We start from the raw sequence: 113955 nt of genomic DNA, 5'->3' as shown, positions 1-113955 counted from the left end.
GAAATTCTTTACCGCTCGTGAGTGGAAAATCATTGGGATCCGATAGCAGTGAATCTGAGGTTAACAGTAACTCAACCTTCGCCTTGATGGATAGTGGAGGGCGATTAAGTTGGGGGTACCTGATTGCGAATCGTAATGTTTATGTCATTCGTTTCTCTTTCTCCAGTGAATTTAGTGGCGATTATCATCCTGTCCCGGGGAAAGTGCGGCCTCTCCTTCTGCACCACGTGGTTCCTGGTGGCCATGGCAGCGGTGGATCTACAGGTCATTATCACTGAGGTTGTTTTGTATCAACTCAATTATCATCATTTTCCTGTTTGTTTCCTGAACGTCCCCTCTGTGTGCACTGTTCCCCGTGTCCTGTCCCGCGTTGCCGTGAACTGTTCCGTCTGGTTCACCGTCACTTTCACCTTCGATCGGTTTGTTGCCATTTGCTGTCAGAAACTGAAAACGAAGTACTGCACGGGGAGAACGGCGGCCGTGGTTCTAGCGCCATCTAGCGGTCTGTTCTGTCTGAACACCGACCCACTCTACTTCACTTACAGAGAGATCATTAACAATGTACCATGGTTCTGTTATCCGAAGCCAAGTTATTTCACTGAACCGGCGTGGTTGGCGTATGACTGGTTTGACATCGTTTTAACTCCGTTCCTCCCATTCGGTCTAATTCTGCTGCTCAACGCTCTGACACTCAGGCACATTTTAGTGGCCAGTCGGGTCCGTAGGGGGCTGAGGTGTCAGAGCAAGGGGGGAAACAGCAGTGACCCGGAGATGGAGAGCCGGAAGAGTGTATGTGGATTTGCTCATCACCCTCTCCGGCAGCTTCATCCTCCTGTGGCTGACGAATGTTACAGAATGTATCTACTATCACATCACCGGGATAGGGACACAGGGGAATGACTCGGAAATTATTTTCGCCGGTGCCGGATATTTGTTAAGCGTCCATCCAAAGTACCCGGTGGGGATGACCCAACGTCATTGGTCCCTGTGGAGGGGGTGGGGTGACCGGACATCTATTGCTGCCGATGGAATTTACCCCTCCATCCATTGAAACCGGGCGGGGGGGGGGGGGGTGTGGTTACTAACCATCCTTGTCTCCCGGTTGTGTGTCCCTACATCCATTGAACCCAGGCGGGGGTGGGGGGGAGATGTAGTTACTAACCATCCTTGTCTCCCAGTTGTGTGTCCCTCCATCCATTGCTGCTGGAGGATTTGAGCTTTCATCAGTTGTTCCCGGTGGCCGTGACGCTCCATCCACTCCTCCCTGTGGATGTGACGCTTCATATACTGTCCCTGACAGAGGCTTGTCCTTGTTCATTTCATCTGATGTCAAACTCGTTATGTCTGTCGCCATGGAGACGATCCGCAGTATCGGCCGTCACCACCACTGAGCCCAATATCCATCACTGTTCATGCCGTCTGACTCTGTTACTTTGGTCGAAAGAGCAGCTTACAGCCTTAGAATAAATTCTTAAATACACAAATATTATTATTAACCCCACTCGGCCGCCCGCTGGATTGCTAAATTTGCTTTCCAACCATTTGTTTCGTTCTTCAAGCTGTTGACTTCCTTCGGATCGCATCATTGGATTCAGTCGGATCGAAGTACTTTGCTGCTCGCCTCACCTGCGTTTTCTGGCCGCTGAGTCTCACGGCCGCCCACTGCGTGCGCCACCGGCCTCAGGCTTCCGTCTATTTTCTACTTCGCTTTTTTCTGACTTCCGTCCCATTGATTCGGTAAAACGGCGTCCCGACTGCTCAGGCGCCTCCCATATCGGCAGCTTCCCGCTCGGGGCTTCCACAGCTCAGCCAACGCCTCCAGTATCTGCAGACTCCAGCACCGACTGCTCAGACAAAGCCTCCAGTATCTGCAGACTCCAGCACCGACTGCTCAGACAAAGCCTCCCATATCCGCAGCCTCCAGATCTTGGCTCCCATAGCTCAGCCAATGCCTCAAGTATCTGCAGACTCCAGCGCTAAACCCCGACTGGTCAGACAACGCCTCCCATATCCGCAGCCTCCAGCGCTCTGAAGTTTCATGAGAACTCCTCCATCTACTGGGCTCCCCCCAATCTCACAGAACAGAGTACGTTCGCATTATTTTGTCATCACTACTTTAGAATCAGAGAGTTATCGGCTGGACAGCGATGGAGCCTTCCCCTTTCAGTAGGGCTGGCCTGCTTCGTAAATCTAGCAGAACGGCTCAGGCTTAGTTAAGGTGAATATACACGGGCCTCAGCAATGACACCCAAGTCAGGGAAATGGATATCTTAAACAGAAAGTACTCTATGATCCATTCATTCTTTTTCTCTCTCTCATAGGAATTCTGTCATTGCTGGTCCCACTGTCCTGTTTGGTCCATGCCGGCTCTCGTCTGCATTGTGCGCAGACTCTCCTGGCTGAACTGTTTCCTTTCACATCCACGAATTGTTACCGCAGAGATGTGGGCATTTCCCCCACCGGCTTTCTGCTAGCCCCCATAGGTCTATCCCATCCTTCTCATTGTCCGACCAATAACCCGTTCCCCTGCGAGTGGTGCGCTGAATCGCACAGACTGACGGGAAAGATAAAGGAATAAATCGCTGGGAATGATGACGTCGAGCCGTCCGGCATTCGCTTGTTTAGATTGATTCGGTTTTCCATCAACACGAAGATTCAAGGGGGAGCCTGGAGAGACGAAGGATGGATTGTGCTCGTCATTTTGACGATCTGGAGTTCACGGGTAGGGTATCTGTATGCGGGAGGGTGTCCGCTTGATCTGCCGAGTGAGGGGAAGACTAAAGGGAAATCATGTTCAGACTTCAAAGTTCAGAATTAATTCCCCATCAAAGTACGTATATATCACCGCAACATGAGTCTCCGGTTCATTATCTTCCGGCCACTCACAGTAGATACGAAGAATTATAACAGAATCAATAAGAACAAAAAGAACTACACACACAGACAAATAAACAGCCGAAGTGACAAAGAATGGGAACGGCATCCGGAGGCAGTCTTCGGACGGTGAGCCTCTCAGCCGCATCGACTCTGAGGACAGGTGAGGAGCCCGGGCTCGGTTTCCAGCTCTGCAGTGAGGTCCGGGTTCAGGGGCACAGGGTCCGAGGAGAAGATACCCACTGGGGTAAATCCAGCCCGGCACCCCAACGCCTCCCCCACCCTCCCCCGGTCCTGAAGCAAATCCAGTCACGTCTGTACCCAGATTAGGCGGTGCTCCGGTCAGCGTCTGTTCTCCATGTTCGGTGTGGCTGAAACTAAATCCCGTCTGTCGGTATAAAAGGCAATACCGTTTGGCTTTAGAAATGGAGGGATGTCAATGGAGCAGACTGACACGGCCGCTGCCTGGGGATCGCCGCCAGGGGGTGTCTGGAGCTCGGGCTGGGCATGACAGTCAGCGAACCGCTAGTGCTGCGATGCTGAATAGGCGGCAGGCGCTGGGAAACCGGAAACAAAAAGATCCTGTCAGAATATAAAGTGGCCCATTGAGACCAAATGCTGCGACTGTCCCGCCATTCAATAAGATCATGGACGATCTGTCCGTAAACTCAGCTCCATCTACCTGCCTTTCCCCCATAACTCTTAATTCCCTTGCTATGTAAAAAACTATCTAACCTTAACTAAACATATTTACTGAGGAAGCCTCAACTGCTTCCCTGGGCAGAGAATTCGACAGAGTCCATACGCACTCTCTGGCAAACAACAGTTTCTCCTCACCTGCGCCCTAAATCTTTTCCCCTGAACCTTGAGACGATGTCTCCTATTTCTAGGCTCACCTACCAATGGATGCAACTTTCCTACTTCTATCTTATCTATCCCTTTCTAAATTCTGTCTGTTTCTATAAGATCGCCTCTCATTCTTCTGAACTCCAGAGAGTATAGTCTCAGGCGACTCAATCGCTCCTCATAGGTTAACCCCTTCATCCCTGGAATCAACCTGGTGATCCTTCTCTGCACTGCCTCCAAAGCCAGTATATGCTTCGTCAAGTATGGACACTAGAACTGCACACAGTACTCCAGGCGCGGCCTCACCAGTACCCTGTATAGTTGCAGCATGACCTTCCTGCTCCTGAATTCAATCCCTCGAGTAATGAAGATCAACATTCCGTTTGTCTTCTTAATAACCTGTAGTAACTTCAAGCCAACTTTTTGCTTTTCATGAACAACCACTCCAAAGTTCCGCTGCACAAAAGTATGGTGAAATATTTCACCATTTAAATAATAATCTGCTTTTTATTATTCCTTCTATAGATGGTGACTGAGGACAGAGGCTTGTTGAGGAGGAGAGTGAGCGGGAGAACATCCGGAGATGAGCAAGTCAGACAAGGTAACGGGAAAGTGACAATGATATGGTTAAGAGTATAAGCAATCTTTGCATGTGAGGAGTTTGTGTGGAGATGCAGCTTCCCTGGAGGTGGAGGAAAGAGGACACACCAACAGGTGGAACCAGCTGTGGGAAGACATGGTTTGTCAGGTCTGACGACGAGCTGAATGTACCATAACCTTCAGACTGAATCAGAAAACCATTCTGAGGGTACTTGAAATGTCAGACGCAGGGGAGATGTGATCCCATGTGCAGAGGACAGGGGTTGTGTCTCCATCAGACCCTCAGTGAGATGCTTCAAGTTACAATGTGCAGGGATAAAAGAACAGCGTTTGGCGCCGGATTTAATCAGCGATTCTGAAACAGTGAGAGGGTTAGCTTTGGCGTAAGGTAGCAAGATTAATTAAAGAAGGCACTGGAACTTCATCAATTGCCATTGGTTTAGCAGAACTGACCAATTTATACTATTAATAATTAATTCATCATATTCTGATTTGTAATTTCCACAGTCAGTGCTTTTCTGCTAATGACTGAGTCCAGAAATTTACGGAATGGGAGAAGTGGCTGCCCAGTGACTGTTCCTGTGCTCAAAGTCGCTGGGACGACCCACCACTGAGCCGGCATTGTCTTCCCATTCTTTTTCACTCAGTCGGCCACTCAACAAATTCATTGTCTACAAGACATCACAGAACTCACAGAGAAGAGAACCCCGTCAGAGGATTCCCCGCTCTTCCTCAGCCTGGTGATGGGCAAAGGCTCGCAGTCCCAGTGAGCAATCTGGGAATCCTTTGTGAAAATGAGGAATGGGTAGGAAAAGTTGGTCAAAATGCTGAAAGAAGTTTTGGTGCTCGGTATGGTAAAGCAAGACTCTAAATTGGAAATCACTTTGAAATATTGTGGCCTTAACAATGTTGTAAAGCATAGACAGAGATCATAGACAGAACATAGACGTAGAACATAGACATAGAACATAGACAGAGAACATAGAATGTAGAGCACAGGAACAGAGTCTTCGACACAAAGTTTTGTGCTGAACCAAATAAATTAGTAAACAATGGCTACTAAACTGATCCCTTATACCTACATAATGTCCATATCCCTCCCGTCTCTTCAGAATCATCTGTCTATCTAAGCACTTCTTACAAGTCTCTGATGTATCTGCCTCTACCACCGCCACAGATACGCATTCCCGCCACCCAACACTCTTTGTGAAAGAACTTGCCTGGCAAATTTCCTTTGAGCTGATCTGCTCTCACAGTAAATGCATGGCCTCTGGTATTAGATACTGTATTTCAACACCGGGAAAATGATACTGTGTGTCCAATCTACCTATGCCTCCTATAATCTTATAAACCCCTGTCAGATCTACCGTCAGCCTCCGCCTCTCCCCAGTTAATAACAAGTTTGGCCAACCACTCATTATATCACGTGCCCTCTAATCCAGTCGATGCCCTGGTGATCCTCTTCTGCACCCTCTCCAGATCCTTATCGTGTACACACACACACACACACACACACACACACACACACACACACACACACACACACACACACACACACACACACACACACACACACACACACACACACACACACATATATATAATAGGGTTAACACAGTTGTATACAATTCTCCAAATGAGGCCTCGCTAGAGTTTTATAAAGCTGCAACATAACCTCCTGACTTTTGGATTCAATGCTTCAACTAGGTGTCATTGTACACCAGTCATTGAAGGTGGGCATGCAGGTACAACAGGCGGTGAAAAAGACAAATGGTATGTTGACATTCACAGCAAGAGGATTCGAGTACAGGAGCATGGATGTTATACTGCAGTTGTACAAGGCCTTGGTGAGACCGCACCTAGAGTATTGTGTGCTGTTTTGGTCCCCTAATCTAAGGAAAGACATTCTTGCCATAGAGGGAGTACAAAGAAGGTTCACCAGATTGATTCCTGTGATGGCAGGACTTCCATATTAAGAAAGGCTGGATCGACTAGGCTTATACTGGCTGGAATTTAGAAGATTGAGGGGGAATCTTATTGAAACGCATAACATTCTAAAGGGATTGGAATGGCTAGATGCAGGAAGATTGTTTCCGATGTTGGGGGAGTCCAGAATGAGGGGTCACAGTTTAAGGATAAAGCGGAGGCCTTTTAGATCCGAGATGAGGAGAAACCTCTTCACACAGAGAGTGGTGAATCTGTGGAATTCTCTGCCACAGGAAACAGTTGAGGCCGGTTCATTGCCTATATTTAAGAGGGAGTTAGATATGGCCCTTGTGGCTAAAGGGATCGGGGATATGGAGAGAAAGCAGGTACAGGGTTCTGAGTTGGATGATCAGCCATGATCATACTGAATGGCGGTGCAGGCTCGAAGCGCCCAATGGCCTACTCCTGCACCTATTATCTATGTTTCTATGTCTATGTTTCTAACTAATAAGGGGAAACGTGTAATTTGCCATCTCAACCACCCAATAATCCTGCAGAGACACTTTTAGGGCGCTGTGAGCTTTGACCCCAAGATTTTTATGCTCATTAACACTGTTCAGGGTTTTGCATTTAACAATGTACTTCCTCTCTACATTTGACCTACCAAGTTGCAACACCTCACATTTGGCATGGTTAAACTCCATCTGCCATTTCTCCGCCCATATCTGCAAATGATTGACAGGGTATCCCAGTGTTTTCCTTGCTAGTCTTCTGTGCTGTTCACTCCAGCAGCGTTAAACCAGACGTCTGCGTCTTCACCACGTCATTTAAGACAAACTGCAGAGACCCCGGTAGAGATCCCTGCGGAACACCATTAATCTCAGATCACCACCAAGAGGATTACAGCACAGTGTAGGCCCTTGTAGACTGTAAGACGATACCATGAGAAGAATGAATCCATTCGGCCTCCAGAGTTGTTCCGTCACCCTCCTTCCTCTTGTTCTTCCTCTTCCTCCTTTCAAATTGTACGCATCTGCAACCCATCTTCAATGATTCTTCTTTTCCAGGGGAAGAACATCTTAGTGATTTCCTTTGACGTTTCATTGGCTCTGTTTCGAACAGGATGGCGTTGATATCTCCATGCCCAACTCTCCTCCTTTTGCAGCCTGGCTTAGAACCGTGCATGGCGGACTTCCCTTCAATCATGGCCGATCTTAATATGCGTCTCCATCTCATTTCCATGTGTTCCCCCTGTAAACATTAGCCAGATGACTAATCAAGCACATACCAACCACCGCTTTCAATGGACCCAAAGACTTGGCTTCCATAGCCGTTTCTGGCAATAGATTTCTCAAATTCATCACCTTCCGGCTAATGACACTCTTCCTCATTTCAATCCTAAACTCCGTCCTTGAATTCTGAGGCTGCGACCTCTGTTACTCGAGTGCAACTATCGAAACGTGCTCCACGTCCACTCTATGTAGGCCTTTCAAGAGTCGATATGTTTCATTGAGATTAGTCCCCTCGCCATCTACACTGTACTAAACTCGAATGAGTACATTCCTAGAACCATAAAACGCTCCTTGTATGGTAACCTTTTTATTCCCGGGAACATTCCTGGTGTAGCTCCTTCAGACCTCATCCAATGCCACAGGTCATTTCTCATATAACAGCCCGAGAACAGCACGCAATAATCCAAGTACATGACTTATCTTATAGAAAACTGCTATGCAGCAGAACGGTGGAACAGCCGAATGGCCTTCTTTCTCGCTGCACCTTTGCCGCGATCCAGTTGATAAGAATCTATTCTGTGTAAGGGAAGAGAAGTTGAAGGTACAGTTTATGAGGACTTTGGTTGTCATTGCCGAGTGTGCTGTCAATCACTTTCAGAGCTCAGATTCCAACATTCTCAGACTGTGGGGAAGCAGACTGAAGCGCCCCTGCATAAAGGCAGCCAGTAGAATGTGCTGATCAACGTTACAGTGGCTGGGATGTTCTCAGAGCCGGTGACTATCTCTGCACAGGGGGATTTCAACGTTGTCGTTCATGTTCAGACCATCGCTGTGATGAGGACTGAAGCCGAGTGGTCCCGGTCGTATCGGCACTGGGGCGTTTCAGATCATCTGTTGCTGATAACACAGCTGAAGACGCCTTCAAACCCGTCGCTGCCTATTCAAATCAGAAAATCTTTGTTTTTCATCAGTCAAATTACTTTGCTCATGTTCGTTCCACTAGGGCAATGTATATATTACTGACAAGAAGCCAGTACTGTATCTGTATTGAGGAAGTTAGATGGAAGAAATTCTTGTCCACACCCGCATTTGTTTCGTTCCCATTAACTTTATTCTGCTAGTGCCCAGAGTCGTTTCTTGACATCACGTGTTTTAAATGCAAATGAAGGGATCGGGATAAAACTGGAAAATGGGTTGAAAAGGGGAAGACGGAATTTAATGCAGACGAAAACGACAATTTTCAGTTAGGTAGGAGCAAGTAGGCTAGGTCTTACACAGTCAACGGTAGGGTGTTGAGAAGTGTAGTAGAACAAAGAGACCTGGGGATACAGGTGCATAATGCGTGAAAGTGTGTCACAGGTAAATGGAGTCAGAAATATTTTTTTATTTGGCACATTGGCCTCCCTCAATCAAAATACTGAGTGCAAGAGATGGGATATTATGTTTTAAAGAGGACAGAGAAAATTCAGAAGGATAATACAGGCTCCGGAGGACCCGAGTATCAAGGGAAGATTGAATAGGTTCGGACTGTAGTGTTTCGAGCGAACAAGATTGAGAACAGTAAATAAAAACAGAAAATGCTGGCAGAACTCAGCAGGCCAGACAGCATCTATGCGAAGAGGTACTGAGGACGTTTCGGGCCAAAGCCCTTCATCAGGAGTGAAGTAACATGGGATGGTTAAGGGGGGATAAGAAGTGGGGGGAGGAATGAAGTAGAGAGCTGGGAAGTGATAGGCTGAAGGGAAATGGGCTAGGGGGAAGGTGGAGAATTATGGGAAATAAACGAGAAAGATAGGTAGGCCTGGGGGAGATTATAGTGAGGGGAGAAAAAGAGAGAGAAAGACAACCAGACTAAAATTATAGATAGGGATGGGGTAAGGGGGGGCAGGGGTATCAACGGAGGTCTGTGAGTTGAATGTTCATGCCGGCAGGTAGGAGGCTACCTAGGGGGGAGATAAGATGTTGCTCCATTAACCTGCGTGTGGCCTCATCTTGACGGTGGAGGAGGCCATTGACCGACATATCGGAGTGGGAGTGGTCTGTGGAATTGAAGTGTGTGGCCACAGGGAGATCCCGCCACTGCTGGAGGACTGAGCGCCGGTGATCGGCGAAACGGTCTCGCAGTCTGCGGCGGGTCTCCCCAATGTATAAATGACCACATCGGGAGCACCGGATACAGTATATCACCCCAGTTGACTCGCAGGTGAAGTGGTGCCTCACCTGAAAGGACTGCCTGGAGCCTAGGATGGTGGTGAGGGAAGAAGTGTGGGGGCAGGTGTAGCACTTCTTCCGTTTGCAGCGATAGGTGCCTGGAGGGAGGACGGTGGGGAGGGATGGGGGGGATGAATGGAAAAGGGAGCCTCAAATGGAGCGATCCCTGCGGAAAGCCGAGAGTGGGGGGGAGGGGAAGATGTGTCTTGTGGTGGGATCCCGTAGGAGGTGGCGAAGTTGTGGAGGATTATACGTTGGATCTGTAGGCTGGTAGGGTGATAGGTGAGGACCAGGGGGACTCTATCCCTGGTGGGCTGGCGGGGGAATGGGGGTGAGGGCAGAGGTGCGTGAAATACGGGAGATGCGATGGAGGGCAGAGTTGATAATGGACGAAGGGAAGCCCCTTTCTTTAAAGAAGGAAGACATCTCCTTTGTCCTAGAATGAAAGGCCTCATCCTGAGAGCAGATGCGGCGGTGGCGAAGGAATTGAGAGAAAGGGATAGCATTTTTGCAGGAGACAGGGTGGGAGGAGGAATAGTCCAGGTAGCTGTGAGAGTCTGTAGGTTTGTAGTTGACATAGGCTGGATAGGCTGTGGCCACACACTTCAATTCCACAGACCACTCCCACTCCGATATGTCTATCCATGGCCTCCTCCACCGTCAAGATGAGGCCACACGCAGGTTAATGGAGCAATACCTTATCTCCCGCCTAGGTAGCCTCCTACCTGCCGGCATGAACGTTCAACTCACAGACCTCCGTTGATACCCCTAGCCCATTTCCCTTCAGCCTATCACTTCCCAGTTCTTTACTTCATCCCTCCCCCCCCCTTCTTATCCCGCCTCGCATCCCATGTTACTTCACTCCTGATGAAGGGTTTCGGCCCGAAACGTCGTCACTACCTCCTCGCATAGATGTTGTCTGGCCTGCTGAGTTCTGCCAGCATTTTGTGTTTCTATTTATTTGCAGCATCTGCAGATTCACTTGTGTTGTCTGAAGATTGAGAGGGCATTTGATGGGGCCATACTTGACTATGAGGGATCTAGATAGGGTAAATACAAGCAGGCTTTTTCTACTGAGGTTTGGTGGGGCTACAACCAGAGGCATGGGTTAAAGGTGAAAGTTGAAAGGTTTCAGGGGCACATCAGAGAAAACCTCTTCACTCGGAGGGTCGTGAGAGTGTGACCGAGCTGCGAGCAGAGGTGCTGTACACGAACTGGATTTCAGTGAGGTTTGCTAAGTGCATAGTTGATCGGGCTATGGAGGGTTTTGCTCACGGTGCAGGTCTGTAGGAGTAGGCAATTAAGTGCGAGAGGTCCTGTTCCGAGAGCTTAGTACAGTGTTATAGGCATGTAAGTCTGACAGCGCTACCTTCCCCACAGATGAACACTGGTAAACGCAGCCCATCTTCCGCCCACATTGCCCATTGATTCATTGCTTCAGATTGCTCATTGTTTCTTGTTTCATTACTTCAGATAAATCTTTGGCGTGATATTCTCATTTTTCGGAAAGCAATTTGCCACTCACACTTTCTCTTTCTCTCTGTCTCTCTCTTTATCTCAATGGCTCTCTGTCACTCTCTCTCTCTCACACATACGCGCATACACACACACACACACACACACACACACACACACACACACACACACACACACACACACACACACACACACACACACACACACACACACACACACACACACACACACACACACGATCCTCTATCCTCCATCGTCTATCGTCTTGCTGTCCTCATCCCTGCTGTTTTTATCGTCCCGGAGATGCCGGGCCCATAGGAGAATCGACCAGGGAATACCCAGGAGATCAGGCGATGAATGTAGGGAGCTGGAGCCCGGAATGGCGACACTGTGGTCGCCTCTGGGTTATGCTCAGGCCGTGGCTTTATTAATGAACTGAAACACCGAGATGACCGGATATTTCACCGCGCTGATCACCTGCTCCCTGAATTTCGACTGAGTCACCGCGTAAATAAATGTGTTTGTGCAGCAGCTGAAATTCCTCAGCAAATACCCGACGTAGTGAAAGATCCATTCAGAATCATTGAAATCGAATCCTTCTCCTGTGACCTGAGAATATATGACGTTAACAACCATTGTCATCCACAGGAGGATGAAGCTGCCGGAGAGGGTGAAGAGTAAAATCACAGACCTCCTCCTGCTCTCCATCTCCGGGTCACTGCGGTTCTCCGCTTTGCTCTGACCCTTCAGTCCCTTACGGACACGACTGGCCACAACAATGTGCCTGACCGTCAGAGCGTTGAGCAGCAGAATCACAGTGAAAGGGAGGAACGGAGTCAAAACGGTATCGAGCCAATCATATCCTACCCACTCTGGGTCAGTGAAATAATTGTCTATAGGTTTGCAGAGCCATGGTATATTGTCGATGATCACTAAGGGTTCTTGGGCGAAGTAGCGGGCAAGGTTTTTCAGACACGACAGTACGCAGGTTATCGTTAGAATCACAGCCGCAGTTTTCCCGGTGCAATATTTTGTTTTCAGATTCCGGCAGCAAATGGCGACAAACCGATCGAAGGTGAAAGTGACGGTGAACCAGACAGAACAGTCTGTGGCTGTGTACCTCAGTACCTCGATAGTCTTAGAAGCGGGGGTAACGCTCACAAAGCTCCACAGAAAGTAATAGTATTTGATAGGAACAAAAATCACCTCGGTGACAATGGTCAATAGATCCGCCGTTGCCATGGCCACCAGGTAGCGAGTGGTGCAGGTGGAGAGGCCGCACTTTCCCCGGGACAGGATCACAATCGCCACGAAATTCACTGGTAAGAGATAGAGAGAGGAGTACAGACACTGGACATACCGAACATATCTTCAGGGAGTTAACACGGGATCGGGTTTCAGCTAAAGATCAGCAGTGCTGGAGCCGGTGAACGGCTGCTAATGCAACGTCTGACACGGGTCGCACTGTCACTGACCTGCCGTTTTCAGTGTGCAGATAAGATGATGTGTGGGGGATCATCAGGGATAAAAATAAACCACATGGACAACAATGATCGGCGCTAATCCCATTCCAGTCACTGGTGGAACCGGTTTCACTGATTTAACCGTGACTGACCAGGCATCTGGAAACTCAACATCTGACGGGGCCGAGGAGCGATCCACGTCCAAAGGGAACCAAAGCAGGTAAAATGCTGGAGGATCTCGGCAGATCAGGCAACATCCATGGAGATTAACAAAACGTTTCGGGTCGAGACCTTTCTCCAGGTCCAAGCTCTGCTCCATTTTACGACGGGTCTCAAAGGGAAAGCAGGTACAATTCAGTAACCAAAGGTTGAGTTGCCCCGTTCATTGATTAATTCGATAGGGCAGTTCAATTCGACACACACGCTAGCAGAGCCGTGAACACTGGTTCAGGTGATCAGACACAATTATTGACCAACAGGCAGTAGAATCAGAAAGTGACAAACTCCACAGGATGACGTGAAATACTGCACACGACCAGAGTTTCACTCAGGAGCATTGAATTTCACAATCTATTTCCCTCAGATTCAACCTTTACTGGAGAGTTGCGTGACCCCAGCATTGGGGCACCTTTGGACAAGGGAACATTAAAACCGTCCAAATCACAGCCTCCCGGAGAGCGTTCTGTCCCCAGCCCTGGAAAAACTCTGAACAGCTCTGTTATTAATATCCTCCCAGTCACACATTCTCGGGAGCCGCCTGTCTCCGGCACTGGTACCACTCTGGACAAGGTGCCATTAACGGATCAGGAGTTCGCTCTGATCAGTAACTCAGAAAGGGTCAACATCACAATGCACTGTATAACTCTCCCAGTCACACTTTCCCGGACAGCTGCCTGTCCCCGGCACTGGTACCGCTCTGGACAAGGTGTCATTAAAGGCAAAAACAGCGTTCGAGTCGATCCCACGAATCAGAGGAGAGACAGAGGTTTAGTTTCGTTCACCATTAAGTATGCAAAATCAGAATATTGAATTGACAAGATCGACATCACTGAGGGATATTTGCCAAACGATTATCAAGTTGGAAACCTGTCAAATGATCATTAACAGTTTCACACCGGTTAACACACAGAACTACCAAACATGAGTTGCTCTGCTCACGCACCGGGAACTCCAATGACGGCAATGAACACGTACAATATTTTCTCCACACTCCAGTAGCTATCCGGCATATTCTCCGTCCGGTGATGTGTCTCCGTATGCTACAGGCGATACCTCCCAAAGAAATGTTGAGGCAGCACATGCCTGGCGTTTTAATACAATTTAGCGCTCCGCAGGGACAGACTTCAACCTGTATAAAAATAATTTTCAATTAATTACAATCCGATTACATCAGACAAGTGCAATCCTCGCGGCGCACCATTCTGTTTAATTTAGTGAACTAATTGTGAAAATGAGAACAATGGAAATTTTGAGGGTACTAAGCGGTGTAAATGGCAAGCAGCATTTTTCCACGAAAGGGGATATTTCTTCAAGCACCATCAAACCCAGCTCTCCACATAATGATGTATCAGTGCGGCTTTTGTCCATCGGTTGAGGAGACGTGCTGAGAGTAAAGCGGCTACTCCACTCGGTTTCTCCCCCAATTGTAACCACAGCTCATCCCATTGTAGCTTTATCTCCAACGCCCGATTACCAGCAACCATCCTCAGTTTGCTTCCCTGAAGTGTACCGAACTTTACCCTGGTTCAAAACATGTCTACGCTCATCACCACTGAGAGAAACGTGTACTCGGAAAGTAAACGTTACGGACGTCTATCGTCTTACTTCTACACAGAACAGAGACAGGTAAAGCACAGGAACAAACCCTTCGGCCCACAGTCTCTGTGCCAACCATGACGTCATATTAATTGGATCTCACCTACCTACGCATGACCAGTTCGCTACATTCTCTGCCTGTGAATGTCTCAACCTTCTCAGCAGTTGTCTCGGAAGCTTTTTAACCATATATTAGAATTAGATGGATCTAACAAAAGAGTCTGAACTTTCAAAGGTGTCTTATCATGTACAATGTGCTTTTGCTGTAAATATGTACGTCAAAGGACCCTTTTTTTCAGACACAAAATATTGAAGTAAATTATGCCAAAGTTGCTTGTGAACATTTATTGAATCGCCTATTGTTAACAGTATCTCCTAGAGCATATACTCGGCGTGCTTTCAGTTTCAGAGTCTCCGCCGGGAATAGATCCAAGAAAATGTTTATTCATGTTGATGAATAAACACTTTCATATCCTCTCCGATCTTTTCAGTGCCTTCCTCACAATGTCTGCTTTTGAGCAAGTGTGAGCTTTTCTGTATCTATGGATGTTGTGTCCGAGTGTTCCTGTAGCTGTGCGTGCGTGTGTGTACGGAGTCTGTTTGTTTATATACCTGTACGTGTCCATGTATGATGTGTGTGTTGTGCGTCTCTGTTTGGAGACGTGTCTGTATCTGTCTCTGTCTGTATGTGTTTGTGTAAGAGACCAGCTAGCACACAGCGCTCCGTCATTGTCGAGACGGTGTGGCTACAGAAAACACTTTGCTTTCGTGGAAGGCCGCATTCAGGACTCCAGAGGGATGTGTCCATACTTGTTCGGGAAACTATACAGTGTTGCATTGTTCGTGAGGGATACAGCGATATCACGGGCTTACTTCTCAAGAAGGAGTTCGGACAGTCTCTACTAATACATTTGATGGAAGGTAAGAGTTAACCTACGAGGAACGGGTGATGGCTGTCGGACCATACTCGCTGACTTCAGAAAAGTGAGGAAATCACTGTGAAACTTGTCGAATGCTGGAAGAACACAGAACACAGTGGGGATCTGCAGAGGAAGATGTGAAACTGCATTTATGTTTGTGTGGGTGTGTTTCTAGCAGTGTTTCTATGTGGGTGTGGGTGTCTATATGCTGCTGTACATGTGTTTGTCTTTTTGTGTTTGTATTTTTTTGTATCTGTGTGTTTCTGTCTCTACATTTCTTTGTGTCTATATATACGTGTTAGTGTGTGTGAGCGTGTTTCGGTGCCTGTGTCTGTGTCTGTGATAGCGTGTGGCTCTGTATCGGTGTGTGTGTGTGTGTGTGTGTGTGTTTATGTGTGTGTGTGTGTGTGTGTGTGTGTGTGTGTGTGTGTGTGTGTGTGTGTGTGTGTGTGTGTGTGTGTGTGTGTGTGCCGGGCTTGACATATAATTGCGGAATCTTTACATCGCTTCATACCCTCACTCCATCCTCTCTGCTCTTCTGTAAATATATTGTGGATAATCAATATACGTTCTATGTTCTAAGTTTCTCTATGTTTCTATGTTCTAAGTGAGCGGTAACTCGTTGCGAAATGCATTTTGCTATAATTTTATATACAGTTTGTATATAACTAATAGGACTATATGTAGATGGATCTTTTGAGATTTCCCCTTTAGGTAACAGATATGTTTTACCTTCTGTCAAAAATTCACGTACTTTTTCACGATTTTTGAGAAACCTGTCGATATGTATTGGTATGCACGGATGAAGGCAAGCTATTTTTATAGCAATAATTATGAATATTATTACTTCCAGTACTTTTCTCTGCTGAGGCTATTGTCAATTTGGTGCGTCAAATTTAATTTCAGAGTCCTATATGAAACTTTTTTTTTCCTGGCCTAATAATTCTGTTTTCGTGGCTTTGTGTATTTTAAGTATTTAATTAGTCTGGCTTTGTAAGCACTGAACTTTGATTTTAGTCAACCTGTAAACTTTACAGTCCGATTGTTAGGCTGCTCGCATCTTGTATTTCCTCAGTATTGCTGATATTTCGGTAGCTTTTCTCTAAATCATCTTGCTCTGGTTATCTTTTTTATATCTATTAGTCGCACTACTTCTGCTCTTAAGATTATAATTTTGTTTCTTAATCTCTAGTTCCGTTTTGGTTTTCTGCTGTCATCATTCAGCGTTGAGTTTCAAATAAGGAGTTCCTCTATTTTGTCGTTAAAGTAATTGTGTGTTGCTTCAAATGTTTCAAGTTTTCCAAATTGATGTGGTCATGTAATATTGTTGCAAGTATTAACAATTTTTGCAAGTTTTCATGATGTATTTTGCTTTGGAATGTAGGGTCTTTTAGCTGGGTCAACGTCCATATTTTCTGTTAGTGCGGTGCTAGATATTAGGACTATTTTGTCTGTAAGCTCAGCTTCGTCGTCGGCATTCTCCAGAGGCACTGAAGCTGTTTTGTTGCTGTCCACGTTCGATTGAGAAGCAGTTGAATTAATTTCATTTTTACCAGTGGTTCGGTGGGTTGCAACCTCATTATTTTCATGCGCAGCATTTTCCTGGTCTGTAGGTTGGTGTCGTTCTAGCTCTTATGAAAATTCATGTTTTATTTAGTTGAGCATGTCTATAGGGATTAAGTTATTTTCTTTTATAATCCCTATAAATTGATCTGTTATTGCTTGTGCATTTACAAACCTCATTTCCGGAAAAGTTGGGATATTTTCCAAAATGCAATAAAAACAAAAATCTGTGATGTGATATGTTAATTCACGTGAACCTTTATTTAACTGACAAGAGTACAAAGAAAAAGTCTTCAATAGTTTTACTGACCAACCTAATTGTATTTTGTAAATATACACAAATTTAGAATTTGATGGCTGCAACACACTCAACAAAAGTTGAGACAGAGGCATGTTTACCATTGTGTTGTGTCACCTTTCCTTTTAATAACACTTTTTAATCGTTTTGGAACTAAGGATACTAATTGTAGTAGATTTGCAATTGGAAATCTTGTCCATTCTTGCTTGATATAAGACCAGCCGCTCAAAAGTCCGTGGTCTCCGTTGTTTGTTTCTCCTCTTCATGATGCGCCATACATTTTCAATAGGAGATAGATGTGGACTGGCAGCAGGCCAGTCAAGCACACGTACTCTGTGTCTACAAAGCCACGCTGTTGTAGCCCGTGCAGAATGTGGTCTGGCATGGTCCTGCAGAAATAAGCATGGACGTCCCGGGAAGAGACGTCGCCCTGATGGCAACATATGTCTCTCTAAAATCCTAATATACGCCTCAGAGTCGATGGTACCTTCACATACATGCAACTCACCCATGCCGTGGGCACTGATGCACCCCCATACCATCACAGATGCTGGCTTTTGCAACTTTCGCTGATAACAATCAGGATGGTCGTTTTCATCTTTGGCACGGAGAACTCGACGCTCGTTTTTTTCCGAGAACTAGCTGAAATGTGGACTCATCTGACCACAGCACACGGATCCACAGTCTTTCAGCCTATCTTAGATGAGCTCGGGCACAGAGAACTCGCTGGCATTTCTGCATAGAGTTGATGTATGGCTTCCTCCTTGCCTAATACAGTTTCAAGTTGCACTTCTGGATGCAGCGATGGACTGTGTTAAGTGACAATGCTTTTCCGAAGTACTCCCGAGCCCATGTGGCTATAATTGTCACAGTAGCATGGCGGATTCTTAGGCAGTGCCACCTGAGGGCTCGAGGATCACACGCATTCAACAGTGGTTTCCGATCTTGCCGTTTACACACTGAGATGTCTCTGAATTCTCTGAATCTTTTCACAATATTATGTACTGTAGATGTTGAAAGACCTAAATTATCTGCAATCTTGCGTTTGGAAATGTTCCTTTTGAACTGTCTAACAATTCTCTCACGAATTTTGGCACAAAGGGGAGAGCCACGACTTATCCTTGCTTGCAAAGTCTGAGCCTTTGATGGACACGACTTTTATACCCAGTCATGATACCTCACCTGCTACCAATTAGCCTGCTTAATGTGGAGTCTTCCAAACCGGTGTTACTTGAAAATTCTGTGCACTTTTCAATCTTATTTTAACTCTGTCCCAAATTTTGTTGAGTGTGTTGCTGCCATCAAATTCTAAATTTGTGTATATTTACAAAATACAATTAAGTTGTTCAGTAAAATTACTGAAAATGTTTTCTTTGTACTTTTGTCAGTTAAATAAAGGTTCACATGAATTTAACATATCACAGATTATTGTTTTTATAGCATTTTGGAAAATATCCCAACTTTTCTAGAAAGGGGGTTTGTACTTCCATGGACGGATATTGTACTATAAACTGTTGATGATGTTTGTCCCTGTCTCCTTCCATGTCAGTCTCAAGTTCCCTTACTCGATAGTGTACACACATTATAACCGTGTTTACTTCGAATGGCCATATCAAGCGTGTATTCCTTCTCTGAACTGTCTTGGTGATATGAGTTGTAATTGGACTGCTCTCCTGAGAAACACATGAATGAATCACAGGCTGTGAAGTTCGTGGGCAACTTTGAATGCTTGTGGTATCTTTCTCGTTTTTTTTCCAGTGCCTGCCAGCCTATTCCGTAGTGCACCACCAGCGGTTCGCTTCCTGTCATGCCCAGCCCTAGCCTTAGGCAGCGGTTGTATCACTCCATTCCATAGCTATCTCTCCATTTTGAAAGCGAAAGGGTGCTAATTTTTGTATCGATAGCCAGGTTTCAGATTCAACTCGGCCAGACATGGGAAGCAGAAGTTGACCAGAGTACAGCCTAATCTGGGTACAGACGTATCTGGATTTGTTTCAGGACCAGGGAGGGCAGCGGATTTGGAGGAGAGCCGCGGCTGGTTTTATACCAGTAGATGCCTTCTCCAGGCACCTTACTCCCCAGAACACAGACGTTACTGCAGAACTCGAAACCGAGCCCCGGCTCCTCACCTGTCCTCTGAGTCGATGCGGCTGAGAGGCTCACCGTCCGACGAGTTCTTCAAATTGTCTCCAGATGCACAGCTTTCCTACTTTGGTTGTTTGTCTTTTCCATGTGTGTAATTTTTTATTATTAATGATGTTATTGTATTTCTTTATAACTGCTGTCAATGTCCGGAAGATAATGAATTGTAGACTAATATTGTGATGATATGCAGTGGCGTGCAAATGTTTGGGCACACTTGGTCAAAATTTCTGTTGCTGTAAATAGTTAAGCGAGTAAAAGATGACCTGATTTACAAAAGACATAATTTAAAGATGACACATTTCTCTAATATTCTAAGCAAAATGGCTTTTTTTACTTCTATTTTTGACAGTTTCAAAATAACAAAAAAGTAAAAGGGCCCGAAGCAAATGTTTGGGCATCCTGCATGGTCAGAATTTAGTAACACCCCCATTGGCAAGTATCACATCTTGCAAACACTTTCTGCAGCCAGCTAAGAGTCTTTCAATTTTTGTTTGGGGATTTTCTCTCATTCTTCCTTGCAAAAGACTTATAGTTCTGTGAGATTCTTGGGCCGTCTTGCATGCACTGCTCTTTTGAGGTCTATCCGCAGATTTCCGATGTTGTTTAGGTCGGGGGACTGTGAGGGCCATGGCAGAACCTTCAGCTTGTGCCTCTTGAGGTAGTCCATTGTGGAATTTGAGGTGTGTTTAGGATCATTATCCTGTTGTAGAAGCCATCCTCTTTCATCATCAGTTTTTATACAGACGGTGTGATGTTTGCTTCCAGAATTTGCTGGTATTTAATGAAATAATTTCTTCCCTCTATCAGTGCAATTTTCCCTGTGCTAGTCGTTGCAACACAAGCCCAAAGTATGTTCGACCAACCCCAGTGCTTAACAGTTGGAGAAGTGTTCTTTTCATGAAATTCTGCACCTTTTTTTCTCCAAACATACCTTCGCTCATTGCGGCCACAAAGTTCTATTTTATCTTCATCAGTCCACAGGATTTGCTTCCAAAATGCATCAGACTTGTTTAGATGTTCCTTTGCAAATCTACGACGCTGAATTTTGTGGTGAGGATGCAAGAAAGATTTGCTTCTGATGACTCTTCCATGAAGGTCATATTTGTGCAGGTGTCTCTGCACAGTAGACCAGTGCACCACCACTCCAGAGTCTGCTAAATCTTCCTGAAGGTCTATTGCAATCAAATGGGGGTTTTGATTTGCCTTTCCAGAAATCCTACGAGCTGTTCTCTGGGAAAGTTTTCATGGTCTCTCAGACCCTAACTTGACAACCACCGTTCCTGTTAACTGCCATTTTTTAATTACATTGCGAACTGATTAAACGGCGACCTGAAAATGCACTGCTTTCTTCTTATAGCCTTCCACTGCTTTGAGGGAACCATTTAATTTAATTTTCAGAGTGCTAGGCAGCTGCGTAGACGAGCCCATGCTGCTGATTGTTGGGACAAGTTTTCAGGATTCAGGGTATTTATAAAGCTTTGAAATTTGCATCACCTGGCCTTTCCTAACGATGTCTGTGTACAAGCCATAGCCCAAAAAGCTAATTAAGGTCTGAGAACTTGGTCAATGTTATCTGAGAGGTCAAATTTCTTGTGGTGCCCAAATTTTTGCATGGTTCTCCTTTCCTTTATTTCACTCTAAAATTATACAAAACAAAAATAACACACTAATCTTGCTTAACATTTTGAAAAGAATGTTTCCTCTTAAACTTCATGACTTTTGAGATCAGTTCATCTTCTACTCACTTAAATATTCATAGTATCAGAAATTTTGACCAGGAGTGCTCAAACTTTTGCATTCAACTGTATGTGTGTGTGTATATATTTCTGTTTATGTATATATATATATATATATATATATATATATATATATATGTGTGTGTGTGTGTGTGTGTGTGTGTGTGTGTGTGTGTGTGTGTAGAAGTATAACCATATAAATATATAACAATTACAGCACTGAAACAGGCCATCTTGGCCCTTCTAGTCCGTGCCGAACCTAGACCCACTGGCCCGCACTCAGCCCATAACCCTCCATTCCTTTCCTGTCCATATACCTATCCAATTTTACTTTAAATGAAAATACCGAACATGTCTCTACCACTTCTACTGGAAGCTCGTTCCACACAGCTACCACTCTCTGAGTAAAGAAATTCCCCCTCGTGTTATCCTTAAGCCCCTTAACACTCAACTCATGTCTTCTTGTTTGAATCTCCCCTACTATCAATGGAAAAAGCCTATCCACTTCACCTCTATCTATCCCCCTCGTAATTTTAAATACCTCTATCAAGTCCCCTCACAACCTTCTACGCTCCAAAGAATAAAGACCTAACTTGTTTAACCTTTCGCTGTAACTTATGTGGTGAAACCCAAGTAACATTCTAGTAAATCTCCTCTGTACTCGCTCTATTTTGTTGACAGCTTTCCTATAATTTGATTACAAGAACTGTACATAATACTTCAAATTTGCCCTCACCAATGCCTTGTACAATTTTAATATTACATCCTATAGTCAATGCTCTGCGTTGTAAAGGCCAGCATACCAAAAGCTTTCTTCACCACCCTATCCACATGAGATTCCACCTTCAGGGAACTATGTACAATTATTCCTAGATCACTCTGTTCTACTGCATTCTTCAATGCCCTACCATTTACCATGTATGTCCTATTTTGATTATTCCTACCAAAATGTAGCAACTCACACTTGTCAGCATTAAACTCCATCTGCCATCGTTCAGCCAACTCTTCTAACAGGCCTAAATCCCTCTGCAAGCTTTGAAAACCTACTTCATTATCCACAACGCCACCTATCTTAGTATCATCTGCATACTTTCTAATCCAATTTACCGCCCCATCATCCAGATCATTAATGTATATGACAAACAACATTGGACTCAGTAATGATCCCTGAGGCACACCACTAGTCACCGGCCTCCAACCTGACAAACAGTTATCCACCACTACTCTCTGGCATCTCCCATCCAGCCGCTGTTGAATCCATTTTACTATTCAACATTAATACCTGACGATTGAACCTTCCTAACTAACCTTCCGTGTGGAACCGTGTCAAAGGCCTCACTGAAGTCCATATAGACAACATCTACTGCTTTACCATCAACAACCTTCATAGTAACCTCTTTAAAAATCAATAAGATTTGTCAAACATGACCTTTCCCGCACAAATCCATATTGACTGTTCCCAATTAGACCCTGTCTATCCAGCAAATTATATATACCATCTCTAAGAATACATTCCATTAATTTACCCACCACTGACGTCAAACTTATAGGCCGATAATTGCTAGGTTTACACTTAGAAACCCTTTTAAACAATGGAACCACGTGAGCAATACGCAAATCCTCCGGCACCATCCCCGTTTCTAATGACATTTGAAATATTTCTGTCGGAGCCCCTGCTATTCTTACACTAACTTACCTCAAGGTCCTAGGGAATATCCTGTCAGGATATGGAGACTTGTCCACTTTTATATTCTTTAAAAGCGCCAGAACTTTCTCTTCCTTAATCATCATAGTTTCCATAACTTCCCTAGTTGTTTCCCTTACCTGACGCATTTCAATACCCTTCTCCTTAGTGAATTCAGAAGAAAAGAAATTGTTCAAAATCTCCCCCATCTCTTTCGGCTCCACTCATAGCTGTCCACTCTGATTCTCTAAGGGACAAATTTCATCCCTCACTATCCTTTTGCTATTAATATAACTGTAGAAACCCTTCGGATTTATTTTCACCTTACTTGCCAAAGCAACCTCGTATCTTCTTTTAGCTTTTCTAATTTATTTCTTAAGATTCTTTTTACATTCTTTATATCGAGCACCTCATTTACTCCATGCTACCTACATTTATTGTAGATATCTCTCTTTTTCCGAACCAAGTTGCCAATATCCCTTGAAAACCATGGCTAATCTCAAAAGTTTAGCCTTTCCTTTCAAACTAACATCCTGTCGCCGCTGTCCTGGAAGTGGCTGTGGATTCGCTGGCGTGTGCACGCTTGGCCCCTCTGATGACCCGCGACAGTTTAGCCCTCGCTGCTGGTAGGGCTGCCTTGTCGCGTTCTCTGAAGGCGGAGTCACGGGTCCTCAGCAGCGCACGGACCTCCACGGTCATCCAGGCTTCTATTTACCGCGTACAGTGACGGTATTGGGCAGAGTGACATCATCAATACACTTGCTGATGTAGCTGGTCACTGATGCTGTGTACTCCTTTATGCTGGTAGAGTCGCCATCAGTTGCAGCCTCCCTGAACATGTGCCAGTCAGTGTGCTCAAAGCAGTCTTGGAGAGCAGAGCTGGCTCCTGCTGGCCAGGTTTTCACCTGCTTCTGAACTGGTCTGGAGCGCATGACGAGCGGTCTGTATGCTGGGATTAGCATAACAGAGATGTGGTCTGAGTAATCGAGGTGGGGTCGAGGCTCTGCGCAGTACGCGTCGGGGATGTTTATATAAACCAGTTTCAACGCGTTCTTCCCCCCCCCCCACCCCCGTTGCAAAGTTCACATACTGATGGTAATTGGGGAGCACTGACTTAAGATTCGTGTGGTTAAAGTCACCGGCGACAATATACAGTCCATCAGGGTGTGCGTTCTGCAGTTCGCCAATAGCACCGTACAGTTCACAGAGCGCTTCCTTAGCATTAGCGCTCGGGGGGAAGGGGGGGGGGGGGATGTACGCACCGAATATAAGAACAGAGTTGAATTCCCGTGGCGAATAAAATGGTCCGCATCTAACAGCCACAAACTGCACTAGAGAGGAGCAGTGTCTGGAAACCAGCACAGAGTTCTTACACAATCCATGTTGATGTAAATACACACACCACCACCGCGAGTCTCAGCGAAGAGAGCTGCATCCCTGTCTGCTCGAAACAAGGCGAGCCCATCTAACTGAATGGCAGCGTTCAAAATTCCCTCAGTGAGCCATGTTTCTATAAAGACGTACGCACAGCACACTCGGTACTCCCGCCGAGTATTTCGTTGTAGTCGGATGTAGTCCAGGGAGCGGACACTGGAGAGCAGAATGGACGGGAGAGCCGGCCGGCTAGGGTTTGCTTTTTGTCTGACACGGACCCCTGCCCGCTTGCCTCGCTTCCGCTTCCTTACACATCGCTTACGACGTCTCCATCTCCGGCTACCAGCATCAGGCGAGTCAGAGGATTGTAGGCCCGTTCCCCTCAGCAAGCCGAGGTCACTTAATTCAGCCAGCAGATCTTTGTGAAGGTCTGTTTTTTGGCCGATTGTAGTAGTATCTGGCGATGGTAGATAGCCGCTCTGTTATCCATGCGCCCTGATCAAAAGTGTTGTATCAAACTTAAATTAGAAAATTAAATTAAAATAACACCAGGTCTGAAAGGCCGCCGCTGCCGTGCCGCGCCGCCTCTGAACACCAAATCCACAATTTCCTCTCTCTCAGTGATCTCTACAACAAGCTATCTCCTGAACATCGGACACATTCCCGGGCTTGCAGTCCTATCCCGACCTGATTTTCCCAACTACCCGCATATCCAAGTCCCCATGATCACTGTAATATTCAGTGAGTGTTACAATCAGGTTTATTAATGTTGACATATGTATGCCGCCACTTTTTTTTTTGCGGCAACAGTGTACAGAAAAACACAAGGTTATCATAAGTTCCCAAAACAAATACATAGTTGAAAAGCTGAATATCAAGCTCATGTGCATGCGTTCCCGGGCCATTCAGAAGTCTGACGGTGGATGGGAATAAAGTTCTTAGAAACATGAATGTCGATCTCTGACTCCTTTCCGATGGCAGTAACGTGAAGAGATCGTGTGTTGTGTGGCGAAACTCCTTACTGATGGATGCTCTCTACTTCAGGCAGTCTCTTAAAGATAGCATTAATGGTGGAGAATATTATACCCGTCCCGAAACAGGGTAAACACTTGCGATCCTGTCATTTACAGACACCATTTCAAGATGTGACGAGGGCAGTGTGAACGCATCCTGCCATAGATCTTAGAGAATTTGCAAGAGAATTTTGGTGACTGGCCAAATCTTCTCCGGCTGCTAATGAAGTCGGGATGTAGAGCTGCTGGCGTGCCTTCCTCGTGATCACATCATCAGATTGGTGGACCCAGATAGATCCTCTGCCATGGATCTGTCCATGAGGATAGATGAGGACAGGTGTATTCTCTCGCTTTCCCGATTCCTGAAGTCCAGAATAAATGTCTCGGCCCTGCTGACCTTGAAAAGGAGGCTATTGTTGTGACAACGTCCACCCTGCTGATCTATCTCACTCCTGTACACCTCTCCCTCGCCATCTGATGTTTTACCATGAGAGGTGCCAACTTCTGTTGCACATATTGTGCTTCAGTTGTGCAGAGCCATGCAATCGCGAGTTGTGCAATCACGAGTGTTGACAGAAAGGAGCAGTGGGCTGGACATGCGCATTTGAGGAGCCCCTGCATTGAATGTCAGCGAGGAGATGTCACTGCTGAACTGCACTGACGGTGGGCTCTCAACAATGACGTCAAGGATCCAGTTACACGTGGTGCTACAGGGGCTGATTGATTAGTACCGACGGGATAATGCCGAACTATAATCGATAAACAACAGCCTGAACTATGATTTGCTGCTGTCTATGTGCTATATCGACTGAAGAGCCTGTTACAGCGGTAAACAAATGCCAGCATGCCATTGTATTTGCTCGGGCAGGAGTTAATTCTGGGTATAACGAATCCCCGGAATCATCGGACCTCAGTTCCCTCTCTCAGTGTGTCCATCATCTCGGGCCGTCGCTGCCTTAAAACGCGCCTGTCTTGTTGCCGTCATTCATTTGAAAAAGTGCCTTGTTCCGTTCGTGCTTTCCTTTCAAATGTATTACGCTCACTGGATAAATCTTAATCCCACTGAAAGAAAAATGCATGGAAACAGACGTAAACGAGTAGGTTCCTGTTAATAAAATGCGTTCGATAGTCCTCTAAACATTTTAGATCTCCAGCGCTGGGGGCAATAATCCAGCTACTGATGGCAGTCAGCGGATCAGGCGGCAACCATGGAGGGAAATGGGCAGCGGAGATTTTGGGTGGAAGCCCTTCATTAGACTGAAAGTTAAAGGATCGGTATGAAAAGGTGGAGAACGCTCTGGGAGGTGAGAAGCGTTGAGGAAGACGGGGGATTTTGGGTGGAAGCCCTTCATTAGACTGAAAGTTAAAGGATCGGTATGAAAAGGTGGAGAACGCTCTGGGAGGTGAGACGTGTTGAGGAAGACGGGGGATTTTGGGTGGAAGCCCTTCATTAGACTGAAAGTTAAAGGATCGGTATGAAAAGGTGGAGAACGCTCTGGCAGGTGAGAAGCGTTGAGGAAGACGGGGGATTTTGGGTGGAAGCCCTTCATTAGACTGAAAGTTAAAGGATCGGTATGAAAAGGTGGAGAACGCTCTGGCAGGTGAGAGGCGTTGAGGAAGACGGGGGATTTTGGGTGGAAGCCCTTCATTAGACTGAAAGTTAAAGGATCGGTATGAAAAGGTGGAGAACGCTCTGGCAGGTGAGAAGCGTTGAGGAAGACGGGGGATTTTGGGTGGAAGCCCTTCATTAGACTGAAAGTTAAAGGATCGGTATGAAAAGGTGGAGAACGCTCTGGCAGGTGAGAAGCGTTGAGGAAGGCGGGGGATTTTGGGTGTAGGTAGCATCAGAGACTTATAGCGATGCAGCTGGGTGCGACCAAAGGCTGAAAACAATGGGATGTGAATGGACAGGAATGTGGATAAAGGAAGTGGGGAGGGTAGATCGGGACAATGGAATGTGGGAAGACAGTGGCGGAATGTTGTTTGTTTGGCAGAAGAGAAACATTGGGAAAGCAAAAGAGACAGGGAGATGAGGGCTGGGCTTGCTCTAGGAATTACTTGGTCAAGAAGACCATAAGGTCATCAACAAAGAAGCAGTATTGAAACATTCCGTACTTAGAGACCGCGATCCGGCTAGTGAGAAATGGGTGGGTTGTGCACTATATCTCTAAGTAATAAAAAGTCTCCCACTTTCTACCTGTAACTTTTGACACCCTACTAGTCCATAAGATATGAAAATACGATTTAGATATCCTCACTAACATGGTCTCGACAGATGTATCTGGCAATGAAGTCCGAGATTCATCATCATTTTGCTGAAGAGATTCCCCCTCATGCTGTCTGAAAGGGATGACATTTTATTCCGGGTTGCATTGCAGAGAACGTCCACTCTGTCGAGCTTGTTCAATGTTGGATAGGTTTCAAAGAGATTCTTCTGACTTGGCGAGTATAGGCCGAGAGCCACCAGACTCATCTCATACGTTAACACTTCCATACCAGGGATCATTCTCGTGAACTTCCACGACAACTTCTCCAATGATAGCACATCGTTTCCTAGGGATGAGCCCCAATGCTCCAAGTTATGTAATCCCTTTGCATTACACACTTGAGTTTGTATTCTGGTACTCTGGAAATGAATGCTGACAGTGCATTTACCTTCATTCCCACGGACACAACCTGCACGTTAAATTTAGGAAACCCTGTACAACGATTCCGAAATCCTTTGCACCTCCAATATCTGGATTTCTTTCTTATTTAGAAAATAGTCTACGATTGTATTCCTTCCACCAAATTGCAGGACAAAACAGTTCCCGAAGTTATATTCCATCTGTCACTTTCTTTGCCCAATCTCAAAGTCAATGCTAAAACGCTACTTCCTCAACAATCGCAATCACTCCACCTGACTGTGTATTGCCTGCAATACGGACCACAAAGCTATAACTTCCGTCAACTAAATCACTGATATATAAAGTAAATACAAGCTGTCCCAACAACGACCCCTGTGGAACACCAGTCATCACCGGCAGCAACCATGAAAGCTCCATTTAATTCCTACCTTGCTTCCTGCCATTCATCTATCCAGCAAGGCATCCATCTTACATAACCAAAGTGTAGTATCTGGTTCAGCAGTCTCCGATGCTCCATCTTGTCAGAGGCCTTCGGAAAATCAAACTGGATAATATGCATTGAACCTCCTCTGTCTTTTCTGTCTGCTGTTTTTCTCAAAACCTTCTAACAGGTTTATCAGGCCCTATTTTCCCTTCAGAAGGCCATGATAAGAATCGGCCTATGTTATCACATGTTTCCCTGTACCCGGAACCTCATCCGTAATAATGGAGAACTACATGTTTCCAGTCACTGAGATCAGGCTACCTGACCTGTATTTTGCCTACACCCCTTATAAGGAAGTGGAGTGGACTGACATTGATATTTCCTGCTCATCCAGACTCTTTTCAAAATCCAGTGATTATTGAAAGTTCAGCGCTAATGCCTCCACAGTCTCTCAGCTACCCCTTTCAGAGCACTGTGATCTCGTCTAACGAACTTCATATCTTTCAGCCTTCCAAACACCTACTGCTCAGTAATAGCAACTGCAGTCACTTGTGTCTACTGTAGTCTCGGATGACTGGCACACTGGTGGTGCCCTTCACGGTGGGGAACGTTTGAATTATCTGGAGTCATCTGCCATTTCGTTGTTCCCCGATTCAGAGCAAAGAGCGGTTATACAGGCTGTGCTACTACTGAGCGTGTGGCTGAAGTCCAGAGTGTGATTAGACAGTGGAATGTTAGTAGGGGAGTTGAAGGAGGATGGTGGGGGGGGGAGAGGAATGTTACTGGGTACATTATTAAGGGCTGTGTGGAGTAGCCATGTGAGATTACACTAGTTATACAATACAAGGGTAAGTGGATGAAGCAGAGTTTGTAAACCCATTAGTTCGGTTCAGTATTAATGCGTGCCTGGTGCGAGGAAGTGACATTATGCGTGGTATTAATGTGTGTACGGAGAGAAGGAAGTGTGACATTAGACAGCGAAACTAAAGGGTTTTCTAAGAGAAGTTGAGTGTAATGATACTCATTGGCGGATTAATAGGTGCATGGAGGGAGTAGATGTTAGGGGACCGGATACGTTAATCGCAGTGTGGAGGGAGAACAGAATGGTGTTGTAATAATAGTGTAGTAATCGTTGGGTGGCGAAAGGCGATGTTGAAATTAGACTGGGGATATTACTGGCTGGGTAATGGGATGGGAAGTTTAAGACGCGGCATTAACCCGTTTGTATTGGGAGTGGAGACTCACTTCCGATTCTCAGCAGGTCAGGCAACGTCAATAGCAATGAATAAACAGTTGATGGCTCCGGCCGAAACCCTTCATCAGAACTGAAAAGGAAAGTAGAAAATGCCAGAAAAAGAAGATCGGGGTAGGACGAGGAGGGCGAAAAGCTAGAAGCTCGTAGATGAATTACATGGGTGGGGCGGGGGTGGGAGGGCGATACGAGTGGACACCTATGCATGGGGGCGGAGGAGGTAGCGGAAGTACTTAGTGAATACTTTGCTTCCGTATTCTCCGGGGGAAAAAAACCTTGCCAATTGTGGGGATGACTTAAAAGCGGACGGAAACACTTTAGCATATAGTCATTAAGAAAGTTGATGGGCTAGAGCTTTTGAAAAGTATTAAGTTAATTATGTCAGCCGGACCTGATGAAATATAACCCAGGCTATTGTGGGAAGCGAGGAGATTGCTGACCCTATTACCATGATGATTGCGTCATCAATAGAGATGGGAGACGTACTGGAGGATTGGAGACTTTCCTTGTTTAAGAAAGAGAGCAGAGATAACTCAGGAAATTATAGAGCAGCGAATCTGACTTCGGTGGTGGTCAGGTTGTTGGAGAAGATCCTGACAGGCAGGAATTGTGAGCATTTGGAGAGGCTTAACCAGCATAACCTTGTCGAGGGCAGATCGTGCCTTACGAGCCTGATTGAATTCTTTGAGGAAGTAACAAGATACATTGATGAAGGTAGAGCAGTGGATGTAGTGTATATGGATTTCAGTAAGGCATCTGAAAAGGAACCCCATAAAAGCCCCCTTCAAAAAATAAGGAAGCATGAGATCCAGTGAGACCTTGCTTTGTGGATCCATAATTGGCTTGCAAAGGGTGGTTATAGCTGGTTCGTATTCTGCATGGAGGTCGATGACCTGTGGTGTTACACAGCGATCTGCTCTGGAACCCGTCCCCTTTGTGATTTTTATCAATGCTTGGGATGAACAAGTGGAAAGGTGGGTTAGTAAGTTTGTTGGTGACACAAAGGCTGTGGATAGTCAGGAGGGTTGTCCGAGGTTAAAACAGGACATCGATAGAATGCAGATTTGGACTGAGAAGTGGCAGGTCGACCTCAACCCAGATAAGCGTGAAGTGGTTCATATTGGTAGGTCAAATCTGAAGACAGAATATAATAGTAATGGTAAGACACTTGGCAGTGTGGAGGATCTGGGTGATCTTGGGGTGTGAGTCCATCAGACACTCAAAGCTGCAGCGCAGGTTGACAGTGTTGTTAAGAATGCATCGTTGTGGCATTCATCAACAGTGGGATAGAGTTCAACAGCCGTAAGGTGATATTACAGCTAAATCTTGGTCAGACTCCACTTGGAGTACTGTGTTCAGTTTTGGTCACCTCACTGGAGGAAGGATGTAGATGCTGCAAAGAGAGTACAGAAGAGATGTAAAAGGATGTTGCCTGGATTAGAGAGCGTGCGATAGAGAAAGGGTAGAGTGAACTTGGCCTTTATCCTTGGAGCGACGGCGGATGAGAGGTGACCTGATAGGTGTGTATAAGACGATGAAGGACATTGATCGTGTGGATAGCCAAAGGCTTTTTTCCCTGTGATGAATTGGCCAACACGAGGGGACATAGCTTTAAGATGCTTGAAGATAGGCACCGATGGGAAGTCATTTCACACAGAGAGTGGGGGGTGTGTGAAATACACCGCTAACGACAGTGGTGGAGACAGATACAACAGAGTCTCTTAACAGCCTCTTAGAGAGGTACACGAGCGTAGGAAAAAAGCTGGAGAAATACTCGACAGTTTCTTGTTTACATGGTCGGAACATCATTGTTGGCCGAAGGGCCGGTAATATGCTGTACATTTCTATGTTGCATGTTCTGTGCTCTAAGAGGCCTGGAGTTGATAAGTGGAAAGGGCTAGGGTATGGAGAAGAAGGGATCTGATAAACTGGTGTGAATAGTGGAAGAAAGGAAAGGAGGGGATCGCCAGGAGGAGGTGATAGGCAGGTGAGGAGAAGAGGTAATAGGCAAAGGTGCAAAGATGGAGAAGAGGGAAGGGCGAAACGGAAATAATAGAGAATAGAAATTTCAGTGTTTATCACAGGTTACCTTGTCGGAATGCGAGGCCTTGCTTGTGCAGCTTGACAGCAGGCTCATAATGGCAGAAGATGAGGCCATGAACCAACATATCGGAGGGTGAACTGGGCTGGAATTAAAATGGTTGGCGACCAGAAAATTCCGCTTTTAGTGGACAGAGCTGAGCTGCTCGACAAAGCGTAAATTAAATTGATCAAAGGTTTCTATGCGTTCGGTATCTTCGTAAGTCTGAATGCTATGTTAGAATAAAGTTCTTCAGGATATTAGAGGAACGTACAACCAACAGGTTTTTTAAATATATTTATGTTGGAAGCTCTATAAACGATACAATTTCCAGAGTCCAGCAGAACAGCCCAATCACAGCGTAACATTGTTCTTTAATCATAAAGTCAAAGGCAAAGGCCATACAGCCAAGGAATGGACATGATCAACAATAACGACCGTGACACCGAAGTGTCAGCCTGAGAGTGTTTCACAACAACATTCACTGACTTCTCCAATCGTCATTTCCTCGTCTTTGAGATTTTGCAATTTCTAGTCAGACTATCCATACCTCATCACAATTCGGATTTTATTTAAATTACATCATGTTTATTTTTACTCCAGCTGTTGGAAGACACGTCAGCCTTGTGTAGTATTGAATATTCAGTGTGCTGGAGCGAGTATAAATGAATGACCGTGGAGATTCATCAGCTCAGAGTTTCTTCAGCGAGACCGCGGGCAGGGGGAAGACAGGCTGAATATCACACAACATGCTTGAAACATTTTACTGAGCAAGGAAGATATATTTCATGGTCATTGCCGTCATTGGTGTGCCCGGTAAGGACCGAGGTTTTCTGTGTGCGCGGTCGTTGGACTCGTTCAGTTACCGACAGCGTTGTGATGCCGGTGTATCAGTGAGTGCGATGCAGGCATTGTGACAGAACTCGTATTCGTTCAGAAGTTGCCGTGCAGTTTAATCCGTGTCCCCAGCGAAAATAAACGGGCAGTTGAAACAGATGTAGAGAGGAAGAACCTGGGAAATAGATTCATTTTGTGGATTCACGGCAGCCAGTTCTGGTTTATCAATGCAAAGCCGCTATCAAGATAAATTCCGATACCCCTGCGCGCTCGGCACCTTTACGATGACCGATAGCGCAACATGCTTTGAATTCAAATTTCAAGGTCTGGCGCTGCGTTTGAAGAAACTGCTGCAAGTTTGAAGGGAATGCGGGAGGCGGATCGCCGGTGAGGTTCAGGAGAGAGCGTTAGACATCATTTGGGAGTCAGTTTCCGAACAATCGGGCGTTTCGAAAATTCAGATAAGTGTCTGCGTGCGTTTCAGTGTACCAGGGCTTGCCTCCGCACCCTATTATCTATGAGAGTGAAGAGAGAGTTAAGAGCCAACATAGCGGTGAACCTTAGACGGGGTGAGGTTCATACGATACTCTGCTCTGGAAAAATAAGCACCGAAACATTTAGATTAATGCTGCAGTAATTTGGAGCTACCCTTAAAAGAGGCAGACGTTGTGGAATTGAATGGTTTAAGCACTAACGTGCAAAATATCTGAAACGTTCAGCCGGTCAGCCAAAGTGTAAAAGGAAGACGCTCATGGGAAGATTCAGATCAGGCGTCTTGACATCGTGTGAAGGAACCTGGGTCAAGAGTAGTTGCAGAGTGTAAAACGACGAGGGCGGGAAACAAACGGGAGTCGAGGAAGACATGCGAACAGCGGAAGTCTGCAACAGGGAAGTATAATGCTTGGAACTTTGAGCATTATAAATGGATAGAGTCACGGGTAGGGGTATTCGCTATGTGGGGGGAAATGGCAGAACGTAAGTGACCGGGTCGCTGCAATCACCATTGTTGGGAACGGTGTCGAGGTATTCAGGTTATGATTCAGTCGATAACTGGTAGTTGCAGGTCCTTCAGAGATCAGTTGGCAATTCCTCCTTCCCAAACTCCTTCTCTTCCAGTGCCGAGTACCGTGTCCGAGTACCCAGCATGCAGCCGTGCGAGATTCATCTGCGATCTCCGCTTACAACCTTTTAAACCTCAAGAAATGAGCTGCAGGGAAACTTTGATTATTCTTAATCTGCAGCTTATCTCTGCCCCGAGACCCATGGAGCAATTCATTCATTCTTTCTGCTGTTCCCCCAGTGAATTTAGTGGCGGTTCAGACTCTGTGCCGGGGAAGGTGCGGACTCTCCACCTGCACTACTCGCTACTTGGTAGTCATGGCAACGGCGGATCTAGTAACCATCATCTTTGATGTCATACTGTGGCGGGTTAGTTATTATTTTTTCCCCGGGACTTTCCTGGACATCACCTCCGTATGCAGTCTGATCTCTGCCGTAGGATTTGCAGCCACAGAAAGTTCTGTCTCGTTCACTGTCGCATTTACGTTTGATCGGTTTGTCGCCATCTGTCTCCAGAAACTGAAACCAAAATATTGCACCGGGAAAACTGCGGCTATGATTCTGTCAACAACCGGCCTTCTGCTCTGTTTTAAAAATGTTCCCTACTTCTTCAGATACCGTCCTGTGCAAGTGACTGAAAATATACCCTGAGACTGTATTATAAAGCCAGGCTATTATACGGATCCCGGGTGGGTGGGATGTAACTGGCTATCTACCGTTCTAACGCCATTACTCCCGTTCGTGTTAATACTCCTGTTTAATGGTCTGACAGTCAGGCACATTTTAGTGACTAGTTGCGTACGTAAGGGGCTGAGGAGTCAGAGCAAGGCGGAGGAAGGCAGAGACCCGGAGATGGAGAGCAGGAGGAGGTCTGTGATCTTACTCCTCACCATGTCCGGGAGCTTCATCATCCTGTGGTCGGTAAAAGTTGCCGAATTTCCGGATTGGATCAAAATAACTACAACGAGTCTGAATACATATTTGTACACTCCGGGGAGATGCTGATGATATTAAGTTGCTGCATAAACACTTTTATTTATGGGGTGACTCAGTCCAAGTTCAGAAACGAGTTCATCAATGCAGTGAAATACCCGCTTTTGTCAATTATTCTATTCATTAATAAACTAAAAATCTGAATTCTTCTCACAGGCGGCCTCAGTGTTTTCTAGCTTGACACTACATCAGAGAACGTGGGAGTGGGGACAATAATCATGGTTTAGAGCCTGAGAGAGTCTCGGCACAAGAACAGACAATTTGGTACTCACAGACACTGCCCTCCACCTCCTACCAATTACTAAACTCCTACAAACACATTTTCTTTTCACCTTTCCCATTCTCGTTACATTTCAATAATGAATCTCGCATCCCATTGTAAATGCTCATCGGTCAAGTAACCTACATAGCCTCTGCCTCTCCGTGAAGGAGAGTAAACGGGCGCCTAGCTATCACAAGGACACCGGACGAAATTCACTCCGAGTGCGCCGGAGATGAGATCGGGCCTGGTCCATGCTCAGAGTGAGAAGGCAGCGTCGCAAAGAGATTTAGCCGATTGCATCCGACACAGGCACATCCTTCAACACCATATGAGCAGACATCATGGGTGTGTACAGAGATCTTAACTTCAACTGTGACTGCACATTTGTCCAATGAGTCGGTATCAAATTTGTGATGTCTGCACCTGCACAGCTTTGAATTATCTTCCGAAGAAAGGCTATTTCCAAATATGGCTTCCATGCCCTTGTGAGGAAGGAACCTTGGTGTTTTCTTTAGGTGGAGGATGTTACAAAGAACCTTAATGAACGCAACGTGGTAGAGGTCGTCGATAAGCGTTTTATTAAGGATTTGGGCGAAGATCCGATGGTGAACTCGGATGGTAAATGACATGGGATACGACCATTATCCACAGCATACACAAGCATAATTGGGTCATTCATTATATGGAGCTTTTCTGCCTATCTTTCTTTGGGGATCTGTTTCTCAACCGTAAACCCCCTCCTTCCTCCAGAAATCGTTTCCCCATCACCAATCAACCGTTTCCTTATCAAGTCACAATGGCTTTTGACCTCTAGGTCATCTGCGGCATCAAGTTCTAGATCTCTGCAAATGAATGTCAGTGCAGCATTCCCCTTATTTACTACCGAATTAACCCGCGAGATAGACTTCATGATATCCAGAACTAACACTTTAGTACAAATGAATCTCTTATTTATGAGTTTTCTCCCCATTTAGAAACTTTTTTTCCTGCTCATTATTCCCTCCTTCCAATGTCCATACCCACAGCTCCAGATTCTGTATTCCACCGGTCACTTCTTAGGCCACTCCGGCAAATTGAAAACCCTTCTCTAGATCCCCTGTCAGAGACACTGCTTGTCTTTGCAAGTACATCCTACCCATCTGAATCGTATCGGTTAGCTGACCAGCCAATGTTGTAAACGTTATCTGCCAGCAGTCCACTGTCTTATTTCCGGTTTTCGTACAGAACGACACAATAGCTCCCGAATACATTACCGATATGTAGGGCTCATATATCACCCCGAAGGGCAGAGCAATCTTTTCTCTTGTTAATAGCTTAGAATTGAGATAACCATGAGATGAGTGGAATCATTAATAACACCAAAAATTCGACCTTTCTAATACCGATATGTTTCAGATAGCATAGTCCCCTCAAATGAGCTCACAAATTATATCCATCTGAGGAGAAAATATCGATAAAATCACTTAACAGTTCGAACATTTCATGTGGCTCTGCAAATTGATCGCGGATAACGCTAACATTGTCTATTCCTTCCACCAACAGATCTAAAATAAATTGTTTCAGTTTCTCTTTTATCTTTTCTGCAAGGAGTATATTATGGCCAAGTATTCATTTTCAGTCCCTTATGTTCCACAAGGAAATGGCTTGATCCCAGCAGCCAATATACGACACATATCTCCTTTATTTTTCATGACTATTGCCGAAAGAGCTGACCAGGTTTAGTCTACGCTGCCCATTACTCTGCCACCAGTGCCTCCTTAAGAGCTCCACACTTGTACAGAATCCTTTAGTTATATTACATCGGATAGTTCATACCTTAAGCCACCGGAATTAGTGTTCGCATCGTTTTGGTATTTGACTTCAATGTCTCTTACAGAGGTACGCAAAAGGTTGGGCACCCCTGGTCAAAACTTCTATTACTGTGAATAGTTAAGTGAGTAGAAAATGAACTTTAGAAAATAAAGTTAAAGCTGAAACATTCTTTTCAATATTTTAAACAAGATTGGTGTATTATTTTTGTTTTCTACAATTTTAATATGAAAAAAAGGAAAGGAGCACCATGTGGGCACCACAAGAGATCTGAGCTCTCAGATAACTTTTACCAAGTTCTCAGACCCTAATTTGCTTGTTAGAACTATGGCATGTCCACAAGCATCGTTAGGAATGGCCAGGTGATGCAAATTCCAAAGCTTTATAAATACCCTGACGTACAAAAAAGCTAGATCCAGCTTTTTTGTAAGTCTTGATTTGACCACAGCATCTGCAGTGCTCTTTGTGTTTTATAAATACCCCGACTCCTCATTACTTGTCTCAAAAATCAGCAGCCATGGGTTCCTCTAAGCAGCTGCCGAGCATTCTGAAAATAAAAACAAATGATGCCCACAAAGCAAGAGAAGGGTATTAGAAGATAGCAAAGTGTTTTCAGCTCGCCGTTTCCTCAGTTCTTTATTTCATTAAGAAATGGCAGTTGCAGGAACGGTGGAGGTCAAGTTGAGGTCTGGAAGACGAAGAAAACTTTCCGAGAGATCTCCTCGTAATTCAGTTTTGGTGCTGTAATTGTTATATGGTTCTACATTTAACATTTAGCAGACTATGGAGTGGTGGTGCATTATTCTACTACGGAGCGACACCTGCACAAATATGACCTTCATAGAAGAGTCATCAGAAGAAAACCTTTCCTGCGTCCTCACCACAAAATTCAGCGTCAGAAGTTTGCAAAGGAACATCTGACCAAGCCTGATTGCATTTACGAAACAGGTCCTGTGGAATGATGAAGTTAAAATAGAACTTTCTGGCCGCAATGAGAAAAAGTATGTTTGGAGAGAAAAGTGTGCAGAATTTCATGAAAAAGCACGTCTCCAACTGTTAAGCACGGGGGTAGATCAATCATGCTTTGGGCTTGTGTTGCAGCCAGTGGCACGGGGAACATTTCACTGATAGAGGCAAGAATGAATTCAATTAAATACCAGCAAATTCTGGAAGGAAACGTCACACTGTCTGTAAAAAAGCTGAAGATGAAAAGAGGATGGCTTCTACAACAGGATAATGATTCTAAACACACCTCAGAATCCTCAACAGGCGCAAGCTGAAGTTCGGCTGCATCTGGATAGCTCTGGTTGCCCTATACTAGGAATGGAATCGAGGAGTTGAAGAGGGTACAAACTATTGCCCGGATTAGAGGGCGTGTGGTGGGACAAACGTGGGTTGTTTTCTCTGAAGCCGTGGAAATTGAGGCGAAATCTGATAGAGGTTTATATGATTATGAGGAGTACAGGTGAAGTAGGCAGACAGTATCTCTTTTGAGGGGTTGAAATGTCTAATACCAGAGGGCATACATTCAATGTGAGAGGGGGTAAATTCAAAGTAGAAAGGCAACGTCTGTGTGAAATGCAAGTTATTTTACACAGATTTGTTGGTGCCTGAAATGAGCACCTGGGATTTGGTAGAGGTAGATACATCCGGGACATTTAAGAGTCCCTTCAATAGACATGTGAATGTGAGGAAAGCAGAGGGATATGGACATTGTGTGTACAAAATAGATTAGTTCAGTTTTCCATCTGATTACTAATCCACTTGGCCACTTTCAAAGAGCTAAAAACATTGTAGGTTGAAGATAGATGTTATTCTATGTTCCCTAACATTGTTCAGCCTACAATGTTTCAATGTGATTTTCGGTTCATTGTGTTGTTTTAACATACCAAGAGCTCCAGAACTTCTTTCAGCATTCTGGCCGTATTTTCAAACCCATTCCTCATTTCCACAAAGGGAAATCACTTTCTGGGACTCGGAGACTTTCCCCGTCACCAGGCTGAGGAAGAGCAGGGAATTCTCTGTGGGAGTTCCCTTCTCTGTGAGCCCTGATATTTCCTTTAGACATGGAATGTGCTAAGTGACAGACTGAGTGAAAGAGAATGGAGAAGACAGTACCTGCTCTGTGATGGGACGTCCCAGTGACTTTGATCACAGGAACAGTCTCTGGGCAGCCTCTTCACCCATTCTGTAAATTACTGGTTTCGGTCATTAGCAGCAAAGCACTGACTGTGGAAATTACAGATCAGAATATTATTAGTGTCACAGCAAACAAAACAGAGAAACAGACCCTTCGGCCCATTTAGTCCACGCCAAAATGGTAGCTTATGCTTTGCCCCAACTGCCTGCATCAAAACCCTCCGTAATCTCCCATTCTGTACTCATCAGAACTTCACAAATGTTGTAAATCAAATTGGCAACTACCACATACGATGCCAGCTTATTCCACCTCTGAGTGAAGAAGCTCACCCCTCTGTCATTGCCCGGTCCGTGAAAACCGCATTCCAATTCACGGTCCGGTCCATGTTCCTTATTCCAAGTTTTCCGTGTTTCCACAGTTTTTGGTGGGGCAGCTGATTCTTATTCGGGCTATCCTCATAAATAGCTTCAGGATTCAGCCTCTGGCTGCTGGATTGTCCTGTCCTGATCCCCTGTCTGTATCCCTTCCCTTCGCCTTCCTCCTGGAGCATAGCCTCACCTTGCCTCTCCTCTGCCTGGAGCCTGGCCTTACCTCGCCTCGCCTTTGCCTGGAGCCTTGCCTTCCTTCGCCTCGCGTCTGTCTGGAGCCTTGCCTTGCGTCGCCTCGCCTCGGCTCTGCCTGGACCTTCGCCCTGCCTCGCCTCGCCTCTGCTTAGAGCCTTGCCTTGCCTCACCTCGCCTCTGTCTGGAGCCTTGCCTCGCCTTGCCTGTGTCTGGAGTCTCGCCCTGTTTGGAATTGTCTGTCCGTGTCCACGCCTTCGTTAGGTAGGTCCGGCCGTTTTGCCGCTACCTAGCGTTGGGAACTGTCTCGTCATGTGCAGCGTTCTGTGTTATGAGTCCCGGCCCTATGTCCCGTATCCAAGGAGGGGTCCCGGCTCGGTGTTCCATTTTCCTGTCTCTCCCTCGACCAGGTCAAGGCTGTCGTGAAGACTGACGGCGGGTGGTGAAGGAAAATGGTGCGGGAGGGTGGACACAGCTGTAGGGGGTAAGGGGAGAGCAACTGCAAGATGGAAACAAGGAGTGTCTAGACTTACTATCTGAATACAAGTAATTCTTAGAACTTACTTGCTGCAAAGATGCCCTGTACATTCTCAACGAAATTATTGATATAGATGAAAAGCAGCAATGAGTGTAGCCCTGGGGAACACCACTAGACACGGGCGTCGAGTCCAATAAACAGATCCCACCATCACTCTCTGGTTCCTACCATCAAGCCCATTTTGCATCCAGCTAGCAAGCTCTCCCTGGACCCCATGATCTGACTTTCCACAGAAACTTTCCATGCTAAACCTTATCAAAGACCTCACTGATGCCCATATAGGCCGGGATCCTGGGACAGTGGAGTTACAAGTCAGAGGGCATAGATTTAAACACTGGATGAAGAGGTTTAGAGGGATATGAAGAAGAGGTGTTTCACTCAGAAATCTGAAACACACTGCCCGAGGTGGTGGTGGAGGCAGGTCCCTTCACAACATTTACGAAGAGGATGAGCATTGAAACTGCCGAGATACAGTCGGCTATGAACCAAGTTTTGGTCTCCAGGGTTAAGGAAGGACATCCTGGCTATAGAGGAAGTGCAGCGTAGATTCACGAGGTTAATTCCTGGGATGTCTGGACTGTCTTACGCAGAGAGGTTAGAGAGACTGGGCTTGTACACGCTGGAATTAAGGAGATTGAGAGGGGATCTGATTGAAACATATAAGATTATTAAGGGATTGGACAAGATAGAGGCAGGAAATATGTTCCAGATGCTGGGAGAGTCCAGTACCAGAGGGCATGGATTGAGAATAAGGGGTAGGTCATTTAGGACAGAGTTAAGGGAAAACTTCTCCCAGAGAGTTGTGGAGGTGTGGAATGCACTGCCTCGGAAGGTAGTGGAGTCCAATTCTCTGGATGCTTTCAAGAAGGAGCTAGATAGGTATCTTATGGATAGGGGAATCAAGGGATATGGGGACAAGGCAGGAACCGGGTATTGATAAGGATTTGATCAGCCATGATCTCAAAATGGCGGTGCAGGCTCGAAGGGCCGAATGGTCTACTTCTGCACTTATTGTCTTTTGTCTATAAGTGCTGATAAATGGGACGAGTGTAGACAGTGAGTGGATGGTCAGAACAAGTATGGCCGGCTAAAGGCCTGTTTCCGGGCTGTGTGATACACCCCTCCGGACATGCTAAATTAACGATGGTGGCACCACAAGGAATTGATTTCAAACTTCACACCCCTCTCCAACCTGAAATAAACCAGACTTCACCCCTTTGTCACCACTGTGAATAATTGTTTCAGGGTGAAATACAAATTGGCCACCTCTGCTAAACAGCCTGAAATTGATGAAGTTCCTGTGCCTTCTTCCACAAACATTGCTTTCTTACAGTGAAAACAACCCTCTCACTGTGTCAAAATCTGTGATTTAATCCGGCCCCAAACACTGTGCTTTCATCCCTGCACTTTGTAACTTGAACCATCTCACTGAGGGTCTGATGGAGACACAACCCCTGCCCTTTGCACATGTGATCACATCTCCCCTGCTTCTGACATTTCAAATACCCTCCGAATGGTTTTCTGATTCAGTCTGAAGGTTATGGTACATTCAGCTCATCGCCAGGCGTGACAAACCATGTCTTCCCGCAGCTGGTTCCACCTGTTGGTGTGTCTTCTTTCCTCCACCTCCAGGGAAGCAGCATCTCCACACAAACTCCTCACTTGAGACGATTGTCTGTACCCGTGACACAGGAAATGACATCTCTGTCACTCTCCTGATACCGTGCCTGACCTGCTCACCTCCGGGTATCCTCCCAGCTCACTCTCCTCCTCAACAAGCCTCCTTCCTCATTCACAATCTGTGAAATCTTCAAAGAATAACTCAATCGATACATTAGACAGCCCGTGTACTCCTTCACTGCTGACCAGTAAAATCTCTCTCTCCTCAGCCCCTTTCTTTTTCACTTTCCCTTTGCAAACTCCAAATATGCCATCAGATCTGAATCCACTGTAAGGACATTTATATCTCACAGGAGGATGTACAAACTCCTGTCGTTCTCTGATGCAGAGGTCACAGTTACACCTTCCACTTGCCAATCTGCATTCGCAACCCATGACACACAGATATCCCAGATTCTGGGGCTTTGTAACAAACACAGTGTTAACAGCAAAATTAGTCAATAATTATTATGAATAGAGCATTTCTGCTTCCTGAAGGGATTCGTGTGCTGTCTGATCCAATGGGCCAGATCCTCCCTTGTTTACAACTTAATTTGTCCCGTGTCCACCCTTCCCGGGTCATGGGAATGTCCAATCATCCCATTTTCTCCCAATAACATCGCCACCACCGCGCCTACTGCTCCATATCTTTCCCATCACTTACTCCACACCCTCACGTCCACCCATAACCTCTCCCCGCACACACAGACAGATCACCTTCACCCCAAACCTCCTCCCAGCTTTGAGAACCACAACTAACTGATTCCACAGACCGGGGTCGGACTCAAAGCTCCAACGGGGGCAACTGGCCCCCGATTTACACAGACCAGATCAGACCTGCGGCCCGAACAGGAGAGCCACCGGCAAACCCTGGGATCGGCACTGTTCCTGCAGCGGCCAGAGGTTTAAGCAGCGCCCCTGCGCGTCGCCGGAGGTTACTACAGCGCGAACAGCGGACGGAGGTTCCCGCAGCGACCCTGGGCGTCGCCGGAGGTTACTACAGCGCCAACAGCGGACGGAGGTTCACGCAGCGACCCTGGGCGTCGCCGGAGGTTAAAACAGCGCCACCAGCGGCTGGAAACTGACAATGCGGATGGTTCAGCTGTCGGTCCTTTCACTGGGAGACGCCCAATAGCCACATCGACACCATCCAACCAACTCTGGGCGAACTATGAACTATGATAACTATCAAACATAATTCCTCTCAGCCATCAGCTTTCCGATTGATTCTCTGTCTTTTAGAGGAAAGGGTGCCTGTGGTCTACATTGTCAGAAAATTTAGTTTCCCAGGAGACAAATATTGCAGGGACGAGAGGTCTTCTATTGCCTAATACACTGTGTGTCTAGCCCGCTGACAATTCGGGTTTGCATTAGTAAAACAGTTGGTTATCAGAATACGAGACCGTTAAGTGACGGAAGCCACCTCAAACCACATCATCTTGAGAAAGATTTCCCACAAGCTTTGGGGTTTTGTGACTGAACTCGAGACAAACAACATGTTGCCCACTGCACCAGCAACACGGCACTGCAGGGCCCATTAAATGGGTCTTTACATAACCTAACACTGGATTCAGTGATGACACCCGTGATTAATGTTGCTGTCCCACTGAAAACGTAAGAAAAGTCCAATAAGGAACGCTGTCCGACGGGTGACATCAGACCGGCGCCCCTACGTGCCTGACATCGCTCATAGATTCTCCTCACCGGGATCTTTCGTCACGTGAGCAGTACCTTACAGCAAACGCGCGTTGCAGTGCTCCCGCTTGTTTGGTTTAACGGCTGAGCTACTATTCACGTGCCCCTCCCAACCCCAACCTCTCTCCCCACAGCGAACAGAGGATTCATGAGCTACGCTATTCCCATTGGTGTGAAGCGATGTCAGTCACTGATTACACCCAGTAGCGGAGGCAGACCTGCTGAGAAGGCGTTAACCCCGCTGAACTGCAGCCAGCACCCGCTCCAAACTCACCGCCAAAATGGAAAAAAAAACTTAAAGTAGATATCCGTTTTTTTAATTCATTTCGATTTCCCTCCGAGGTAAGTTGTTTGTATTTGTGAAACGTCTCCTGCGGCCAGAGTCTAATGTATGGCTGAGAGGTAGGAGGAGACTGCTCCGTCCGTCGGCAGAAGAAGGAGGGAGAGGGGAATTTTATTGAAAGGATGAAGGTGGTGTGAGAGAGGGCGGACAGGATGTTTGTACCGGTGGGCAGAGGAGGGGCTCAGCTGTGGAAATGTCTGAGCCCACAGTGGTGTCGAGCAGAGGGATTCACCACATTGGGGGCAAACACCGGCAGTCTGTTGCCCTGCAGGTGGGGCCCATGATCCGGGCAAAGTGATAATTATTTGGCGTCACCTGCGGCCGTAGTCTGATTTATCCCTGAGAGGTAGGAGGAGACCGCTCGGCCCATCGGAGATTCCGGCTCTCCGGGGTTGCGAGAGGGAGGGAGGGATCCTGGCCGAAGAAGGAGGGAGGGGGAATTTTATTGAAAGGATGATGGTGAGAGAGGGGGCGGTCAGGATGTTTGTCCCGGTGGGGACAGGACGGTCTCATCTGTGGAAATGTTTGAGCCCACGGTGGTGGCGAGCAAAGGGGTTCACCATATTAGGGGGCAAACGCCGGCAGATTATTGACCTGCAAGTGGGGCCTACGGTCCGGGCAAAGTGTGGATAGCAGGGGTGTTGAGGGGAAGGATGTTTCGGCCTGGGGTCTTATTGGATGGGCTATAGGAGCGGAGTGGTCTTCTTCTTTTCCTGTTGTATGTGTGATTAAAGGGAAGGTATGAACAGACCCTTTTTCGGCCGGCAGGATGTCCCAGTGGGTCTTAAAGTGCTTGGAGACTAGTTATTCCTAAACTGTGTCAACAATTTGTCTGAAGGACCAAATACAACATTTCCAAGGCTGTTATTCACACAAAATGTGTATTTGTATGTTGATCATGACATAAAATGCGTACTTACGCATTGTTAATGACATAAATATCATATTTATATAGTGTTAATAGCATAAAACTTGTATTTCTATATTGTTACGCACAGAGAATTGTATAATTTGTGTTCCGTGTGTTATCTGAATGTACTTGCCTGTGATGCTGCCACAAGTCAGTGTTTCTCTGTACCTGTACCTTCCCGTACTTGTGCACTTGGTAATAAATTCAACAGGACCTGAGAGATCTTAGTGAGATTTGATTAGTTATGATCACCTTGGCAGCTTGGTAGGTCAACTGTAAAGAGACAGTACGCTGTTAAATGCCAGACCCTGAACAGTGTTAATAAACAGAGGGATCTTGGATCCATGTTCACAGTTCCCTGAAAGGGACCACACAGATTAATAACAACACACACAAAATGCTATAGAACACAGCAGGCTAGGCAGCATCTACGTCGACAGCGCTTCTCCCTATAGATGCTGCCTTGCCTGTTGTGTTCTACCAGCATTTTGTGTGTGTTGTTGTTTGAATTTCCAGCATCTGCAGATTTCCTCGTGTTTACACAGATTAATAGGGTGGTTAAGACGGCAACGGGAATGCTTGCCTTTATTCGTCAAGGCATTGAGTTAAAAAGACAGGAAAATATGTTGCAGCTTTATAAAACACGAATTAGGCCACAACCGGATTATTTCATACAGTTCTGGTCGCCTCATTTTAGGAAGGATGTCAAGGCTTAGGAGAGGATGCAGATGAGGTTTACCAGGGCATTGCCCGGATACTGGGGCATGAGTTATAACGAGAGGTTGGACAAACTTGGGTTGTGTTTTTCTGGAGCACTGCAGGCTGGTGTGAGACTTCCAGAAGGATTATAGGATTACGAGAGGCATAGATAGAGTACAGAGAAAATATATTTTCCTCGAGTTAAAATTACTTATACAAAAGGCCATGCATTTAAGGTGAGATGGGGGTTATTTTAGAAGAGATGCAAGATGTGGGAGAAAAGTTCTTTTACACAGAGAGTGGTGGGTAGCTGGAATGTGCAGACTGGCTGATGGAAGATGCATATACGTTAGTGGCCTTTAAGAGCCATTTACATCGGCAGGTTGATGTGAGGAAAACGGAAGAATATGGCCGCTGTATAGACAAAAAGCGTTAGTTTAACTGAATGTTTCATTAGCAACTTTTCTGAAAGCAACACACAGTGTGTTGGAGAAACTCAGCAGGTCAGGGCGAGGCCATTCTTCAGGACTGTAATGGAAGGAGAGAAGTCAAAGAAAAAGAAAGGTGTGGGAGTGGAGGAAGTAGTACAAGGTCGCAGGCGATTGGTGAAGCAAAGATCCGGAATGCTGATTGGTGAACGAAATAAAGGTCTGAAGAAGGGGGAATCTGTTATGAGAGGGCAGAAACGATGGATAAAAACGAGGGGGGAGGAGCACCAGAGGGAAGTTATGGGCAGATAATGGGGAATGGTGAAGGGGGTGGCAATTACCAGAAATTCGAGACATCAATGTTCATAGTGACAGCTTGAAGGCTACGCAAAAGGAATACAAGTTGTTTCTCCTCGAATCTGAGTGTACCCTTATCACGACAATAGAGGAGGCCATGGACTGACATGTCGGAATGGGAATGAGAAGTGATCTCCAGTTTACGTCGTGGTTCACTTACATGCAAGAGGCCACACCGGGAACCCCGGATACAGTAGGTAACCCCAACAGGAGAAATAACGATTTCTCCTTCCGGTGATGAAAATTTTCGCCTCTCCCCCCTTTCCCTATTCCACATTCTGTCCTTTTATTTCTTCACACATCTTAATACTTTCTCTGGGCCCCTCCTCCGTCACTTTCTCTTATTGTCCATTCTCCTCTCCTATAAGATTCTTTCTTCTCCAGCAGCTTCCCACCCACCTGGCTTCCCTTATCCCCTTCCAGAAGGCCTCTTTGCGCTCCCACTACCTTTTAATTTAGGCATCTCCCCTCTTCCGTCTCAGTCCTGAAGAAGGGGCTCGGTCGAAATGTCGTCTGCCAACTCTTTTCTGCAGATGCTACCTGACCTGCCGAGTTCCTCAAGAATTTTGTAAGCTTTCATTTCATAGTGGAGTAACACAGAGGTTAGAGTGTTTCTGTGACAGGGAATGCAATGAAGAATCACCAGACTGAACCCTGGAGAGGCCGGGTCATCATGCAAATAAATATAAAACGCGATAAGCCTTTAATTTAGAGAACCGAGGACGAATAAGTGAACACATTGAAATGCACAACATCAGCAGCGGTTGAACCAATGAAAAATGGTGTGGATTCTTCGGGACTGAAATGGGGGGGGAAATGTCTCTAACTCCGAGGGTGGTGAATGTTTGTGAATCCCCACCTGAGAAGGCAGTAAAGATTCATGATGGTCCTCGCGTAAAACTGAGGTCGGCAGATGTGTGGGATCGAGGAAATGAGGATCGGGCAGAAACATGTGGCTGAGATGGGAGCGCAGCCGCCATCTTTTTGATCGTTCGATGGGCTGAATGATCTCCTGAAGTTTCTCCCTTGGTGATGTTACATTCTTAGTCTCCAGTGAGGCAGGGGGAATGCGTATAGAAGTTAGTGTTTGTAAACATTGAACTGATTTGAAAAGAACCTGCACATTTCAGGTCTGGGTGTAAACTGTATGGCGGTCTGGTATGGGGGCCGAACCCGTAAATCGTTGACCGAAGAGTGGAGAAAGGGGGACGAAACGGAGGTGTAATTATGAAATAATGTGGAAAATGCGGCAGCTGGGTCATGCAGCGTGTGAGGGGCGAAGAGAAGAGTCACCAGTTTAGGAGGGAGACCTTCAGCCCGTCACTACATCCCGCTCCATTTTCCCATTTTAGCGCAGATCTGCAACATCTGCGGGTTTGTTTATCATGGTTGTTCATTTTAATCTTTCTTCCGTTCTGTCAAGGCAATAAGATCCAGATCTGTCACGCCCTCTCATTGTGGGTGGGTATTTTTTTTTTCTTGACTCATTTCACTGTTACGAGCTGCGGTGCATTTAATGTTTCCCGATGTACGACCGTATTTATGGGAGAATTAAGCCTTTCCATTGATCTGTGTGTGTCGAAAATGTGTACACTTCAGTTAAGCCTCCTTCCAGAGGATTCAAATCTGCAAACAAGGTTCTCTAATATTTCCACCAAAATAAAATAGGGAGTCGAATTATTATTATTATTATTATTATTATTATTATTATTATTATTAATTTTTTTGAACAACTCTGTGCTCCATGGTCTATGGTCTATGCTCTTTGCTCCGCCTCCAAAAGTCCCGCCCCGGCTCTGAAGACGCGGGGACTCAAATTGCGCATGCTCAGTCTTGGTTTGCTTTCCGTTCTGAGTTGAAGCGCATCGTCGCGGGGAGGCGGGGGTAGGATCGCTGTCTGCGAGGCAAATACATCAAGTTCCCACCGGTGAGTATTTGAGGTCCTTCCGAGCGGGCATGTTTGAGTCCCGTTAATTCACCCGAACTGGCGGGTCGGTCCGGGTTGTAGGACCTTCACAGCCAACCGCCTGAGATGAGCCGCCGCTCAGCACTTGTTGCTTTAGCCCGAGGAACGGGTAATCTGGTGATGCCGGGACTGCAATCATCAGTTGCGCTGTACCTGGGGAAATTCGGCCTGTTGCAGCCGGAGGTTAAACGGAGTAATCGCGTTTGCGGGACGCTGCTCCATGTGTATGAGTAGTTTTATCTTTCGTCAGTTCAGACTAGGTAATGAGATCCAGATTTGTGACGTCCCCTCTTTCTGTGTGGGCAGTTTTTTTTTTGTTTCTTGACTCCATTCCACTGTTACGACCCGCCGAAGAGCAGCGAATGTTTCCGGGTACATATCCCTATTAATGCGAGAATTAAGCCTTTTCCTCTTGCCTGTTCCTCAAAAATTTGTACACTTCGATGAAATCACCCTCCCGAAGTTCCGGAGCTGAAACTCAGACTGTCTAAGGTTTCCACACAATTTAAGTGAGGAATGGTTTATTATTGCCATGTACCAACGTACAGTGAAAATTCTGTTTTACATACCATCCACACAGATCAATATGTTACAACTTCTTGTTCAATTTCCTTCCAGCCTGTACCTCACCACGTCAATGATATATGTCAACAATCTTTTTTCTAACCTTTGTCTCATTCTCAAGTATTGTACTGCACTTTTACTTTACTATGTTTTCCAGGAACTGTGTCTCTTTGTTCGGTTAATTGATGTTTAATTGAATACAGCACGAGGCAGGGTAAAGGCAGCCATTAAGCCATTTAAATTTTAGTTTCAGCCTTACAAAATGGCTTCTGTGCTGATTTTTGTCACAATGAAACGCAGAGCATATTATGTTGAGTTTGTTATTTCCTTTCTCGATGATTTTCGGTGAACCACTTCCTCCGTTTTCAGGGTAACAGCCCTCGGTAGCTGCAAGAAATATTGCACACATTTATCGCTCTGTGGTCACCGCTTCTTAGCGTAGAGAAAGTGGCCTCGGGAGCAACTGCAACAGAGAGATAGTGGGAGGAAAGGATGCTGTGAGCATTGACTGTATGGAATGTATTACACACGCGTAGGAATGGACTGAGAACTAACAAATTAGGAGGGGTGGGGCTGGCATTACACAGATCTGTTGAACAGTATTGGGCGCCCCCAACATTTTGCAGTCAGATAATATCTGTGCAGTAAAAGAGAGAGAGAGAGAGAGAGAGAGAGAGAGAGAGAGAGAGAGAGAGAGAGAGAGAGAGAGAGAGAGAGAGAGAGAGAGAGGGAGGGAGGGAGAGGGAGAGGGAGAGAGGGGGGAGAGGGGGAGAGGGGGAGAGGGAGAGAGGGGGAGAGGGAGAGGGGGGGGACAATGTTCTTTTGCAGGAATTTTGAAGTAAGATGGATAGACGATCATTAGGTTCAGTTTGTGAATCGGAAATGCCAGGATCACCACGACAAATCGTCGGTCCCAAAGCGTCACTGAGCAGTCTTTATGTAGGTTATAATACTTGTTTGGTTCCAGTTCCACCTTAATATGTGAATCAGAAGTGGCAGGAAACCCACGGCAAATCGCCGGCAGCGAAGCGTCGCAGGGGAGCTGCAAATCTGGAATGGAGTCCCTGAGATTATAGAACAGGCAGTATACAAGCTCTACTCCAGGTTGTTCAGCTGGGTTTGAATCTCTTCAGTTTGCAGCGAAAAAGATGATCGGAGCGTTTGGACTTTGGTTGTGGGGAAATCACCGATTACACCGCCCAGCGGAGCCGAGCTTGCCAATCATGATGACGTTTTAGAAAGAGACAACAATGTTGACCCGACTCGATGTCAGCAAACACAGGACGATAACTCAAGTTGGATTTAGCGAATGGAGGCTTGTGACGACTGTGATGTGCGTGTTGGTATTGAAATATGTCATTCATGACTTTGATTTGTTTATGAATACACATAGCACGGCTAGCAAGTTGTGATACTAGGGAGTCTTCAAGGGCTCTTGTTGATATTGCAACATGTTATAATGTACTTCAAAGAGATGTTGGTCAGTGATGGAGATAGACTGAGATACAGCAAATGGTTTTCAATTTGGACAAGTGAAAGATGGTGCGTTTTGGACCGTGAAACCGTGGTGCGCCTGGTATGCTGAATGACGGCGCACCAAGCGTTGTGGAACAGAGCGAGCTGGGGTTACCAGGGTAACTTTCGCTGAAAGCGGACGTGCAGGTATAGAGGGTGGAAAAGAAGGCTTTATCCATGCTGGCCTTATTCAGTCAGGCATTGAGTTTTGGTTTGCAGACATCGTATTGCAGTTATATAAATAGCCTGTGAGGCTACACCGAGTATTCCGTACAGTTGTGGTCACCATATTGTAGGAAAACTATTATCAAGCTGGAGAGGGTGATGAAGAGATTGATGAGGATTCTGCCTGAGCTAGAGGGCCAAGTTATAGGGAAAGGTTGGTCAAGTTGGATCTTTATTCCACGGAGCACATACAAATTTGGGTGACGTTGTAGGTTTATAAAATCAAGCGGGAAAAAGAAATCGATAACCATCCCCTTTGTCTTGTTGACATTGGGAAAGAGGTTATTTGACTGGCTCCAGGTCTTAAGCTATTTTCTCTGTATGACATTTCATTATTGTTCCTGATGAGCCCCACCACACTGTGTCACCGGCGATTTTAATTTCAGTGTGGTTGTTGGGTGTTTGGCCATGCAGACTGTGTGAGTGGAGTGTACAACAGTGGGCTCAGCACACAGCCAAGTTCTGGATAATGGGAAGGAACAGCGGTTGTGCATCCTGACTGTCTGTGGTCTGTTAGCTAGGAAGCCCAACATCCAGTTGAGCAGTGGTGTAATTAGATGGCTGAGAAGGAATTGGTTCACCAATGTCTGTGGGACTATAGTGTTACATGCCGAACTGAAATTCAGAAACAGCATTCTGACACAAGTGTCCCTGTTTTTAGTGTGTGTCAGGTCAAGGGGAATGACAGATGCTATGGCATCTGTCCTGGAGTGATTCGGTACGTACGTTTATTGGTGAGTGCCCAGTGAGTAAGGATTGGAGTTTTTGATATGTGCCGTTATCAGCCGTCAATGAACGCCACACTAACTGGCGTCAGATCGGTTTGTTCTGAATGTGTCGAGTTCGTTGGTACAGGGAGGATGGTGGCTGATTTGAAGCCGGTGAGAACGGCAGCCTGGAAGAGTGAAGTGTTGGCAATGGCCGTGAAGAGATCAATGCGCTGATGTGCACACTGTATGCGAGCTCAGCCTGGATGTTTTCTGGCCCAGCACCCTTGCAGAGACCTTATTACGTCTTCTGTTACAGACATTGACTGCTCAGCTCTCGGGGTGGCGGGGGGTAGTTTTCGTGACTGGCTTGTGTTGTGCCTCGAAGCAGTGCTTAGAGCGCCAGGGAGGGAAGCGTTACTGGTACAGTCAAGGCTACCTTTTCCCTCACGTAGTCTGTGAAGCCCTTGATGCCCAGCTACATACACCAGGCTTCGTTTCCCAGGGTTGGGGAGTCCGATCGAAGGGATCTGAGAGGTAATCTCAATACACAGAGGTAGTGAGTACCTGGAATGAGCTGTTCAGTGTTTGCATCATTGGTTACCTACGTCGGGTTCAGTATCCTCACCGTGTTTGGAAATTCCTTCTCACTGTCGTCTGTCTGTGAGCAGCTGAAATTAAAGAAACACTCAAGATGCTGGGAACTTGAAATCAAATTAGAAATTGTTCAAAGCCATCCGACACAGGGTGTTAGACCGGAAAAAAAATTATCTTTCGACAGATTATCTGTTGAGTTTTTGTTTCATTTGTAGCTTGTTAGCACACTGCCTTGGAAAGATTCAAGTCTCTTGGGAAACGAAGTTGTGTGGAACTGGGAAATTGGATTGAAAACTAACAGATGGAATTTAATACAGATAAGTGTGGGGTGTTGCATTTTGGCAGGGCAAACGAGTATATAACTTACTCATTGACTAGTAGGGGGTCTGCAATGTGGGACAAAACAAATTGACATGGGAATACAGATCCATTAAGGGAGAAGCAGAGTTAGATAGTGTCTTAAAGAGATCCCATGTTGGAAAACCCCTGCTGGATTTATACAAATGTATTGTAGTATAAATAGTGTGAATGCAGTTAAGCGCTTGCCCATCTGAGGGTGAATTTAGGGCAAAAAGACAGACAGACAGACTTTATTGATCCCGAGGGACATTGGGTTTCGTTACAGCCGCACCAACCAAGAATAGTGTAGAAACATAGCAATATAAAACCATAAATAATTATATAATAACAAGTTAATCATGCCAAGTGGAAATATGTCCAGGACAAGCCTATTGGCTCAGGGTGTCTGACACTCCGAGGGAGGAGTTGTAAAGTTTGATGGCCACAGGCAGGAATGACTTCCTATGACGTTCAGTGTTGCATCTAGGTGGAATGAGTCTCTGGTTGAATGTACTCCTGTGCCTATCCGGTACATTATGCAGTGGATGGGAGTCATTGTCCAAGATGGCATACAACTTGGAGAGCATCCTCTTTTCAGACACCACTGTCAGAGTCCAGTTCCACCCCTACAACATCACTGGTCTTACGAATGAGTTTGTTGATTCTGTTGGTGTCTGCTACCCTCAGCCCGCTGCTCCAGCACACAACAGCAAACGTAATAGCACTGGCCACCACAGACTCGTAGAACATCCTCAGCATCGTCCGGCAGATGTTAAAGGACCTCAGTCTCGTCAAGAAATAGAGACAGATCTGACCCTTCTTGTAGACAGCCTCAGCGTTCTTTGACCAGTCCAATTTATTTTCAATTCGTATCCCCAGGTATTTGTAATCCTCCACCATGTCCACACTGACCCTTTGGATGGAAACAGGGGTTACCGGTGCCTTAGACCTCCTCAGGTCCACCACCATCTCCTTAGTCTTTTTCACATTAAGCTGCAGGTGATTCAGCTCAGCCTCATCTCCCTTGCTGATGCATCCAACTATGGCAGAGTCATCAGAAAACTTCTGAAGATGGCAAGACTCTGTGCAGTAGTTGAAGTCCAAGGTGTAGATGGTGAAGAGAACGGGATACAGGACAGACCCCTGTGGAGCCCCAGTGCTGCTGACCACTCTGTCTGACACACAGTGTTGCAAGCGCACGTACTGTGGTCTGCCAGTCAGGTAATCAATAATCCATGACACCAGGGAAGCATCCACCTGCATCACTGTCAGCTTCTCACATAGCAGAGCTGGGCGGATGGTGTTGAACGCACTGGAGAAGTCAAAAAACATGACCCTCACAGTGCTCGCCGGCTTGTCCAGGTGGGTGAAGACACGGTGCAACAGGTAGACAATGGCATCCTCAACTCCTAGTCGGGGCTGATAGGCGAACTGGAGGTGGTCTAAGTGTGGCCCAACCATAGGCCGGAGCTGCTCTAGATCAAGTCCCTCCAGGGTCATGATGTGGGAGGTCAATGCCACCGGTCTGTAGTCATTAGAGCCACTGGGGCGCGGCGTCTTCGGTACAGGGACGAGGCAGGACTTCTTTCACAGCACAGGAACCCTCTGGAGACTCAAGCTAAGGTTGAATACATGGTGAAGTACTCTACATAGATGTGGGGGGGGGGGGCACAGGCTTTGAGCAGCCTGGGGTTGACACCATCCGAGCCTGCAGCCTTGCTTGGGTGGAGACGTTTCAGCTGTCTTCTCACCTGCTCAGCTGTGAAGCCCACCATGGTGGTTTCAAATGTAGGAGGTGTGTAGTCACGAGAGCAGGGTAGGGGGCTGTGAGGAAGGGTAGGAGTGGACAGTAGAGTATGTGTTGGTTGGGAGCCGACACAGAAGAATCATGAGGGGATGGGCAGGGGCCACTGTGTCAAATCTGTTGAAGAGCAGGTTAAGTTCGTTGGCCCTGTCCACACTGCCTTCTGCTCCTCTGTTGCTAGTTTGCCGGAACCCAGTGATGGTCCTCATCCCACTCCAGACCTCTCTCATGTTGTTCTGTTGGAGTTTCCACTCAGGCTTCCTCCTATACTTATCTTTAGACTCCTTGATCTTGGCTTTCAGGTCCCTCTGTATTGTCCTCAGCTCCTCCCTATTTCCATCTCGAAACACCCTCTTTTTAGCGTTCAGGATGTCCTTAATGTCCTTCATTACCCATGGCTTGTTATTTGAATAACAAAGGACAGTTCTTGCCGGAACATTGCAGTCCACACAGAAATTGATGTAACCAGTGATGCACTCTGTGAGCCCATCAATGTCCTCTCCATGTGGCTCACAGCGTGCCTGCCAGTCTGTCACCTCAAAACGATCCTGGAGTGCCTCATAAGCCTCCCCCTGACCATTTCCTCACTGACCTCGAGGTTGCAGGTTTACTCTTCACCAGATGCACGTAGCAGAGTTTGAGATGCACCAAGTTGTGTTCTGACCTTCCCAGTGGTGTAAGAGTAGAGGAGCTGTACGCATCCTTAAAAAGTGAAATACTTAAGGGAATCTGAGGGGTAACTGCTTCACTCTGAGGGCGGTGCGAATGCTGAAAGAGCTCCCAGCCGTATTAGAGATGAAGGTTCAATTGTAGTATGTAAGAGATGTCTGTGTAGGTACATAGGTGAGGGTGGTCTAGAGGGCTATGGTCTGGGTGCAGGCTGATGGTACCGGACCGAACATAGCACGGAATGGACGGGCTAAGAGTCCTCTGTCTGTGCTCTAAAGGCTCTATGAATCTACATTAAACTTGAACACATAATCGACATTTGTTGCAGACGGGTTGTATCCAACAACGTGTTTTTATTTTGGACCAGCGTCTGCACTGCTGGAAGTTCTGTAGAGATGGAACCACCGTGAGATTGGCTGAATGCACCTCGACAGGGTAAATACAACCAGTGGAATTTTAGTTTCACCGTTACAAAATGGCTGAATGATCATTTCATCTTTGCCATAATAAAATTCAGAACATGTCAAGTTGAGTATTATTTCCTTTTTCAGTTATCTTTGCAAGCCACTTCCTCCGTCGCCAGGGCAACAGCTCGCTGGAGCTGCAAGGAGAGTTGAACATGTTTATCTCTCTCTGTTTACTGACTCTCAGCGGAGAGACAGGGGCCTCAGCAGCCAGTGTTGATACGAGGATGCTTTGATCATTCACTGTGCGGGACGGATGATGTCTGTACTGGAATGAAGGAACAACTAATGATTGTAGGGATTGCATTTATGCGATTCTGTTCAGTGTGTCAAACATCTTGCAATCAGTCAGTGTTTTGTGCATCAAAAGAACAAAGAAATATCCTGTACTCAGTTTCCAGTGCTATATTTTCAATGTTATATTTAAAAAATATTGTTCTTGTTACACGACGGGGAAAGTTGCTGTTAATTGACCTGGGCTTGATGACTGTCGCCAATAAAATAATGAACAAATGTGTTCAATGTAACTGAGGAGACAAGTTGAAATGTATCAGCACCCTCTTCGTGACCCAGTGTCCATGTTTCCCGGCTGATCTCCATCCAGACAAAGGATCATCAGGCCCCAGTTCTGTCATGGGTTGGTGTGGGAGTGTAAGGTTTTGAACTGGGATTAGCTGAGACACTGCCGCATATTACCGGCAGCAAAGAGCCCTGGGAGAGCTGGTGCTTGAGATACAATCTTGGGATGGAGGCTCCGGGAATATGGGACTGTCTGTGTTTGGGCTTCGGTCTACGTCGGTTCTTTTACAGATGCGGCTGGATGTTCCTCCTTCCTCAATGAAGCAGACGTCTCCGGGGCTGGATATTGGTAGCGTGAATCTCTCAGTGTGTGATCTGGAAAAGATGTGCGAGGCTCTCGGTGCGGGCTGTGACCCTCTGAGGTTGGATCCTGGGATACCACACATGTTTTGACCCAGATAAAATGAACCGGGGATCAAGTTGTCCGGTTTTATGAGATGTTGAGCGAGTATTCCTGTTCTGTGCTCAAATGTTTGGTTCTGAATTTCCCTTGAAAGCGAAGCAGAGAATGAGTTCGCATTCCATCCCTCACAGGGAGAGGTTGTGATTAAATACGCTGTTTAGTGTTTGCACCAGTAGAAATAGCCCGGGGTTTCAGAAATCAATTCACATTTGGAAATTCCTCTTCACTGTCACCTGTCTATCTGCCAGTGGGAGTCAAAGGGAAACTCAAGATGCTGAAGATAGAACAGAACATGGAACAGAACATCACAGGAACAGGCCCTTCGGCCACAATGGTGTGCCAAACCAGCTGAAAAGTATATCAACACCCCCCCAAAAATCTCCTACCTGCAAAATGTCCATATCCTCTCAATCTTCCTCACACACATCTATCTAAACGTCTCTTAAAAGCCTCCGATGTATTTGATTCCCCCACCATAACAGACAGCGCATTCCAGGCATCCACACCTCTCTGAGTAAAACAACTTACCCTCACATTTCCATTGCATTTACTCGCTCACACCTTCATTGCATGGCCTCTGATATTAGACATTTCTAACCAGCGAAAAGATACTCCCTGTCTACTCTGTCAATGTCTTTCATAATCTTATAATCCTCTATAGATCTTCCCTCAGTCCCTACCGCTCCATGGAGAGCACCCCAAGATTTTCCACTAGAAACTGGATGAATCCATTCTGACGAAAGGTTAGGAAACTGAATCGCTATCTTTTTTCCTCTCCCCACAGCAATTCCTTACCTGCTGAGCATTTCTTGTGATTCCAGTTTCTCTTTATTACATTCACCCTGGAACATTTTATATCCTCTGTGAATGGAACAGGGCACCTGCGCTCGTTTTGTGAGAGTTAATAGAAGAGTAAAGAAACCAGATTTTTCCCAGTACATTATCCTTGTACCAAATGTCCTGTTTTTCACGGAAATGTATTCAGTACAGTTGTTGCTAACAAGGTTCACAAAATAAGCTGAGGAATCATAAGCTTTATGCGTGTGGAGCAGTGATGGCCCTGGGCCTGTGTTCAGTGCAGTTCACAGGGATAGTGTTCGGGGGGGGGGGGTGAGTAGATAGGGCGGGAGTGATTATTTACACCAACTGAATAGCAACAAGTCTGGATGCAGTGAGAATGGACAGGGTGGCTTGATTAGACGGAGAGTCTGGGATCTGAGAGTGCTGCCTCAGAAATAAAGAAGCTTCACTTAAAAACTGAGCTGAGAGAAATTTCTTCAGCCAAAGGTTGGTGGAATGTGAAGTTTGATGTCACAGAGGGTGGTGGAGGCTATCGTTGGGTATATTCACATTTTGGGTTGCTAAATAGGTTGAGTGTTATAGCAGGGAAGCGAGAATAAGGTGTTGAAAATAAAATCTTCCATGAATGATTGAGCAACAGACTAGAATGACCGAGTCATCCAATTCTACTCCGATGTATTATGACTTGTATCTTATACTATGACTGAGCGATGACTTCATTGTATCCCATCACAAACAAGAGAAAATCGTCAGACGCTGGAAATCCAAGCAACACACACAAAATGCTGGAAGAACTCAGCAGGCCAGGCAGCGTCTATGGAAGAGAGCAGCGTCGACATACAGATGCTGCCTAGCCTGATGAGTTCCTCCAGCATTTTGTGTGTGTTCTTTTGCATCCCATGTCAGGCTTTGAAAAGTGTGAGTGACAGTTACAGATTTCTTCACTCGGATCATGATATATGCGTTCAATATTTAAATTTCAGTTTAATGCTTTGTTCTCATTTGTATTAGTAACATACTCTATTCTCTCTGGTTAAAGTTAGACCTGCGGTGAGAGGTTTATTGGAAGAAAAGCCAACGACTGGAAGTAAACCACAACTGAAGATGAGGGAACAGCAACAATTGAACCAGTCCGAGGACTGAGAGCATCAACTGGAGAGAAACCTTCATTGATTCCATTGATTCAGTCAGGAGGAAGTTTGGTGAGTCTCATTTACTCAAACACTGGTCTTTTAGACATTACATACCTGTACAAAGGAAGGTAGGAAATAGTTGGAGCGGAACTGTATAAATGTGGAAGTGCCAGTTATGCCAGTTGCAATCACTCCAGATCTGCTAATTGCTGTCGGCATCAGCTCTGTGAGGCCACGCACATTCCTCATATTGTTTGCTCAATTCAAACATCACTTCTGATGTTTCCTTGCTTGTCTGTGTTATGTCATAATAATTTCAAAACGCGGTGAGAATTTCCTCCCTTTATAAGACGCCGCAACTGCTTCCTGCTGTAGTGATTGCAAAAATGTGGAATTAACATGAACGACAGCAACATAGATAGATAGATAGATAGATAGATAGATAGATAGATAGATAGATAGATACTTTATTCATCCCCATGGGGAAATTCAACTTTTTTTCCAATGCCCCATACACTTGTTGTAGCAAAACTAATTACATACAATACTTAACTCAGTAAAAAATATGATATGCATCTAAATCACTATCTCAAAAAGCATTAATAATAGCTTTTAAAAAGTTCTTAAGTCCTGGCGGTAGAATTGTAAAGCCTAATGGCATTGGGGAGTATTGACCTCTTCATCCTGTCTGAGGAGCATTGCATCGATAGTAACCTGTCGCTGAAACTGCTTCTCTGTCTCTGGATGGTGCTATGTAGAGGATGTTCAGAGTTATCCATAATTGACCGTAGCCTACTCAGCGCCCGTCGCTCAGCTACCGATGTTAAACTCTCCAGTACTTTGCCCACTACAGAGCCCGCCTTCCTTACCAGCTTATTAAGACGTGAGGCGTCCCTCTTCTTAATGCTTCCTCCCCAACACGCCACCACAAAGAAGAGGGCGCTCTCCAGAACATGTCATTGACTCCTCTGTCTATTGCAAGATGCAATGATATACTTGCCCTGGAGCATATCGTCGTGCAAGCCTCTGCTAAGAGCAAACCCTCTTGAAGCCAAATGTCCCACCACCACATTTCATTCAGTCCTAACTAGCAAATGCCAACCAATAATGTACATTTACGTAGCCTGGCGTCATCAAGTATCTTTCTACCAATAAATTGTCAGACCTGTGAATCTGTGATCAAGCAGAAACAGGTTTCGCAATGTTCCTGTTTGACCCTGTACCAAAGGCATAGGTTATATCTGTACTTGAGATGAACGGATGTTTTTGCAGCCAGGACTGCTGGAGCTGCCGGAGTCGGTTTAAACTCAGTCATTTCGGGATGGGAAGCAGCGTGTTGGATCAGATGATGAAGGAGATGATATTCAGTTAGATACAATGCTCAGAGGGACGGTGGGAGGTTTGGCTGTGGATAGGGCATCATGTAGTGAAAAGCAGCAACAGATCCACCCCCAACCCCGTCACTCCCTCTCTCACCCTCCTGTTTTTCTTGCCGGTGTTAATCGCGGGAGTCAGCAACTCTTTGTACCCACGGGCCAGTGAAATTAAAGCCTTTGATTCCATTCAAAGCCTAGTTTCTTTATAAAGAGTGGGGTTGAATTGTTTTCGAAATGAACATCGGGGAATGCGTAAAAAAAAATTAAATCAGATCAGTAGCAATTTCGGAGGGCTGAGTGGTCCACTTATGCATTCGGTGTGCTGTTTAGAAAAGTTCTAACAGTTTAATTAGTATAAGCCAATATAACAGCCGGATATTAATGTTATTGTGGAACTGAAAAGAAAAACTACATTGATTAACTACATACATGGAGATTTGTGTGTTAATGCTGTACCCCAGCGGGTTGCGGATCGACCATGACTCACTCGGTGAAATGGCCAGCACGGTACGGGACCGAGGGACGCGCTTACTGACTCTACAGTCTCCCCATCTACCGCGCGAACGAGCTCACCGCCCCGCCCACTGCCCACGTGCATCCTCTCGCGGAGCTTCGTCACCCTCGCGCTCCCGGGCTGACGTTGAGACGATTTGAGCATGCTGTGCGTGCCCGGTATCTGTCGCGGTGACGTGAATTTCACTTATCCCTCATTGGTGACAGCAAATAACCATTTAGCATATCAACCAATGGGGATGTGGGCTTCGTCATTTAGGAGTTCCCTCCGTAGATCCCGCCACGTGTTTCCTAACCCGACTCCCGGAAAAGATCCAACAAGCCAGTTTCTTTAATGTCACTCTTCCTCAACAAGGAGTTGGCGGAGCTGTAAGGTTGACGGATTGAAGTGGGAAAACGGGGGTTTATCTCCTCTGAAGTAACGAGGACGAATAAGGCTTCAAGTCAAGTCAAGTCACTTTTATTGTTATTTCGACCATAACTGCTGGTACAGTACATAGTAAAAATGAGACAACGTTTTTCAGGACCATGGTGTTACATGACACAGTACAAAAACTAGACTGAAATACGTAAAAACAACGCAGTGAAAGCTGCACTAGACTACAGACCTACACAGGGCTGTGTAAAGTGCACAAAAACAGTACAGGCATCACAATAAATAATAAACAGGCTAAATAGGGCAAGGTGTCAGTCCATGCTCTGGGTATTGAGGATTATGATAGCTTGGGAGAAGAAACTGTTGCATAGTCTGGTCGTGACAGCCCGAATGCTTCGGAGCATTTTCCCAGATGGCAGGAGGCAGAATAGATTGTATGACGGGTGCATGGGGTCCTTCATAATGCTGTTTCCTTTGCGGATACAGCGTGTAGTGGAAATGTCCGTGATGGCAGGAAGAGAGACCCCGATGATCTTCTCAGCTGACCTCACTATCCGCTGCATGATCTTGCGATCCCAGATGGTGCAATTATCCGAACCTGGCAGTAATGCAGCTGCTCAGGATGCTCTCAATGCAACCCCTGTAGAATGTGATGAGGATTGGGGTTGGGAGATGGACTTTCCTCTGCCTTCGCAGAAAGTAGCGACGCTGCTGGGCATTCTTTGCTATGGAGCTGGTGTTGAGGGACCAGGTGAGATTCTCCGTCAGGTGAACACCAAAAAAGTTGGTGCTCATAACGATCTCTACCGAGGAGCCGTCGATGTTCAGTGGGGAGTGGTCGCTCCGTGCCCTCCTGAAGTCAACAACCATCTCTTTTGTTTTGTTCACATTCAGAGACAGGTTGTTGCCTCTGCACCAGTCCGTTAGCCGCTGCACCTCCTCTCTGTAAGCTGACTCGTCATTCTTGCTGATGAAACCTACCACGATCGTGTTATCGGCGAACTTGATGATGTTGTTCGAGCTATCTGTTGCAGCACAGTCGTGGGTCAGCAGAGTGAACAGCAGTGGACTGAGCACGCAGCCCTGGGGAGCCCCTGTGCTCAGTGTGATGGTTTTGGAGATGCCGTTCCCGATCCGGACTGACTGAGGCCTCCCAGTCAGGAAGTCTAGGATCCAGTTGCAGAGGGAGGTGTTCAGGCCCAGTAGGCTCAGCTTTCCAATCAGTTTCTGAGGGATGATTGTGTTGAGTGCTGAACTTAAGTCTATGAACAGCATTCGAACGTATGTGTCTTTTTTGTCCAGGTGGATTAGGGCCAGGTGGATGGTGGTGGCAACAGCAGGCCCAGTGAGGGGGCAGCAGGGTCTTGATATGCCTCATGACGAGCCTCTCGAAACACTTCATGATGATGGATATGTGTGCAACGGGACGGTAGTCATTTAGGCAGGAAACTGAAGACTTCTTCGGCATGGGGACGATGTTGGCGGCCTTGAAGCACGTTGGAACGGTGGCGCTGCTCAGGGAGATGTTGAAGATGTCAGTGAGAACATCTGCTAGCTGGTCTGCACATCCTCTGAGCACTCTACCAGGGATGTCGTCTGGTCCAGCAGCCTTCCGTGGGTTGACCCTGCAAAGGGATCTTCTCACATCGGCCACGGTGGGACACAGCACCTGGTCGTTTGTAGGAGGGGTGGACTTCCTCGCCGCCTCGTCATTTTCCTCCTCAAACCGGGCGTAGAAGTTATTCAGCACATTTGGGAGGGAGGCATCACTTGCATAGTCAGGTGATGTTGTCTTGTAATTGGTGATGTCCTGGATGCCCTTCCACATGCGCCGCATGCCGCCGCTGTCATGGAAGTGGCTGTGGATTCGCTGGGCGTGTGCACGCTTTGCCCCTCTGATGGCTCGGGACAGTTTGACCCTTGCTGTTGTTAATGCTGCCTTGTCGCCTGATCTGAAGGCGGAGTCGCGAGACCTCAGCAGCGCACTCACCTCCGCGGTCATCCATGGCTTCTGGTTGGCACGTATAGTGATGGTCTTGGGCAGTGACATCATCAATGCACTTGCTGATGTAGCTGGTCACTGATGCTGTGTACTCCTCTAACTTGATAGAGTCGCCATCAGTTGCAGCCTCCCTGAACATGTGCCAGTCAGTGTGCTCAAAGCAGTCTTGAAGAGCAGAGATGGCTCCTGCTGGCCAGGTTTTCACCTGCTTCTGAACTGGTCTGGAGCGCCTGACGAGCGGTCTGTATGCTGGGATTAGCATAACAGAGATGTGGTCTGAGTATCCGAGGAGGGGGTGGGTCTCTGCCCGGTACGCGTCGGGGATGTTTGTGTAAACCCGGTCCAACACCTTCTCCCCGCTTGTTGCAAAATCCACATACTGATGGAATTTGGGATGCACTGACTTAAGGTTCGCGTGGTTGAAATCACGGGCGACAATAAACAGACCATCAGGGTGTGCGTTCTGCAGATCGCTAATAGCCTCGACCATTTCATAAGCGCCTCCTTAGCATTAGCGCTGGGGGGAATGTAGACACCGAATATAAGGACCCGGTGGCTGTCTTTTGTTTGAGGTGTCTGGGTTTAAACAACGGAGTGAACAGACCCACCTTGGGCCTGCAGGCTGTCCCAGTGGGTGTTGTGGGGACAGACGCTTGGAGCATGGTTGCTCCCTGTCTGCTTTAGGGACAAAATGCAACATTTACAAGTCTGATATTGACTGAATGAAAACATCTATATTTATCATGTATTCTGTTTATGATACAATCATTGTCCAATTTATGTTCGTTTAATAACCCCGGCACATGCCTGATGTCACGTGTGGGATTCCCACACCGGGATCTGACGTCACTCTGCGCCCCCACATGCCTGATATCACGTGTGGGTTCCCCCTCACCAGGATCTGAAGTCACGTGTGCAATTCCTTACGTCACACTGGCGTTGAGACTGTCGAACATTACCGGCTAAGGTAACAATTACCTGACGCACCCACTCCACCTCACAGTCAACAGAGGAGTTACACTCTTCACATAGGTGTGAAGCCATGTTTATCACTGGTTACGCCCAATAGCGGAGGCAGAGCAGCTGAGAGGGCGTTACCTCAGCGGCCTTCATCTCCCGCTCTCGCATCAAACTCCCCGTCAATGCGGAACAAGCCTTAAGTAAATGTCCTGCTTTTTGATTTATTTCCACTTCCCTCCGAGGGAAGTTGGGGGGTTTGTGAAGCGACTCCTGCAGCCGGAGTCTGATGTACTGCTGAGAGGTAGGAGGAGACCACTCGGTTCATCGGCTTGATGCCGGCCCAATGGGGAGGGATCTCGGCAGAAGGGCGAGTGTGAGGGATTTTGCTGAGAGGATAAAGAAGGTGTGTGAGGGGGTGGACAGGGTGGAGTCCGAGAGGATGTTTATTTCAGTGGTGGATCCAGGAGCAGGATGGGGGAAGGAGCCCATTCACAGTGGGGAAGGGACATGAGGGGCTCGTCTGTGGAAATGTCTGAGCCCACAGTGGCGTCGAGCAGAGGGATTCACCATTTTGCGGGTCAATCACTGGCAGACTGTTGAACTGCAAGTGGGGCCAAATGGTCTGGGTAAAGTGGTATAGAGTGGTGTTGGGGGGCAAGGATGGAACAATGTTGGGTCTGATTGAATGACAGGATAGACTGGACGGGCTGAATGTCCTGCTCCTGTTCATGTTGTCTGTGTGTTTAAAGAAAAGAATAACCACATCCTTCTTGGGCGTGCAGGATGTCCCAGTGAGTGTTGTAGGGACCGGTGCTTGGAGCCCAGTTGTTTCCAAACTGTGTCAGCAACTTGGCTGAGGGACCAAATCAACATTTCCAAGTCAGCAAAAACAGTATTTATGACTATTGACACTATATATATATATATATATTTGTATGATGGTTATGACATAAAACTTGTATTTCTATATTGATAATGATACAGAATTGTATAATTTATGTTCCGTGTGTTATCTGAATGTATTTGCCTGTGATCCTGCCACAAATCAGTGGTTCTCTGTACCTGTACCTTCCCATACATGCGCACTTGACATAAATTCCACAGTTCGTGAGAAAACTCAGTGAGATTTGATTCGTGATGATTATCTTGGCACATTTGTAGCTCAATTATAAAGAGATAGTACACCTAAATGCAACACCCTTAACTGTGTCGATGAGCAGAGGGATCAAGGAGTCCCAAGTTCATCGCTCCCTCAAAGTGACTACACAGATTGACAGGCTGGTTAAGAAGGCAAATGACATGCTTGCCTTTATTAGTCAAGATATAGCATTTACAATTCAGGAAATTATGTTGCAGGTTCATGAACCGTGAGTTTGGCCACATCTGAAGTATTTCATACAGTTGTGGTTGTCTTATTCGAGGAAGGATGTCAATGGCCCTGGACAGGGCGCGAAGAGGTTCACCAGGATATTGCCTGGATTAGAAGGCATGAGCTGTAACGTGAGGCTGGACAAACTTCGGTTGTTTTCTCCAGAGCTGCACAGACTGGGGTGAGACGATGGAGGCTCATAAGTTTACGAGATGCATAAATACAGTAGTTAGAGAATAACTCTTTACCCGGGGACGAAATGTCTAAATCAATATGTATGCATTTAAAGTGAGAGGGGTAGTTTGAAAGGAGATGTGAGGGGCAAGTGTTTTTTTTTCCACACAGAGTGGTGGGTTGCTCGAATGTGCTGCCGTGTGTGATGGTAGCGGCAGATATATTGGGGACTTTTAAAAGATGTTTAGATAGACACATGAATGTGAGGGGAAATTGTGTAGGCAGAAGGGATTAGTTCAGTTGGCGATTTGATTAATTAAATAGTTTGAGCACAACATTGTTTTCCGAAGGGCTGTTCCTGTTGTACTGTTCTATGTTCTGTGTCTCTTGCCGAAAGGTTTCGGGGTTACGCAGGCAAAATAAAAGAGTGGAAACAACAGGTCAGCTGGAGCCCAATGTGGAAAATGTGAGATCACCCACTTCTGTAGGACAAACCGAAATCCTGAGTGTGATTAAATGGAGATGGACTGAGGCGCATTTGGTAGGGAGGAAGGTCCTGCTATTCTATCTCTGTCATTCTAGAATCTTTGTACAGTAATATCTATTTTTTAATTCAGTATCTGTGTATTGTTGGAGGACCATCAGTGATTATCCTTGATCCCTTCTCTCATCTCGTTCAATCTCCTTATCCCCATCACCTCATTCAGCCTCTGTCCAGTCTGTATCCTATCACCTCAATGATACATATCAACCATCTTGTTCAAACTCTGTCCAGCCTGTATCCCACCACCTCAAACATATATATCAACCATCTTGTTCAAACTCTGTCCAGCCTGTTTCCCACCAGCTCAATGATGTATATCAACCATCTTGTTCAACCTGTCCAGCCCGTATCCCACCAACTCAATGATATATATCAACCATCTTTTTCAACCTCTGTCCAGCCTGTACCCCACCACCTCAATTATATATATCAACCATCTTGTTCAACCTCTGTCCAGCCTGTTTCCCACCAGCTCAATGATGTATATCAACCATCTTGTTCAACCTGTCCAGCCCGTATCCCACCAACTCAATGATATATATCAACCATCTTTTTCAACCTCTGTCCAGCCTGTACCCCACCACCTCAATTATATATATCAACCATCTTGTTCAACCTCTGTCCAGCCTGTATCCCACCAACTCAATGGTATATATCAAATGTCTTGTTCAATATCTGTCCAGCCTGTATCACAACAATGATTATACCAACAATCGCTCTTCTGTCGCTGTCTTCATTGTGAAGTATTTTGCCTTACTGAGTCATTTCTGAAATCGGTGTTTGTTACCTGGATTACCAGAGGATTTATTCAATACAGCACGTGGTAGGGTAATGACAGCCATTCCGATTTTAGTTTCAATGTTACCAAATGTCCACTGTGTTAATCTTTGTTAGGAAACAGATTGCTAGTGGGATGCGGAGGATGTTGTCAGCACTGAATGCATCGACTGTATTACCCCTGTGTTGAAATGAAGGCAAAACTAATGAATGTGGGCATTAAAGTTGTGCAGCTTCGTTCAGGCCATCACAAGCATCTTGTAATCAGTCAATAGTTGCGCAACATTTCAAGTAAAAAGAGAAAACGCTGAGAGCATTCAGCAGATCGGGCAGCATCTTGGACAGTCCAGTTCTGACACTGGGTCTTCCACAGTTTCTCTTTCCTCAGATCCAATCTGATGTACCGTTTCCAGCACTTTACTTTCAATTTTATATTAAAAGCATTTTATTCCTGTTAGCCGGTAGGACATGTGATGATTGTGTTGTGTAATATCCCATTTTCTTAACTCCAGATGTGCCACCAGTTTTGATCCCATTGTGAGAACATTTATATCTCACAGGAGGCTGTACGAACCCATGTCCTTCTCTTATGCAGAGGTCACTGACACCCTCTCTCCATTCCCAATCTGTACTCGCAGCCCATGACGGTGATGGCTGTCTAGGGTAGAACCATAGAACAGTATGGCACAGTACAGGCTCTTCAGCCCTCTATGTTGTGCCGAACTATATAATCATTAAAAAAAAGTACTAAACCCAAACTACCCCATAACTCTCCATTTTTCTTTCATCCATGTGCCTGTCCAAGAGGATCTTAATTACCCCGAATGTTTTAGCCTCCACCACCATCCCTGGCAAGTCATTCCGGGCACTCACAAACCTCTGTGTAAAGAACTTACGCCTGATGTCCCCCCTAAACTTCCCTCCCTTAATTTTGTACCTATGCCCTCTGATATTTGCTATTGGTACCCTGGGAAACAAGTACTGACTATCCACCCTATCTATGCCTCTCATAATCTTGTAGACCTCTATCAAGTCCCCTCTCATTCTTCTACGCTCCAAAGAGAAAAGTCCCAGCTCTGCTAACGTTGCTTCATATGACATGTTCTCCAATCCAGGCAACATCCTGGTAAATCTCCTCTGTACCCTCTCCATAGCTTCCACATCCTTTCTATAATGAGGTGACCAGAATTGAACACAATACTCTAAGTGCGGTCTCACCAGAGATTTGTAGACTGAGACTTTGTAGGTTCTGGGACTCTGTAACAAACACAATGTTAACAGCAAGATTAGACAGTAATTAATTAATATGAAGAGAAAATTGTTGCTTCCTGACGTATCCTGTCAGATCCAATGGATCAGATCCTCCCTAGTTTACCACTTAATTTGCCCCATGTCCGTCCTCCTCGTCCAATAACTGCGTCCGATAACGCTCAATATCCCACCCTCCCTCTACTGAGCCAATCGCCCCAAATCTTTCCCAGCATTCAGCCCACATCCGCACACACAGACAGCACTTCTTCACGCAGGTCCACTCTCCCAGCAAGGGGACCCGCATCTAACTGATCCCACAATCCCGGCTCAGGCGCAAAACCGGGACTGAAAGACTGGAGAGCCCGGAGCCTCTGGCTGTTGGGAAGAACTCGAAACCGGACATTTCCCACTGCAAATCACCCTCTATTTACTCAAAGCTGAGATCAGCCCCTTCCTCACCGCCGCCGTGACCGGAGTCGGCACTGCGCCTGCGCTCTGCAGGAGGTTCACTGCGGCACCATCCATGGCCGGAGGTCACTAGGTCAGAGCGTTTGGCTGTCCGGTTCTTTCACTGTGACACCCCGAACTCCACGTCAACTCCATCCAAACCACCCAGGGCGAACTTTAATGACCAACAAACCATAATTGCTCTTAGTGATCAGCGATCTGAATGATTCAGTCGCTTTTAGAGGAAGGGATACCTAAGGTCGACATTGTGGAAGTGTTTAGTTTCCCAGGAGACAAGACTGTGTACGGGAGGTGTTCTGTCACCTGATTCAATCTGTGTTTTCACTGCTGGCAATTCCAGTGAACATCAATAAAACTGTTGTTTATGAATCTTCTAAACAACAAGACTCTGCACTGACTGCAGCCACTCCATCCCAAAGCAGATCACCCTGGAGAGTCCTCCCCTCTGATGACGCATTGATCACATTGCGCATGCTCGCATTCCCGGATGGGCGGTGTTTTCCTTTCCATTCTTTGTTGAATAGGTTTCAGGGTCGGGAAAAGTCCCCCGGGCGGGGAGCCGGGGGATGGATCACTGACTGCGGGGTGAAGCCATATCATTCCCATCGGTGAGTATTGAGACCAGTCCCGAGTGAGGAGGTCTGATGCTGGGCAGTGAGACCCGTTATCTCAATCGAACTGGCGGCCTTCGACCCGCTTCCCGGACGGAACCTGCCGGGGTCAGTCCGAGTTGTGGGACCTTCATACCAAACCGCCTGGGATGAGCTAACGCTCAGCCCCTGTTATTCTGCTCCTCGGGAGGGGTGAGGATGAGGCGATGGTGCTGGGAACACACCCATCTTTCGAAAGTTTGGACAAGGCAGTGAGATCTACATCTATCACGTCCTTTCGTTGCAGGTGGGGAATATGTTTCTCCTGACTCCATTCCACTCTTCCAACCTGCCGAAATGCAGCCTGTGTTTCTGGGTATATTACCCATTTGTGTGAGAATTTAGTCTCTTCTATTTTTCTGAGTTACTCAAAAATGTGTGCACTTCAATTAAACCTCCCTCCCGAATTTCCAGTCTATCTGATATTTCCACACAATTAAAATAAGGATCCGGTTTATTGCCACGGGAGACCCTCCACCAGTCACAGGATCCTGTGTCCCCCTCTCATTTTACCGCAGATCTGCAACATCTGCAGGTTTCATTTCAGCCCCGCCACCCCCTGCACTGATGGTGCAACAATCACTGCGCATGCTCACTGTTCCTGGATGGGCGGCAGTTTCCTTTCCATTCTGTGTTGGGATTGTCTGCGGGGTCGGGATTGGGAGAGGACCCTCGCCCCTGGGGCAGTGAATTGGGGGAACATCACCAGCACAGGTTGAACTAAATGCAGCGTGAGGCAGGGTAAAAGGAGCCAATACAACTTCAATTTCATTATTATAGAATGTTGCCGCGTTACTCTTGCTCATAATGAAACTCACAGTACATGGTGTAGAGCTTTGTTGTTTGCTTTTTTGGTTATCTTTGGTGAGCCACTGTTCAGTAACAGCCCAAGAAGGAGTGCTGCATGTTTTGTTTTTTTTAATTGTCTGATCACTGGCCCTCAGTGAAAGAGACAAGTGACGTCGTGAAAAGAGAATGAGTTGAGGAACTGGAGCTGCAGCTCGATGTCATTTGCCTCATACGGGACGCTGAGGAAGTTCAAAGTAAAAATTATCAGAGTACCTTTAAAACCACCATCCCCTTAAAACTATTCAGCAAACTCCAAGACCTGACCTCAATACATCCTTGTGCAATTGGATCCTGGATTTCCTCACTTGTCGACCCCACTCAGTTCAGATTGTCAAAAACATCTCCTCCACAATCTCCATCAGCACAGGAACACCACAGGGATGTGTACTTAGCCCCCTGTTCTACTCGCTTTACACCTGTGACTGTGTGGCTAAGTACAGCTCCAACACCATATATAAGTTTGCTGATGACGCCTCTGTTGTGCGCTCTATCAAAAGGGGTGGTGAATAATCATACAGGAGGGAGACTGAAAACCTGGCTGAGTGGAGTAATAACAACAACCTCAATATCAATAAGACCAAGAAACTGATTGTAGAATTCAGGAGAGGGAAGCCCGAGGTCCTTGAGCCAGTAATCATTGGAGAATCAGAGTTGGAGGGGGTCAGTAACTTTAAATTCTTGGGTCTCACTCTCCGCGGTCCTGTCCCAGACCCATCATATAAATATAATTGCGAAGACAGTACGACAGTGCCTCTACTTCCTCAGGAGTATGTAGAGATTCGGAATGTCATCAAAAACGTTGGCAAAATTCTGCAGATGTGTGGTGTAAAGTCTGCTGATTGGCTGCATTACGGACTGGTCGGGGAACAACAATGCTTTTGAGCAGAAAATACTTCAAAAGGTACTGGATTTGGTCCAGTATGTCACGGGTAAAGGTCTCCCAAATATTGAGTTTATCTACATGAAATGTTGCCGTAGAACAACAGCATCCATCATCAAAGATCCTCACCGCCCAGCAATGCACTTTTCTCACCGCTGCCATCAGCTAGAAGGTACAGGAGCCTCAGGACACGCAACACCAGGTTCCAGAACAGTTACTATCCTACAAACATTTGTATGTGAATGTACAAGGCTTGACCAGTAAGTTCGCAGATGGCACAAAATTAGTGGATGGTGTTCACGGTGAAGATTATCGTAGCTTATAGGGGATCTAAATGGGCAGAGGAGTGGTAAATCGATTGAAAAACCAACTCGAGAAGCAATGGTTTCATGTAGAGGCTGGTGATTATGTGGGGGGACCAGCCAGAGGAAGTGGATGAGGCAGCACAATTGTATAATTCCAGAAGCAGTTGGGATGTGTAGATGGAGTGAAGAGGCCAGGAGGGAAATGGGCCCATCACAGGAAATTACAACTGAATCTGCCTTCACTGGAGTATCTGGAATTATATTACAGACTCTAAACTCGTTTGTTTTTAAATTTTCAGGTCTCTTACAAATCAACCTCATCCAATCTCCCCAAGTCTTTACAATTCTACCATTTAATATTTCCCCAATCTATTTTCTAGATTTAAATCATCTTAACCAGCTTACTTTATTATCGTATCTGTTCTGAGCAGAGCAAATGTAAGCTGTCTGGATGTGTCAAGTTTCTCATCGTCAAAATTGTTTTCTGTCTCCTTTCTGCCCTGTCTTGAGAGCCTTTATCTTTGTGATAGTTGTGGGAGGAACCAGCCTTTTTCAAAGTACCTACCTCTATTCTCTCTGTGCCTGTGCTTCTATTTATGCAGCCCAGGATCCTTTATCCTTTTTAAACCACTTTTCAATTGGGGAGCTGTCCAGAGAGTAGTAGTTAACAATCACCTATACAACATAACACTGTTATTTTCTTGTTTCCACCTCCACCAGATCACTATTTTAAGGAATGTCCAAAAGAGTTTATTGTTTATAGAGTCTATTTTAAGGAGATTGACTGTTGATAATAACAGGGAATGTTTTGTCCCTAAGCCAACGGATGCTCTGATACAGGGGATGGCGATACTGTTATTTGCAAAGTACTGTAATCGTACTCTGTCTGACTCATATTCTGCTTGTTTGTAATTCAGGGTATCACCGGCAGGTGGAGCATTTCTTCACCGGGACCAAAGTGTGAACAAGACGACGACAATCAACAATACTGTCACAATCAGAATGGACAGAGGTATGAATTCAGAGATTGTGTGATAAACGAGCATTTCTGGTTTTGGAAGGGCAGCTATCAACTCCCTCCTGGTTTTCTGGGCTGCTGCGGAAAGGAGATGAGCGGAGTTTCCGAAATCTGTTTTCTGTAGCCGAGCCGAGAACATTGCCGGAGTTGTGAATGGCTGAGGATCAGATGACATCTCATTCTGGATAAATATGCGGTTTGCTTCAGTGTTTTAATACCCGAAACCATGTCTGGGCTGTGTACAAATGGTGAATGTGAGTTCTCAATATTTCCCTAATAAGGTGATCTGATAACTGGATTTAAAATTCCCAGGATCTCTGATGGAAAACCCGGATTGGCCAATGACCAAATGTCTCAGTCCCCAGCAGACATTGTGATGGTGCTCAACTCTGATTCCGGGGGTAATAAAACAGAGATTACAGCTGGGACACAGGTCCTTCGTTCCAGCTAATTAATGCTGATCCAAATGTCTTTTGTGCTTGCTCAATTTTCCCACAGCTTTTCCCAAATTTCCCTTATAGACTTCTTCTATCCTTTTCCCTGCCCACATCCTCTCTCTTTAAATTTATTTGTGTTTACTGCCTCCTCTGGCTGCATGTAATTTATACCCATCACCCGCCACGTGAACGAATGCCCCTTCGGTCCATTTTAAATTTCTTCCCTCAAGTCTTAGACTCCTCTACCCCGGGAAAAAGACTATGACCATCTACCCTAACTACGTCCCTGATTATTTTTATGTACGTGTGTAAGATGTTCAAGCTCCAATTATCCAGGGCAAACAGTCGCAGACGAACCACATAACAGAAAACCCAGCATCCTAGTCCAGTGGCATACTGGTCATTCTCCACTAAATTCATTCCAGCTTAATCAAGTCTGTTCTATAGAACCAGAGCTCCAGAGCAGATAGTGGAGCGGGGGTTGAAAATAAATAATGTTAAAAGTTTCTGCAAAGTCAGTAAGTGTCTTTGATGGTGGTAATGATCTTATGAGGTGTGTCTATTTCAATGCAAGGAGTATTGTGGCGAACGCCGACGAGCTGAGGGCCTGGATTGACACGTGGAATTACATTATAGCCATTAGTGAAACTTGGCTACAGGAGGGGCAAGACTGGCAGCTTAATGTTCCAGAGTTCCAATATTTCAAACGTGGTAGGGGCAGAGGAATGAATGGTGGCGAGGTAGCATTGCTAGACAGAGAAAATGTTACACCAGTGTTCAGGCAGGACAGATTAGAGGGCTTGTCTACCGAAGCCATATGGGTGGAGCTGAGAAACAGGAAAGGAATGACCACATTAATGGGGTTGTATTATAGACCAGCCAACATTCAGCGAGAATAGGAGGAGCAAATCTGCGGAGAGATAACAGCCAACTGCAGGGAGACAAAAAGTTGTGATTGTAGGGGATTTTAATTTTCCACACATTGATTGCAACTCCCATGCTGTTAAAGGTCTAGATGAGTTAGAGTTTGTAAAATGTGTTCGGGAAAGTTTTCTAAATCAATATATAGATGTACCAACCAGGGAGGATGCAATATTAGATCTCCCATTAGGAAATGAGTTTGGGCCGGTGACGGAAGTGTGTGTAGGGGAACACTTTGGTTCCAGTGATCATAATACCATTAGTTTCAACTTGATGATGAATAAAGATCGATCAGGTCCTCGGGTTGAGGTTCTAAACTGGAAAAAGGCCAAATTTGAAGAAATGAGAAAGGATCTAAAAGCTTGGATTGGGACAGGTTGTTCTCTGGCAAGGGTGTGACTGGTAGGTGGGAGGCCTTCAAAGGAGAAATTTTGAGAGTGCAGAGTTTGTATGTTCCTGTCAGGATTAATGGCAAAGTGAATAAGAATAAGGAACCTTGGTTCTCGAGCGATATTGGAACTGTGAAAAAGAAGAAGAGAGAGATATATGACAGGTATAGGCAACAAGGAGCAAATAAGGTGCTTGAGGAGTATAAAAAGTGCACAAAAATACTTAAGAAAGAAATCAGCAGGGCTAAAAGATGACAAGATGTTGCGTTGGCAGTTAAGGTGAAGGATAATCCAAACAGCTTCTACAGGTATATAAAGAGCAAAAGCATAGTAAGGAAGAAAAAGGTCCTCTTATAGATCGGAGTGGTCGGCTATGCATGGAACCAAAAGAAATAGGGGAGATCTTAAAAATGGTTTTTACATCTCTATTTACTAAGGAAACTGGCATTGAGTGAACGGAAATAAGGCAAACAAGTAGTGAGGTCATGGAACCTATACAGATTGAAGAGGAGGAGGTGCTTGCTATCTTGAGGGAAATCAGAGAAGATAAATCCCCACGACCTGATAGAGTGTTCCATCGGATTTTGAACGAGACTAGTGTTGATATTGCAGGGGCCCTGGCAGATAAATTTAAAATGTCGGTATCTACGGGTGAGGTGCTGGTGGATTGAAGGATAGCTCACGTTGTTCCATTGTTTAAAAAAGGATCTAAAAGTAATCCGAGAAATTACAGGCCGGTAAGTTTGACGTCATATCTTTATTTAATTTCCCAGTATCACCGGACACCGTTGCATTAAGATCCCGTGGTCATCATTCAACTGCTGGGATTTAAGTGATTGGCATTACTGTGTCTATCCTGTTATTTTACTGGGAGTGAATGTGTCCAGTCACCGGCTTATCGGTATGGTCACCAAGCAGGATGTACGGTTCACAGTAACCAGCACAGTCCCACTCCAAATCTGGCCAGCCAGAGTCACGGCTCCATTGCAGTTTGAATTAGTTTTGTTCAGATCTAAATCATACTCTTATAAACTGCAATTCATCACTTATTTCAGGTAGGGCATTGAAACGAGTAGGGAAAGTACTGAAGAGGTGTTTACAAGGCGGATCATCGGGGAAAGCTGATCGGGACACAGGAAGCAAGGTACCGAAGCAGGGTCAGATTGAGAGCGATGTCCCAGAATGCAGTACGGCCGCAGCGGAAGTGGAGCAAATGCAGCCCAGAGACACCAATCCGGACCCTGGAACCAGCACAAGTGAGGCGACTGCCTGTCAGCCCAGAGTCAGTGACATCAGAGACACTGATCAGGACCCTGGAACCAGCACAAGTGAGGCAACTGCCTGTCAGCCCAGAGACAGTGACGTCAGAGACACTGAGCAGGACCCTGGAACCAGCACAAGTGAGGCGACTGCCTGTCAGCCCGGAAGTTCATTGAACACGGAATTGTCAAGTCCCCAACACGGAGCCGGTGAGTGAAATATGAGGGTGATGTGTTTGCAGAATGTGGCAGGGAGAAGGGTAAATGCGATTCCTTGTTGGAAGGTTGGTCAGAGAGAGGGGGAATGTGTAGGTGTGGTACGTGTGGTGTAGTGGGGTACCCATTACCCCACTACAAGAAGTGTACTACCTGCTCTGAGGATTTACGGGATGTGCATTGGCGGAAAGGCAGTTGTCCAGATAAGAGAATATTTCCAGGATGTGAATTAAGGGAAATGTATTTGCCAGGATGGAGAGTGTATCTCTGGGAAGCGAATATTACTGACAGGCCCAGCATTTATTGCCGATCCAAAATTGAAATAGGTGAGTGGGTCGGTTGAGGGATGGACTGGTGTGCATCAAATCTGGTCCTTCTATGAACGTAATGCCTCGAATATTGTTTGGTAGGTTTTAAGGCCAGTTGGAGATTGGGAATATATCGGTTTTAGTGTCTGTAGGCAGGTTCAAGTCATGTTTTTTTGTTGAGTTTGGTGAGAGCGGTGGAAACGAAAAATAATTTGAGTTCAAGCCTACATTTTCCTTTTTATATTCACAGAGCCAGAGTTGACAATCCCTGACCTCTTAGCAGAGGGGGAGGGATATCGACTGTACCAACTGACAAAGTTCTATAGAGACAGACTCAAACAAGCAATTGAAGAAAAGGTTGAAAGACTCGGTTGGATGTTGACAAAGGAGGGACATTTCAGTAGAGAAGAAAATGAGGTGAGTGTAGTTTGTGTATTGTCACAGAACTGCTGGGAATAGTGACCAAAATTAATCTTCACGTTCTTGGCGTCCTACCTGGCAATGGAGACTTTGATTTCTGACCTGTCTCTCGCAGATCTGGTTTCAGCTGTTAAGGTGGGGAGCACTGGGAACTACAGGGTCAGCCTCAGCTTTTTATCTCCCACCTGCTGTATTGATCAGTGTGATATGAGAGCAGTAGCGGCAAGTAATGGAAACTATGACAATTAAAGAGGAGGAAGTACTGGCACTTTTTAGGAATATAAAAGTGGATAAATCTCCGGATCCTGACAGGATATTCCCTTGGACCTTGAAGGAAGTTACTGTAGAAATAGCAGGGGCTCGGACAGAAATATTTCAAATGTCATTAGAAACGGGGATGGTGCCGGAGGATTGGCGTATTGCTCATGTGGCTCAATTTTCTTAAAAAGGGTTCGAGAGTAAACCTAGCAATTATAGGCCTGTCAGTTTGACGTCAGTGATAGGTAAATTAATGGAAAGTATTCTTAGAGATGGTATATATAATTATCTGGATAGACATGGTCTGATTAGGAATAGTCAGCATGGATTTGTACGTGGAAGGTCATGTTTGACAAATCTTATTGAATATTCTGAAGAGGTTATGTGGAAAGTTTACGAGGGTCAAGCAGTGGATGCTCTCTATATGGACTTCAGTAAGGCCTTTGACAAGGTTCCGCACGGAAGGTTAGTTAGGAAGGTTCAATCGTTGTGTATTAATATTGAAGTAGTAAAATGGATTCAACAGTGGCTAGATGGGAGATACCAGAGAGTAGTGGTGAATAACTGTTTGTCAGGTTGGAGGCCGGTGACAAGTGGTGTGCCTCAGGGATCTGTATAGGGTCCAATGTTGTTTGTCATATACATTAATGATCTGGATGATGGGGTGATACATTGGATTAGTAAGTATGCAGATGATACTAAGGTAGGTGGCGTTGTGGATAATGAAGTAGGTTTTCAAAGCTTGCAGAGGGATTTAGGCCAGTTAGAAGTGTGGGCTGAAAGATGGCAGATGGAGTTTAATGCTAATAAGTGTAGGGTGCTACATTTTGGTAGGAATAATCCAAATAGCACATACATTGTAAATGGTAGGGCATTGAAGAATGCAGTAGAACAGAGTGATCTAGGAATAATGGTGCATAGTTCCCTGAAGGCGGAATCTCATGTGGATAGGGTGGTGAAGAAAGCTTTTGGTATGCTGGTCTTTATAAATCAGAACATTGAGTATAGGAGTTGGGATGTAATGTTAAAATTGTACAAGGCATTGGTAAGGCCGAATTTGGAGTATTGTGTACAGTTCTGGTCACCGAATGTTAGGAAAGGTATCAACATAATAGACAGAGTACAGAGAAGATTTACTAGAATGTTACCTGGGTTTCAGCACATAACTTACAGGGAAAGGCTGAACAAGTTAGGTTTTTATTCTTTGGAGCGTAGAAGGTTGAGGGGGGACTTAATAGAGGTATTTAAAATTATGAGGGGGATAGATCGAGATGACGTGGATAGGCTTTTTCCATTGAGAGTTGGGGAGTTTCAAATAAGAGGACATAATTTGAGAATTAGGGGGCAAATGTTTAAGGGTAACACGATGGGGAATTTCTTTACTCAGAGAGTGGTAGCTGTGTGGAATGAGCTTCAGGTAGAAGTGGTAGATGCAGGTTCGGTATTGTTATTTAAAGTAAAATTGGGTAGGTATATGGACAGGAAAGGAATGGAGGGTTATGGGCTGAGTGCGGGCCAGTGGGACTCGGTGGGTGTAAGCGTTCGGCACGGACTAGAAGGGCCGAGATGGCCTGTTTCCGTGCTGCAATTGTTATATGGTTATATATATCGGGACTTCGAACAGGCATTCAGTCTGAAACTGATTTCAAATCTTGTCTGCACTGTCGGGCAGATTCACCTCATCTCATTAATCCAGGATGAGTATTAAACTGACAGATTGTAAACTGAGACAACCGGCTTCACTTCTGTCCTTGACAGAAGGAAACCTGCTAACCACATCCGGTCTTGGCTCCGTGAGTTCCAAAACAACGTGTGGCTTACTTGTCATAGTTATAGAAAAGAACAGCATAGAATCAGGCCTGTTGGCCCATCTATTTCCATGCTGGACTATTTAACTATGTATTCCCATTGACCTTCACCAGGCCATGGCGCTTGTACTGCTTGCGGTGCTAGCTAGTTTCACAATCTTAGCACCCTCTGAGTCAACAAGTTTCACCTTTGTACCCCCTGAACTTTTCACCTTTCACCCTTTACTGATAACCTCTTGTTATAATACCTCTTTACCGCAGTACAAAATGTTGCTGCATTTATCCTGTTTATACCCCATGTAATTGTGTAAACTTCTCTCAAACCTTTCCTCAATCTTCCACGTTCCAATGAATAAAGTCCTATCCCGGTCACTCTTTTCTTATAACTTAGGTCTTCTAGTCCTGACAACATCCTTGTTTTTGTTTGTGTACTCTTTCAAACTTATTTCCAGCTGCCCTGTAGGTAGGTGAGCAGAACTGCACATAATATCCAAATTAGGCCTCACCAACGTCTTATGCAACATCATATCCCATCTACTGTACACGATATTTTCATTTATGAAGGTTAATGCGCTAAGAAACTTTCTTTCAGATCCACAACTTGAGCACATTTGCCATCACTTTCAATGACTTATGGACCTGTATTCCCAGATCACTCTGTTCTACCACACTTTTCAGTGCCGTACCGGTCGCTGTGTAAGATCTACCCTGCTTGGTCCTTCCAAAGTGCAATTTGTCTGCATTATATTGCATCGGCCCCTTTTAAGCCCATTCTCCAGTCGGTCTAGATCTCACTGCAAGCTCTTGTAGTTCTTGCAAGCGTTAGCTCTTGTTAGCTCTTGCAAGCTCTTTGTCCACTGCACCTTCCCAATGTTGGTGCCATCCGCAAACTTGCTGATTCTGTTAACCATAATTTCATCCAGATCATTGATATAGATGACAAACAACAACAGACACAGTACCGATCCCCGTGACACTACACGAGTTACAGGTGCCAATCAGAAATGCAACAGTCTGTAGCCACACTCTGGATTCCTCCAAAAAGCCAGTGTCTAATCCAGTTTACTACCTCATCTCGGATGCTGAGCAACTGAAACTTCTTGACCGACCTGCTATGAGGGAACTTGTCAAATACCGTGCTCACATCCATGTAGACAATATCCACAAACTTGGCCACAGCAAATTTCCTGGCAACTTCCTCGAAAATCTCTAAGATAGGTTAGTCGTGAAAGATCACGCACAAAGCTGATATCTCATGACCGCAAAAGTCAATAGTTTGACCTAAAAGGGAAGGAGAAAGCACAAAACATTAATGTGCTGACTAGCTGATATCTCATGATCTCAGCAATCAACAGGTTGTCCTTAAAAAAGAAGATCAATAGGTTTACCTGAAAGGGAAGGGAAAAAATGAAAAAATAATTCTGTTAACCTGCTGAATATCTAACGAATGAGAGACAGGGACATCCCATTTCAGGTCACTCTCCTTGGAATTCACAGACACTGATTGTCCTGTACTAGATCTGACCTACTCACCATGAGTGGTATTAGAAAATCAAGTGTGTTACACCCGTGAGTGACTCTGTTCTCGTTGGGATTCATTGGCGCTGTATGTAATGAATCAGACAGGCATTATCCAAAGACACGAGGAGTCATCTGTAAATGTCATCTAAAATTCATCATCTGGAGACGCCTGCTTTACTGGTAACCTTTAAATCTCTTTCACAACTGTAACTCCTCAGACATGGTAGCAGTGAAACTGAGGGATTATTTTACAGTGCAGTGGACCATCAGGGAATTGTGCTGATTTGTTCCATAATTATTTTCCATTATTCGTGTTATGGAAAACCTTTCCAATTCCCTACTGGTAACTGTTCTGGGAGATCAATCATTCAAACCCGGGACATCAGTCCTCTTGTTTCTCAGAGCAATGTCCTAAGCCCATCCATGTTCAGTTGCATCCTCGACTACCTTAATTCCATCATCAGTGTATGTTCTGGTCAGACCACTCGTCTGAGTGCTACCGGTACCATGTAACTCAGTACTACCTGTCGCATGGTCGGATGGTTGGTGACTAAACCAGCTCCCCCACCAGACTGGCCTGGTGAGGAGGGTGGCTAGACACCCTGCAGGACGAAAAACAAGACCTGTCAAAGGGCGGATGACCCCTCTGTTAGGGTCAACGGCCCTCTAGAAAACAAGCGCGGAAAGCGCATCCCTCGCATCGAAGCTTGGTCTGGCCATTCACTGCAACAGAACTTCCCCCAGCCGTCCTGGACCCAACCAGGCTGCTGGATCCGGGAGGGGATGTCGAGGGGGTGGATCTGGACCGGTGCAACGCCCTACTCACCTAAAATCCACTCACGCACACGGTTCCTTTCTGAGGAGTGGGGTACCACCCCACTAACTGACTGAAAGGAACCATCATCACCCTATGGGACGGATAGCCAGAGAGAGAGAGAGAGATGTTGCTTGAAGACGGTTCAATGTTTAATTCATAATTCCTCAGTAAATGAGGAAGCCCATGCCTGCATTCAGGAAGTGATCACCATTTTACAGCATGAGTGCCAGGCAGTAGCGATCTCCATCATAAGACAGCCGCACTGACATTCCTTAATGTTCTGTTGTCTTTACACATCATAAGACCATAAGGTATCGGAACACAAGTAGGCCATTAGGCCCATCTTCCTACTCCGCCATTACGTCATGGGTGATTTACTATCCCTCTCAACTCTATTCTCCTGCCTTCTCCCAGTGAACTTTGCTGACCAGACAAATCAAGAAGGTACCAACCTCTGTTTTATATATACCCAATGATCTGGTCTCCGCAGCTGTCAGTGCCAATGGATTCGACAGATTCACTACTCCTCGGCTAAAGAATCTCCTCATCTCTGTTCTAAATGGACGTCCCTCTATTTTGAGGCTGTTCCGTCTGGTTCTAGACTCCCGCACTTTGAAACATCATCTCCACATCCTCTCAATGCCTTTCGATATTCCACAGATTACAAATAGATTCCCCTCATCCTTCCACACTCCAGCCAGTACAGGCGCATCCAGGAATCATTCTCATCAAAATCAGGTTTAATATTACTGGTTCTGTCAGTTTGGATTCCTCTCTGGACTTTCCACAATGCATCGCGTATTTTCACTGATCAGGGGACTAAAACCGTTCACAATATACAAGTGAGGTCTGGCCAGTGCTTGTTCTTATATTCTATTCCTCTCGAAATGAACGCTAGCATTTGTTTTTGCCTTTCCTAACACCAACTCAAACTGCAAGGAATCCTGCAACAGGTCTCCTGAGACTCTTTAGAACTCTAAAAAATATTCTATGTCTTCATTATTTCTGCCAAAGTGTATGGCCATGTACCTCCCTATACTACATTCCAATTGTCACTGATTTGTCCATTTTTTCATCATTCATGTCCTGCTGCAAAATCCCTGCTTCCTCAACGCTTCCTGTCTTTCCCCATATCTTCGTAACGTGCGCAATCTAGTCCATAAAGCCTTCAAATCATTGACATAACGGAAAAAAGGAATTCTCCCAAAACCAACCACTGCAGAACACCACTGGTCACCAACATCCAACAAGAAAAAGCCCCATTTGTTCCATTCTGTGCTTCCTGACAGTCAGACAAAATCTGTCTGGAGAAAATTATGGATCCTCTATCAATGCTATTGTCTCTCTTGTCATACTGCCGTTCCCTGTCTTGTTAAACGGCGTCATGTGAGGTACCTGGTTAAAGGTCCTCGGGAAGTCCAAGTGAACAAATTGCACTGACTTTCCGTTGTCGACCCAGCATGCTGTTCTCTCAAAAAATTCCAACAGTTCTGTCAGACAAGATTCCCTTCCATGGATGTTGGCCTTTTTCTTATCATGTGCGTCCAAATACCCCGAAACATTATCCTCAATTATCGACTGCTGACGTCTTCCCAAACGCTGATCAGACTAAATGGCCTATAGTTTAAAATGATCGGTCCTCCGGAACCATTCCAGAATCTCGTGATTCTTGAGTGATCATCACTAATGTCTCCACAATCTCTTCAGCCTCCTTTTTCAGAAGCAATCGAGTGCAGTTGATCAGGTCTTGTAGCTTTAGTTTTTGGTTTGTTGGGTGGTAGAGTTGGTCTCCTGACTTGGTGTGTCTGGGTAGTCTTGTTTTGTCTGGTGTATTTGGAGCTCCTTTCCGGGGAACGCGCTAAGACAGTAGCGCGACATTAATACGCAGCAGCCTCTCTGGACTATGGATTTGGGGATTACAAAACGTTATGTAAATTTTCTGGTGTAGTCTGTTTTGTCATATGCTTTTGTGATATCATTCTGGGGGAACGTTGTCTCATTTTTTGACTGCATTGCTTCTGTGGTTTCTAAATGACAATAAACAGAAACTGAACTGAACTTAACTGACTCATCTATCTTCAGAACTTTCAGCTTCCCGAGTGCCTTCTCCTTAATAATGGCAGGTACACTCACTTCTGCCACTTGACATTCTCAAATATCTGGCACGTTCTAGTGTATTTTTTACAGTGAAGACTGACGCAAAATACTTACTAATACCTTTTGCCATTTCTTTGTCCCCTGACAGTACCTCTCCACTGTCATTTTCCAGTGGCCCAAAATCCACTTTCCTCTCCTTCACTCTTCATATATCAGACGGACCTCTTGTTGAGCTATTTTACGTTATTCGCTAGCCTACCTTCATTTTACATAGTTTCTCTACTTACGGCTTTTTAATTGCCTTCTGTTGGTTTGTGAAAGCATCCCAGTCCTTCAGCTTTCTACTATACTTTGTAATATTATGTCCCCTCTCCTTTGCTTTCGTGCTGCTTTGACTATCTTGTCAGCCATGGTTGATCATCCTCCCTTTAGAATAATTCTTCATCTTTGTGATCACTTGTCCTGAGCCTTCTTAATTGCTCCGAGAAACTTCAGCCATTCCCGCTCTGCCATTGTTCCTGTTAGTCATGTTCGAATATATTTTTGCCCAGGTCTTCTCCTATGCCTCTGTAATTCCTTTATCCAACTGTCGCACTGATCCATCTGACTTTACCTTCTCCCTCTCAAACTGCAGTGTGAGTTTTGCTATTTTATGATCACTGCCTCTTAAGGGATTATTTACCTGAAGCTCCCCAATCAAATCTGGCTCAATACACAACACCAAATCCAAATCCGTCTGTCCTATCGTGGGATCAACCATAGGCTTCTCTAAAAAGCCATCTCACAGGCATTCTATAAATTTCCTCACTCAGGATTCAACACTGACCAGATTCTCCAAAGCTACCTGCATATTGAAATTCCCCATGACTATTTTCACATTCCCCTTTTTGCATACCTCTTCCCTCTCCTGTTGTAAGTTGTAGCTCACATCCTGGCTACTGTTAACAGGCCTGTATCATCAGGGTCATTTTACTTATGCAGTTTCTTAACATCTACATCGTCCAATCCGTTATCACCTCTTTCTCAGGACTTTTCATTTTTAATGACAGCAGCTTCGACCCAACACTTTCACCTACCTGCGTATCCTTTCGATTCAATATTTATCTTTTGATTTAAGCACCCAACTATAAACTTTTGTCAGCCACTATCCATTTGTTTTTGCTCTCTCTCTCCCCTCTCTTCAGTTCTTGTTGTCACATCTTGTTGATGTAATACTGCACATTGACAGACTGAGGAAATTAATCACATTGCATCTACTGCAGGGTGTCAGTAAATCCTTATTCTTTCACAATATTGATTTAGAATTTCCTTCAGTTACTGTTTCTCTGTTAATGACTGAACCCAGGGAGGATGAGGCAGCAGCCCAGTGACTGCATCTGTTCTGAAGCAACTGGGGCCATGAACAGATACTTTCCTGTACATTCTGCATGCCTGTCTGTCTGCTGCACAATAAATTCATTGTTTCCTTTTGTAGAAAGTCACTGAACTGACAGAGAAGGGAAACCGGACAGAGAGTTCCAGACTCTTCCTCAGTTTGGTGATGGGCAAAGGCTCCCGGGCCCGGAGGGCGATGTGGGAATCCTTTGTGACATGGAGGACTGAGTTACCGAAGTTGGACAGAATTCTGAGGGAAATACAGGAACTCGGTATGTTAAAACCACACACTGAACACAAAGCACATTGAGATAAATATTTTAGTTATTTTAATTATTTTAGCTCTGTTTCCATGGATGTTTTTTTTAAATATTTAAACAGGTCCTGATCCACAGGAATACATGAACATCACCCAAGGTTTATCTGAATTACCCACTCAGCTGATAGGTGAGTGATCAAATGCACAGTTCAAACCACATCTCAAATGTTAGTCTCTGACTTGGCAAAGCTTGGGAATCAAAATTCGCCATTAAACATTCGCTGATCTCTGGATTCAAGTAACAATTCAAAGAATCTCTCTTTGCAGCCTGAATATTCTACAATATATTTTTTTCTATTAATACAGCTGTTGGTTCTGCTGAATCCATGTAGACCACATCTACTACCATACCTTCATCAATTGCTTTTTGTTACCTCTTCAAAAAACTCAATTAGCCTCGTGAGGCTGGACCTTCCCTTCACAAAGCCATGTTGACCCAGACAGTAAATTCCAGGCACCCACAACTCTGTTAAAAAACTACCCACAATTGCTGTAAATTTACCCCATCTCACCTTAACCAAATGCCCTCTGGTATTAGACACCAGTCATATGTAAAAATAAACAAACAAAATACAGGCTGTCGACCCAAACTCTTATCTCTCAAACTTGCACACCTCAGTCAGATCTGTATTCTACCGCCAGAGGAAACAAAGCAAGTTTATCAAACCTCTACTTGTAGCACATGTCACCGAATCCAGGCAACACCCTGATGAACCTGTTCTGCACCCTAACCAATCCTTCCAAGAGCTCGACAATCAGAAGTGAACACAATACTCCAGATGCTCCCTGAAACCATAAGATCCAGGAGCAGAATTAAGCCATTCGGCTCAGTGAATTTGCTCTTCAATTCCTCTCTACCCCATTATCCCAGTAAACGTTGACACTTTTCCTAATCAGGAACATATCGACCTGCATTTTAAATATACTCAATGAGGTGTCTTCTTCAGACGTCTATGGCAATAATTTCACCGATTCACCACCCGCCAGCCAATAAATTTCTCCCCGTTTGGGTCCCCGGCAGCCAGGACAATTCCCCACAGTTCTCAAGCATGTTAATTTTCTGTATGAACCTCCCATGTGGGATCTTGTCAAAGACTCTGCCAGTATACAAGTAGACAATTTCCATGTGGAACTTCATCCAACACCTTTGTCACCTCCTGGAGGAACTCAATCAAGCTGGCAAGACGCAAACCCGACCCAAAGCCTTGCTACTGAACCCCAAACCACCTCATACATCCTCTCTGTCATACTCCCATGGGGCAGAACATATAAAAGGCTGAAGGTATGTACCACCTGTCTAAACGATAGCTTTATTCTGCATTTATAATACTACTAAATGGTCACCTACTATGTTATTATTAGCTCTTAATAATAATAAGGCAATTTTATATCTAAAATTATTGCATCGTACATCCCGTAACTAATAACAACTCAGATAACAACTTAGATAACCACAATATACTCACAGGACAGCAGACAGAATACCGTTCGGGTTTGAACAACAGATAAAAGATTATGTAATTCTATTTCAAACCCTGTAGAAAGCAGAAATCTTTCAGTGTTATATTGTCTATCAATACAAAACACATCTGATTCTGTTCCTCGTGTGTTTAAAAGGCTCCAAATATAGATAAAATTCATACAATACTTGTGAAATTTCTGCAACATCTGATGAAGCATTCGCGTAAAATAAACGTCCTATTAAGAACCACAGAGGAACAACGACCACTATCAAAATAAATGGAGGGATTTTCCAGAGAGTCTCACTAAGCACACTATGGTTTTGTCTAGCTTTAAGCCCACTCATAATTTACTGAAACAGACAAAATCAGGTATCTAATCAAAAGAAATTATGAATTATACCTTGACACATTTATACATTGATGATTTTAAATTATTTGTTCTTTCATCAGTAAAGCTGAAACAAATAATTCAAATAATGGAATTAATTTCCAAATATATAAGCATGAACTTTAGACTAGGAAGGTACAGAACATGATCAAACATAAAGAAAGGTGCAATAGAGCCGGTGGAATATCAAACAGAGCATCAGGATACAATGCAACAGAATATGAAACGTATATTTAGGATATCAATAAGCAAAGAAAATAGATAATCGTGTGATAAAGGAAAACCTTCCAACAAAATTTACTTCAAAGCTGAAAATCTAAATTTACTGCAAGGCTGAACAAACTTTGAATTTACATCGAGGATCAAGAAAATCTGCCAATCAGAGCTGAACAGTAAAAATATAACGAAGGTAGTAAACGCTCACTGTGCCCATATTGACGTATTGGTTTGGTATAATATCCTGGTCTGAAACGGATCCGGAAATATGCAAAGAAAAATAAGAACTTAAATAGCAATTTCTGGAAAACACCATGTGCACTGGAAAGCGCGTAAACTGATATGAACGAGGACAGTATGAGGATGATGAATAACAGATCTAAAAAAATGAGACAACAGCCAGATAAAAATTTTCAGGGTCAGGGTTAATATCGTGGATACATTTCGTGAAAGTTGTTTTTCTGCGCCAGCAGCACAATTACAGTAAAGCGTGTGCGGTGAGCGTGTATTTATGTATACAATTGTAGAAATAGAATTGTATCAGCATGACTTAATCAGTCTGATGGCCTGATGAAAGAAGCTGTCGTGGAGCCTGTTGGTCCTGGCTTTAACACTGCGGTACCATTTCCTGGATGGTAGCAGCTGGAACAGTTTGTGCTTGGTGAGACTTGGGTCCAGAATGATCCTTCGGGCACTTTTTACCCCCTGTCTCTGAAATGACCTGAATAGTAGGAAGTTCACATCTACAGATGCACTGGGCTGTCCGCACCACTCTCTGCAGAGTCCTGCGATTGAGAGAAGTACAATTCCCACACCAGGCAGTGATGCAGCCAGTCAGGATGCACAAAATTTACTGGCCCATCCCAAATGTACTCAACCATCTCAACCATCTGTTTTGCTATTTTTCTTTTTTTTTGTTCAGACTAGAGAATAAGCCAGGCAGGATGTTGGAATGCTCCTCTTGCAGGATGTGTGAAGTCAGGGAGACATCCGGTGTCCCTGACAACGACACCTGCAAGAAGTGCACCCAGCTGCAGCTCCTAACAGACCGCGTTAGGGAACTGGAGCAGGAGCTGGATGACCTCCGGATCATTCGAAAGACTGAGCAGTTTATAGATAGTAGCTTCCAGGAGGTAGTTACACCTAAGGAACAGGGCACAGGTAATTGGGTTACCGTCAGGCGAGGGAAGGGGAAAGGGCAGTTACTGCAGGGTTCCCCTGTGGCCATTCCCCTCCAGAACAGGTATACCAATTTGGATACTGTTGGGGGGAAGGATTACCTGGGACAAACTGCGGCAGCCGGATCTCTGGCACTGAATCTGGTGCTGCAGTGCAGAACGGGGGGAGGAAGAAGAGGAGAGGGGTAGTGATAGGGGACTCCATAGTCAGGGGTACAGACAGGAGATTCTATGGTCGTAACAGAGACTCCCGGATGGTTTGTTGCCTCCCGGGTGCCAGGGTCAGGAATGTCTCTGATCGCCTGCACAGCATTCTGAGGTGGGAGGATGATCAGCCAAATTCCGTGCTACACATCGGTACCAATGCCATAGGTAGAAAGAGTCAGGGTGTCCTGAAGAGTGAGTACAGAGAGCTTGGTAGGAAGTTGAAAAACAGGACATAGAGGGTAGTAATCTCCGGATTGCTTCCTGTGCCACGTGCCAGTGAGGGTAAGAATGCGATGCTCTGGCAGATGAACACGTGGCTGAGAAACTGGAGTAGGGGGCAGGGTTTCAGATTTCTAGATCATTGGGACCTCTTCTGGGGCAGGTGGGACCTGTACAAGAGAGACGGGTTACACCTGAACTACAAGGGGACCAATATACTTGCAGGGAGGTGTGCTAGTGTTATTGGGGAGGGTTTAAACTAGATTGGCAGAGGGATGGGAACCAGAGTGCCTGAGTAGATAGTGGAACGGTGGTAAACATAAATAATGGTGGTAGTTCATGCAAAGCCACAAATAGCAAGGTTGTGGGTGGTGGTAATAATATTCTGAGGTGTGTATATTTCAAAGCGTGGAGTATTGCGGGAAAGGCAGACGAGCTGAGGGCCTGGATTGACACATGGAATTATCACATCATAGCCATTACTGAAACTTGGCTACAGGAGGGGCAGGACTGGCAGCTCAATGTTCCAGGGCTCCAATGTTTCAGACGTGATAGAGACAGAGGGATAAAGCGTGGGTGGTGGCTTTGCTAGTCAGGGAAAATATTACAGCAGTGCTTCGGCAGGACAGATTAGATGGCTTGTCTACTGAGGCCCTATGGGTGGAGTTGAGAAACCGGAAGGTATGACCACATTAATAGGGTTGTATTATGGACTACCCAATAGTTAGCGAGAATTGGAGGAGCAAATTTGCAGAGAGATAACAGACAACTGCAGGAGACAGAAATTTGTCATTGTAGAGGATTTTAATTTTCCACACATTGCTTGGGACTCCCATCCTGTTAAAGGTCTAGATGGGTTAGAGTTTGCAACATGTGTTCAGGAAAGTTTTCTAAGTCAATATATAGATGTACCAACTAGGGAGGGTGCAATATTAGATCTCCTATTATGAAATGAGTTAGGGCAGGTGACGGAAGTGTGTATCGGGGAACACTTTCCTTCCAGTGATAATAACGTCATTAGTTTCAACTTGATCATGGATAAAGATAGATCTGGTCCTCGGGTTGACGTTCTAAAACTGAAAAAGGCCAAATTTGAAGAAATGAGAAGGGATCTAAAAATCGTAGATTGGGACAGGTTGTTCTCTGGCAATGATGTGATTTGTAAGTGGGAGGCCTTCAAAGGAGAAATTTTGAGAGTGTAGAGTTTGTATGTTCCTGTCATGGTTGAAGGCAAAATGAATAGGAATAAAAAGCCTTGGTTATCGAGGGATATTGGGACTCTGATAAAGAAGAAGAGAGAGATGTATAACATTTATAGGCAACAGGGAGGAAGTAAGATGCTTGAGGAGTATACAAAGAGTAAGAAAATAATTAAGAAAGAAATCAGGAGGGCTAAAAGAAGACATGGGGTTGCTTTGGCAGTCAGGGTGAACGATAATTTTAAGAACGTCTACAGGTATGTTAAGAGCAAAAGGATAGTAAGGGATAAAATTGGTCCTCTTGAAGATCAGAGTGGTCGGCTATGTATGGAACCAAAAGAAATGGGGGAGATCTTAAATGGGTATTTTGCATCTCTATTTACTAAGGAAACTGGAATGGAGTCTATGGAAACAAGGCAAACAAGTAGGGAAGTCATGGAAGTTATACACATTAAAGAGGAGGAGGTACTTTCTGTCTTGAGGCAAATCAGAGTAAATAAATCCCCAGGACCTGACGGGGTATTCACTCGGACCTTGAAGAAGACTAATGTTGAAATTGCAGTGGCCCTGGCATAAGTATTATGTCGATATCCACGGACCGGGTGCCAGAGGATTGAAGGATAGCTCATGTAGTTCTGTTGTTTAAAAAAGGCTCAAAATGTAAGCCATGAAATTATAGGCCGGTAAGTTTGACATCGGTAGTAGGTAAATTATTGGAAGGAATACTAAGAGATAAGGTCTCCAGGTATTTCGGTAGACAGGGACTTATTAGAAAAAGTCAGTATGGCTTTATGCGTCATGTTTAACCAATCCATTAGAGCTTTTCAAGGAAGTTTCCAGGAAAGTGGATGAAGGGAAAGCAGTGGATGTTATATACATGGACTTCAGTAAGGCTTTTGGCAAGGTCCCGCATGGGAGGTTAGTTAGGAAGATTCAGTCGCTAGGTATACATGGAGAGGTAGTAAATTGCATCAGACATTGTCTCAATGAAAGAAGCCAGATAGTGGTAGTGGAAGATTGCTACTCTGAGTGGAGGCCTGTGACCAGTGATGTGCCACGGGGATCAGTGCTGGGTCCATTCTTATTTGTCATCTATATCAATGATCTGGATGATAATGTGGCAAATTGGATCACCAAATTTGCTAATGATACAAAGATTGGAGGTGTAGTGGACAGTGAGGAAGGTTTTCAAAGCTTGCAGAGGGATCTGGACCAGTTGGGGGAATGGGATGTAAAATGGCAGATGGAGTTTAATGCGGACAAGTGTGAGGTATTGCACTTCGGAAGATCAAACCAAATTAGAACATACAAGGTAAATGGCAGAACACAGAGGAGGGCAGTAGAACAGAGGGATCTGGGAGTATAGATACATAATTCCCTAAAAGTGGCGTCACAAGTAGATAGGGTCGTAAACAGAGCTTTTGGTACATCGGCCTTTATAAATCAAAGTACTGAGTATAAGAGTTGGAATGTAATGGTGAGGTTGTATAACACATTGGCGAGACCGAATTTGGGGTATTGTGTGCAGTTTTGGTCACCGAATTACAGGAAGGATATTAATAAGGTTGAAAGAGTGCAGAGAAGGTTTACAAAGATGTTGCCGGGACTTGAGAAACTGAGTTACAGAGAAGGGTTGGATAGGTTAGGACTTTATTCCCTGGCATGTAGGAGAATGAGAAGTGATTTGATAGAGGTGTTTAAAATTATGATGGGTATAGGTAGAGGGGATACAAGCAGGCTTTTTCCACTGAGGCTAGGGGAGAAAAAAAAACAGAGGTCATGGGTTAAGGGTGAAGGGGAAAAGTTTAAAGGGAACATTGGGGAAGGTGCTTCTTCACGCAGAGAGTGGTGGGAGTGTGGAATGAGCTGCCAGCTGAAGTGGTGAATGAGGGCTCACTTTTGACATTTAAGAAAAACCTGGACAGGTATATGGATGAGAGGTGTATAGAGGGATATGGGCCATGTGCTGGTCAGTGCGACTAGGCAGAAAAATGGTTTGGCACAGTCAGGAAGGGCTGTGCTGTAATGTTCTACGGTTCTATGGTTCTATCTGAGGTGAAAGAGGTGCTGTTGTGCCTTTTTTCACCATACAATTGATGTGTACAGACCACGTGAGGTCCTCAGTGATGTGAATGCCGAGGAACTTAAAGCTGTTCACTCTCTCAACCCCAGATCCATTGATATCAGTGGGGGTTAGCCTATCTCCATTCCTCTTGTCTTTGCGACATTGAGGGAGAAGTTGTTTTCTTGACACCACTGTGTCAGGCTGATGACTTCTTCTGTTTAGGCTGCCTCGTTATTACTTGATATTTGGCCAATAAATATAGTATACTCAGCAAATTTAATTAGCAGATTGGAGCTGTGGGTGGCGACACAGTCATGCGCATACAGAGAGTAAAGGAGGGTGCTTAGGACACAGCCCTGAGGGGCTCCTGTGTTGAGGGGCAGAGGGGCAGAGATGAGGGAGCCCACACTTACCACTTGCCGGCGATCTGACAGGAAATCCAGGACCCAGCTGCACAAGGCAGGGTCATGGCCGCGGTCTCTGAGCTTCTTGTCAAGCCTGGAGGGAACTATGGTATTGAATGCTGAACTGTAGTCTAATAACATCATTCTCACATAAGCATCCCTCTTCTCCAGATGTTTAAGGAGGTGTGCAGAGCAGTGGCTATTGTGTCATCTGTTGATCGGTTGTGTCGGTAGCTGAATTGTAGGGGGTCCGGTGTGGGTGGTAACAAGCTGCAGATGCAGCCCTTGACCAGCCTCTCAAAGCATTTGCTTATTACTGAGGTGAGTGCGACAGGACTCAAACGTTCAGGCATGTTGCCTTAGTCGTTTTAGGTACAGGAACAATGGTGGATGATTTGAAGCAGGAGGGAACTCTTCACTGGGAGAGGGTGTGATTAAAAATATCCGTAAATACTCCTGCCAGTTGTGCCGCGCGCATCCTGAGTACCCGCCCTGGGATGCCGTCCGGTCCCTCAACCTTGCGACTGTCCACTCATTGGAAACACCTGCGAACTTCAGCCTCAGAGATGACCAATGTGCAGGTCGCTTTGTCGGCTCTCCTCGGGGGCTCAGTGTTGGCGATATCGAACCGAGCGTAATGAGGCTTAGATCCTCTGGGAGACAGGGAGCGATGTTGGCAGCACCACTGCACTTAGCTCTGAAGTCTGCATTGGTGTACAGACCTTCCCATAAGCTGTGTGTGTTGTTGGTGGAGAGTTGTGCCTGAATACGATCTCTGTATTGTCGTTTCGCTGCCTGGATAACTTTGCATAGATCAGAGCTGAATTTCTTGAGCTCCTGCTGATCACCGGCATTGTAAGCAGTCGGTCACACGGCAAGTGCTGTTCACACGGAACTCTTGATACAAATGTTGTGGTTTGGGAAGTCCTGACCGATTTCTGAAGGGAATCATCCCCCCTCTGTGACAATAACACACAACTGGGGGATGTTGTTATTACACAGCTGTGATAATAACAGCCGGGAACTCCCTTGGCAGCCAGAAAGGTTTACACAGCAGCAGCAGGTATTCCAGATCCGGGGAACAAAGGATTTGAGGGAATGGACATTCCGGGGTTCCACCAAGCATTAATGATCATGAAACATACCCTAAATCCTGTTCTCTTCCCAAATGTGTGTGTGTGCGTGTGTGTGTGTGTGTGTGTGTGTGTGTGTGTGTGTGTGTGTGTGTGTGTGTGTGTGTGTGTGTGTGTGTGTGTGTGTGTGTGTGTGTGTGTGTGTGTGTGTGTGTGTGTGTGTGTGGAGGTCTGTTGTTTACTTGCAATTGCATTATATGACTCTATAACAGCTGAGGCAATTGCTTAGCTATTTTATTGAACAAGGTATATAGAATTTATGCAGAAAAGTAGGATTAGTATAAGTAGGTATTATGATTGACATAAATCTGATTGGCCGAAGGTCGTCTTTCCGTGCTCTACAATTCTTGGTCCATCCAAGCGACCAATCCACCAGCCTTTAGTCCGAAAGGTACCAACAATGCTTCACAATTTGTTCGTGTGAAAGGGAGGGATTTATTTCATTACTTTTACAGTTAATACATTTGTTGAACTGATTGTTTTCCTTTGTTCTGACTGCTTCAGGGCAGCCTGACCTATAATACTATGTTCCAGGTTTCCATAGCATAGTCAGATGTTTATGCGGCAAAGAAGGAGGGACTAGGTCCATAATGTGTGTGCCAGAATTTGTCTCCTTCAATTCAGCATTTGTTCTGTCGCCTGCTCTGCCTCGGTGCTTCAAGTGCTTACAGAGATGGTCATTACATGGCTGCACCATCCCCTCAGGCCGTGTGTTTCCAGATCGGTACCTTCAGAGGGAATTGTTCTTCAAATCCCCCTACCCCTCACGCTCCTCTTCTTAAAACTCTGTCCCCTTAGTTATACAGCTCTTTCTCTCTGGATAACAGGCTTTTAACGCACAGAAAGGTGCCTTTCATTTCAACTGACCCATGCTTACCCGAGTCAGTCCCATTTGCCTGCCTTTGGCCCATATCCCTCTGAATCAGTCCTATCCATAACCCTCGCTATATGCCTTTCAAACTCAGTAACTGAACCCCCCTTACCACTTTCTCTAGTGACTCCTTCCACATCTCCATTACTATCTGTGTTGGAAATGTCCCTCACGTCACCTTTCAGTATTTCTCCACTTACCTGAAACCTAAGCCCTCTGGTTTTACACACTTTGTGCTTGGAAAACCTGTGGCCATTCACACTCTCTTTAAGACGGAAAATTGTTCAGGCCAATGCAGGATCTACTAGAAACGCAGACTCTAGTCTCCTCTTCAGTGAAGCTTCACTCTTTCTACAGTGTGGCACAAGATACGTACACACTTAACACACTGAACCCAGCGCAACTGATGTTTTAAAAAGGACTTGTAAGGAAGACTACTGTTCAATGCCCGGCTGATAACACATGAAATCATTAGATGCCCTTTTTCCCCCTTTTTCTGCACCTTCAAGGATCTCCTCACTAAAATATCAATGTTGGAAAAGCTGGAAGCAATTCAGAAGCCACGGGTAGATACATCCAAATAGGAAGTGTTTTAAAGCATGTCGATAGGGTGATTAAGAAGGCTTCCATTTATTGGTCCAGATATAGAGCTCAAACGTCAGGAGGTTATGTTTCGTTAATAAAACCCTAATTTGGCCACACATGTAGTGTTTCGTACAGTTCAATTCGCCCCAATATAGAAAGGATGTTGAGGCCTTGGACAGGGCGCAGAAGAGTTGTTGCGTAGTTTATAGTGCATGTGCTATAAGGAAAGCTGGCTAAACGGAGGGTACTTTCTCTGCAGCGGCAGACGGTGAGGGGAGATCTGGTAGAGTTTCATAAGATAATGAAGGGCATAGAAAGGAGTAGCATGGGCATATCTCTTTCCCATGATTGAAATATCTAATAGCGGAGAAAATGCATGGAAGGCGTTGGAATGCAGTTCCAAGGGATTGTAAAGGTAAGTTTGTTACTGAGAGAATAGTTGGATGCTTGGTGGGGCCATGCACTTTCTGGCTCGTATCCTGTTGGGCATCATCCTGCAACTTCGGTGTACCCATCTGACAAATTATCTGGTCTCAGCGTCCTGGACAATCCTTGGTCAGTTGATCTTCACGTCTAGTTCCCTTATTTTGTCAGTCGGAAGCGGCATCAGACGCACTTTCCTATTGTAGAGGTATCGGGAACACATACCGATTCCCTGATCTCCCATATAGTCTGGCAGTGCATGTTACTGCCACAGCTGCTGCAATAGGGAGAGGAATTCTGAAAAAAAGCACTGCAATTTGACTTTCCAGAGTTCATCTTTCGTTTCTCTGCCAACATTTCCTGTTGGTCTCTTTTCCGCTAGATCTTTGTGTGTGTGTGTGTGTGTGTGTGTGTGTGTGTGTGTGTGTGTGTGTGTGTGTGTGTGTGTGTGTGTGTGTGTGTGTGTGTGTGTGTGTGTGTGTGTGTGTGGTGGGGGGGTGGTACTCGATGACGACCCGATAGTTGGTGACTGTAGAGGCCAATTCTGGATCTGCAGACCCGGGAGCAGTTGGGACACAGGGACAGCTGGGATGCAGGCGCTTGGGTAGTTGGATCCTTCTTGCATCCCCTCTTCTTTTCAGCAGTCGCTCTTCTGGGTTCCTCAAAATTCTTGGCTTTTCCGTGGATCAGCGGCTGCCACTCGTTGACCTCCATATTTGCCTGAGAGAGCCTCTGCTTAATTTGGTCCTTGTACCTCCTGCGCGGGGCACCACGATCTCTCTTGCCCTGAGAGAGTTCTCCGTATAGTACTGCTTTCGGTAACCTGGACCTGTCCAGGCGAGGCACGTGGCCTGTCAGACAGCGGATCTGGCTGAGCAGCAAAGCGGCTTCAGGGCCTGGAAGTTGAACATATAGAGCTATGCATGTCTGTGTGAATATATGAAATATTAAACTAAATAATAGTGCAGAAATAGAAATTTAAAAAGAGATTAGAGAGTCACTATCGATGGGTTCAATGTCCATTCGGAAACTGGATGGCAGAGGAGAAGTTGTTCTGAATCGTTGAGTGTGCGCCTTACTCCGATCCTGTACAGTAGACCCCATGCACAAGACGGTGATGAAGCCAGGTACAATGCTCTGCAAGTTACACCTGTAGAAATATTCGAGTGATGTTGGAAACTCATGATGAAATATAGTCATTGTTGTGTCTTCTTTGTAGCTGAATCGATATATTAGGTCCAGGTTTGTTACTCAGAGATATTGACAGCCAGGAATTTGGAATTGCTCACTCTTTCCACATCAGATCCCTCTATGAGGACTGGTGTGTTGTGTTCCCTCGTCTCGCCGTTTCTGAAATCCACAATTAGCTCTATTGACATATTTTCATAACGCAAGCAGGATTCAGCACTCCATACACGCATATGCAAATCCAATAAGGGGTACACATCACTGAACGAAAATGAAAGCTTAACCCATAAAAAATGAAGAAACTATCATAAAAGTAGAAAATGTTAAGCAATGGAAGAGTCTGACTCCCCACGGAAGACATCCACACGATCTGAGCCGATTAGATGTCGACAAGGAAGCGTCGAGCCCCTGGCTCAGAGTTGGAGAACTCTTCCCAGAGACAAAAGGGATCATTGTAGTAATACAGGACAAGGTTGTTAACACATGTAGTTATCAATAATACAGAGTAAACGACCAATAGGTTCAAGACGATATATGCTGAAAATTACAAGAGAAACTAGAAACAATCCCAGACTTTACAGGATCCTGCAGTAGTTTAACTGAATCTCATTACTTGCACAATCACAATAAAGTGGTGGGCGACATTCACAAAAAACTGCTGAAAAACACCATAATTTGCTATAAGGACAAGCCTGCTTCACATTTCGAGTTAGAGTCCTTCATATCATACTGTGACCGATTATTATTTCACATAGGATAATCCATGATAACTGATCGGATATAATTTTTAAGGATAAACAAGCAAAAACAAATTATTTAATCGATATAGCCATTCCAAACTTAACAGACAGAAATCAATTAGTAAAAAACACCAGAAATATGCTGAATTAAAAGGGGAAAATAAAAGACTATGGAACACGAACTGGGTATTCATTATCCCAATCGTAATATCGATAACTGGTATAAAGTGGTGGGCGACATTCACAAAAACATTGCTTAAACTACAACTGATGAAAAACACCACAACTTACTATAAGTACAAGCCTGCTCCACTTTTCGAGTTAGAGTCCTTCATATCATACTGTGACCGATCATTATTTCAGATAGGATAATCCATGATAACCGCTCGGATATAATTTAACAGGATAAACAAGCAAAAACAAGTTTTTAAATATATATAGCCATTCCAAACACACATAACTTACAGAAATGAATTCGTAAAAACACCAGAAATATGCTGAATTAAAAGGGGAAAATGAAAGACTATGGAACACGAACAGGGTATTCATTATCCCCATCGTAATATCTGGATCATCCCAAAGGCTTTACACAATAGTATTAATAAATTAGGCCCACACGGCAATACTTGTGTAAATCTTCGAAAACCCACAATACTATACACCACGAGAATAGTCTGAATTCTCCTATCAATTGAGACATGAATGTACTTGGCTATGCCTGTACCTCAAGTTTCACCATTTTAGGCTAAGATAATATTGATGATGATGATGATGATGATGATGATGATGATCATAATAATAATAATAATAATAATAATAATAATAATAATAATAATAATAATAATAATAATAATAATAAAGCACCTTTCATCCAGACGATGCCGTTCAAACCGCATCACAACGGGATTATGTGCAAACTAGAAAATAAAAGTCAAAATGTGTCAGTCCTAATATGCACCTCAGACTTCTGCACAGTGCTGTAGTTTAAGGCGTTGAATTCTACAGTTTAGGAACATAGTCCCAAAAAACTCAACGCTGACCTCCCAATGATCCTTTGGCCTTCTACCTTATCGTCTGCCTGCACTGCATTTTCTCGGCAACTGAAACACTGTTTCCTTGAACTATTCTGTTCCATGTTTCCTTGTACAACCTCATTGCACCGATGTGATGTAATGATCTATTTGGATCGCATGCAGAAAAGTTTTCCATTTTACAGTGGTGCATGTGACAATAATAAACCAATTTACCGATTGATTGTCAATAATACAGTGCCCCTTGGTTGCTTAAGATTATTATACCCGGGGGGTTGGCAGTGCGGATGAGCTGCCACGACCTATTAAATGCTCCCAGTGGCGAGTAGCCTCTGTCCAGCTCCTGGCCTTCACTTGCGGTTTAGCCACTAAGCCTAGTAAAGCGTTTCTTCCGACAGGAGAAGGGGCACAGATGCCTTACAGCCAGTCGCTTTGTTCAGATGGGCTCATCGGCCGTGATTGGCAGCTCACACAGGAGCAGGAAAACTCTGATCTCAAAACTCCACTGCGTTGCAACTGTCCCCCTCATGGGGAAGAGTTTGGGAGTAAACCCAATAGGAAGATTCTTGACCTGATGCCCCTAAGTCAGTGTTAAATGGTGTTCAACGCAGACTGGCATATCCTGCGACACCTCTGGTGCCAAGCTGTGTCAGTGTCTGCCATTCCTTTGTGTTCATCAGATGCATGGAGAGAGGGAGCTTGCTACATGTCCTGCTTGCAGGGGCAGGACATCCACGGTCGGCTCTGACAGACGGAGGCCTCATCAGACAGCGTCCCACACCCCCACAGCAAGACTGATGAGTAGCATTTGCCAAGACTTCACCACCCTCTCCCACGAACACGATGTACATTACTGAGACAGACGCTTGTGGTTTCTTCCATTGACAGAGATTTCATCTTTCCGCCAATCCTCCATCACTGCGACTGAAAATTACCCATTTTCTTTCTTGTAACTCCGATGGTTTATCGATCCGCAACTTCACTGTGATTCTCCCCCAAATGCTGGCCGACTTGAGTATTTCCCTCATATTCTGCTCCTGTTTTGATGCAAGAGCAGTGGACACCTGTGACTCCCCAGTGTGCAGCTTTGCCAAAATGCACAGTGTCCTGCTCTCCATATTTCCACACCAGATCAACATTAACATCGTCTGTTAATGATGCAAACAATGCTTTAAATATAGTGAAATATTGTTGTGACGGGAGTGCAGTCAGGATTGCAATAGAATATTCAAGATTCAAAAACTTTATTGTCATTCTAACTGTACATCAGCTCTGCAGGGCAGAATGAGACAGCGTTTCCCAGGAGCAGTGCAATCATAATATAACATACGCAACAATAAATAGTAAACACAACAATATAAAGTAAAACACAACAGCCACATGTCAGTTAAAATCAAGTTACAAGTGTCCAGTGCAGTTAAAATTGTCAAAGCAGAGTCAGATCGAGCAGCTATTTAGCAGTCTGACTGCCTGTGGGAGGAAGCTGTTTAGTAGCCTTACGGTTTTAGTTTTGATGCTCCTGTAACGTTTCCCTGATGGCAGAAGAACAAACAGTTCATGGAGAGGGTGTGAGGGGTCTTTAATGATGTACCGTGTCTTCTGGAGGCATCGACTCTAAAAGAGGTCTTGGACAGAAGGTAGGGAGACCCCAATAGCCTTCTCTGCTCCCCTAACCAGCCTGTCGGCAGCACTGCAGCTGGAGTACCAGGTTGGGATGCAAAAGGTCAGCACACTCTCAACCACGCCTCTGTAGAATGTAGTTAAGATGTTAGTGGGTAGTGATGCTTGTTTAAGCTTCCTCAAAAAGTGCAATCAGGGGAATGTTCACATTCACAAATAACTATAACCAGAAAATGAGGATTGGACATTTTCAGGGACATCCATTGCTGTCAATTCTGTGTCTGTGAACAGAATTTTACTTGCTGTCCTAATATCCATGGAAGCATTGAATTTATTCCTGTAATCTCAAACACTGAAAGTTGAAAGGCAGTTAAAAAGTTCTTTGTCAGATGAGCCATTTAACATTTTGAATATGTTCTCTGTTCCCATGGAAGATGTTCAACAGAAACACAAGGAGACTCTGCGGGCACAAACTGAAACACTGAGAGTGAACACGATCCTGATGAGGGAGAAGGTGAAGGTTTTCCAGCTGGTTGATCGATACGCTGAGCTCACGGTCATTTCTTCTGTTCGAAATCGGAGACTGGTGGAACATGAGCTGCTGGCAAGAGGCAGAGACCACGAGGAGTGGAGACAGAAACATCTCCGCGGAGAGATGGAAAAAATCCGGACTGATCAGTTACTCCAGAGCAGCTTTTCCCGGGGTAAATCCAAATCTGGGAGTTCAGCATCAGTGGCCGGAGTCCCGGGGATCGGGAAAACAACAATGGTACAAAAGATTGTTTATGACTGGGCCACGGGGAAAATATACCAACAGTTCCAGTTTGTCTTCAGTTTCAAATTCCGTGATTTAAACAGTATTAACTGTCGAATAAACCTGAGGGAACTGATTCTGGATCAGTATCCCTACTTTGGGAATATCCTGAGAGAGGTCTGGAAGAACCCAGAGGGATTGCTGTTTATATTCGATGGTTTGGATGAATTCAAACACAGAATCGATTTTGCGGACAGTCGGAGAGATACAGAACCCAAGCACCAGTGCCCAGATCCCGAGTGGTGGTGTGAAGTGTCTGACATTGTGTACAGTTTAATCCAGGGCAAGCTGCTCCCAGGGTGTTCAGTGCTGGTTACCACCCGCCCCACTGCGTTACATTTATTGGAAAAGGCGGATATCAGTGTCTGGACTGAAATCCTGGGATTTGTTGGTGAGGAACGGAAGGAATATTTCATCAGACATTTTGAAGATCAGACGGTGGCGGAAGCTGTTTTCAATTATGTGAAGGAGAACGAAATCCTGTACACCATGAGCTACAACCCTTCCTACTGCTGGATCCTCGCTCTGGCACTGGGCCCCTTCTTCACACAAAGAGTCAGAGACCCGCAGCGAGTTCCCAAGACAATCACCCAACTGTACTCCTACTATATTTACAACATCCTGAAAAACCACGGCCGTCAGATTGAGAACCCCCGTGATGTGTTACTCAGTGTTGGTCAGATGGCCTTCAGAGGAGTGTCCCAGAGGAAGATTGTGTTTACAGATGGAGATTTGATCAACTACAATCTGCAGCCTTCCCAGTTCCTGTCCGGGTTCCTGATGGAGCTTTTGGAGAGAGAGGATTCTGCCGGTTGTGTGGTGTACACATTCCCACACCTCACTATCCAAGAGTTTGTAGCTGCAGTCGCACAATTCCTGATTCCACATCCCAGGGATATACTGAAATTCCTCACTGAAGCCCACAACACGTCAGTTGGGCGATTTGAGGTATTTCTCCGTTTTGTTGCTGGTCTCTCCTCCTCAATGACAGCTCAGGGCCTGGAGGAGTTTCTGGGTCCATTTCCTCATGAAACAACCGGCCGGGTGATTAAGTGGGTGAAGGAGGAGGTTCAACGCCAGATTGGAAACACAGGGAGTGGAGCTGGTAAAAAGAGCCTCCTGAACACATTGCACTACCTGTTTGAGTCTCAGAATCGTGGCCTGGCTCAGGCCACACTGGGATCTGTGGAAACACTTTCATTCAGTGAAATGCCACTGACCCCGATTGACTGCGTAGTCTTGTCCCATGTCATCGGACTCTGTGATACAATCAAACAGCTCGATTTTTGGAACTGCCGCATTCACTTTGAAGGAATACAGCGGCTGGGACCCGGGCTACACAAGTGCCAGGAGTTGAGGTAACTTGATTTATCTCTCACTCTGAACTGTGAAACTGTTCCATTGTGTGGTTTCAAAGCGAAGGAAATTGGGTAAAATCGGAGTAAATCAGATTGCGAAACATTGTTAAAAATGACCAAGGGACCAGTCAGTAATTCCACAAGAACAGAAGGGTTCTGTGGTTCCTTGTGAAGGGATGTTGGAGACTTCATCAGATCAGTGAACAACGACCATTGGTTTAATGGTAGTAAATCACAGGAATGGCCGTGTTTCTCGCTGCCTGTGACACGTCCATTGACAACGTTCCTTCTCAATGTTAATGACACCCAGACCGACACTGACTGCAAGGGGGTGTGTAGGGACATCACACCATTTCCCGTTGAGGAACAAGAGAGTGTGAGATGACTTTCCCAGTGAGAGGTTTAGAAATGCTGCTGTGACATTGTCCTCCTCTGCCCTTCCCTGTGAGTGACTATCTCCATCACTCCACCTGTGTGACTTTTCTCAAACCCCGTTACCCAGTCACCATGTGGGCATCTGTTCTCCCGATTGTGGACCTCAGTTTTGGCCAACCTCTCCCAAGGATCTACAAGCGGTACGTCCGCATCACCTCCTCTTGTGGGAACAACTTTTCTCATCACTACACTCCAGTGGGATCTCTGTGCACACTTCCATTCCCACTGTTGGACCTCTCTGCAGAAGTCTCATTCTTCCTGTGCGTTAATTTCTCCCCATCCTTCTGTCGGGTCTTTCTTCCCCACCCCATTTCCCCTGTGGTATCACTCTTCCCCATCCACCTTCCAACTATGGGATCTCTCTTCCCCACCCCATTTCCCCTGTGGGGGCTTCTCTTCCCCACCCTGTGAGTATCACTCTTCCCCATCCACCTTCCTGCTGTGGGTTCTCTCTTTCCCGTCCTCCTTCCCCCTATGGGATCTCTCTTCCCCACCCGCTTTCCCGTATGGTGGGGGTCTCTCTTCCTCCTCTCCCTTCCCACTGTGGGGATCCCTCTTCCCCATCCCGTTCTGCTGTCAGTTCTCTTTTCTCTTCGCCGTCCTCCTCCCCTTGCGATATCTCTAATCTTCACCCCCTTTACCCCTGTGGGAAGTCTTCTCGATTCCCCTTCCTCCGGTGGGATCTCAATTCCCTCTCCCCATTCGTTCTTTTGGCTCGCTCTTCCCCAACTCCTGCCTCCAGTGGGATCTTTATTCCCTAACTCCTTCCTCCTGTGGGGATCACTTACCCATCCCCCTTCCTCTGTCGGGTTCTCCCTTGCTCATTCCCTTCCTCCTATGAGGTTCTCTCTTGCCCATCCCCATTCCTCCAATAGGAATCTCTCTTCCACATTCCGCTTTCTCCTCTGGAGTCTTTCTTCCCCATTTCCATTCCTGCTGTGTGGAATCACTCTTCCCCACCCCCTTCATCCTGTGGGATCTCTCTTCCCCATCCCCCATCATCCTCTCGGGATAACTCTTCCTCATTCCCTATTGCTCTATGGGGATCCGTCTTCCTTGTTCCCCTTCCTCCTGTGGGGATCATTTTTTCCCACCACTTTTCCTGTGGTGGGGGTCTCTGCGCGCATCTCCCATGGAGATTTTCCCACCCACAATTCCTCCTCTCAGAGGGACGATCTCTCACCTTTCAACCCTGCCCCTTCTGACATTCTCACATCAGGAACACTATTCTAACTGTTGGGGAAAGAGTCAGATGATGGGAAATTACAGAGTCACACTGACAGTAAATTACTGACATTCAGTGGTGAAATTTGACAGTGATGGGAATTCCAATCAGTGATCTACTGAAGGGTTTCATGTTTGCAGAAATATCCCAATGAGAGATATTCCCTCAGACCCACAGTTTCAATCTCTTTGTTCATTAGTTTGTCTCTTTGTGTTTAGACTCGGGGGGAATGACCTGGGAGATTCAGGAGTGAAACTGGTGTCTGAGGCTCTGAGGAACCCGGAGTGTAAAATACAGAAACTGCGGTAAGTACCAGACTGTTGGAGATTGTGTTTACAGTTACTGGGTGTCAGAAATTGAACATCAAGCTGATCAGTAATTGTGTTACTGCTAAACACTGGGAATTTCTGATGTCTCCTGTCTGTGTGTCCTTCACTCTCACTCTCTCTCAACCCCAGGCTGAACGATGTTGGCCTCACAGGTTCTGGTGCCGAGGATCTCGCCTCCACTCTCAGTGCAAACTGTACACTTACAGAGCTGAACCTGAGTATTAATAAACTGGGAGATTCAGGAGTGAAACTGATGTCTGAGGCTCTTGGAAACCCGGAGTGTAAAATACAGAAACTGTGGTAAGTACTAGACTGTGGGAGTTTGTGTTTACAGTCACTGCGAGTCTGACATTTGACATTGATATGATCAGTAATTGTGTTACAGATAAACACTAGGGATTTGTACCGTCTCCTGTCTCTCTGTGTCCTTCACCTTCACTCTCTCTCATCTCCAGGCTGTGGAAAGTTGGTCTCACGGATTCTGGTGCCGAGGATCTTGTCTCGGCTCTCAGTACAAACCAATCACTGACGGAGCTGGACTTGAGATTAAACTCGCTTACGGACCGATCTGTCCCTGCTTTCCGTCGCCTAATACTGACCGTCCCAAGTCTGGCCTATATTGAGTGAGTATTCTTGTTAATGCTCAGTGTGATAAAATATCAGTGGATCCGCGGGTTCACCGGTGATATTTGTTTGTCAGCGTTTTTGAAATATTAACCCCAATCCCCTGTTACAGTCACTGTTGTATCATTTGTTTATTTCCTCTGTATTCTTCCCTCTGTTTCAGGCTGTGGAGAAATCACTTCAGTGAGACTGGGGAGATGGAACTGAAGTCTTTGCAGGAACTCAGACCTGGACTGACATTGAACCTGTGAACATCTGAATGAGTGAACAACCCCACCCAAGGGATGGGGACATTTTAGTCGATTTCTCACCATCCCCTTTAATGACAACACTCCAGGGTTAATTCCCAATGATTCTAACGGATCTCATTTCCAACCAAGCACTCTTTGATGTCAGAAGCGTTTCCGCAGGCATGTAATTCCCCTTTGTGACCAGCAGCGCTATTTCTGCTGGATGTCCCGGTCCGAGAGTTGATTTAAGTGAGGCCTTGAGGAAATACACAGATAGAAGAGGCGGGGCTCAGTCTGGGACACCAGTGTCTGGGGTGGGATTATCCTGAGAGAGAACACTTTTGCTCACTATGCTGAGGACAGTACATTTAGTAGTCTGTCCGACATAATGATGTTAAATGGATAAATACCTTGGTAGCTACCCTGGAACTGCAGTGATCTCAGACACTGTCCTGAAATGTGATTTTATAATCATCGGTTTCCTGAAGCGGAATGATGGTGAGAAACGGGACGGATTATTCAATCTGTTACTCGTTGTCACTGGTCAGTTAATTGTGTGTGACTCTGAGTGAATGAGGAACAGCTTATTTATTTCCGAAAGTTAGCAGGTTACACGTTGTTTAATTTACATTTACATTTGTCATGTGTGTTGGCGCGTGGCCTAGTGGACAAGGCATCGGACTATTAACCTGAAGGTCACTGGTTCGAGCCTCAGCTGAGGCAGCGTGTTTGTGTCCTTGAACAAGACACTTAACACATTGCTCTGTGGCACCGGGGCCTGGTGCCCTTCCCTTGGACAACATCGGTGGCGTGGAGAGGGGACGGCTTGCAGCCTGGGCAACTGCTGGTCTCCCATCAAAAAAGCCTGGGAAAAAAAACCTTCCAAGACGCAAATCCATGGTCTCATGAGACTAACGTATGACTATTATTATGATGATAAACTGCTGTAACTTTCTGTCGGATGTCCCGGTCCGAGAGTTCATTTAAGTGAGGCCTTCGGGAAATACACAGATGGAAGGAACACGAAGGGGGGTGGGCCCTCAGTCTGGGACACCAGTGTCTGGGGTGGGATTATCCTGAGAGAGAATACTTTTGCTCACTATGCTGAGGATAATACATTTAGAAGTCTGGCCGACGTAATGATGTTAAATGGATAAATACCTTGGTAGCGACCCTGGAACTGCAGCGATCTCGGACACTGTCCTGAAATTTCAGGCCCCAGAGAATTACCCAGACAGGAAGAGCCCGGGGGTCCGGGGCTCACCTGGGACACCGGTATCCCGGGGTGGGATTATCCCGGGAGAGAATCTTTTTGCTCCCTTTGCTGAGGACGGTGCATTCGGCAGCCTGGCCGATATAATGATGTTAAATGGACAAATCCCTCGGCAGTGACCCTGGATCTGCAGCGATCCCGGACACGGCCCTGAAGTGTGATTTTATAATCATCGGTTCCCCGATGCAGAGTGACGGTGAGAAACGGGACTGATTATTCAATCTGTTACTCGTTGTCAATGGTCAGTTAATTGTGTGTGACTCTGAGTGAATCAGGAACAGCTTATTTGTTCCTGCACGTCAGCAGGTTACACGTTGTTTAATTTACATTTGTCATGATGAAATCAATAAACTGCTGTAACTTCCTGTCTTGGTCTTGGACTTGATTTGAGTTTGCTCGGGAACCCCATCACCCACAGCGATCCAGAGCTTCTCGCAGAGGCACAGCTGAGGCTAAGGGAGGTTTGCTGCCCAGGATCTCGTAACCCCCACAGCACCCAAGCTGATCCCGTGCTTTTCTTGCTCCTGCCCCCCCCCCACACTTTCATTGTTCCCCCCGAAACCTTTTTCCACACCGTAACCTTGCCTATTTTAACATCTTTAAAGGTTCCCAATGAATCTGCCTCTACCACCACCCCACACCAGCAGTCTGTGTAAAAAAAAACCCTGCACTTCACATGTCCTTTGGAATTACCCCCATCTCACCTTTAAAAAGAGTCCTCTGTTATTTGACATTTCAACCGTGGGGAAATTACTGTCTGTCTGGTATTTCCATGTCCCCCATAAATTGTATAAAATTCAGCAGATCTACTCTTAGCCTCTCCCGCTCCAGAGACGACAACCCCAGTTTGTCAAAACTCTCAGTATAGTGCATGCTCTCTAATCCAGAAGGCATCCTGGTTAGCGCCGGCTGTATCCTCCGCAAAGCCTCGATGTCTTTCCTCTGATGGGGCCACCAGAGTTAATTACAGACTTACTAGAGTTTTGTAAACTCTCCATGGTAGCATCTTTCCTGAAAATCAACCAGCCCTTATCTCATTAAGTAGCCTCATGTGCAGCACCTTGTCAAATACCCTCTGAAAAAACAAGTAAGCCATATCCACTGACTCTCCTTTGTTGATGCTGATTGTTATATCCTCAAAAAATTGCAACAGGTTTCCCATTACGGAACCTATGCAGACTTTGTCCTACTTTTTCATGTATCCGGACACCTCATACTCCAACATTTTCCTAACGATGAAGGAAGACTAATTGGCCTAGAATTTCCTATTTTTGCCTCCCTCCTTTCTTAAGGAGTGGCGTGACATGTGTAATTTCCAATCCACAGGAACAATTTCAGATTCAAGTAGTTCACAAAGGATACCAGTAATGCCTCTGCGATCTCATTAGCTACTCTTTCAGAAATCTGGTGTGTCGTAGAGACTGTGTTGACTGGCTGCATCACGGCTTGCTACGGAAACAGCAATGGAATTGAACCGAAAATCCTACAAAAAGTAATGGATTCGGCACAGTGGTTCACGGGTAAAACACTCCAAACCATTGAGTAGCCCCGAGAATGTGGGGCTGAGAGAAACAGGCCAGTTTATCGATACACTTCTGAGAGAGTGAGAGTGAGAGACACAGGCCAGTGTATGGATATGATCCTGAGAGAGTGGACAGAGACCCCTCCCTCTCCCTTCCCCCATCCCACTTTCACTCTGCCTCCTCTTCCAACTGGCTATCACCTCTCTCATGATTCTGCCTTCTTCTACTACCCATAGTGCTTTCCCCTTACATTCCTTCTTCACCTCTCCTGCCTATCACCTTCCTGCTTCCCCTCCCCCACCTCTTGATCTTTCCTCGGATTGGCTTTTCACCCTCCCCCTTTTTTCTATATAGGGCCCCTGACCCCTCGTTCTTCAGACCTGATGAATGGTCTCGGCCCGAAACGTTGACTGCTCATTTCAACGGATGCTGCCCAACCTGCTGAGTTCATCCAGCTTTTGTACGTGCTGATTGTATAAATATGTCCCTGTGAGAGGAGGACTGAGAGACACTGGTTAGTTTATTTATATACTCCTGAGAGAGTGAGTCTGAGAACACTGGTCAGTTTATTTATATACTCCTGAGAGAGTGAGTCTGAGAGACACTGGTCAGTTTATTTATATACTCCTGAGAGAGTGAGTCTGAGAGACAAAGGTCAGTTTATTTATATACTCCTGAGAGAGTGAGTCTGAGAGACACTGGTCAGTTTATTTATATACTCCTGAGAGAGTGAGTCTGAGAGACACTGGTCAGTTTATTTATATACTCCTGAGAGAGTGAGTCTGAGAGACACTGGTCAGTTTATTTATATACTCCTGAGAGAGTGAGTCTGAGAGATACTGGTCAGTTTAATTATATACTCCTGAGAGAGTGAGTCTGAGAGACACTGGTCAGTTTATATATACTCCTGAGAGAGTGAGTCTGAGAGACACTGGTCAGTTTATTTATATACTCCTGAGAGAGTGAGTCTGAGAGACACTGGTCAGTTTATTTATATACTCCTGAGAGAGTGAGTCTGAGAGACACTGGTCAGTTTATTTATATACTCCTGTGAGAGAGAGTCTGAGAGACACTGGTCAGTTTATTTATATACTCCTGAGAGAGTGAGTCTGAGAGACACTGGTCAGTTTATGTATATACTGTTGAGAGAGTGAGTCTGAGAGACACTGGTCAGTTTATTTATATACTCCTGAGAGAGTGAGTCTGAGAGATACTGGTCAGTTTATTTATATACTCCTGAGAGAGTGAGTCTGAGAGATACTGGTCAGTTTATTTATATACTCCTGAGAGAGAGAGTCTGAGAGACACTGGTCAGTTTATGTATATACTGTTGAGAGAGTGAGTCTGAGAGACACTGGTCAGTTTATTTATATACTCCTGAGAGAGTGAGTCTGAGATATACTGGTCGCTTATGTATATACCGCTGTGACAGTGGGAATAAGTGAGCAGAGGCTGAGGACGAGCTCGCTCCCAGTGAGGTAAGGCTGGGTAAAGTCCTTTAATTAATCTAATTAGCTTAGAAGTAGGTAATGGAGGCAGCAGTTAGGGCAGTCGAGTGCTCCGTATGCAGTACGTGGGAAGTCAGGGCAAGCACGATTGTCCTTGATGACTACACCTGTAAAAGGTGCATCCAGCTGCAGCTCCTGACAAACCGTGTTAGGGAACTAGAGCTGGACCTGGATGATTTCGGATTTGCGAGGCAGAGGCAGAAATAGACAGGAGTTTCAGAGAGATAATCACCCCTAAATGTCAGGAGGCAGGGAGCTGGATGACTCAGGAGAGGGAAGGGGAATAGACAGGAAGAGCAGATCCCCCTGTGGCAGTTCCCATCAACAATAAGTATACCGTTTTGGATACTGTTGGTGGGGACGACCTACCAGGCACTAGTTGTAGTGGCCGCGTTTCTGGCACGGAGACTAGACCCTCAGATCAGAAAGGAAGGAGGGAAAAGAGGAGAGCAGTAGTGATAGGGGATACGATAGTTAGGAGGACAGATAAGAGGTTCTGTGGGAGAGATTTAGAATCTCGGATGGTCTGTTGCCTCCCTGGTGCCAGGGTCCGCGATGTCTCGGATCAAGTTCTCAGTATTCTCAGGAGGGAGGGTGAGCAGCCGGATGTTGGCCGAGTAGGGACCAACGACGTGGGTAGGAAGGAGGAGGGATCCTCCAAACAGAGTTCAGGGAGTGAGGTGCAAAGTTGAAGGACAGGACCTCCAGTGTTGCAATCTCAGGATTGCTCCCCGTGCCACGTGCTAGTGAGGCTAGAATAGGAAGATAATGCAGCTAAATACGTGGTTAAGGCGATGGAGCAGGAGGGAGGGCTTAATGATTCTGGCCAATTGGGCTTCCTTCCAGGGAAGGTGGGACCTGTTCCGACGGGACGCTTTACACCTGAACTGGAAGGGGACTAACATCTTTGTAGGTAGGTTAGCTAGTGCTGCTCTGGCGGTGTTTAAACTAGATTTGCAGCGGGAGGGGAACCAGAGTGTTAGAACAGATGATGAGGTGGAGGAGGATAAAGTATCTTGCGAGAACTGCTTGTATCGACAGAAATCAAAGGATTGTATGTGATAAAAATGTTCTCAGGTGCCAAACTGCGGAAGAGGCGTCTGGCTTTCAAATAGAGACAGATAGGAGACAGAGTGTGAAGGAGAATAGGTAGGTGATAGAGAAGGGACCGAAGGTTTGAAATGTATATTTTAACGCAAGGAGTGTTATGTACAAAGCGGATGAGCTCACAGCGTGGATCAGTACTTGGAGATATGATGTGGTGGCCATTACAGAGATTTGGATGGCTCAGGGACAGGAATAGTTACTTCAAGTTTTTACATGTTTCAGGAAGGACAGGGAGGGAGGCAAAAGAGGTGGGGGCATGGTACTGTTGATCAAAGATAGTGTCACGGCTACAGGAAAGGTAGAAGTCATGAAGGGATTGTCTGCGGAGTCTCTGTGGTTGGCGATTAGGAACAGGAAGGGGTCAATATCTTTACTGGGTGTTTTTATAGGCCGCTCAATAGTAACAGGTATATGGAGGAGTAGAAAGGAAAACAGATCCTGGAAAGGTGTAATAATAACAGAGTTGTCGTGTTGGGAGATTTTAATTTCCCAAATATTTATTGGTATCTAGCTACAGCAAAGGGTATAGATGGGGTAGAGTTTATTAGGTGTGCTCAGGAAGGTTTCTTGACACAATATGTAGATAAGCCTACAAGAGGAGAGGTTGTCCTTGAATTGGTATTGGGAAATAAACCTGGTCAACTGTCAGATCTCTCAGTGGGAGAGAATTTTGAAGATAGTGATCATAATTCTATCTTTTTTAACATAGCTTTGGAGAGAGATTGGAACAGACAAGTCAGAAAAGCGTTCAATTGGACTAAGGGGAATTATGAGGCTATCAGGCAGGAAAATTGGAAGCTTAAATTGAAAACAGATGTTCTCAAGGAAAAGTACGGAAGAAAGGTGGCAAATGTTCAGGGAATATTTGTGTGAAGTTCTGCATAGCAACGTTCCAATGAGACAGGGAAGTTATGGTAGGGTGCAGGAACCGTGGAGCACAAAGGCTGTAATAAACCTGGTCAAGATGAAAAGAAGAGTTTACGAAAGGTTCAGCGAGCTAGTTAATGTTACAGATCTAGAAGATTATCAGGCTAACAGGAGGCAGCTTCAGAAGCAAATTAGGAGAGCCAGAAGGGGCCATGAGAAGGCCTTGGCGGGCAGGATTAAGGAAAACCGCAAGGCATTCTACAAGTATGTGAAGAGCAGGAGGATAAGACGTGAAAGAATAGGGCCTATCAAATGTGACAGTGGGAAAGTGTGTATGGAAACGGAGAAAATAGCAGAGGTAATTAATACTTCAGTATTCACTGTGGAAAAGGCTATTCGTGATAATAGTGAAGACTTGCAGCAGGTTGAAAAACTTAAGCATGTAGATATTAAGAAAAAGTATGTGCTGGAGCTTTTGGAAAACATCAAGTTGGATAAGTCGCCGGGCCCGGATGGAAAGTACCCCAGGATACTGTAAGAGGCGAGAGAGGAGATTGCTAAGGCAATCACTAGGGACGGGAGAGGATCCAGAGGATTGGAGAGTTGCGAATGTTGCTCCTTTATTCAAGAAAGGGAGTAGACATAGACCTGGAAATTATAGACCAGTGAGTCTTATCTCAGTGGTTGGAGATGATCCTAAGAGGCAGGATTTATGAATATTTGGAGAGGTATAATATGATTGGGAATAGTCAGCACGACTTTGTCAAAAGCAGTTCGTGCCTTACAAGCCTGATTGAATTATTTTGAGGACGTGTCTAAACATATTGATGAAACAAGAGCAGTAGAAGTAGTGTATTTGGATTTCTGCAAGGCATTTGATAGGTACCCCATGCAAGGCTTATTTAGAAAGTACGGAGGCATGGGATCCAGGATGACATTACTTTGTGGATCAAGAACTGGCTTGCCCACAGAAGGCAAAGAGAGGTTATAGTCGGGTCATATTCTGTATGGAGGAAGGTTGCCAGTGGAGTGCCTCAAGGATTTATTCTGGGACTCCTACTCTTCGTGATTTTTATAAATGACCTGGATGAGGAAGTGGAGGGATGGGTTAGTAAGTTTGCTGATATCACTAAGGTTGGAGTTGTTGTGGATAGTGTGGAGGGATGCCAGAGGTTATAGCGAGACATTGATAGGATGAAAAACTGGGCTGAGAAGTGGCAGATGGAATTAAATCCAGATAAATGTGAAGTGGTTCATTTTGGTAGGTCATATATGATGGCAGAATATAGTATTAATGGTAAGACTCTTGGCAGTGTGGAGGGTCAGAGGGATCTTGGGGTCCGGGCCCGAGTCCATCGGACGCTCAACGCTGCACAGTTTGACTCAGTGGTTAAGAAGGCGTAAGGTGTATTAGCGTTAATGAATCGTGGTATTGAATTTAGGAGCCGACAGATAACATTGCAGCCATATAGGACCCTGTTCAGACCCCACTTGGAGTACTGTAAACACGAAGAAATCTGCAGATGCTGGAAATTCAAGTAACACATAAAAGATGCTGGTGGAACGCAGCAGGCCAGGGAGCATCTATAGGAAGAAGTACAGACGAAGTTTCAGTCGGAGACCATTCGTAAGGACAATCTGAAAGAAACGATAGTAAGATTTGAAAGTAGGAGACGCAGGGGGAAATCCGAAATGTTAGAAGATAGGAGGAGGAGGGGTGAAGCTAAGAACTAGAAAGGTGAGTGGGAAAAGGGATACAGAGCTGGAGAAGGGAAAGGATCATGATTCGAGGCCTAGGGAGAAAGAATGGGGGAGGGGAGCAGCAGAGGGAGATGGAGAACAAGCAAGGAGTGATTGTGAAAGGAGCAGAGAGAGAGAGAAAAAGGGGCGGGAATAAATAAATTTGAGATGGGGTAAGAAGGGGAGGAGGGGCATTAACGGAAGTTAAATAAATGTTCATGCCATCAGGTCGGAGGGTACCCAGACGGATTATAAGATTGTTTTTCCTCCAACCTGAGTGTGGCTTCATTTTGACAGTAGAGAAGCCATGGATAGACTTATCAGAATGGGAATGGGACATGGAATTAAAATGTGTGGCCACTGGGAGATCCTGCTTTCTCTGGCGGACAGAGCGTAGGTGTTCAGCGAAACGGTCTCCCAGTCTGCGTCGGGTCTCACCCATATATAAAAGGCCGCGCCGGGAACACCGGACGCAGTATACCACACCAGCCGACTCACAGGTGAAGCGTCGCCTCACCTGGAAGGACTGTGTGGGGCGCTGAATGGTGGTGAGGGAATAAATATAAGTACAATTGTAGCAATTGTTCCGTTTACAAGGATAAGTGCCAGGAGGGAGATTGGTGGGAAAGGATGGGGAGGGGGGACGAGCAGACAAGGGAGTCGCGTAGCGAGCGATCCCTGCGAAAAGCAGAAGGGGGGAGGGAAAAATATGCTTGGTAGTGGGATCCCGTTGGAGGTGACGGAAGTCACGGAGAATTATACGTTGGACCTGGAGGCTGGTGGGGTGGTAGGTGTTACGTACCCGTGACACGTGACAGTGGTGTACTTGTCACGTGACAGGTGTTGAAGCTATACTGGACTTGAGGTAATGGTCTTGTGATGGTGGAGTGACGTCATTTTTCCGCCAGTAGAGGTCATGTGACAGGTTTTTTTTCCAGGGTACAAAAGGAAGACCCCTCCCTGTGAGGAGGGGCAGTTCGTGGCTAGATTTGCCCATGTTGACTTCATGCCACTGCGTGATTTCATATTATGACGCAGTTTAGTTGAAAGATGGATTTTTATTTAATGCCTAAAGTTTAAAAGATCATTGCCAGCAGTTTCTTTATAATACTGCTAGTTGAGAATCAGTGGAGAGTGAAGATCGGAGTTCGGGAGTTGAAAAATCGAGGAAAGTCGATTTCGGCGGTGAAACAGGTTCGACCTTGTTTGATCCTCATTCGGAAGGAATTCGTTGACTATGCTCGTGTTAATCCCTGTGAAATAGCAGAAAGGATTGGGAACAGTTTTGTAAAGGAAAGGTCAGTGCCTTGAAGCCGTTTCATTTTCCATCTTCGTAAATTCTCCTTGGGAAAAGTATAGTTCGACTGGGAACCGCAACGACACGACGTGAAGGAGAATTTAAATCGTCTTAAAAAGTCTCTCCCTTAAATGGACTGTAAGCATTTTGAACTTTTGCAATACTACTTTGAAAAACTGTTTTTGCAACATCGCTTTAAGAACTGTTTAAGCTTCATTGCTTTAAGAACTGTTTAAGCTGCCGCACAGCAGCTGATTTCTGGTTACGTTAGTGATTTGTTTATTTTTGGGGGTTTGTTTTTCAGTGTTTAATATATACTTATATATTTATTGTTGCTGAATCCGTAACAGAGGTAAGGACAAGGGGAACCCTATCCCGAGTGGGGTGGCGGGTGGATCGGGTAATGGCAGATGTGCGGGATATGAGGGAGATGCGTTTGAGAGCAGAGTTGATGGTGGACGAAGGGAAGCCCCTTTGTTTAAAATAGGAAGACATCTTCGTCCTGGAATGAAAAGCCTCATCCTGAGAGCAGATGCGGCAGAGACGGAGGAATTGTGAGAAGGGATAGCATTTTTGCAAGAGACAGGGTGGGCAGAGGTATATTCCAGGTAGCTGTTAGAGTACGTAGGCTTGTAGTAGATATCAGTAGATAGGCCTGTCTCCAGAGACGGAGACAGAAAGATCATGGAAGGGGAGGGAGGTGTCGGAAATTGACCAGGTAAATTTGAGGGCAGAGTGAAAGTTGGAGGCAATGTTAATGAAGTCAACGAGCTCAGCATGCGTGCATCTTGTTACCCCTGTTCTCCCTCACACAATATTTATTAGCTAAGTTTGTCTTTCATTTCAGAAATTCTGCTGACAATTTTTCAATCCATTCACGTCATTCACATATTCTGCGCGCTCCTATATATCAGCTCCCCGCTTTCATTATGAATGGAAGGGAGAGGCAGGCAGAAAAGAAGAAGACTGCACGAGCAGTGTGTCAAAATGCGTCACACACCTACGTTGGCAATCTTTTCAGTAATGACTGATCTTTACCGGCATGCATAGTCTTTCGATGCCAGTTCCGAAAAGCTCGCTATCGCTCTAACTTCAGGGTTTTTTTTCAATGTGCACGGGCTGTTTCTGACGATCTGCCTCTCAGAGAATGCGGTGTCAATGCAATGCAATTAAAAGCAGGTTTTAGTCAAAATGTCCCTTGTTCACGAGTGGCAGACAATTGAAAACATTCAACATATTTTCTGCTCAATTCAAAGCTACGTTTTGAAAACTATCGCCCTGACTCTTCAAAGCCCAATAAAATACAGATATAAAGGGATTACCCTTGAACAAGAAGAACTTACAACCTGCGGTATCAATTAAATTAGCGAGGTGGTTTTGTTCTGTAAAGACGTCGGCGCTGCAGGGTCAGATCCCCGGTAAGAG

At 45.6% G+C, this 113955-nt stretch overlaps 1 protein-coding gene across 1 annotated transcript; it reads left to right on the top strand.

The window, feature by feature from the left end:
- The first annotated feature begins 47688 nt into the window (after nt 1-47688).
- LOC140722657 (NACHT, LRR and PYD domains-containing protein 3-like) lies at nt 47689-104851 on the top strand. The gene is made up of 12 exons (XM_073037371.1): nt 47689-47775; nt 57521-57683; nt 71026-71120; nt 73929-74342; nt 74907-75073; nt 83052-83223; nt 83333-83398; nt 98635-100372; nt 102251-102337; nt 102491-102661; nt 102817-102984; nt 103149-104851. Exons 3-12 carry the CDS (start codon nt 71111-71113, stop codon nt 103234-103236), a joined length of 3081 nt encoding a protein of 1026 aa, XP_072893472.1. The 5' UTR covers nt 47689-47775; nt 57521-57683; nt 71026-71110; the 3' UTR covers nt 103237-104851.
- The last annotated feature ends 9104 nt before the right edge of the window (nt 104852-113955 follow it).

This window comes from Hemitrygon akajei, unplaced genomic scaffold (assembly GCF_048418815.1).
Source record: "Hemitrygon akajei unplaced genomic scaffold, sHemAka1.3 Scf000082, whole genome shotgun sequence".
Taxonomy (NCBI): domain Eukaryota; kingdom Metazoa; phylum Chordata; class Chondrichthyes; order Myliobatiformes; family Dasyatidae; genus Hemitrygon; species Hemitrygon akajei.
The sequence above is the reverse complement of the archived record's forward strand: the minus strand, read 5'-3'. Positions and strand labels throughout refer to the sequence as shown.

What these genes read in the sequence shown, in the direction of transcription:
- LOC140722657 (XM_073037371.1), top strand. An exon ending in TCAGTAGAGAAGAAAATGAG is followed by an intron (nt 75,074 to 83,051) that starts GTGAGTGTAGTT and finishes TTCCTTTTGTAG; the next exon opens with AAAGTCACTGAACTGACAGA. An exon ending in CCAAGTCTGGCCTATATTGA is followed by an intron (nt 102,985 to 103,148) that starts GTGAGTATTCTT and finishes CCTCTGTTTCAG; the next exon opens with GCTGTGGAGAAATCACTTCA.